The 128,659-nt window shown below is 50.1% G+C and overlaps 1 protein-coding gene across 1 annotated transcript; it reads left to right on the forward strand.

Moving 5' to 3' along the window:
- Positions 1-16,466: 16,466 nt before the first annotated feature.
- On the forward strand, positions 16,467-107,928 carry SH3PXD2B (SH3 and PX domains 2B). The gene is made up of 13 exons (XM_004587423.2): positions 16,467-16,650; positions 49,016-49,096; positions 60,249-60,324; positions 66,211-66,287; positions 77,226-77,317; positions 82,846-82,871; positions 87,797-87,931; positions 88,945-89,049; positions 93,148-93,265; positions 96,017-96,243; positions 98,312-98,361; positions 99,609-99,734; positions 105,405-107,928. The coding sequence occupies exons 1-13, from the start codon at positions 16,576-16,578 to the stop codon at positions 106,920-106,922; spliced, it is 2,706 nt and encodes a 901-aa protein (XP_004587480.2). The 5' UTR covers positions 16,467-16,575; the 3' UTR covers positions 106,923-107,928.
- The last annotated feature ends 20,731 nt before the right edge of the window (positions 107,929-128,659 follow it).

Genomic DNA, 128,659 nt, shown 5'->3' on the forward strand with positions numbered 1-128,659 from the left:
GACAATAGACCCAGGGCTTGGGTGCCTGCACCCACTCGGAAGACATGGATGGAGTACCAGGCTCCTGGCTCTGCCTGGACCAGCCCCAAGCCATTGTGGCCATTTGAGGGATGAAGATCTCTTTTGTCTCTCTCTCCTCTTTCTCAGTAACTCCGCCTTTCGAATAAATCTCACAAAGAAAATGAAGAAAATCACCCCAAATTTAGCAGCCTAGAACAGCAGGTTGGCTCAGCAGTTTCCAAGCTCGGGAAACCCAGGAGCAGCTGTGCGGTCAGTCAGGACTCACTCTGATGGGATTGGTGGATCTTCTTCTCAGCGTGTGCACATGGCTACTGATGCCATGTGTTTCCCCAGAATGAGTGATGCACCAGAGAGACAGAGAGAAGCCAGGGGGAGATTGGCAATGATCTCGGGAGTGACAATTTCTCCAACTCCATGCCATCGGCCGCACAGACTAAGCCAGAACAACTATGAACACGGGTAGGTGGTATTACTGAAGGCCATTTCCAGGCAGAGAACCACACTTTTAACCTTTCCCTTCACCCTTGCTAATCACAACCTGATTTCAATCAGACTGTCAGAGTCAGCTCCAGGGAGGGAATTGGGGAAGCCCACATTCCTTATGTGGAATTCATTTTCAGTGTGCCGCTGATCCTATCCTGGCCATGGGAACCTGAGGAAGGGTCTTTAGAAGGGCTCCAGAAGAAACCTTTTCTTCCTTGTCCAGGGAAGAAATGGCTACCTCCTCTCTAGCTGTCCTAAGTGGAGGTGTCTGGAGTTCTGGCAACCCTTTTATAACCAAGAGGGGAGTCATCCCTGAGAGCTGAAATGGCAAAGAAGTGGGACTTGATTGAGTCTGAATCAATGAATCCTGGACTGCCCAGCCTATAGACTTCTTGTTAAAGGCAATGATGCATTTCTCATGGCTTGAGCTGCCTTTGGTTGAGAGTGCCAACAAACAGCACCAAAAGCTCACCAGCAGAAAAAGGCGCCTCACCAAGTGTTGGAAATCAAGCAAGTTCTCAGAAGGGCTGCCTTCCAGTTGGGCCTTGATGAATGATTGGGAGTTCACCAGGTCAGCAGAAAGAGAGGAGAGGGAGACGACGGGAGAGGCAAGCAAAGCGGAGGCAGGAGGGGGATGGTGCTGAACCAATAGGGTGCCTGGGCTTCCAGCATGGGAGACAGCTGTGAGTGGGCGTCAGCAGCCAGAGGTGAGCCAGAGGCCAGTCAGCAGGGCCAGGCCATGGGAGACCAGGCAGTTCCCATCCTTTCCCCAGGAATTGTCAGGAGCCGTGAGGAGAGACACCCCGTAATACAGGGAGGCAGAACCCAAGCCAGGAAGCAGTGCTGCCTCACGTTTGCTCCCATCCCGTGCCACACATGTGGCTCCCCACCGAGGGGCCTTCAATGGGGTGGCACCATCCCCTCCGCCCCAAGAGGCTGCTGGGGAAGGGCCTGGGGACTTCACTTTCGAAACACCCAGGTGGGGCAGATCACAGATGGCTTCACAGTCTCCCACCTTGAAGGGCCCACGTGACCCCAGCCCTGTCCACACTGGCCTTCTCCCCATCACACATCATCACCATGACCAGCCCTTGCCCTGCCCCAGGGCCTTTGCATGTGTGTCTGTCTCTGGATGCAATGGGCCCTCCATGGCTTGGTCCTTGGCTGCCTACCCTTCAGAAGATGGAGTGCCTGCTGGCGTGTCCAAGGCAGCTGCATCTCCAACTGTGTCCTCTCACCCCATTCACCTTTCATTGGAATGTCCGCCTTCTACTAAATTCCCAGTTCCCAGAAGTGCCCTGGCACAGCGAAGCCACACACACACATACATATCTGCCTGGCTCACCCCCACATCCTTGTCTTCCCATGAACTCTGAGCACCCCTCTTCCCCCGGACAGATAAGAGACAGATAAGAAATTCCTCTCGGCAGCAGCAAGATGCTCTGGCATTTTCCCATGCTGTTGCTCTCGGGTCTGAACCAACCCCTGGCAGACTGTGTAAGAACTCAGGGCAGAAACGGGGTCATTTCTCTCCCATGGGATCTGCAGTCAGTCTCACATTAGAGAAATTCCACCAACACTTGGTAGAGATGATGGTGGCGGAAATGGCGATGAGGGTGATGATAATGGTGTGATGGGCGTGGTAGAAAGGATGGTGATTGATGCAATGATGATGACGGTGGGAATGATAATGTGGTGATGGGGGTGTTGGTGATGATGATGGTGGTGATGACAAGCCTCATACTTGCCCCATGACTGAGCTCATCCTGGTGATCCTGTCAATCTGATGACCACCCAACAGCTGGGGACCCTGACCTTGAGCAGAGAATCCAAAGAGACGGACGAAAGGGCGAGACTCTGCATACAGGCCCGACTGCTTGTTCTGTGTGAAGGGACCTGCTTGGCCTCCTGAGCCGCTCTTCCCTGCCTGCAGCTGAAGCTGGCCTTTCCCACCTGAAACGGGTGCTCAGCTGTGCCTCATCCCACAGCAGGTCCTCAGTAGGTGGTTGTCAGTGGGGACCAGCAGGCCATGTCGTCGCCTCGTGGCCCGGTCCTACATATGACTACTCTGGCAGACATCCCAGCCATAATCAACAAATCAGTGCGTTTGGCCCAGCATTTCTCATCATGACTCTTCAAGCTTGAGTGCCAGAATGCTGGTTCTCATCATATCCACCTTTTTTTTTTTTTTTTTTTTTTTTTTTTTTTTTACTTATACTTTTATTTGAAAGGCATCTGCTGGCCCACTTCCCCAAAAGCCCACAGTGACCGGCGGTGGAGGAGGCCAGAGCCAAGAGGAGCTCCCTTCGGGTCTCGCATGTGGGCAGCAGGAATGCACCCCGGAACCCTTACTGCTGCTTTCCAGGGTGTGCACTGCCAGACAGCTGAAATCGGGGACAGAATTATTTTGAGACCAAAAATGTGTTACGTCCAGCTGGTGCCTTCCTGGCTAGATGACAGTGGGTAAGTCATTCTCCCGCTCTGGTCTTTGCCTTGCCCCAGCCTCCTACTGGGCAGGTGACTCAACCAGGCAGACACCCGTGCCAGTCTGCCCAACCTCCCTCCTCAGGGCTGGCAAGAGTGAGTAGCATGAAGCATACCTCCAGCATCCCGCGTGAATCCTATTAAGTTGTGAATGAGTGAGAACTGCCTTCCTCAGGCTGCCAGCGCTGACTCAATCGCTGCTCCTGCCGCGCTCCTGGGGGCTCCGGGTGCAGAAGGCAGATGAACGGGCCTCACCGCGGCGGGAACTCTGCGCAGACAGCACACATGCTGAACTCCGGGAGTCAGCAGCCCCAGCACACAGAGCTTAGCCACATCTGCAGCCGACCCCTCACTTCACAAATGCCAGCCTGAGGCCTCTCATGTAGTCGACCTCGGGGACACTTTGAGAAGACGGCAAATCCCCCTAGTGGCGAGGCAGCCACTTCCGGGGTAAACTCTCTGTGAGCGCGCGAGGAATAAGAAAGAGGAGTCTGCCCCCTCCTGGAGGGAGGCAGGAAAACAGAGCGAACAAAGAGCTTGAATCCTCATTGTCATTACCACCAACAGCACCAAGCCCACATAGCAGTTTCAATGAGGACCTGCTGTGAGACCGCCTCTTCTTTGTTTTTTTTGTAAGATTTGTTAATTTTTATTGCAAAGTCAGATACATAGAGAGCAGGAGAGACAGAGAAAAAGATCCTCCATCCTACTATTCACTCCCCAAGTAACCGCAATGGCCAGTGCTGCGCCGATCCGAAGCCAGGAGCCAGGAGCTTCTTCCAGGTCTGCCACGTGGGTGCAGAGTCCCAAGGTTTTGGGCCATCCTCGACTGCTTTCCCAGGCCACAAGCAGGGAGCTGGATGGGAAGTGGAGTTGCCGGGACCAGAACCGGTGCCCAAATGGGATCCCGGTGCGCCCAAAGCGAGGACTTCAGCCGGCAGGCCACCGCGCTGGGCCTGAGACCGCTTCTTTTAGTATGCTATGTCATTTAATCGTCATGATCACCCTACAAGAAGAGGGGACTGACCCCAAAGTTTTGGCTGTGGCCAAGCTCATCCACTTAAGGCTGGCATTGTGGTACAGTGCAGTAAGCCACCACTTGATATGCCTGTATCCAATATCATAGCACCCATTGCAGTCCCCGATACTCCTCTTCCAATCCAGATCCCTGCTAATACACCTGGGAAAGCAGCAGAGGTGGCCCCAAGTACATAGACCCCTTCACCCATGCAGGACACCTAGAAGAAACTCCAGCTCCTGACATACATCTGCTCCAGGTTCGACCATAGCAGCCCTGTAAGGGAGTGAGCCAGCAGATGGAAGATCTCTGTGTGCATGTATGCATCTTCCTCTCCCTTCAATAAACAAAATAATTAAGGAAAAAGTGTCTTGGTTACTCAGGATCAGAGTTCCAGAGCCCAGGCTCCTTGTACCAGATGGGGAAGGAGGGAGGGCGAGAGTGAGCTCCTGGCTGCGTACCACGTCTTTGGACTCAATGGAATTCTTAGGCCTTTCTGAATCCCGTGGTGAAGACAAAGCCTCAACCTCACAGCGTTTGCCCATGACCTGTGATCAGGGTTAAACGAGGTCTGGAGGCTGGGACCCTTGTAATCACCTTTGGGTCTGTGTTAACAGACACGGCCCTGCGAGGATGCTCTGAGAGGTGGTCATCTATAGATTAGTGACTGAGTGGGCCAGCACCTTGCCCTTGACCTTGCAGCAGAAGAAGGTTAGGGTTGGCATTGTGGGGCCCTGGGTCATGTGGGACACCCACATCCCTTATTGCAGTGCCTGGTTCCAGTCCCAGCCAGTCTGCCTCCAGTCTGACTTGCTGCGATGTGATCCCAGAGGCAGAGGATGACAGTTCAGGTCCCTGGGTCCCTGCCACCCACAGGGGAGACCTGGATGAAGTTCTTGGCTCCTGGCTTCAGCTTGGCCGATCTGTTCTGGGTACTTGGGGGCATGAACTAGCCAGTGGATTGAAGGCCTCTCTCTGAGTTTCAAGTTGATGAAAATAAAATAATGGCCTGGTGTGGTAGCCTAGCAGCTTAAGACCTTGCCTTGAACATGCCGGCATCCCATATGGGTGCCAGTGTGTATCCTGGCTGCTCCACGTCCCATCCAGCTCCCTGCTTATGGTCTGGGAAAGCAGTAAAGGATGGCCCAAAGCCCTGGGACCCTGTACCTGTGAGGGGGACGCAGAAGAAGCTCCCAGCTCCTGGCTTCAGATTAGCTCAGCTCTGGCTGTTGGAGAGTGAGCCAATGGATGCAAGATTTGTGTCCTCTGCCGCTGTCTGAGTTGCCAGTGGCCCTCTTGTCCCTTACAAGGCCACACACCATGTTGGCCCTCACTTTCACAGCCACACTGCCCATCAGCCCCATGTCATTTCAGTCTTGTTGCCACATAGCACCTCCCCAGCCCCTCCCTGAAAAACCCCTCCCATCCTGTGAGGTTCTGTTCCACGTCCTTTCCTCTTCGAGCCTGTTGCAGTGTGGCAAGACTGAAGTCATCTTTTTTTTTTTTTAAGATTCATTTATTTTTATTGGAAAGGTGGACATACAGAGAGGAGAGACAGAGGCGAAAATCCTCCATCCGATGATTCACTCCCCAAGTGACCGCAACGGCCGGTGCTATGCCAATCTGAAGCCAGGAGCCAGGAGCCTCTTCTGGGTCTCCCACACGGGTGCAGGGTCCCAAGGCCTTGGACCATCCTCAACTGCTTTTCCAAGCCACAAGCAGGAAGCTGGATGAGAAGCAGGGTTGCCGGGATTAGAAGCGGCGCCCATGTGGGATCCTGTCGCATTCAAGGCAAGGACTTTAGCCACTAGGCCACCGCGCCAGGCCCTGAAGTCATCTTTTGTCCTCTAGGCTCACTAGGCCTATGTGGCTGGTCCCAGCCTGTATATGCATATATGTTCCAAAACATTCATGGAAAATCAAAAGATCAGTTCATTTTAATGCAACAAAGCAGAAATCCATGCACACCATGGATCTTCAAAATGTCCGTGAAAATGCACATTTTTTAACAAGAGTTATGAACAGGGGCTGATGCCATGGGGCTAAAGTCCTCACCTTGAACGCCCCGGGATCCCATATGGGCGCCGGTTCTAATCCCAGCAGCTCCACTTCCCATCCGGCTCCCTGCTTGTGGCCTGGGAAAGCAGTCGAGGATGGCCCAAAGCCTTGGGACCCTGCACTCGTGTGGGAGACCCAGAAGAGGTTCCTGGTTCCCAGCTTCTGATCCGCGCAGCACCGGCCATTGTGACTCACTTGGGGAGTGAATCATCAGACAGAAGATCTTCCTGTCTGTCTCTCCTCCTCTCTGTATATCCGACTTTGTAATAAAAATAAATACATCTTTTTAAAAAAAAAAAAGTAAAACAAAACAGCTGGAGACCATGCATTTATGTCCTCAGATGTCTAACAGCATGTGTCTCCTCAGGCCAGGAAGCCCAACTGGTGACCAGGAACTTCTGGCTCAGCTGACCTGCAAGAAATATGTAATGAGGCCATCTGGGAGCTTGACTTGCCCTTCGGCCAGCCTCCAGGTGCTGGGCGGACACAGACAAGGACCCAAGCGTGCCTGCGGTTGGAATCCAAGTAAAGCAGGACCACACTTTGGGCTGGGATGGGCAAGCCACCTTCTAGAAACCAGCAAGAGGCCTGGGATTTCCCTGAGATGTCCCCACAGCCTTTCTGAGGAAAGGCAAAGTCATGGCAGGCCTCCAACTCCCTCCACAACTGCCTTTCCAAGTAAAATGTCCACAGGAAAAAAATCAAAGAAAGGAGAATTAACAAGACAAAATGAACGTAACAGACCCGTAGCATTCCAGATGTTAGAATCCTAAAAAAGACTGTGAGATGGTTATTTGATCAGCTGTGCGTTGTCATTGATTATAAGAGAAAGCCCTTGCACCAGTGAAAAATCAGCTGCTGGCTGATTGCATTAGCTGCTCATGACTTTGGAATGTATTTTACTTATGTCACGAAAACTGGCTATCATTCGCATTGCTTGGTGAGTGGCGACCCTCTGCAGAGTTTCCGAATCAAAATGCAACACAGTTGCCCTATGTAGGCACAGGCTCTACTTCCACAGCTTCAAGTATAATAACTACACATCAGATGTTACATGTAATCCAGGGACAATGGGAGGATGTGTGTGGGTTCTATGTGAATATCACATGCTTCACATGAAGAAGTCGAGCATCCGTGGCCTTTGATGTCAGTGGAGGGTCTTAGAGCCGATCCTGTGGGCAGCATGGGCTCTAGCCAGGCTGTAGTGACAGCTGCCAGGTTTACCCTCTCTCCTGAAGTCACTAAAAAGCAGCACAAACTATACAAAACTGTAGCAATGAAGATGTTTTACCTCAGACAAAAATGAACAGGGACTCCTAGGGACAATATTTGAGGGGAACCCTTCCATCATCCTGACCACAAACAGGCAGGAAAGCCCCTGGCAGCCCCTGGAGAGAAGGGACTGGGAGTGTGTGGAAGTGAAGGCAGGTTGGAGCGGAGGGCAGGAGCGATTCCCGCAGACAGCATATCCGCGCTGCAAGGGGTGCTCTTTGCGTGTCCAGTGAGCGTGAATAAACATGCAGGAGAGGACACTGCCCGTGGTCAGGCAGGCACCACCCAGAAGGATGCCAGGGAAGTGGTCAGACTGCAGCCAGAGGGACCAAGAATGATGCCCACTCTGGTGGCAAGAGCAGAAAACCTTGCAGCTCCCCAGAAATCAGCTCCATGCTCAACAGGGATCTTGACTCTGCAGTGCAGAAAAAAGAATGACCCTAGGTTAAGTGCAGCTCTGATCATGCCTAGCCGGATTCAAAGGCAAGATCCTGAAGGATTACACCATTTCCCAGTGGCTGCATCCCAGAACAAAACTCAAGCTTGTTTGGTCAATCAATATATCCAGCCCCCAATAAAATGCAATTAGCCTTCTCTGACTACAGCCACATCTCAGCTTTCTGCTGCTCACATCCTGGTTTGGGTCATCATCACCTCTTATTTGCACTGTTACAGTGGCCCCTGCAGCAGCCCTCTTCCTGGTACCCTTTCTTCTAACCTAGGCTGCGCTGCAGTAACAAACGATACAAAGAAGTCCAGTCGCTGAGCTCAAAGAGGTTTTTCTTAGGCTCACACGTCTGCAAAGGATCTCTGTTGCTGACAGAAGTCCCTCCAGGACACAGAGTGACACCGTAGCCGCCATGCAGGCCACGGTCAGACACACAGTAGAGGCAGAGTAACCCACTGTATCCAGGCCTGCAGGTGCACCTGCTTTGGCCACCAAGCGAGTCACATGGCCAGCTCTGAACTCCAGCAGGTGAACACTGAGTGTGTACCAGGAGAGCAGGAGTCTGTCCTTCTAGCAGGCATAGGGAGCACTTTATGTCTTTTTCTTTTTAAAGATTTATTTATTTTTATTATCAAGTCAGATATACAGAGAGGAGGAGAGACAGAGGAAGATCTTCTGTCCAATGATTCACTCCCCAAGTGACCGCAACGGCCGGTGCTGTGCCGATCAGAAGCCAAGAGCCAGGAACCTCCTCTGGATCTCCCACATGGGTGCAGGGTTCTAAGGCTTTGGGCCATCCTCGACTGCTTTCCCAGGCCACAAGCAGGGAGCTGGGATTAGAACCGGCGCCCACATGGGATCCCGGGGCGTACAAGGCGAGGACTTTAGCCACTAGGCCACACCGCCGGGCCCAATGGGGGGCGCTTTAACACACAGGTCAGGCTTTGGGAGTTTGCATTAGAGGTGAAAATACCTGTGTCCCACCTCAGAGCACCCGAGCTGGGCTCCGGACTCCAGCTTCCCACTCACGGTGGCCCAGGGATGTGGCAGTGAGGACTCGAGCAGTGGGGTTCCTGCCACCCATGTGGGAGATCTGGATTGAAATCCTGGCTCCGGCTCCTAGTTCTAGATGTTGTAGGCATCTGGGCACAGAACCAGCGGGTGGGAGCTCACTCTCCCTGATATCCAGCTCTCTACCTCTCAGACCAATCAGGTCACATTGCAGCTCATACATGCGAGCTCTCACCCACTCCAGTTTTCCCCGAGACAGAGCCAGAGTGCCCAGGTCCCTGCCAGGTTCTGTGTCACCTGAAGTCTGGGTACCACTCCGCTGCCCACATCCTGTTTCCTCTTCTTTTTCTGGCTCCACATGCCAGCCTCCTTCCCGCACCACCTGGCCACCAGCCACAGCCACCTTCACACACAGCGGGCCTTCACGGGTGATTGTGCCCTCTTCCCTAGGACCCACCTGACTTGTCCGCTCTCTGATCCCCACATGTAAAATTCTTCCCCTTGCCTTTCCAGCAGTCTCCTGCGCTACTTAGGGGGTATTCCTGATTCTCATCCCTTCCAGCAGACTGCACCTTTAGTACATTTCTTGCGTGTGAGCTCTGTCCTTCCTGTTGCAATGTGAGTGCCAACGAATCTTCACCCATTACACTCATTGGTGTAAGAAGTGCCTGATACTTACTTGATACCTGATAAATACTTGTTTAAGCAGTATTTGTTGGGTTTTTAAAAAGGATTTATTTATTTATTTGAACACAGTTACTGGGGGGGGGGGCATAAACAGAGAGCGAAATCTTCCATCCACTGGTTCACTCCCTAAATGGCTGCAACAGCCAAAGCTGAGTTGGTCTGAAGCCAGAAGCTTCTTCCGGGACTCTTACACGGGTGGCAGGGGCACAAGCACTTAGGCCATCTTCCTTCCCAAGCGCATTAGCAGGGGGCTGGATTGGAAGTGGAGCAGGGAAGATGTAAATCACTGCCCATACAGGATGTCAGCACTGCAGGTGGCAGCTTTACCCCCTACGTCACAGCAACAGTGGGAATAAGTGATAGTCTTTAATACTCCCTGGGCTGTTGCACTTTTGGATCATGCTCCAGTACATTTTCTCTGAGTAGACAAGACTGAACCACAATAACCCAAATGTTCATATGCAATAGAGCGACTTCCCAGAGTAACCAAGCAGGCAGAACGTGAGAAAGTGAGAGAGCAGGGAGCCACCAGGAAGCAACTGATGAAACATTTTGTTTGCTCCCAGGGGTGTGCAGATGGCCATGGAAGGCTGCCACCTTGTGGTCGGTTATGAAAATGCACTCAAATGTGGGGCCGCCCCACAAAGGTGTGATGTGGTTCTCCAAGCGTCTCAGTCTCCCAGAAGCCGGTGCCAGGCTTGGCTCCCTTGGAAGCGTCCGGAAACATGTATCCCACGCTTCTCTGTAATCAGCATGAGCCTGCAGACATGCACACGTTCTGTTCACCCAGTTGTGGCGTGGAGTCCATTCACTCAACCAACATTTGCCAAGCAGTTACCGAGGGTCAGACAGGATGGGGAGGAAGACATCCTGCCCTTCTCATGGCAAAGACATTCACTTGACAGATATTCACTGAGAGCCGGCTGGTGCTGTGTGGGCACTTCCCTGGGGACCACGGCCAACAAGCAATGCTGGGCTGCAGCTGCTGCGGCTGCCACTCCCGTGCAGAAAGAACAAAAAGGCCATGTAAATAGTGACACGTGCATAGGAGAAGACACACAAGGGGGCAGCCGGCGCTGCTGAAGGAAGGTCCCAGGACAGATGGCATTTAAACTAACGCCTGGCAGATGGGCCTGGTCTAAGTGAGGGAACAGCATTCCAGGAAGAGGGAACAGCATCCCAGGAAGAGGGAACAGCAAGTAGTACAAAGTGGGGATGTTCTACAATGGAGAGAAGTAAGAGGGTGTGCCTGGGGAAGGGGACAAAATGAGGTCAATGGGTCCTCAGAGGTCGGATCCTTTAGGGCCTGGAGGGCTGTGGTAAGATATCTTCCTCTATTCTGAATGCCATCAGGGTGTCACTGGGGTTCAACTGGGGAGATAGGATCCAATTAGCTTTTTCTAAAGACCCACCTGGCTGAATACAGGGAAGAGTGCACCTACTTCATACAAGAGAGCGAGTGCAGAATCAGGAAGACTCCCCCAGGCCTGTCCCCAAGGCGAAATCTTGCTTCAATGGAAGGAACCCATGCCAAGCAGCCAGCGAGACCTGGGTTCAGATCCCAGCTCCTCAGCTCTCCTGTGCTCGCGCCCTGGGCAACTTTTCCAAGTGCGGGTTCGCCCACTGGAATGACAGCAAGAATGTTTGCTCTGCAGACGAACAGGACACAGGAGACAGAGATGCGGACAGGAACCGAGTGGTGCTCTGCAGCGTCAGCTGCTGCTCGGCCACATGCATCCCTCTACATAGCTCCTGAACGACAGCAGCTGTGGTGTATGCGCCATCTGAAAAAGCCCTAGTGGCCAGGAAAGCAGTCCTGATGAAGGAATCCACTCCCGGATCCCAACTCCCACAAACATACTTGGGCCGTGGCAGCTGGAAAGGTCTAGAACAGGGGATGATCAAGAACAAGGCTGTGCTTTAGGGAAGAAATTTCACAGGAAAGACAGTGAGGGGACAATGGAAGGGGGGCAGCCATACCCTTGGATGGACCATCACTGCACCTGCTCCTCACCCCCGCGGCTCTGCCTCTTCAGCCTAGGCGCCTGGGATTTCGCTTCCTCACGGGCCGTGAACCATTTTAGAGGCCCCAGCTGTATCAGTTCCTAAGCATCTGCAGGTTCCGCTGTGTTCACTATGAGTGTCCTGCAAGGCCAGTCAATCAGACGAGCGGTCTCAGAGGGATGGAATCTCTCTCTAGGTGCCCTGCCTGTGTCCTCAAAAGCAGCCTGACTCCTCCTCAGGGGGCAAAGGAGGAAAAGAGACAGAGAAACAGATGGTCTCAACTTCCTGGGCCCGGCTATCTGTGCCAGGGGACCCAGCACCTGGGAGAGGTGTGGCCCACAGGCTGCGGACCCCAGTATCACCACGTGGTGCAGGTGGATGGGCTCCACGCCCAGCAGCTATGCAGCCGTCCTCCCAAACACGCATCCTGCGGCACGCTGGTGCTGACATGGGCTTTCAGCTTCTACACTTGCAAGGTGCATGCCTAGTACAGGAATTTAGAGGGAAGAAGGCAGCTAGGGCAGAAGACTCAGCTTTTATTTCTCTATCTGGTCTTCTCCACAGCTCAATCAAAAGAGGCACTGATGCTTCCAGAAACATCTAAAGAAACAGCAAAGCTAGATGGGGTGGGAGAGTTCTCTGGGGAATGGGAGGGGCGGGGGTGCAAAGCAGCCAGCCCTGGAGACTCAATTACAGCCAGAATAATTCACTGTGGAGTAAGGGAGAGGCAGATGCGTCCATTGTCTCTGTTACACTGAGTCGATGCCAGGGGATGTGAGACTGAAATCTTCCGGCTCCTTGGGAACTTGGCGTCTGCCAAGAGAATTGGCTATTAAGAAGAAGAAATACATGAAGTCCAGAGTAATGGCTGGAATAAGGCATAGTACTGGCCAGGGGAGAAGGCAGGGCTTCCTGGAGGAGGTGACTTCCAAGCCAAGCTTTGAAGACTGAGTGAGCGTTCATCCACCACTAGACTCAGTGGAGAAAAGAGAGGCATGCACCAAGGCTTGCAGGCAGGGAAAATCAGAAGTTACCTTCTCCCAAGAACCCCAGGGTGTCTCAGATTGAGACATGTGGCAGGGGACCTGAGGCTGCGGTTAGCACTCAGGGCTACGCCAAGGGCCAGGAAAGAGAAGCAATTGCAGTTCAGGGATTCAGCATTAGAATTACAAGTGGGATGGGGCTGGAGGCAGAATAGTACACATACATGCACTTTCCACATATGAGGGTACCACGGAAGGTTCCATGGAATGCGCTGGCCCAAAGGTCAAGCTGCCATTTGGGTGGGGAAGACACAACCCATTTTGGAATACCTGGGTTTGAGTCCCTGCTTCGCTCCAGTGGCACCTGGGGAGGCAACAGTTTGTCGGGCCCCTGACACCCAAGGGAGAAACCCACCCCAAGTATGGGGATCCCAGCTTTGGCCTGACCCAGCCTGGCCATCCAGGGAGTTTTCTCTGCCTGTCACGAACCCCATGCTGGTTTTTCATCATCTGCATTGTCCCTGACCTCCTTGGAAATCATCTCACAGGATCTCAGCCCTCAGAACCTGTCTGCAAGGTCACTGCTGCTTTCACTGCCTTCTGACAGAGAAGAGAGGCCAGGCCCACGCCACACACTCGGTGGGTAGCCCAGCACATGCTGGGCACTGATTCACACCGGAGTATAGTTGGGAGTCAGGCTGGCATATCCGGGAGTAAGGCTGGCTTCAATGGCTCACCCTAGACCAGTTCACTCCAGGCCAGCCCTCATGCTTCTCTTCGATGACATTTTCCATTACAGCAGGGATACTCTGTTTTAGCTTTTACCATCAAGTAAGGTCTCGTGTCTTCTGCACCGTAACCTATGACCAGCCCCATTAGCAAACCCCCATAAATATTGTTAGGCTGACACCTAGGTCGGGAGCCAGCTTAAATTTAGAATTTGAATTTCAGGTAGGACTTCTCATTCATTTATAGTTCCCTCTTCGGGTTTGGGTTCCCAGACGAACTTGAACTTGCCAGAGTGTTCTGCACTTGTGAGGAAGTCCTTCCCATTCCAGGGAACTCAGGCCACCCAAGTTACGATTTGTATTATCAGTTCTCCCAGACAGAAGCCAAGTGCCTCTTTCCAATCTGCATGACCAACCTAAGCCACAAGCAGCCCACATTGCAACTCCTCCCCAAAATAACGCTGAATACTCAAGAAAAGCCCAGGCTGCCTGGTAGCAGACAGAAATACAAGACAAAAACCGATAGCTCAAGTGAAAACTGGGTGAAGAACTTGAATAGCGATTTCTCCAAAGAGCTAAAAAGGGCAGGACAGCACCCAGAAAGAGATCCACCTGGACAGCTCTACTCGGCAGAGAAATGTAAGTCAGAACCACAACAAGAGCCCCCTTCTTGCCACTGGGAATCGCTGTTGTCAAAAACAAATAAACAAACAGCAAATAACAAGTGTTGACAAGAGGTGCGGATGTTGGAGCCCTGGCACAGCACTGAAGGGTGTGTTAGAGGCTGCAGGCACTCAACAAAAATTAAACAGAATCACTACATGATTCAGCAGTTCCGCTTCTTGGTAGATACCCAAAAAAATTCAAAGTAAATATTACAGGAGACATTTGTATATTGACATTCATAACACTGTGAGTCATAACAGGAAAAAGGTGGACATAACGTAAGTGACCATTGACAGAGAAGTGGATAAAGAATATACAATCAGGGGCCGACACTGTGGCATAGCCAGTTAAACCCACTGTTTGTAGTGCTGGCATCCCATAAGGGTGCCGGTTCAAATCCCAGCTGCTCCACTTTCCATGTTCATGATCCCATCCTGGGAAAGCAGCAGAGGATGGTCCCAGTGCTTGGGCTCCTGCACTTACACGGGAGACCAAGATGAAGCTCCTGGCTTCAACCTAGCTTAGCCCCACTATGGCAGCTACCTGGGAAATGAACCAGTGGATGGAAGAGTCTCTCTGTCTCCCTTTCTGTATCTCTCTCAAATAAATTGTTATGTACAGATCTTGTGAATATAATCTTCATATATATAATCTTCCATGTATACACACACACACACACATTTCTTGCCACTACTTCCCTGAGGCATCTGAAGAAATCAAATTCATGGGGAGAGTAGAAGGGTAGTCCCCAGGGGTTGGGGGAAGTCACGAGGAGCTGTTGGTTTCAAAAGTATAGAGTTTCCCTGGGGGGACGATGGAATTCAAATGGTTGAAATTGTGGGATTTACTGTCACAGATTCCAATAAAAAGGAAGACAAAAGCAGGATGTGGGAAGGTGCAAATTCAGCATCTTCTCCTTAGGCGGGTGGGGTGGGGTGCTCCAGGCCTGGCAACCACAGCCCAGCTGAGGACCTGGTCCTGCAGCTGAGGGGTTGACCTGGGGGCAGGTCTCTCTCTCTCTCTCCCTCTCTCTCTCTTCCCGTCTGGGAAAACCGAGCAAATGGGCTGATTCACCGTCTTTCCTGCCGCTTCTGCATTCTGCGGTTCTGCCTTATTAGGAAAGCTTGCTGGTGCAGAGGGGGAGGTAAAAATGGACTGAAGGGCCCGGCCTTCAGCACACTGGACGGGGCCCCTTGGACTCGGCAGGCTGTACACCAGAAGACGGCGACTAAAAGGAATGAACGTAGCGATATACCAAACAGACGCCGTCTGCCATGGTACCCAGGAGCGTGGTTTGGCAGAAGTCAAGCCGGTGAGGGAGTGGATAGAGTTCAGGAGGACGCAGTACGGGAACTTGAAGCAGCCACTGTGGGCACCATCAGTGGAGACCCCCAGAGCCAGCAGCTGGGAAAGGCCACCTTTGGCCAAGTGTGTGCCTTCCCATCAGCCAAGCCTGGAGGGAAGCCCAGTGGGCAGGGAAGAGCCTGGGGAGAGATCACCCAGGGCAGAACAGGATGCAGAGGCCCTGCAGCAGGGACACAGGGGTCAAGGGAACCGAGTCAGCTCCTGACAGCTCAGGTGGCCTGGCCAGGGTGGCCGCCGGACAGCTTTCTCCTAGCTAACCCCGACTCTGCCCTTTCAAAGACCAACCTTGAATGCTGGGTGGAAAAGAGCCCTGAATTCTTCCAGGCCCAGATCGGAAAACGCTTTGGCTTGGGAGCTGCGAGGGTGCTGACCGCTGGCCCCAATCTCCTCTCCTTCTGTTCATTGTTTCATTCACTGTAACAGGCAACATCTCTCCAAAGTGGCTCGGAAGAGAGCGGATGAGGAAATGTGGGGCAGCCCCAGCCAGGCTGCCTCAGGAAACCAGGCATCCCATGCACCTGCCCACCTCCCCACGTCCCCCCCTCTGTAATCAGCAATCCACTCTTAATATGGGGTCTAGTATCTGTCACTCCAGAGTTGTCCAAGACTCAATAAAAGGTTCTCCCAAAAGCACAGGCTCTCAGCACCTGGTGTGGGTAAGGGGCTCTACAGCTGTTCACAGGCACCCCCAGGCCCCACACCGCCTTACCCCGTTGAGCTGCTCTGTGCATATGGCTTGTCTTGTTCTTTCCTTCTGCCACCCCCCTACCACTCCCTGGGCTCCGCCTTGAATCTCTAGCCCCGATGGGCTAACAATTGCCAACATTGATGTTGCGACCCAGACAAGGGCAGGGGGCTTTCTGTCGGTTGCCAGACAGTCATGCGAACCCATTCTACAGATGAGGCCAAGCTGGGGAGGTGAAACAACCTGTGCCAAGGTCACACAGGCTGGGCAAGAGAGACTGCCTTGGAATCCGAGCAAAGGAGTGCGGGAAGCCTCCCGCGCGCCCATCAGCGCGTGGCCAGCGGCGTGCGCGCTAACCGGTCCCCTCCCGGGCCGGAGCGGGGCGGGGTGGCGGGGCTCGGCGCCCGAGACAAAGGCGTGGTGGCGGGGGCCCGGACGTGGCCGGCGGGGGCCGCGCGCTGGGCCCTTTAAGGGGGGCGGGCCGGCGGCGCGGGGGGCGGGCCGGGGGCGGGCCGGGCCCGGCCGGAGGGCGCGCGGAGCGAAGGGCGGCGGCGGCAGCTTCAGCTCGTGCTTGGCCTGGCTTCTCAGATCGCTCGGCCCCGGCTACGGCTCGCGTCCCTCGTCCCGCGTCTGGTGTCCCGGGGCCCCGTGCAGCAGCGGCCATGCCGCCACGGCGCAGCATCGTGGAGGTGAAGGTGCTGGACGTGCAGAAGCGACGGGTGCCCAACAAGCATTATGTGAGTGCCGCGCGCCCCACGCCCACGCGCGCGCCCCGGCGGTGCGGGCCCGGGGCCCCAGCTTCGGCCAACTTCTGCCTCCTTGCGCCTCTCGCTGCTCCCCGGCCCGGCCGGGCCCAGCCGCGCCACAGCTCGGGTCTCCCGACTCCTCCCCCTCCCATCCCCCTCCTCTCCCTCGCTCGCTTCTCCGCTGCATCCCTTCCCCCTCCTCGCCCCCTCCTCTTCCCCTTCCGTCCCCGGCTGTCTTCCCCGCACCCTGTCCCTGGCTGTCCCCCAACTCCACTCGCCCTGCCCAGTCCCCAGAGTGACCGCAAGGGGTTGGGGTTGGGGAGAGGTTCGTGGTGGCCCGGTTGCCCCCTGCCCTCTCCCTGTTGCTCCTGTGCCCACCCTCACCATCACCAACCCCGCCTGCAGAGCACGGCCACTGGGAGTCCCCCGGGAGACTGCCAAGTTTGGCCCTGTCCTTTTGGGAGATCTCTGAAAATATATCGTTTGGTTGACTGCACCTAAAAGGGTTAAAAAGAACAGTCCCTGCCTCCTCTCCCCAATAAGTTGTGTTTAAAAAATGTACCGAAAGTTGTTGTTTTTTTTCCCCTCCTGGTGCCTCCCTCTGTGCAGAGCACCTGGCTGAGAGATTTCAGGAAAATGGGTCGAATGGCTTGGTTTTACCGATGGATAAGGCTGAGGTGCAAAAGGAGGAGGCAGCTTCTGGAACCCACAGCAACAGCCTGGGAAGGCACCGAGGGGTGACCTCCGTGGAAGGTGGCGCTGGGAGCGGCCTGCTGGGGGCGTGCGGCATGGCTTGCCCTCACGTGGCCCTGAGATGCACCCCACCCCTGACGCGCGCCGGGGGTGGAGGGGTGTTGTGAGTGGGCAGCTCCTGGGGTTCTGGAATGATGGGTCTGGCCGCAGCCCCCGGGAGGGCCTGGCTCCTGGAGAGGAGGGCCTGTGGTATGTCAGTGACCCAGCTACGCTAGGAGAAAAAGTTGACCAGGAAGGAAAACCAAACAAGAGGGAGGGAAAAAATCCTAACAAAGCCGCGTGGAACAATGACTAGAAAAGGGCGTGGCCTGGCCCCTCGGCAGCTCCCAGGCCTCTTCAGCCTGCCTGTTTTAAAAAGCTGGGTCGTCTGTAGCCCTGCGACAGAGCTTCCACCAGCAGCCTGTGGGATACTGCGTCCTGGCTGTTCCAGCAGGGCCCTGCCGACTGGGGCAGCCCCTCGCCAGACCCAGCCCGCTGGGGGAGAAGCTATTTCCTGGACCTGTGGCATCTTTAAATAGAACCAAGTTTCACTCCACTCCCAAACCCAGCTTACGACTACAAATGCTGCCAAATGTGGGTTTCTTGTCAGAGCCTGTTGAGTGTGTGGCTGAGTTGCTTCTTTGGTATGAAGACTGCATGCGCCCGCATGGCAGCATGCAAGAAGTCTGGAAGACTCTCCTTGCCATCTCCCCCAGTTCCCACCCACCCCAGGATCCTGGAGCTGGCTAGACCCCAGTGGATCCGGGCTGCACTCTGCTCACCTTGCCTGCCTCCCCCACGCATTTCAGGTGGCCATTCTTAAGTTCATTTGACCAAGGAGAAAGATAAAGTGCAGGGTAAGGTCCCAGCCAGGAGCAGAGAAGGGATGTGGGTGGGAGGTCTGTTGCACCCCCGGAGTGATGTTCCACCTTCTCCCAGACCTTAGAGTCCCCTGAGCAAAGTTCTTGGAAAAGCTAGGAGCTTTCCCCACCCCCATGGGTTTTTCCCCCTAAGGTTTTGTAGCTTTGAGGGGTACCTTTCTAAGCATTTAGTCACATTCCTGGGAACCCCCAGAGACAACCATCCAGGGGAAGTCACAGATTTCAACTTTGACCTCTGGTTTGGCTGGCTGTGGGTTCTCTCCAACCCTCAGTTTACTCAGCTGTAAGATGGGGGTGAGGCCAGCCACTTGTACAAGTTGAGTGACCATGGGACTGGCCTGGGCTGGGTTTCCTCGACTGTTTGCCTGCTTGCCTGCCTGCCACATGCTGTGGTTGGTGTCACACGCCAGGGAGATTGCATCCGGGACTCTTTTCCTGCATGTGGGTTTAGTCATTTGTGTGATTCAGAGGGAGCCCTCCCCTTCTCGCCAATCTTTTTGGGGTCATCCAATGAGAAGAGTGGGACCTGAGTCAGCCACAGGGACAGGGTGACGGCAGTGAGGGACGGGGGCTCTGGAGCCAACAGGCACTGACTGTGGCTACACCCGATCCCCAGATGCCCTCCTCCCCCAACACACATACACACACACAGACACACACACTGGAGGGAGTGGACAGGTGGCCATCCAGGACAGGTGTGGCCCTGGACTCCCAGTTGCCATGCCCCTTCCTGACGCCACTTTGGAGAGAATGCCAAGCAGGATAGTCCCACTGGCTGCTGTGACCTGGGGTTGGTTAGTATACCTCTCTGAGCTCTGGCTTCCTGCACAGTATCCCCATGACTACATCCCTCAAGGCTGTGGGATCTCAAGTTCAATACAATGTAGGGAGGGGTTGTGTGTCTCCAGCCCACAGGCTTCTCTCTCTACCTTCCCTGCTTCCCAAAGATGTCTCCAGGCATTAATTGCCACATGTTTGTCCCTTTCCTGTTGCTAGACAAAATACAGAGGCTGGTTTCTTTGGGGGAAAAAATAAGCTTTTTAGCTGAAAGTCCAGGATTGGGCAACCCTAGCAGTTTGATCTCTGACGAAAGCTCCCTGGGCTACCGTGCTGCCCGGGCAGTGGCATTCTTGGAGGCATGGTGTTCTTTTAGGAGCTAACTGGAATCTCATTAACCCAACTACTGGGTCGTTTCCCAAGATAGCACCCCAGGCATCCCAACTGTTGGACTCCACCTAAGGTCCTACCACCTCAACACTGGTGTGCTGTGGGCAGAGCTTCCAGCACCTGAACCCCAAGGGGAAATCCACATCCAAGCCCTGGTAGGGACGGGGCAACACCACACACACGTTTGTGCACACACACACACACACAATGTGCTCATCCATTGTGATGAGTCCTGGTCCCCATGATGCACCATCACTGCTGTCCTCACATGCCATGAGCTTGGCACTTAGTTTCCTGGGACGAAGCAGACCACAGGTGTTACAAGTGTTCCCAGAGAGTTGCTCCTGGAGCTCAGGGCTGGGCCACCTGTGCCACTTGAGCTGATATCTTGTTTTGTTTTGTTAAGGATTTATCTTATTTTTATTTCAAAGAGCATAGTGGCAAAGAAGGAAAGACACAGAGATCTTTTATCCATTGATTCACTGCCCAAATGGCCAGACTGTTGGAGCTGGGCCTGTGCAAAGCAAGAGGCTTCTGGGTCTCCCACGTGGATGCAAGGTCCCAAGGCTTTGGGCCATTACTCCACTGCTTTCCCTGATCACTAGCAGGGAGCTAGATCAGAAGAGGAACAGCCAGAACTCGGATCTGTGCCAGCATCCCTATGGAATGCCTGCAGTGCACTAACCCACTGTACCACAGTGCCAGTCCCAACCCATGTGCTATTTCAAAATTAGGCTCAGGAGGTGTGATTGTTTAACTGCTTAGCTGAGTTGTACTTTATATGCCGTAAAGGCAACCTTGGTAAAGGTAGGAGTCCCTGGTGTCTTTATAGTTACAGAGTAGTAGGTAGGCCCGTACTACATTCAGTGTTTTTACATAAATATGCCCCTAAAAATTCTCTGGTCTGGAGTGGTTTAAAGTTGTATTTTTTTTATTTTATATTTTTAATGTATTGGAAAGGTGAAGGGATGGAGAATGGGAGAGGGAGACAGAGAGATTTTCAATCTATTGGTTCGCTCCCCAAATGGCTGCACAGCCAGGGCCTGGCCAAAATGAAACCAAAGCCTCAAATCCCATGCTGGTGCTCCCATATGGAGGTGCATCCATGACACAGCAGGCGAAGTTGCCACCTGTGAAACCACCTGAGTTCTATGTGAGCTCTGGCTGCTCCACTTAAAATCCAGCTTCCTGCCAGTGCACCTGGGAGAGCAGAACATGGCCCAAGTGCTTGGATCCCTGCCACCCACATATAAGATCCAGATGGAGCTTTTGTCTCCTGGCATTGCAGTCTTCAGAAATAAATCAGCAGGTAGAAGCTCTCTCTCTCTCTGATTTTCCTTCTGTCTGTTACTGCCTACCAAATACATAAGTCTTGTCTTAAAAGTGACTTCTCAAAGTCACCCTTTAGATGTCTAATTTGACGCACGTAGCTTCATTTTGTGTTAAGTTGGTTCCTCTGAGGAGTAGCCCTTGTTTATTCAGGCTCCTTATAGGGGACTTTGAGGACGTGGCACAGTTGAGCTTTTTGCAGCCACTTCCTCATGCATGTTCACAGCATGGAATTGCCAGGCCTTGGATTTTGTGCCTTTTCAGCTCTGCGTTTGTGAGCACCGGGCAGTACCTGTGGATACCTCGACCCCGTCCTAGCGAGCACTCACTGTTGTCGAACTTCTCCCTTTCTGCCAGTCACCAGGTCTAGCCACTGTCCCAGCCCAGTCACCCAGCTGCTTCCTCCTCTGGGACTTGCCTGTGTTCTCCTTCCGTCCTTAGCCAGTACAGGTGCTCCCCAACTCCCAAAGCAGACTACCTGCCCCTGTTTATTTCCTATCACAGTCCAACACTCAGTAAAGCACGAACATACCACTTGTTGGATAGCAGGCTTTGCAGTAGATGAGCTGGCCTAGCTGTGGGCTCTGCCTATGCTCTGAGTGTGTTTGGAGATGTGGGTGCTGGACTAGGCTGTGCTGTTCGCAGGTCAGGTGCAGTAAAGGCATTTTGAGCTTTGTGTAAGTGCAGGAGCCACTGGCATGTATTGACTTAGGTGCTGCTGATTTGCAGGATTTATTTTCACCTTAGTGCTACTAACCCTAAAGGCTTAGTATTCGCATGTTCCCCGAGGGAGCCTTAAGAATCAGAGAGGGAGAGGCTTGTGTCTAAAGTCACACTGCCTGGAACTGATCCAAGTGACCTTGCCTGCGTCACTGACACTTTTGGGCTGCATGTTCCTCTTCTGTGAGCGCCTGGGACCGTCCCAGCTCCTTCCCAAGCTCTCCCTTCTTCCAGCCAGCATGGGTATTGCAAGCCCTTAGTCATTCCCTCTTCCAGGAAGCCCAGAGCCGATGCTGGATTGCAGGGCCCAGGATGCCAGCCCTGAGAGCTCCCTCCTCCACCTGCCAGGCTTGGGAGTTGAGAGCTGAGCCTCTCCTGCCACTGCTAGGCCCTCCCACCTTCTCCTCCCAGTTGTGCAGGGCATTTCCCACTCGGGGGTTCCACCCCTGGACCCCCTGCCTGAACTAGCTGCATTGTACCTGCCGGTCACCAATCACCTATATCCCTCCTAGGCAGGTCTTCTGGGGAAAAAAATACCAGACAGGGCAGGAAAGATCTTGGGTGTTAGAGACCTGCATATCCGAGTTTAAGTTCTGTGTGGCCTTGGGCCATGCACTTGGCCCCCAAGCTCAGTATTTGTTAATAAAATAGCAGGATGACTTCCTTTGACAATGTTCGCACAAGGTTTGGCCATGCACACAGCCTGTGCCCGCCTTTACCTGCTGCTGCTGGGGTCAAAGACCAGCGACAGCATCTCTTTCTGACACAAGACTTTGAGGTCTGAGCTGGCTGCCCAGGTGGATGCCCCACCTGAGCTGCTAAAATGAGAATGGCTCCTGGACCCGCCTGTGCCCATAGAGTGATAGTGACGCTTAGCCTGTACCATTGGATGCTGGGCCTGTGGCCTCAGGCCGCAGAAGGTGCCAGATTGGTGGTCATGAGAACTGCTTGGATGGTAACAGTGGCTCTGTGTTGTTTGCCTGCCTGCTGTATTCTCCTTCAAGGGCATTTGTGGGGTGCCCTCACACCCTGGGTGTCATGCTACCCCTGCAAGCCAGACAGAGCCATTCCTACCAATGTCCTCCTCATGTCCCTAGAGTAAGATTCTTTTTTTTTTTAACGCCTTCTGCTTCCTTTTGGTTGAAAAAATAGTGGGTGTGTGACCAGCAGGAGGCTTTCTTTGTGTAGGTGTCACCTGCCAATAGTGTGACCTCAGCTCCAATCACCCCTTGGTGTCTGTGGAGAATTGGCTGCAAGACTTGCCCACTCCCCTGCCACCCACCCGCCCAACACCTGCTAAGGGTACCAAAATCCATGCGTGGTTCTCCTGTCTGTTGCAGCCTAGCTTAGCCATTTGCATGGAGCCCCCATGCATGTTCTCGTGGCTGCTGTAAGTCACTGCTAGGTGACTTGCAGTGCTAGTCCAGTGTAAGGAGTTGTTCTACGCTGTTGTTTAGGAAACAGTGGGAAGAAAAGTCTCCACGTGTTCATTATGGACTCAGCATCCCACCCCTCAATATTCGCAGTCTGTATTTGGATCCACAGATGCGGAACCCCCGGCTGCAGAGGGCTGTCATGCTTGCTTGCCTCTGCTTGTGCCTCAGTGTCCCCAGGCTACAGCTTGGAGGAGGATAAGAGTTGTCTCACAACACTGATGCAAGGGTTGAGTGGGGCCAGCAGCATTAGGATTTGCTTACGGAGGACCTTGTTAGGAGCCTCCCAGCATGGTGGCGTCAGCACCGAGCCACGCAGCAGCACAGAGCAAGATGAGCAAAAGGTGCTGTGCCTACCTGCTAGAATATCAGCAAGACCACAAGACCGTATTCCGGCTCCCATCACGGAAGTGGCAGTGGCCGTGTGCAGACCACATGCCCCAGCTGGTTCCTGCCTGCTCACCCAGCCACAAAGGCTGAGAACACCCATGTGGCTTGCTTTGGAAGCCCACAAACCCAGCTGATAAAATGTCTCTCTCTTTTTTTGCTTGTCTGTGCTTTTTTTTCCCCCTGTTTTCCAAAGGTTCTATAGTGGACACAGATTCCTGTTGTTTGGTAAAAAATAAAAAGAACAGCAAATGCTTATTTAAAAAAAAAGTTCCATGCCAATCTTCAGCCAGTCCAACCAGGTTCTCACACCCTCCCCACACTGTCCATCCCAGCAAGGTAGAAGCTGCAGGCTCCTGGGAGCCCCTGTGCCCCTGGGACAGGCGCCGGGCTTTGGGCACACTCTCCTGGCTGAGGCTAAAAAAGTGGAAAATGAGTGGAAGATCCTAGAAGGGAACAGATGCTTTTATCAGATGCTTTTATCGTTAAGGTGCCGTGTGCCCGCCCAGCAGGCCCAGACCCTTGCCCTGGCACTTCACAGAGCTGGAAGAAGTCACAGACACCTTCGGCAGCCCCAGCATGGTCTGTTCCCTGAGGTCACGGGTGTGCGGGGAAGGTGGCCAGGCCAGAAAGCGATGTGTGCTGGCCACTAAGCAGGCAGCTCCCAGGGAGGGATTTTTGTGTCACACTCAGATTGTGCGGCTCTTTCTCCTTGGAGCTATAACTGTGGTGGGCACAGGGCACTACTCTGAGTGGCTTTGGCTGACCCCATTTCCCTCCCCAGGGGACCGGGGACAGTGGGGGGAGCAAGGAAAAGGAGGCAGTCCTAGTGACTGTAAGAAAGGGAGCCGGCACCAGGCGTGCAGTCGGGTGGGAGAACACTGGAAGTGATGCATGCCCAGCCCAGCGAGGTGGATCCTGCAGTCTCCCTGGGCTCCACCACTTGCCACTGGCTGTGAGCCTTCTCCAGGGAGTGGGTGCCCTTGTTGGAGACAGTCAGTGAACCTTTGTGCTGGAGTGCCTGACAGGGAGAGGCATTATGCGGACCATGGTCCCCAGAGTTATGGCTCTGTGGTCATGGAGCCCATGATGGTGGAGTTGTCTAGACCCTGGACTTGACCTGGCACCCATTGCCCCCTGTACGTGATATAGGAACCAGCTTAGTAGGGAGGCTCAGGGGCTCTAGCAGTGGGCCAGGTGGCAGCATTGGGTGTGGCACGTGCTCACACTGCCTCTGACTGCACTTTGCCATAGGGTCTTTCCTCTGTCCCATTCTCCTTTTACTCACTGGCTCAGGTGCACACCTGTAGGCAGGGTTCCTTGGTTCCAAGCCCAGAGCAAAAGGAAAAGGGGCTGGTGGGGAAGCAGAGTTTGTGCACCTGCTACTACAGCATCACCCCGGTTCATCTCAGACTTCAAGGTTGCTCACATTAGCAAATGTAAGTACAGGACTCTGAGTTCAAGTTCAGTTTCTCACCAGCTTGCAGTATCTGGGACATGGTTACACTGTATAGTTATTCATCCTGTAGCTAAAACCAGAATAGCACTGGGCATCCTGCAGTTGGCGCCGTGCTGCCAGAGTTAGCAAGAGGCTCCCAGAAACCATCCTACATTAGAATGCCCATACTGTCTTTGGAGAATTCGCTGCATGGAAGTGTCCCACACACCTACACACCTCCGGGAGCTGGGTACTTTTTAGCACACAGATGCCATAAGTGAAGCCAGGATTGAGACCTAGAGGAGGTCAATGCCTTAAGAAAGACACTGTCATTTCCAGACTAGTCTGGAACTGGGGAAGGAGTGACCAAGGCCTGTGCCCTTGGCATCTGGGAGACTCGTTCATTGGCAGACTGCCCAGTGGAGGTGACCTGAGGCCAACTGCAAGGCACAAGGAGGATGCTGCCAGATGGACAGGGTACAGGAGTTTTGGGTGCAGACTGGAGAAGACAGTGGGGGGTATGAATGTTAGCATGGTAAGTGGGGAAGAATTTGATGGGGTAGGAGAGATTTGAGCTGTAGGGACCCAGAGAACCTGGAATCCCAGAAGGTCAGAGGCATGAATGCCACCTGCAGGAATGCCTTGCTCCGGTCAAATCCAGGCAGGCAGGGGCCAGGGCTCAGACTAGAGGTGGCCAGAATGGAAGTCAGCAGAGTCAGGGATGTATTGGTATTCTGGTGCTTCTCCATGCAGGGGGTTGGAGGGTAGAGGGGTGGAGGTGGAGATAAAGGGGTGAAGGCTCTTTGGAGGCCCCTGAGGGCACAGGGCATGCTGAGGTCCTAGAGCACCTGCACAGGGGGACTGTGGGCAGTGGAGGGGCAAGGTGGGGTGGTCTCCACAAGCTTTGGAAGGCATGTGGGTTAGGTAGCTGATGGCGTGCTGTCCCAAGACTTCATAAAAATGGATCGTGCCTTTTGTCACTGATTTGGAGTAGCCTCCTTCATGTGAGGGCTGCTTCTGCAGCTGGGGGTCTTTGTGTATCTACGTCCTCATGTTGCTGAAGCAGTACAGCAGCTCTACAACCTCAGGCACATCAGGATTCTGGCATTGCAAGTGACGGAGACAGATGTGGTGTCAGGCAAGGGAAATGTACTAGCAAGTGGGACTGGGAGCATCAGGGGACACTTGGTCTGGGAAAGAATGTGGTCAGCCAGGGCCATCCCAGGGGCAGACAGCTGCTGCATCTGTTTTCAGGCTTTCCCACCACTTCCAGGGAAAAAGAATCTGATTGGTTCATTCAGATCACCTGACTGGCTGGTTGTCAGGCAGGATACTGCTACTAAGGTTGCAAAGAAATGGGAGCAGCCAGAAGAAGGGAGTGGGTCCAGGAAGCCTAGGAGGGGCTGTGCCTCTGGGAGTACTGTTATTAGCCCATTTCACAGATGTGAAGATGGGCTAGAGAAAGGTAGAGCAGTTTGCCTTCTGTGTATCATTGGCTATGAATCAGGTGACCGAGTTTTCCTAAGGGTGGAGTCTTCAATCTTGCTTAATTCAGCATTACTCGGACCCCCGCCCACTGAGCTGGCCCGGGAAGCCAGAACCCACACGATGGCGTCAGCATTTCCTCCTCTGCAGCCAAGGTGTGAATCAGCAGCTGTGGCTTCGAGCCATCCTCGGCTTCCAGTCAGTTCCAGAGACGTGGGCTTATTGTCTGGCCCCGGGCCGGGGAGAGAGGCTGGGGTGACAGGCGGTCTTGTCCTCAGAGAGGTCATCTTATATTGACAGTGCTTGCCTGTAGCTGGGCTGGGCTGGGCTGGGCTGTGAGTACAGGGCTTGGATCAGAACCCTGGGCAGCCCATTCGCTGCCAAGACGAGATGTGGTCTCTTCTCACTTACCCATTCTCTTTTTATAATCTCTGATTATTTTTTCATTTGATTCCAACTTTGAGAGAGAGGGAGATCTTCCATTTGCTGATTCACTCCCCCGATAACTGGGGCTGGACCAGGCCGAAGCCAGGAGCCCAGAATTCAATGTAGGACTCTCCCAGGGGAGGCAGGGACCCAGGTACTTGAGCCATCACCTGCTGCTTTCCAGGATGCACATTGGCAGAGAGCTACAAGTTGGGGGTGGAACCAGGATACTGGAACCTAGGCCCTGTGACAGCTGTGTATATCCTGTGCAGTGTCTTCAGCGCTGAGCCCAATACACAGTACCCAGAGGGGACAGCTAGTCTGAGACCAGGCCGGGACTTCAGAGGGGAAGGGAGAAGGTTACGTGTTCATTTTCCCCAGCCTCCACCTGCCTTTGTTGTGAGTGAAGGCAGCAGCTCTGGGTGGGTTTAGTGACACCTATCCTTCAGTCTGCAACACAAGCTCACTGAGCACAACCCCCTCAGGGGTTGTTGCACAGATCTCCTTGGTCATTTGTAGTCATGGTCTCTTGTAAATTGTGTCATTTGACCCACCACTGGACTTGGTCATTGATCATGCATAGAAATATGCACATAGTTGCTTTAAACATTTTGGTGGGAAATCACTGCAGTTGAATTGCTGTGTGTTTTGCTCCATTTTGAATCAGAGAAGAGATCTGTGTGTTCCGTCTGTCACCTTAGGGAATCTTCAGCAGCTCCAGTTAGAAAGGAAGGGCCCCTCGGTAGACATTTCAAAAGTTAGACCCAGATGCACGTGACAGGGGTGGACCTGCTTTGTCTGTTACTAGATGAGGGGAGCCAATCACAACATTACCACCCTGTGACTGCATCCCTTCGGCTGTAGGCAGTAGGTCAAGATAGCATCTATCAAGCCCAGCACTATGGCTCAGTGGCTAAATCCTCACCTCACAATCGCTGGGATCCCATCTGGGTGCCAGTTTGTGTCCCAGCTATTCCATTTCCCATCCAGCTCCCTGCCTATAGCCTGGGAAAGTGGTTGAGGACGGCCCAAAGCCTTGGGACCCTGCATCCATGTGGGAGACCTGAAGAAGCTCCTGGCTCCTGGCTTTGGATCGGCTCAGCTCTGGCTGTCGCAGTCACTTGGGGAGTTGGATGGGAAGTGGGAATGCCGGGATTAGAACCGGCACCCATATGGGATCCCAGCGCGTTCAAGGCGAGGACTTTAGCCACTAGGCCACTGTGCCAGGCCCATGGGATGTGCATTTCTTTTTTTTTTTTTTTTTTAAAGATTTATTATTATTGGAAAGCCAGATATACAGAGAGGAAGAGAGAGAGAGAGGAAGATCTTCCATCCGATGTTTCACTCCCCAAGTGAGCTGCAACGGGCCAGTGTGCGCCAGTCCGATGCCGGGAACCTGGAACCTCTTCCGGGTGTCCCACACAGGTGCAGGGTCCCAAAGCTTTGGGCTGTCCTCGACTGCTTTCCCAGGCCACAAGCAGGGAGCTAGATGGGAAGTGGAGCTGCTGGGATTAGAACCGGCGCCCATATGGGATCCCGGGGTGTTCAAGGCGAGGACTTTAGCCGCTAGGCCACGCCGCCAGGCCCGGGATGTGCATTTCTAAAAAGCAACCCCGAAGGGTCTGTACAGGTAGTCTGGAAACATGCTCTAAATGAGCCAGCACAGGGTGCCCCCTTTAACTGTTCATACAGTTAGATATTCAGCAGCGTCCTCATTAAGGCACCTGCACAGTAGCCTCTGTGTTCCCCACTGGTGGCTCAGTTCATAGTCTTGCAGTGGACTGTGACGGTTTCTGAGCAAATGGTTTGCTCAGAAAATTTTTCATGCAATGACAAAAACTTGCCATGCAATGCAAGCAGAAAAGATAAATCACATAGTCAACCATCCAGTGTCCTCGGGTTCCACATTGTGGATCAATACCGTGTCCAGGGATTCAGCCAGTCATGGATCCAGAAGTACCCAGAAAAGTATATTGCCATGTAGGGGCTGAGGATGTGGCAAAGCTGGCTCGACTGCCACTTCTGATGCAAAGCAGAGCACCTGTTTAAGTCCTGGCTGCTCTAACTTCCAGGCAGCTGCATGCTGATGAACCTGGGAAGGCAGTGGAAGGTGGCCCAAGGACCTGGGCTCCTGCCACACGTGTGGGAGAGCAGGATAGAGTTTCCGACTTCTGCCTAGCCCAGCCCTGGCTGTTGTAGCCATTTGGAGAGTGAATTAGCAGATGGAAGATTCTCCCTCTATAACTCTGCCTTTCAAATATATCCTTTTGAAAAAATTGCATCTTTACTGAACAGATACAGGCTTTTTTCATAAGCACTGCAGTATAGCAGCCATGCACACAGCATTTCTGTCCTGTCTGGCAGGAGAATCATCTAGAGACAACTTGAGGTATGCAGGAGGGCAAGCGTTGGTCTGTGCAAACACTGTGCCGTTTAACATCTGTGAACTTGAGTATCTGCAAGATCCTGAAAGGAGTCCCCCATGGATCACAAGGGATGCCTGCGGGCGGGGGGGGGGGGGGGCTGGATCTGCATTTTGAAAAGTGTTTCTGTGGGGAGAGAAGGAGTTAGGGGACGCGACGCATGTGCTCAGAGGAGCATCCCTGGGGACAGCAGCTCAACACAGGCAGAGCTTCCAGCCCCAGGCTGTGCCGGAGCCCATGGGTCTGCCCTGGACCTGGCCTCTCTCCGCTGTGCAGAGGGCAGCCTCCTAAGGCTGGTGAGGGAGTGCTGAGTTCCTCCTAGGCTCCCTCATTTGCTCAGTGACTGTGCCATGTTTGTATTTTATAAATCCGAGGTTTCTTCAGAGGGGCGAGCACTGAGCAGGCTGGCCAGGCAGTGCTCAGATTCCTCAAAGGGAGCGGCTTCGTCTTCTCAGCAAGGGACAGGCCCAGGGTTCTTGCCTTCTAGAACCAAATGTGGTCTCGCACAGGAAGGGGGGACATGAATCCGCAGGTGGATCTCCTCTCTATCTCTGCCTCTCAATTTAGATAAATAAATATGTTCATGGTCATTGTGTTTGATGCCGCCTCATGGTTTGGATTGACTTTGAGCCTGGGGAACTCACTGTGGCTACATGGAAGAGGCTAAGGGCTACCACCATACCAGGCATCTTACAAACCTGTCGGTGCTTTGCAGTAACCAAAGGGAGACAGCCGGGGGTGTGATCAGTAGCCTCCCCACCCCATTTACAGATGGAAACACTGAGTTTGCAAAGTAGCATGCTATGCAGGACCCCTGGTGAGGAAATGGTGCAGTCAGGATTAGAGCCCAGCTCTATCCAATTCAGCATCTGGGCCACCTCCATCTTCGCTGGTTTGAGGCTTAGTTGCCGGTTCCATGTAGCATGGCCTTGCTTCACAGCTGGGCAAGCCCCCAGAGGAACTCTCCCCAAGGCTCTGACCCTAAGCAGATCAACTCCTGGCTTTAGTTTTCTGCTGTAGCAAGGACCTGTGACCATTCTCCTTCCAAACTTTGGGGCTGTTCTTCCCAGGCCATTCTGGCCAATTGTTGAATCCGGGTATGGGCATGCAGACCCTGGCTCCAGCTCTTGTCCACACTACCATTGAACCTGGACCCGACAGGGCCTTTTGGAGGGAGGAGTCCAGACAGGGCCTGTAGCAACCTGGCGTTGCTGGTCTGTGTAAGGGACTGCCCCACAGAAGCGGGAAAGATTGGTTAGCATGGGCGCATTTGATGCAAACCCGTGTTGTTCTGCTGGTTTTGTTAAAGCAGAACCAGGAGAAGGCTGGAAGGTGGAGGTAAATTGGGTTGATGCTATTTCAGAAACAACTCCATGGGGCGAGCAGAGGGGCTGACGGTATAGGGGGGAAGGCTACTGCTGGCCTCCAGCAAAGTGTGTGTGAATTCCATTCCCAACTCTTTCCCATATTGCTGTGTGACACTGGATAGGCCAATTACCCAATCTGAGCTTACACACCCATGGAGGAAGTACATGGCCAGGACACAGGGCTCATTTACATTTCCCATCATTGCTTGAAGGATGCGTGGGGTGGCCGCTTTGCCGTCTGTGTCACATGCTCCCTGAGGGTAGCTCCGACTCCTGCCTGGATGCCACACAGGCAGTGGTGCTCCTGGTGGCTGCCCGTCTCATTTGTGGAACCCTCAGCCTGGGGAAAACCCCAGTGTGAAATCTCTGGCCCAGCTGTGCCCTGGAGGTTTTCCTAGAAAGCCAGCCTGCAGGTTGATTTCAGCTGAGCCGGGGCTGCAGCCGCCAGCACCGCTTGCCACTGGAAACTTCCCCGTGCCGTCTCAAGCCAGATGTGTGCGGAGAGTGGGACATGAGCTGACAGCCAGAGCCCAGGCTGGAGTTTCGGGCCCAGACCAGCCAGCCTTTCCACCACTTCTGTCTGTATGTACCGAGGTGTTTGACCTGGCCTGCCCGGGCCCATGCCTCTGCATGCAACTCCATGGCAGGGGAGAATTGGGCCCAAAGGGTGGCAGTGTTGTGTGGGTACACTTAACCAGGCTCTTGATTTGGTTTCATAGTACCACATTCTTTATATTTTTAAAATTTTTTATGTATTTTTTTTGACAGGCAGGTAGAGTGCTTCCATCTGCTGGTTCACTGCACAAATGACCACAGCATCCAGTCTGGGCCAGGCCAAAGCCAGAAGCCAAGAGTTTCATTCAGTTCTCTCGTATGGGTGGCAGGGACCCAAGCACTCAGGCCATCTTCTGTTGCCTTCCCAGGTTTATTAGCAGGGACCTAGGTCTGAAGCAGAGCAGCCAGGACTCAGATCTGCCCTCCGGTACAGGATGTCAGCATTGCAAGTAGTGGCTTAACCCACTTTGTCACAACGCAAACCACGGTGTGATATTCTTAACCCTTCCTTTAAACCTGTCCTAAATCCCCAGGTTTAGGCTGGCACCAGGGAGGTGGCTCAGTCAGTCTGAGTTTGCAGTGTGTTGTTTCCACAGGGGAGTTATCAGCCACGACTCTGGGAGATGGATGTGGTCAGGCAGTGTGCCGTGGACCTGTCAGGGATCTGTTCCTTTGATCCTCACTCAGCATGCCTGACACAGTGGGCTCAAGATTGTGCCCACTACACAGATAGGGAAAAGGAGCATGCAGTGGCTTGCCGGCGCTGGTTCAGGCCTGGATGTGCCGAAGCCAGTTGCATAGGTATTTGTGGCTTTGTGTAAAGGATATGAAGAGGGATAATTTTGGATGTTACTTACGTACACAGAAAAATTCCCTTTTGCCATAGCATTCTGTGATGTTTAGGCCCATGTCACGGCTGCTACACTCAGGGTCTGGGACAATCCCAGTGCTTCCAGAGTGCCCTCACTGTCCCACCCACACTTGGCCAGGGCGAGGCTTCTACTGGGGCTCCAGTTGCTCCTTGGGTTGTCCCCTTGTTCTCCATGAGCTGCAAGGGGCAGCTGGGGTGGGATGTGAACCCTGAGCGGGCCTCTGCCTGTGTTCTACCCCATGACCGAGCCATTCTGTATCTGGTCCCCTTAGCAGTTGAACTATTGGCTGGACCTGTTGTTAGTGCCCTTGTGTGAGGTCACCTTGGTTTCTGACATCGGGGCTCTGTTCTGGCATTCCATCCATCTCAGCCTGTTCAACTGAGAGCTATCAGTGGAGGAGGATGGAAGCAAACAGTGACAGGGATGGAACCAGTGCCCACAGGGAATCCCATAGCCTAGGAGGCAGACCCAGGCTTGGGGTGTACAGTAAGGCTTCCAAGGGGAGGTTTGTGCTGGGAACACGAGCAGGGCTAAACTGGAGAAGGCAGAGGAAATGTCCCTGCCTGAGGCAGTGGGAACACAGGGTAGAGGGGAGGGGGTACAGTCAGGCTGGAGGCTGGGAACCCCATACTGTGCTGCTTGCTGTCTGACTCAGTCATAACCTTCCAGAGAAGCCCGGTATACAGGAGGCACTTTGTGCCAAATAGCTGGGTGAGTGGGTGAATGGGAGATTTCACTTTTGAGAGGCCATAGCTCTTTCCTGTCCCAGTACCCACCTGCAGGTGTAGCATACCTGCATACAGGTATCCCTGGCACCTGCACACATGCACGGTGCACCTGAGCCTTCGCTGGCAGCATGCCAGGTGCACACAGCACCAACGAGGCACAGTCTCAGATCCAGAGCGTCCTCTGTGTCGCGCGACACCACAGGCGCTCATATCTAGGCCTCCTGCCAAGCATTCACTTAATTGGAAAAAGAAGAATTGGCAGCCAGCCCAGCCCAGTGTGTCACTTGCTGTGGCGCCTGAGCTTGGTAATTCCCAATGCTGACATGGCAACAGGAAAACTCAGAACCGAGCCCCGGCCTGGCAGAGCTTGGAAGAAAAAGGCTGTGGGGTGTGGCCAAGGCTGGATCTCAGGGCATCCACTTGCCAGGGCCCTGGTCTTGATCGTGGGGCAGTTCTGTTCCACAAGCACATAGCGGCAAGCACTTTCTCCACATGCTAGCTGATTGTGTCTTGGCCACTAGCTCACCAGGGTCCTGCCCAGCCCCACTATCCCTGGATCCTCCCAGTCTTCCTTCCAGGCCTGGAAGATACAAATCCCAGGCGGCCGTTTGGCATGGTGGTTAACATACCACTGGGGTCCCTGCTCCACTCCCCAGACCAGCGTCCTGCTAACACACACCTAGGGAGGTAACAGGTCATGACCCCTGGTACTTACCTGTGGGTAACCCAAATAGCCTTCCCCACTCCTGGCTCCTGCTTGGCTCAGCTCCTATTAGTGCCAAACCAAGGGATGAGAGCTGTCTTCCCAGTTCAGAGTGAAGGAACATGAACAGAAGACCTCATAAACTGTACTTAAAAGAGAGATCCTTGCTGTTCTGTCCTTCGGTGGTGGGGCATTGGGAAGTGAAAACCGCAGGGTTTTGCAATTCCTGAGAGAGGCTGGAGGTGCTGAGGCCCGGGAGGGGTGACAGTTCTGAGCTAAGGGAACCCCAGGAGGGGTGCCTCTAACTGTTGCTGTTCCTGCCTGGCTCTGCCTCTGCCTCCTTCGCTTCCTCCTCCCCTTTCCCCGCTTGTCCTTCCCACCCCCCAGCTCCAGGAGGAACCGATGTGCCTGTGTCTGGTGCAGGTGGCCAGAGGGGTGCCTCCAGACCCAGCCAGTTACTAATCCCCAAGTTCCTCCCAAGGTCTGCCCCTAGGACATCTGGCCAGTGAGAGCCTTGACCTCACCCACCTTTTAAAGATGATTTCTGAAAGGGAGTCTCCATTCCTGGGAAGCCACAGAGTTTCCCCAAAGTTTATCTGGGTATGTTTTTTTCCCCATAAATCAATCACTTCTGATTAGCAAATAATTATTGCACAGGAGTCAACATTGTGGCTCAGTAGGTTATGCCGCCATTTGCAGTGCCAATACCTCATATCAAAGCTCTGGTTCAAGTCCTAGCTACTCTACTTCCTGCAAGCTCCCTGCTATTGTACTTAGGAAAGCCACAGAAGATGATCCAAGGGCTTGGGCATCTGCCCCCTACATGGGAGATCAAATGGAGTCCCAAGCTCCTGGCTTCAGTTGGCCCAGCATGGTCATTTAGAGAATTTGAACCAGAAAATGAAAGATCTCTCTCTCCCTCTGTTCTCTGTTTCTCCTTTCTGTTGCTCTACCTTTCAAATAAATAAAGGATAAGTAATCTTTTAAAATTATAATTATGCATATTTATAGGGGACCATGTGGTATTTCACTGTATATATGGTGATGAAATCAGGCTGATTGGTGTATCTGTCACCTTAAACATTTATCACTGCTCTGTAATGAGAACATTCAAATCCTCTCTGTTAGCTGTTTTAAAATGTGCATTTTTCAAAGATTGATTTAGTTATTTGAGAGACAGAGCTACAGAGAAGGATAGGCAGAAAGAGAGAAGTCTTTTAACCACTGGTTTACTCCCTGAACTGTTGCAATAGCCAGGGCTGGGCCAGACCAAAGCCAGGAGCCAAGAGCTTTAGCCAGGTCTCCCATGTGAGTGCAGGGGCCCAAGTGCTTGGACCATCCTCTGCTGCCTTCCCAGGCACATTAGCAGGGAGCTGGATCAGAAGTGGAGCGACCGGGACTTGAACCATCATGCATATGGGATGCCGACAGTGCAGGCAGCGGTGTAGCCCAGTACACCATAACTTGGGTCCCTGAAATATGCATTACCACCCAGCTGTGCAATAGAATCCTAGAACTGACCTCTTCTGTAATCTGTGGGTGAGTACCCCTTGGCCCTCTCTCCCCGGGCACCCAGACCCTGACCCTCTCCACTCCCATGAGAACTCTGCAGATTGCACATAGCGTGAGCTCCTGCAAAATTGTCCCTGCCTTGCTCATTGCACTTCACATCCCAATGCTGGAGCGCCTGTGCTTCCATCCATCCATGTACATGCTTGGGCTGCAGAGCAGGCCAGCCCTGGTTACCATGAGCCAGTGCCTTGTAGCAGACACTAATGCCCAGTGAAGCGTGGCCCCTCGGAACCCCTGCACCTGAACATGGCTCTTCCAGTGCTTGTGGCTCAGAAAGTTGCCCTGGAGATTGCAGCCCCCCTTACACGCGCACACACACACACACACACCCGCCAAGGCAGATTCCAGCTCTTCTCCTCCCTGCTGGCCACCTGTCCTGGGCCCCATCCTTTCCCTCCCTGGCCTCTTATCCCTAACTATAAAGTAAGGGCTGGTCTTGAGCAGGATTTTCCCAGACTTTCAGTCTTGGAACCCTCTGCTGTCTGCCCGAGGCCCCCATTGTAGAGCTCCGCCAGTGGGAACATGTGGCAGCACAGTCAGCAGCGTCTGGCGACCTCGCCCGCAGACTGCTGGACTACACCCTTCACCACATATAGAGGAGCTAAAACTGGCAGCACACTATGGAAACCGGGGTGGACAGCCCAGCGGCCCACCCACTTGGCCTCTGCCGGATCCTGGAGCTCCCTGGAGGCTCATTTCACTGCCAGCCCCAGTCCTTGGCAAATGTCAAGGCAAGCCATTGTGCAGGGGGCTCAGGGGCACCAGGGACTCCCTGGGAAATCCAGATGAGGTCCTGGAAGCAGAAGGCCATAGCCACGGGTACAATCCTAAGCAAGTTGCTGTGCCTTTTGGTCATTCTCTCTCTCCATTCGTTGATAGAGTGGAGGGGTTGGTCTAGAGCAGCGATGCCAAGGATGCAGCATGCGTCTCAGCAGCCCAGGGCAGACGTTGGTCGTGGATCACAGAGCTCTATCTTTGTAAATTTAATTTAATTTAATTAATTAATTTATGTCTATGCATATTTTATTTTGAATTTTTGAATTTTGTGGTACAATTTTGTATAGACTGGGATTCTCCCCCAAACTCCCACCCCCCAACAGATTTTCCCCATGTTGCTACAATAGTATAGTCTTTCATAAGGAATCATAATTCCATCAGTCTCTTATTAAGTGTGCCCCGACATTGCTGGTACAGTCAGTGTCAGACAGTCTGGCATCCCATTGTCTACACATTTCCAATAGTTTCATTGGGAGTTCATCTTTTGTTTGGAAGCAGGAATGCATGTTGCATTGTACCCCCACATCTGGATATGGTAGACCCCAGTACTCCATCACTATACATTTCCATAAATGAGAAGCCATGAAACAAGGTCAACAACTGGTATGAATTAAGACAACAACAATAACAATAACAACAAATTACATCACCATGAAAAAAATGCACCTCCGAGTAACCAATACATGGGTGACAAAAAGGAAACACAAAAGTCTCTTGGGGAAAAATGATGCTACTGTGTAATCCATGAGCCAGTGATGAATTCAACAAGAGAAAAGAAAGTGTTTGGAATAAATGAAACCGAAATCAAAAACATCAAAACACATGGGATGCAGCCAAAAAACAGTAAGGATCGGGTTATTGAAGTTACACTTTCCATGATGGTTTCCTTATATTAGAAAGAACATATGGTATTTGTTCTTTTGTGATTGACTTATTTTACTGAGCATAATGGTCTCTAGTTGGGACCACCTGGTAGTAAAGGATATATTTTCTTTCTTCTTGATAGCTGAATAATATTCCATGGAGTAGATGTACCACAGTTTCTTTAACCACTCTTCTTTGGATGCATATCTGGATTGTTTCTATGTCTTTGCTATTGTGGATTGTGCTGCTGCAAATATAGGATTACAGATCCCCTTCTCATATGCAGGTTTCACCTCTATTGGGTATATTCCTAGGAGTGGGATAGCTAGGTCATATGGCAGGTTTATTTGGAATTCTCCAAGCACTCTCCATGCTGATTTCAACAGTGGTTGTACTAGCCTACACTGCCACCAGCAGTGAAGGAGGGTGCCTTTCTCCCCACATCCACGCCAGCAGGAGTTGTTAGTTGAGTTCTGAATGTAGGCCAGTCTCACTGGAGTTAGGTGGTACTTCAACATGGTTTTCATTTGTATCTCTCTGATGGCTCGTGAGCCTGAGCATCTTTTCATAGGTCTGTTAGCTATTTTTAATCTGTTATTTTGAAAAATGTCTGTTCATTTCCTTTGTCCATTTTGTTACAGGGTTGTTTTTTGCTGTCCCTGGGTTTCTGAAGCTCTTTGTAAATCCTGGATATTAGTCCCCTATCACTTGTGTAGTGCGCAAAAATTTTCTCCTATTCTATTGGTTGCTACAAAGCTCTATCTTGCTAATGCCTACTTCTCATGATCCCTGCAGACAAATAGGGACATAACCTAGCCTCCTCCCCCGCCCCGGCCCCCTTGGGATGTCAGTGTTACAATCAGTGACTTAACCCACTGTGCCACAGGCTCGCAATTTTTGACACATCCTCAGCCTGCCTGAAGTACATATTCCTGATAGTGTATTGCTGTTCACATTGATTCACATTTTAAAATGGAGACTCATTTATTTATTGGAAAGTCAAGAGAAGGAAAGAGATAACAGAGAGAACGATCTTCCATGCGTTGATTCACTCTCCCCAAGTGGCCACAACAGCAGCAGCTGCAGGGATCTGGAGCCGGGAACCAGGAGCTTTTTCCAGGTCCCTCACACGGGTGCAGGGTCTCCAGGCCTTGGGCTGTGCTCTATGCTTTCCCAGGCCACAAGCAGGGGTCTGGATGGGAAGTGGAGCAGCTGGGACACAAACTGGCACCCATATGGGATCCCAGCAAGGACTTTAGCCACTAGGCTATTGCTCAGGGCCCAAGTTGATTCACTTTTTCGCTTTCATTACTCCTTGGAGGAAATTCTGTCATGACTGGAAAACCAGTAGTAACTGCTAGAAATAGCAAATGAAGGAGAGCAAGAGAGGAGAAAGAGAAAAAACAATATGCTGAATTCTTTCTGGCCTAGTGTGGGCTGCCTTAAGATTTTCTGTTCCTTTTTTGAGAAGCAGGCCCAGCACGTGTAGGAAGTGATATTTAAAAAATAATAATAAAGTAAGGGGCCAGCATCATGGCACGGTGGGTTAAGCAGCTGCTTGTGACCCTGGCATTCCATTTCAGAGCATAGGTCCAACTCCAGCATGTCCCACTTCGAATCCAGCTCCCTGCTAATGTACCGGGAATGCAGTGGGTGAAGGCCCAAGTGCTTGCAACCCTGGCACCCACATAGGAGACTCAGATGGAATTCCAGTTCCTTGCTTCAGCCCGGCCCAGCCCTCGCTGTTGCAGCCATTTCTGGGGAAAACCCATGGATGGAAGCTCTCTCTCTCTCTTTCTCACTAGGCCTTTTAAATAAATAAATCTTTTTTTAAAAAATTAAGCCTCTGCTATTGCACCCCAGAGTCCCTGTGTTATAACTTTGTCATATGACCTGTACAGCCACCCCACCCCTTCTAATTCGTACCAGCTGGGCCCAGCAGCTTGGTGCCCAGCCAGCCAGCGCAGCAAACTCCACAGAATGCAGCTGCAAAGTGGAGCGTGGTAGGAGGACGCTTGCTTGTGCCTTGGTGGTTTCTCTGCCGCACAAAGCCTCTGTTCGAGTTGGCGAGTTCTCACTCTGCAGAGCGCTGGGGTCTCAGTGTTCCGGGCAGGGTGGCAGCTGTTTCCCATCCCCCTGCCAAGGGAGGGCCATGCGGGTACAGAGATTGGGGCCAATGAGCCAGCAACAGGCAGGCAGTTGGGTAGGGCAGTAGGGCTTGGCTGAAGGGCCTTGGCCCCTTTTAGCGTTGCCCGGGCCTGGCCCCAGGGAGAGCTGACTCTTTGGCTATTGCTTCTTGGGAGCGAGGCCTAAATTGCTGCAGGCTTAACGGGGGTCCCAGTAGGTACTGGCCTTCCGTGCTTGCAGGTTCTGCATTTGCAGATTGATTCCACCGTGAGTCAGAAATCCTGAGGGAGGACCAGCCATCTGGCCTAGTGGGCGAGATACCCACATTCCATATCCTAGTGCTGAATTCATATGCAGCGCTGGCTCCTGACACCAGCTTCCTGCCAATGCAGACCCCAGGAGACGCTGCTGATGACACCAGCAGCCGGATCCCTGCCACCCATTGGGGGTCCTGGGTGTGGGTCTCAGTTTTTGGCTTGATCCCCAGCTGCTGTGTGCTTTGGAAAGGTGAAACCACGGGGCCCGGCAGCGTGGCCTAGTGGCTAAAGTCCTCGCCTTGAACACCCCGGGATCCCATGTGGGCGCCGGTTCTAATCCCAGCAGCTCCACTTCCCATCCAGCTCCCTGCTTGTGGCCTGGGAAAGCAGTCGAGGAAAGGTGAAACCATGGATGGAAGTGCGTTGTTTCTCTTTGATGCTCTTTTTTTTTTCTAAATAATTTTAAAATATATTAAAGTTTATTTTCCTCCTCGTGCCCAATCTGTGACTTAACCTGCTATGTCACGACACTTGCTCCTAAAACTATTTGTCTGTATTGAACATGTACAGAATATTTCCCCATGTTAGTATTCCCCAAACAATGAAGTGTAACAACTGTTTACATGGCATCGATATTATCCCAAGTCATCAGAGATGGAGAAAAGTTTATGGGAGGCATGTGTACGTCATGTTCAAATACTGCGCCAGTTTACATAAGGATATGAGTATCCATGGAGTATGGTACTGGAGGTCACAGGTGCCCATGCATAATATGGGGATAACTGTCTACTTGAGGTCGAGATGATGTTTTGGCTTGTTCTGTTTACTTAAGGTAGCACATGAAATTTTTCCCGTGTGTCACAGAATGGACAAAAATCCTAGCCACTGCAAAAGGGGAATGAATGGAAAGGCTCTAGCCCTAGTGTGCGTCATGGAAGCCACAGGCAGGCTGGCTGGCCTGGGAGGCCTGTCATGTGCTCCTGCCTGCAGACCACACGTCTGTCCTACGTGCGGAGGTGACCCCAAGCCACCATTCTCCATTCGGAGTTAATGTGATCCCAGAATCAGGCACGAGAAAGGAAGAGAAGCTGATTGGCCAGGTTGGGTCACGTGGCTGTCTCCATGTGCCAATCAACTGCAGCCATGAGAGAGGAGGGCCAGGTGGTACTTCTCTGACATACACATTTGCCAAAGGATTTTTTGTTTGTTTTCTTTCTCTCTTGCCTTTTAAAATGATCCAGGTTTAAACATAGTGACTTCTAGAGGCCCCAGGAGAAACCTCTAGAAGAGGAGAGGGTTCCTATGGCCCCAGCCAGGAAAACCTTGACCCCAAGCATGGGCAGGCAGGGTTGCTGGTCCTCTGGCTGCTGATGCCCAGCAAGGTCAGGCTTACTGAGGATCCCGGAGCCCTTCCAACCTCCCTGCAGACGAGGGGAACCAAGCAGGCTCCTGGGGGTGTTTGGACCACAGGTATGACTCCTGCTACTCAGGGAGAGGCCTAGAGGTGGATGGCCGACATCGTCGGTCTTTCCTGCAGACACAATGGGCCGGTGCCAGGCCCTGAATCTTCTGAATTCAGATGTGATGGATGGACCTGTGTTCCCAGGACCAAGCTGAGCAGTCTTGCTACATGTCCAAGGATCCAAGAGACCTGGCTGGACAGGTGCAGAAAAGAGCCCTGGGGAAAAGAGGATGGGCTGGGGAAGCTCACCTGTAGTGGATGTGGCCTCCCTCACCTTGGTGTCCCTGTGCTTACAGTGATGATGATGATGATGATGATGATGATGATGATGAGGGCAGTGGCAGCTATAGCTATCTTACACAGCTATCCATCACAATGATAAAGCACCTGTCACCAACCATCTTTAGAAGGCAAGAGGTGGGCCCGGTGCGATAGCGTAGTGATTAAAGTCCTCACCTTGCATGTGCTGGGATCCCATATGGTCACCGGTTCTAATCCTGGTGGCCCTGCTTCCCATCCTGCTTGTGGTCTGGCAAAGCAGTCAAGGACAGCCCAAAGCCTTGGGACACTTGGGAGACCCAGAAGAAGCTCCTGGCTTCTGGTTTCAGATTGGCACAGCCTCAGCCATTGTGGCCGCTTGGGGAGTGAATCATCGGACAGATCTTCCTCTCTGTCTCTCCTCCTCTGTGTATATCTGACTTTCCAATAAAAAATAAATAAATAAAATCTTTTAAAAAATATATTGTCACACACACACACACAAAAAAATGCAAGAGGTTTGTTTTGGCTCATGGCTTGCGATACTTGCAGACCAAGCCTGGTCAGGCCCTGTTGGCTCGTCCTCTGGTGGTGCTGGTCACTACCAAGACCGGGCAGGGTACCCGCGGAAAGAGACACAGCAGGCACCTGTCCAGCTTCACCCTAACGAGCTGTCCTGACCTCTTCCCAAGGACCCCACCTCTAACCACCAGAATTTGATTAGGTCAAGTCCTTGTGTGAATTGGGGTGGGGGTCGGGTGAGGCGGGGGAGGCGAGACCACTGTCAGACCACAGCAGCTGGTGGGACATTTCCTGAACCCAGGAACAGAGCTCAGCACCTGCTATTGTTGAAGCGTCACCTCTGTTCTGAGATTGCTACTCCTAAGATCCGTGCTTTTTACCAACCGTAAACAACCCCTGAGAAGAAAAGCCACTTTCCAAAGACACTGCAGCTAGTCGAGGTGAAGCCGGGTGTGAGTCGGGGCCATGGCCGCCTCTGACCTCCGCAGCCTTCTGAGACAGGAAGGGCAGCTATAAAATGTTCCACTGCACCCAGGCAGAAGAGGGGAAGGAGTAGCCTCTCCCCATTAGCCCACCGGACCAGAACATGGTTCTCTGGGAGCTGTAAGGCCTGCAGGGCTGAGTCAGGAAATTTCACTCTGCTGAGCAGCTCTGTGGCCTCAGGCAAGTCCATGTCCCTCCAAGCATCCACACCCCCACACCCCCAACAGCGTGGGAAATGGGACTTTGGCCTCCTGCCTTGCTCACCTCTGCTGCCACTTGTCCTGCCTGTGGCTCAGCCCTCCCCTTCTCTCGGCTCGCCACAGGTTCCTCTCCTCCCAGACTTTGAGGAAGTCCAGACATGGAAGAATCCGGCTCTGGGAAAAGCGGGTCTGAGTGACATCACATAGGCTTGCTGCTGACACTGGGTGCGTGTGGAGAGCTGCGCTTGGCCAGTGCGAGTCCCAGCGTGGCCTCTGCACTTCCTCTTTCCTAGGGGAATATGGAGAGGCAGAAGGCCGCAGGACAGGCAAGAGGGCAGTACAGCCTGACACTTGGCCGTACCTGGGATACCTTATTTCTTTCCCTGTTTATTCACTGAACCTAGATTTTCCCCCAGGCACGGTGAAAGTCTGCTGGTGAAGTTCAACAGACCCTGAGGCAGTTACAGTGAAGTGCTGTTGATTGTGATGGGGTCAGTGGATGCTAAGGCTGTGGCAGAAGGGCACCCCAGCTAATATGGGTAGAGAGAGAGCAGTCAGGGAGGGCTTTCTGGAGGAAGTAGCATGTGCGTCATGCCCTGTTACTTGACTTGTAGAACATTCTGGATTCCTGTCTGGTTATTTCCTTATACTGCCACTTCAGCTTGCTCCTCCGCCTCCTATATTTCCTATAAATTGGAACTGGGTCATGAGACTTGAGATCGGGGTAGACATTTGGGCATCACTGCTGACCATGGTTTTGTAGACTTCACATCATATCCCAAGCCATTGGACCTGTATACCAGGTCACACTTCTCCCCTTTGCTGGGAAGGGAATTGTAGGATATACTTCGACATTGTGTGACTGTCCTGTTCCCCACTGATCTTTTACTAAGTAGTTCTAGCAGCCACTAAGGAACTTTCTAGAATAGCTGTGCCATTCTACTGGCAGTGTATCAGTTCTAGTGGCTGCACATATTCATCAGCCCTTGTTACTGTTTTTGTAAAAATGTATGTGAAAGAGAAACAGGCAGAGTGGGAATGGAGAGCTCTTCAGTCTGCTGGTTCACTCTCACATGGCCGCAATGGTCAGGAGTCAGCAGCTCCACCCTGGTGTCCCGTGTGTGTGACAGAGACCCACAGAATGGCACCATCACCTACTGCCTTCCCAGGCATATTAGCCAGAAAGCTGGTCCAGCAGTGCAGGAACTAGGACTTGAACCAGTAGAATGCTGGCATTGCAAGCGGCAGCTAAAACTACTATGCCACAGCCTGACCCTGTCAGAGCCTGTGATAGCTGGTTGTCATTGTTCTAGCCATTCTGATTGAAATGGGACAGTACCACAGTTTCACTTTGCCTTTCTCCTTTGGTCAGTGACGTTGGCCAGCCAGCTCCTCGTGCACTTCCTTGCCTCTTTGGGCTGTGTTCTTAGAGCTGACTTCTGAGACTTTAAAGTATATTTTGAATGTAAGTTCTTTTTTCAGGTATGTTTAGAATGCTGTTTCCTAGAGCAAGTTTGTTTCCAGGGACTAGCACGTGGAACATGCAAGTCTGTACAGGAAATCTATTTTTCAACAAATGATTTCTTTATTTGAAAGGCAGAGTAACAGGAAGAAGGAGAGGGAGAGAGATCGATCTACCTACTGGACTCCCAGTTGGCTGCAGTAGCCAAAGCCACAAACTCCATTTAGGTCTCTCACAAGGGTGGCAGGAACCCAAATGCTTTGGCCACTGTTTGCTGCCTCCCAGGCTCATTAGCAGGAAGCTAGATCAGAAACATGGAGGAGCCAGGACTACCATAGGGAATGTAGGCATCCCAAGGGGCAGTTTCACTTGCTGTGCCCCAGTGCCCACTCCAGACATCTGCTTTTTCAAGAGTTATTTATTTACATGGTGGTAACCTCAACGTAACAAAATGTATCACTTCAGCCATTGTTCATTATATAGTTGAATCACGTTAAGTGTATCGCATCCTTGGGCAACCATCACCACTGTTCATCTCTAGAACTTTCTTTATCTTAACTGAAATTCTGTCCCCATCAACCTCCCCGTGTCCCCTCTGCCTAGCCCCATGACAACCACCCTCCTCGTTCTGCCTGTGCAGATATGAAAACCCCAGCTATACCCCCCGGGAAATACAACCACATCTTGTCTGTCGTCTTGTGACGGAATTGTTTCCTGGAGCCTCATGTCTTCAGGGCTTCTCTGAGACACAACTTGGGTCAGCATTTCCTTTTGTGAGGCTGAGTAGTAGTACACTCCATTGTGCATGGACACCACATATTCTTTCCCCATGTGTTCTCATCCATTTGGTGTCACCATAATGACACTACAGACTGGGTAACTGATGATGAACAGAAAGGGAATTCTGTCCATCCAGGGGCTGGCAAGGTCCCAGCCACGGGCCCAGTGTCGGTGAGGCCCTCCGCATCATTCTTCAGTGGAAGGCATCACCTGACGAAAGAACAAAGAGTGAAAGGGACAAGGGGCCAGACTCATCTTTTTAAAAATAAATAAAGCAAAATTTATTTATTTGTATTGGAAAGGCAAATTTACAGAGAGAAGGAGAGACAGAAAGATTTTTCCCTCGTTGCTTAGCTCCCCAGGTGGCTGCAATAGCTGAAGCTGAGCTCAGCCAAAACCGTGAGCCAGGAGCTTCTTCCAGGTCATCTACACATAGGGTCCTAGGGCTTTGGGTCATCCTCCACTGCTTTGCCATAAGCAGAGAGCTAGAAGGGAAGTGGAGCAGCCACGATAGGATCACGGCACAGACAAGGGGAAAGATTAATCAATTGAGCTGTTGTGTTAGCCTGACTCATCATTTTGTGTGGGTTTTTTTTTTTAAGATTTATTTATTTTATTGGAAAATCATATTTACAGAGAGGAGGAAAAGACGGAGAGGAAGATCTTCCTCCAATGATTCACTCCCCAAGTAGCCACAATGGCTGGAGCTGAGCCAATCCAAAGCCAGGAGCTTCTTCCAGGTCTCCCACACAGGTGCAGGGTCCCAAGCCTTTGGGCCATCCTTGACTGCTTTCCCAGGCCACAAGCAGGGAGCTGGATGGGAAGCAGGGCCATTGGGATTAGAACTGGCACCCATTTGGATCCTAGTGCGTGCAGTGTGCAAGGCAAGAACTTAAACCACTAGGCTACCAAGCCGGCAACCTGATTCATTTTTTTAAGAAGGAATCTGCACCTAGCCTAGCAAACACCATCCTGTCTCAGGTGGGCCACTATTCATAGAAACCAAATGGACTGACTCTGTTCCTGGGCCCCGCCTCCCCACCCTGTTGTGTGGGAGCTTTTGCTTTCAGCCAGTGCTACTGGGTACATTGGTGGTGTCTGCTGTCCAGCTGTGTGAAATTCCCTCCTATGAAGAAGCCATTGGGTGTGACCCAACTTAGGGAAGCCGAGGTCTAAATGTTAGCATTGCTTTGAGTGCAGCTCATAGAAATAGACTGACTGTGGTATCCCACACTGATGCCTTATGTCAAGGAGATGGCCAGGGTGCAGGCTGGACTTGGCCCTGTGCTCACTTGTCTGTAACACGTGTGTGCCGTGACATCAACTGGTGTAGACTTCTCCTCCCAGCAAGATCTGGCAGTGGGGAGAGAGCCTGTTTTACTCTGGTGTCATTAAAAGTTCTAGAAAGGGAAGGGAACTGTAGTTGTAGACCCCAACGTCCGCTATCAGCTCTGTGGTCACACCCCATCACCGCCATCCTGTCTGGGGTCCTTCTGTCCCATGTTAACGGCTGCTGACTGCCTGCTGTCCTAGAGCAGGCTCTGCATCCATCTCGCTCCCCACTGTATCCCAGCCCTCAGAGGTGCCTACTAACTGTTCTAACTTGAGTACGTGGATGAATGAGCAAGGGGGAACCATGCAGGGTACCTGCCGGGAAGTCCCATGGATGCAGATTTGAACTCTTATGTTGTGATGAAAACTTCCCAAGGCTGTCCAGGTGGTTTTGCGGACACAGCTTGCCTTTTTTGGACAAATCCACCTGCTCTCTGGGACAGCAAGCATGAACAAGGCACAAGGTGAGCCGGGGTGCCCACATCCTAGGGTTCAAATCCCCTGTTTTTATGAGCAGCAATGGAGCAGGGGGATTCGGGGCACAGGGTACAAAAATATCTTTGAATTTTTCCTCTCTGGCCATAGACTTTACCTTTTTTAATTATTGCGAGTCTATGTAAATGGACTTGAGGACCCCTTTCACAGAAAAGCAAGTGGAGGCTTCACTAATTAGGCAGCTGTGTGAATCTGGACCTTCCAAAATCTGGAGCCCAAGTCCCATGGTATGTGCCATGCTTTAATGAAATCAAGCCAGTGTTGGCATCTCAGACAGCATTGCCAGCTTTGCCTGGCACCCAAGGCCACCACACCTCTTGTCCTGATTTCTCACGTGGGGAGTCTTCTGTGACTGCACCAGTTATACTGGGTGCACCCTTCCAGCCCCTTGAAGCTCCGTACCTTTTCCTGTCTTGAACGTAGGCATCCTAGTAAGACCTCGTTTGAAAAACAGAATCTGCAAGCTTTGAACATCCCTGCCAGGTGCAGAACCCCATCTCCTCCTGAACTGTCCTGTTGCCCCTCCAGCCCTAGTCTTCCCTTCTCCCTCCTGCTTTCTAAATCCCCTCTGTCCGTCAAGACAACCCTACAATGACTCCGAGCTTCAGAGGCCTCGCTCCACCTCCCCTTCCTGTGTCAGGCAGGATTAGATGATGTGTAACAGAAACCCCACTTCAACTGGCTCCAAAAATAATTCATAAGGTTGGGTGTGGTCTGAGACATAATTACTGTCCAGGAAATGGATGGTCCAGGAGAAGGTTTAGCTTCAAGTAGAGCTAAATGTAAGAGATTATGTCTTCAGGAATCTCTCTTTTAAGAGATTTATTTTTTATCTCTTTGAAAGGCAGAGTGACATAAAGAACAAGCAAGAGGAAAAGAGACCTCCCATCCACTTGGTCACTTCTCAAGTGGCTGTAATGGGCCAGGCACAAACCAAGAGCCTGGAACTGTCTTTCTTTGGGTCTTTTTTTTTTTAAAGATTTATTTATGTATTACAAAGTCGGATATACAGAGAGGAGGAGAGACAGAGAGGAAGATCTTCCATCGATGATTCACTCCCCAAGTGAGCCGCAACGGCCGGTACGCGCCGATCCGAAGCCGGGAACCAGGAACCTCTTCCAGGTCTCCCACGCAGGTGCAGGGTCCCAAGGCTTTGGGCCGTCCTCAGCTGCTTTCCCAGGCCACAGGCAGGGAGCTGGATGGGAAGTGGAGCTGCCAGGATTAGAACCGGCGCCCATATGGGATCCCGGGGCGTTCAAGGCGAGGACTTTGGCCGCTAGGCCACTGGGCCGGGCCCTCTCTTTGGGTCTTACCTCATGAATGTCAAGGGCTCAAGTACTTGGGCCATCCTCTTCTGCTTTCCCAGGGGTGTTAGCAGGGAGCTGGACTAGAAATGGAGCAGCTGGGACCTGAAGATGGCTTAACTTTCTGCATCATAATGTTGGTCCCAGGAATCTCTTAATAGTAGTACCCTCCTTCTCAGGTAGGTGTTTCCCAAGGGTGATCAGACGGCCCCAGCAGCTCCATAACCTTGCAGTCTGGTAGACTTTGGGGAAGGAAGAGCTGGAGCAAAAAGTTCCAGGGCTGACTCTTATTGGCCCAGCTCTGGTCTCATGTTTGCCCCTCAGCCAATCACGATGGGTACTAATATACCCACCTCTGTATCCAAAGGATTGGGCTAAGGCTAGGGAGGGAGGTTCCCAGGAGATGAGTCAAGGTGCTCTGGTTGGAAAAGAGAGTCATCAAGCCTGGCTGGCCACTACCCATGTTAGTCATCTTCCGTTATGTATGTGTTTCTCTCCCCAGCTGGCCTCAGCTCACGGAAAACAGCAGATCCCCACGGATCTAACCAGAGAGTTTGTGTTGCCACAGCCTTCCTCCACTTCCATTTTGTCCTTCCTCCATTTCATGTCTCTACAAGGCAACTTCAAAACAGAGCCATGAGAAATGGAATGAAAAGATAAATTTATTCTTATGCAAAAATAAGGACTTCTCATCCATGCCTTGTTTTTCCCTGGTATGCATTCTCTCAACTTTCCAAAGCACCCTTTTATGTAGTTAACTGTTGGCAAGTTTTCTGTGACAGTTAATAGCTTTTACAAGCCAGGAATGAGTGGTAGGCCTGCTGATCCCTTAGCTCTCAAGGACCCACAGTCTCCTCCCAAAGGCTCTGGCCTCCAGCAGCTACCTCTGTCTGCCTGAATTTGTTGTCAACATGTTGTTTGCTGCAGTGTCGTGACTTGTGGCAAAAGTGGGAAGTACGGTGATTTTTTTTCACTTCCTGGGACATCCACATCCCATAACACGGTGCTTGGGTTCAAGTCCTAGCAACTCAACTTCTCATCCAGCTTTCTGTTGGCACATTATCTGGGAGACGACAGACAGTGGTTTGAATACTTGGTTCCTCGCCATCCACGTAGGAAACCTGCATTGAGTTCCCAGCTCCTTGCCTGCCCTGGCTGTTGCTAAGGAGTGAATTGGTAGATGGAAAATCTCACTTGCAATCTCTCTCTCTTTCATCATCTTTCCAATAAAATGCAAATAAATAAGTTTAAATATGTGTAGGTGTGTGTGTGTACATCTTTGAAACATTACAGTGGCCTGAGGGATATAAAACAGTTCCCCATCCTTTATTTTGTCGGAGATTCAGATCTATCCTGGTGGTAGAGGAAGCAGGTGCCGTTATCCCAATTCCCAGATGGAGAAACTGGGTCTTGGGGAGAAATGAAAGTGACTTGCTTCCTTCTTGGTGTGGAGGGTATGCGATTCAGCCTGTGGAAAATATCAGGATGGCCAAGAACTCCTGATCAAAGTCAGCATCTCAGGGACAACTGGAAGAACAGGCAGCCCACTGGCTGGCTGAGTTAAGCATGGCACGAAGAAGCTTTATAGTGCCAGTGCTGCTGCTTCCAATCCCAGAGGTTTAATCCCTTGTACGACTCTAGAAGTGGGATTGTTGTACCCATTTTATGAAGGAGGAAGCTGAGGCTCAACAGAGCGAGTCACTCGTCGCCCTGGTCACTGGCAAAGCTGAGCTCCAAACCCTGTGCTCTGCCCTGGGTCCCAGCAATACCAAGGTGCCCCAGTGTTAACCCCGATCTCCTCTGTCCTGTCTGCAGGTCTACATCATCCGGGTCACGTGGTCCAGTGGCTCCACAGAAGCCATTTACCGGCGCTACAGCAAGTTCTTTGACCTCCAGGTAAGGACTTGAGGTCCCTGCCAAGCCTCAGGCTGTGAGGGAGTGTCACTGGGCTTGCATAATCCTGTGACTTTAGAGTCTCCTCATCCTAGCCTTCAAAATTACGCCCGTAGCTTTGGGGTGTAAGTCATGTGTTTTACTGCTTGATGCTTTGACATCTCATATTTTCCAAAGGAGAGCAAAGTGTGCTTGTTGACTACTGCTTAATGAGCTATAATCTGGAAATCATTTCCATTTAGCTTTGGAGTTGCAGGTTTTGATCTTGTGCTTTGAGCAATGATGCGATTGGCTGGTGAGCTCAGTTTATTGAATGTGGCTGGGCCTCTGAGACTGTTCAGCCCTGAAAAGTGACCCACAACTCTGGCCTCCTCCTCCTCCTCCTTCTCCTTGGACTCTGCTCAGCTCCTGAACTCCATTGCTGGGCTCTGACGATCCCGCTCTCTCCCCCTCCAGCCTCCCCAGCCTCTCCAACTTCCCATCCCCATCACCACCCACACCTTTACACCTGCCGTTCCCTGCCTGGACCACACCTTCCTGTTTAAATCCTTGGCTGGAATAATTTCTGCTGCCCTCAAGCTCTCCTTGTCTGGGAAACCTTGTCTGAGCTCGTTTCCAGAGCCGCAAGAAAGGACTGGCTATTCTGCACCCCCAAGCTCTGTGGTCTCTCTTAGCCTTGAGTTGTTGGCCTCCTTCTACACTGTGACTTTCGGGGCAAGAACCACGTCTTCCTCATCCTGTCTCCCCTGAATATTTTATACAAAGCCTCGTGCCCAGTCCGTGGCCCACGTGAATGAACAAACACACGCCAAGGATGCATTGTCTCCCTGTGACCTAGGCAGCCTGTGGATAGCTCAGTCAAAACCCAGCCCCGGGGGTTAAAACAGATCAGTAGATTCATCTTGACATCACGGTCAGTGGCCCAGAGCAAGTAGAAGTCACAGTTCAGAGTCATCTGATGTCACAGAGTTGCCTCGGGGACAGTGGAAACTGCCCTGACCTGCGGAACTGGGATGTTGTCCTTGCTGTGCCCTGTGGCTCGCTTGCAGAATGGCTTCAGGCCAGGATGACCATATTTTTTCGTAAAGATGTGCCAGCTGCAAGTGACAAAAACTTGACTCAAACTGGCGTGTGTAGACAGGAGTTTTTTGTTTTGTTTTGCTTTGCTTTTAGCCATTGTAACTGTATTATCTTCGAGGGTTGGGGGAAGCTTCAGATATGGCTTAATTCAGGGTTTTCCCAGCATGTCCTGACCTGGCATCTTCTTGCCTTCTCTCATTCTTGCATCCACGCTATTGGCTTTAGGCTGCCATTCTACCCACGTGACTGCAAAATGGTTTTCAGCAGCTCTGCAGAAAGGGTAAAAACCACTTCCTGAAGTCCCAGAGAACATATTGTATGTGTGCCATAGGCTCCCCCATGCCAGTCAGTATGAGTGAGCAGTGCAAAAGGAATGGGCTTGCGTGGATGTTCCAGAAACTGCCAGAGCATTTCCAGAGCCTCTGTTTTGTGTTATCTTAAAGGGAAGGTACTGTGTCACTGAGACTACCTCTACCCCACACCCTGCCCAGAGCTGACCTGAAGCAGTCGCAGCACCAGTTGCCTAATTAGGGAAAGTATAATGAAAGCTGTGTGTGTGTGTGTGTGTGTGTGTGTGTGTGTGTGTTGTGCAGACTGCATCTTTCGCTCCACTCTGCAGCAGACGTGGGCTGGATGTAAAGAAGGAAAGATGCCGTACATGAAAGGCGCTACGACACTAGGCGTTTACCCAGGCCCGGGGGTGCTATATGCAGACTCCATACAGCTGGACTGGGATGTGGACCATGATTGCCCGGTAGACGCCTCTGCAAGCTGCAGGATGGACTTCTCAGGGGCTGGAGCGGGGGTGCTGCCGCTGCTCACCTGCCTGGTGCCTCCAAGAGGGAAGTGGTGGATTTAATTGGCATCCTGGGGACAGTTTAGCTCCTTACAGCAAAACCCTGTGCAATTAGCTAGGCACAAAGGGAGGTCAGATTTATAGGAGGAGGCAGGCAGGTCCCATGGAACCCAGAGCAAATGTCACACTCCGATCAGCAGCTCCCCAGCATTTGTCACTGGCCTCAGGATCACTTGTGGTGCCTGCCTTGTTTGCCCACTAGCCTTTCTCTGCACCAATTCCTTTCACTGCCCACTGTCCCAGGACAAGAGCATCCCTCAGTAGGCCCCATGAGCCCCCAGCACTAGTACCTTTCCAGGTACCAAGGCATTGGAATTTCTGGCTGCTAGTTCTGGCCTCCAGCAGAGAGGCTCTGATTGTCCCAAGGGTCTGGGGTCAAGGTCAGTGTCCCCTCTTGGGCCTGTCACCTGCGGTTAACACCTGTGGCTGAGAAGATGAGGTTCATTGGTATAGCATCTTCTGGGGGAGCTAGCTTAGGTTGGGGAGGAGGCCCCAGTAACACTTCTGCACACTGTTGACTGCTAGTGTGCAAAATGGACCATGCCCACATGGCCCAAGGCTTGTGACCAGAGATTGTTGGATCAGACCAATCTTGCTCACCCCTTAACAGTGCCTCTCAACTTGGTACCACTTTTGTCTGTTTCCGAGCCTCAGTGTTCCTATCTGTATAGTGGAAGCGAAAAGTCCTTTCCCTACACATGTTATTGTAACAATTCAAGGAGATGGTGCCTGACTTAGGAATCACCTGGCCTGCCCTCTGTCCCTCTACGCAGATGTGACTTGACTAGAGTGGCTTCCTTGGGGACCAGTATTCCTGGGGTTTGGTCACAGGTCTTCCTGACCCTCCATCCTCAACATCATTGGGTTTGCTGGGACCTCAGGAGTAGCCTCGATGTTCCTTGTCTGTCTGATAACAGAGTTTTCTTCAAGGCAGGTCTTCTGTGGCTTAGGCAGGCCCCATTGGGCAGCTGGAGCAAGAAAGGCCTGGAAATGCACCCCCGCCCCCTCACATCCCTCCTCCCTACAGAGGGGGAAACTGGAAACTAGGGCAGGACCACACCAGCCTCAGTCAGCTGTTCCTGCAAGGCCAGCCCGCTTAGGGCTGTGGCTCCCTAAAGTTAAATGATTTCATGGTCCCGTCCTCCTCTCCCTCCTTCCTGGCATAGGCTCTTGGTTTTGTTCGTGAGAAACTTGGCTCCCCGGAGCCCTGGTGGAGAGGCAGCCAGGACCATGTGGTGTCACGGAAAAGGCAGGACTCGGTCAGCAGACCTAGGGCTCAGCCAGCTGCCAACTGTGTGGCCTTGGGCACCCCCCTTAACCCCTCTGAGCCCAAGTGTTCTTATGGGCAACACGGACCGGGAAGGGGCCAGCACCAGCACTGGGTGCGGGCCCCACCTGTCTAAGCTTCTAGATGCAGTGACTCGTGTAGTCTTCATGAGGAGCTCTCAGGCTCAGAGAGGTCCCATTGTCTGTCCAAGGTCACCCAACTGATGAACATGGGACTCAGATTCGAGGCAGGGTGGTGACGTCAGAGGTCATGCTCTCAGCTGCTCTGCCATGCTGTGCTGTGCTCCTCTCCAGTGGCAACTTGTTAAGGTTCCTGTGGGTGAAAATGCTTGAGTCGTGTTCAGAAGAGGCAACAACACAGACCCAGAAAGTAAAGGCACATCAGCTCAATGGCTAAATTCTCACCTTGCATGTGCCGGGATCTCCTATGGGCACGGGTTTATGTCCCGGCTACTCCACCTCCCATACAACTCCATGCTTGTGGCCTGGGAAAGCAGAGGAGGACGGCCCAAAGCCTTGGGACCCTCACCCACGTAGAAGACCCAGAAGAAGCCCCTGGCTCCTGACTTCAGATTAACTCACCTCCAACTGTTGCAGCTACTTGGGGAATGAATCACCAGATGGAAGATCTTTCTCTGTCTCCTTCTCTGTAAATCTGCCTTTCCAATTAAAAAAAAAATTTAAAAATTAAAAAGAAAGTGGAGAAGTGACTATCCCAGGTTAGGGGTAGGACAACCCTAGAGGGACTGCTGCTGGTTGGTACTGAATATTTCAGGGGTGATGAAAATATTCCAGAATCAGATAATAGTCATGATTTACAGAACCATGTGAATAATCTAGAAACCATTGAATTGTTCACTTTATGATGAATGAATATCTCAATTTTTAAAATCATTTCTATTTGGAAGTCCAAGATAGATCATCCATCTTCTGTTTTACTCGTCAGATTTCTACAACAGCCGGGGCTAGACCAGGCAGAAATCAAGAGCGCAGAACCCAAAACCCAATTTAAGACTCCCACTTGGGGGCCCGGCGGCATGGCCTAGCGGCTAAAGTCCTCGCCTTGAACACCCCGGGATCCCATATGGGCGCCGGTTCTAATCCCGGCAACTCCACTTCCCATCCAGCTCTCTGCTTGTGGCCTGGGAAAGCAGTGGAGGACAGCCCAATGCATTGGGACCCTGCACCCGCATGGGAGACCCGGAAGAGGTTCCGGATTCCCGGCTTCGGATCGGCACGCACCAGCCCGTTGCAGCTCATGTGGGGAGTGAATCATCGGACGGAGGATCTTCCTCTCTGTCTCTCCTCCTCTCTGTATATCTGGCTGTAATAAAATGAATAAATCTTTAAAAAAAAAAAAAGACTCCCACTTGGGTGGCAAGGACCCAAGTACCCAAGCCCTCACCTGCTGCTACACGCACAGGAAAGGCGTCTCTTTGAAGGAAGCTAGAATCAGATTCAGAACTAAGACTTAAGTCCAGGTACTGTGATGTGGGATGCTGGTGCCCCAAATAGCATCCTGACCACAGTAACATGGGCAACGATGTGCGCAGGGGCAGTTTGTGACCTGCAACACCCGAACAAATGCCAGCTGTTAGGATTACTGCTGGCAGTGCGTTCGTTACTGCTGGAGGTTGGCAAAAAGGCAAGAGGCAGAGGCGATGTCAATTTCACAGAGTGGTTAAGGTCCTGGGCTTGGGAATCCGAGCTGGGCGTGCATCCCACTGTTGCCGCTTCCTGACTGCAAGATCTGGGCTGAGTCAACTGTTTGAGGTACAGAAAACGAAACTCCATCAGCTTGGGTTATTCACCAAGACCCTTGATGAGCGGACTGTGGTGGAGAGATCCAGGGGTCGGCAAGAATGTGTCTTTCTGCATGTCTTGTCTTTCTTTGTGTCTGGGCCTGGAAGTGGCCAGTGTGGTAGCAGCCACAGCTTCAGGGTGTGTCCAACAGGTCAGTACAGGGCCTTCAGGGAAAAGGAAATACCCCAGCAATGTGAGCTGGATGCCAGTGATTGTGATGCCGGTTCAAGTTCCCGCTACTCCACTTCCAGTCCAGTACCTGTTGTGTGCCTGGGAAAGCAACAGAGACTGGCTCAGGTACTTGCGCCTCTGCACCCACATGGGAGACCCAGAGGAAGCTCCCAGCTCCTGACTTTGGCCAAGCTATGTGGGGAATGAACCAATGATGGAAGATCAATCTCTCTTTCTTCCTCCTCTCTGTAACTCTCCTTTTCAAGTAAAAAGGAAAAAGTCTTGTTGACTTCTCTCAGATCCCATAACCAGACCATTCAGGGCCACTGGAAGTGAAACCAGAATCCTGCCCATGCTCTGAACCAACCTTATGTACATCCTGGAACTAGCTTGTGGGTGACAGGAAACAGTGTATACCCCATTTGTGGTTCAGGACAGCTAGGCAGAAGAAAGAGTCAGCAGTGGGCCTCTGGGAACAGTTGGGCAAGTGCCCACTTCCCTGTAGGAAGAGCTGATTCCCCTAGAAGCATCACCTTTTGATTCGGTTCCCTGACTTGCTTGTCCTAGAAGAGGCAGATCCTAATGGTCACAATTTCCACTGCCAGTTAATGTCTGGTCCCATGACTTCATTCACATGTGGGAGCAGGGATGGGTATGGAGCTGGACACTTGTTGCTGGGTCCCAGCTTTTGTGTTACCAGCTGGGCACCCGTAGACCAGTCATTGAGCCTCTCAGAGCCTCCTTTTCTTCCTAGGCCTGGGTCTCCACTGGAGAATCCATTGCAGTGGGACAGTGGGACACTGGGACACAGGCATTGTACTTCCTTTTGTTTTGTCTGAAAAATAGAGTAGCAGACTGTGTGTGTGTGTGTGTGTGTGTGTGTGTGTAAGAGAGAGAGAGAGATTGACATTTTACAGACTCCCTGCTCAGATGCTCCCGAGCCCAGAGGGCTGGGAGGGCTTTGGCTTTGCTGGAGGTGGCAGTTTCTGGCTCCCTGGCAGGCTTCAACCAGCTGGGAAGCCATCCCAGCGAGGTCCCTGCCAGTGCCTGGCCACTGCTCCAGCAGCCGTGTTTGTGAGGGGCTGCCCTGATCTGTGTTCAGACACACTTTTCACCCCAGACATGACCCTCTCAGATGAGGGTAGGCCTCCCATGTGCTGTGTACATACATGTGGATCAGTCTGACCATCCCGGTGATGTGTAGCCAAGAAAATACAGTGGCAGCCCTGTCCTGCACACTTAAGTTTTTTTTTTTAAGGATTATATATGTTTTTTGAAAGAAGAGTTACAGAAGAGAGACAGAGACAAAGATTTTCCAACTGCTGGTCCACTTTTCAAATGGCTGTAACAGCTTGAACTGGGACAGTCCAAAGCCAGGGGCTTCATCCAGTTCTCCCGTGTGAGTGCAGAGACCCAAGCACTTGGGCCATCCTCCACTGCTTTCCCAAATGCAAGAGCAGAGAGCTGAATAGGAAGTAGAACAGCCGGGACTTGAACTGGCACCCAAATGGAATGCCAACTTCAAAGTCTCTGGCTTTACCCACTACACCACAACACCAATTCCACAATTCTCCATTTCTAAACCAGAGGCAGCTATGACTAGCATGCTCATTTGCATCTGAATTAAGATGCAGATCCTGCTGCTCCCACCTGCCAGGTCATCATTCCTCTCCCAACTGGCCAAGCTAGTTAAACACTGCCTATTCATGTGTTCATTCATTCAGACATTTGCTGTTCGTACCAGGTTCTGGCATGTAAAAAGAGGAGGGGACAGGCACAGAAGAGAGGCAGCAGACTGACAAGGGGACCAGGGGGAGAGAAGGCAGACCTGACTTGGGTGGGGAAAGTACCCAGGCAGAGGGGCAGTGGCAGGTGCCATGTAGTGCTATGACATGTAGTCCAGCTCACAGAGAAGCCCGAAACCCCAAAATCACAAGTCACATGATGAAGGGTAAGTTCACGGACTTCGTCTTCCTAACGCTGAGTCCCTGGCCTCAGTAACCACAGGGCCCCCTACCAGCCTGCAGCTGCACAAGCTGGTCCTATCAGCCTTTCTCCACTTCCTGCCCCACTCTTCTGGGACTCAGGGCCTTTGTGATATTGAGGGCATCAGTCCCTCCCAAGTCCAGCCTAGCTGGCTGCTGCTAACACAACACAACCCACGTGTGGCTGACCCTGCCAGCTCACAGGCTTGGTGTTTGCCTTGGACGGCCTGACCCGCTCTCCCCTCACCTCACCACCACAGCTCAAGTCTTGGAAACTGCTGATGGAGCCTTAGCCTCGGGGCCTGGGGATGTGGCTCATTCCCACTCCTCCCTCTCCCTTCCTGCCTCCGGGTTTCCAGTCCTCCTCACCCTGCACCTGTCTGGGTGGTGGACTTCTTGTTACCAAGGATAACAGCTATGCCCAGCCTTCCTGGAGGGAGCCGCTGGTCTGGGGCTGTGTGGGGCCTGCCTGAATATGGGGCCCCTGGAGGCCCTGGAGGCACCTGCTGGGAGGTCTTGGGCCCAGTGTGGCACTTGTCTGCATGGAGACAGCTTTTGACTGGCGAACCAAGGATGCACTGAGACCAAAGGCAAAATAATTTGCCAGCTTCTGCTGTTTCAACTTTTATGCCCAGTCCTAACCTTTGCAAGTAGTAATCTTTTTTACACTGTTATGGTGATTGGGAAAGCCAGATGTGGCTTAATAAGGAGGAGGAATTTCAGAGTCCAGCTTTGAATTGCCCAATGCAGAGACCATTGGTACCATGAAATTACTCAAGTAGAAATTGAAATGAAATTCAAGTTTTGAAATCTGGTGCTAAGTTGCAGGAGCATCATTTTAAATGTTCAGGAAATAGCTAGGACTGGTAGACACCATATTGGACAGCCACACACATAGGATATTTCCATCATCGAAAAACATTCTGTCCCGCTGCCCAACTCCAGCCGTTGTAGGACCCGAGGAGGCTGCAAGGGGCTGGAGGTGATGGTGGAGGGGCTATCAACTTTTAAAAACCTCCTCGCAAGGGCTGGTACTGACAGAAGTCCTGATACAAACTGTAGAACAAATAGGCCTTATATTTGGCTTGCTAAGAGAAGGAAGGTGGTCACCAAAGGATGAGGACCATAACTGAGACCCATTGAGCTGCCAAAGGCTTAGAGACAAGGTGCAGTGGTGGTGAGCTGGGGAGAGGGGAATGGGAAAGCCCTATGGTGAGCTCAGAGTTTATGTGTTGCACAGAGAAGGGGTTCTGCAGGCAGCTGCTGTGACAGGTGCACCGTGGTATGTGGGTATGAGTGTGCTTACCACTGCTAAGTTGTACATTTCCGTAAGATTGAGAGGGTAGAGTTAAGGTTGTGTGTATTTAGCACAAATTATGAAGACCACAGGGGCTGACAGACAATTCAAAGATGTCTTGATATAACTGAAAATCCCTACTCTGAAAGTGTGCAGGGTAAGGGGCTGGGATCCTTGTCTGCCCAAAGAGGTGGGGCCGCTCGTGGACCTAGAGAAATACTGAGATCTCACCCCAAGGGTCTTCTCTGTGATTGGACTGGCCAGCATCTCAGATCAGATAGATAAAGAACATGCCTGGAGACAGCAGAGCCCTTGGGGGAGCAACGAGTCAGGGTGCAGGGTGGAGAAGCTGGCCAGGCCCTCCACAGCCCACATGAGCTTTTGCCTGGAGGATCGGGGGAGCTGGAGAGAATGCAGCCATCACATTAGGTAGGGCAGACGGGTTTCTGGTACATTCTGTTTTTACAGTGCCGGTTAATGGTGTTTCAACATTGCCTTTGACACATGACTAAAAAGGGAGAGACGAAGTGGCGTCAGGCAAGACCGCTCAATCTCTGAGACAGCCGCTTAGACTGATGAATGGCCCCGCTTCCCAGAGGGCGATGTGCCTCTCACGTGCACTCTGTGTGGGAAGCAGGCCAGGTCTCTGGCTCGTTTTTCGTTGCTCAAGTGACTCTGAGGCTACTTCCAAGAGCAATCTGGGAGAAGGGGAAGGAAAATGGAGACCACGAGCCTCGGACCCGCTGGGCCACCTTTTCCCTGGGGGACCTCAGGCCAATTCACTGTCCTCTTTATGTCCCTGTGTCTTCAGCTGTGACGTAGGAATATGTGTTATTATTCAGGATTATGAGGAAGGTCAGAAGAAATCACGGGTGGGACAGGGCTTGCTCACAGTCAGCTGCTAGGCAGATATTTGTGGGACTGGCTCATCACTAGATGATCATGCTTAAGAGGAATATTATGTGCCAGGACTGCTTAATGAACATCTCCTGCAGCAGTCCCCCTCCCAAAAAGCTCATGGATCACTCCACCCAGTTGTGTTTGTTTAGTAGTCTTCTATGTTTAGAGCAGTTTTAGGTTCAGAGCAAAAATTGACCGGAAAGTTAATCACCACTCCCATAAGTCCCCCTGTGTTCACACACACACACACACACACACACACACACACACACACGACCTCCTGGACTACCAGTTCTGCACATTGTTGCTGTGTGCCCACATCAAAGAATTCTTGGATTCAGAGAAGGAAAGCTGCCTTTCCCAGCAAGGCTCCACCATCACCTTGCCATCTCTGAAGGACAGTGGCCAGCCAGTTTCCATCACCACATGGGACAGAGGAGGGGCTAATGATTAGAAGCCACTGGCAGTAACACAGATATGGTCCAGCCTGCAGGTACAGGGTGCCCAGCCCCATCTCCCCACGGGACCTCATATAGCAGAACCAAAGGGGACAGGCACATCTGGTACAGCGGTCAAGGTGCCACGTGGAACACCCATGTCTCTTGTCAGATTACAATCCCAGCTTCCTACTAATGTGGAGTCTGGGAGGCAACAGGTGATGGCTGAAATGCTTTGACCCCTGCCATCCAAGTGGAACACACCTAGATTGGTTTCCAGTCTCTTAACTTGACTTTGGCTCAGTCTTGACTGTTGCACACATTTAAGGGCTAAATCGGAGGATGGAAAAATCTCTGTCTCTCTACCCTTCAGATCAATAAAATGTCTAGCAGCTGCATTGGAGAAGCAAGGGTGGAGCCCAATACCATGGTTCCATTCTTTCAACCGTCTTGGTAGCAGTCGGTTAGAAGCAGATTGATAGGATGGCCAAAAAACACAATGTGCACTTGAGGCCCTGGCCTGCGACTCTACGGGACGCAAGCCCATAGCAGGTTTCTGCAGGTGTCTGGCTCCCTGGGTCGTCACAGTGGAACGATGCTGTGAGGGCTCCCGAGGGGCAGTTCCTGGCCACTCTGCTGACTCAGCTCCCTGCTGATGCAACATCAGGCAGCAGAAGACTCCAAGGCTTGGGCCTTTGCCACCCACCTGGGGAATGCAGATAGCATTAGTGGCTCCTGACTTTACTACATCCAGATTTCCCATGTGGGTGCCAGGAACCCAATTCCTTGAGCAGTCGCCTGCTACCTCCCAGGTGCATTAGCAGGAAGCTTGATCAGGAGAGGAGGCAGGGTTTGTTCACAGGCTCTCTGACATGGGATGTGGGTTTCCCGAGCAACAGCTCAACTCACTGTACCGCAGTGCCCACCCTGGTGGCTTATTTCTTAACTCAGCTTGGCAGTCCTTAGGAAATGTCAGGACCTGCTGGCTGGTGGCCCTGCAGGCATCTGTGATTCACTATTTTAGATACTGTGGCTGGAGACCCCTCGGCAGACAGAATGATCTCTCCTAGCTCTGAGCCCTCACAACTCCAGCTGCGGTAGACATCAACGTTTTGTTTTGCTTCACTTTGTTTTGTTTCGTTTCGTTTTGTCTTTGAGGAGGGAGTCCCTAGCTCCGACTGAACTTGTCTTCCCCGTTCGTTTAGGTTTTTGGAAAATTGAACAAAGTGAACTCTCTGTAGGTCAAGTCTCCTGTTTCATGCAATTCCTTTCAAAATGTCAGAGATGTGTTTCTAGGATTATGAAAATTTTCTCTTCTTGGTATTTTCTCCCCATTTAGATGCAGATGCTGGACAAATTTCCCATGGAAGGAGGACAGAAGGACCCCAAACAGCGGATCATTCCTTTCCTGCCAGGTGCGTGGAGCAGGTGTTCTCACCAGGGGAGACCTGGGGGTTCCTGAACAACTCCAGGGGTCTCTTGGGCCAGCTCCTTCTCCTGCGTGAGGGGGCATGTCACAGTCATTTCTAGCATTAGTGGGTGAATCCTGACATGCTTAGCAGCTACTGGACCTTAAGCAAGACATTGACCTCAGGATCCTGTTTCTTCAGTTTCTAAAATGGGGATACATAGAGTTGGGTAAGGTTTTTGTAGTGAGTGGCTTCTCTTATTGTAACTATGGGATTTATTTTCTGTCCTGCATAACAAATTAGCAAGCAGCTTATCATCTGAAGCAGTCACCTATGATCTCACAACTCTATGGTCTAGAAGTTCGGGTAGGCTCAGCTAGTTTCTCTGTTTAGGGTCTCAGAAGGCCAAAGCCAAGGTGTTGACCAGACTGGGCTCTTGTTGGGAGGGCCTTGGGAAGGAATCCACTTCCAGCCTCACTCAGAGCGTTGTCAGAATTCAGTTCCTCGCCAACATTTGACCGAGATGCCTGTTCATCTGCTGGCTGTAAGCCGGGGACCCCTCTTGACTTGCAGAAGCTGCCACATTCCTCAGTGGCCCTCGGGCAGTCCTGCATTTCACATCCCTTTGACTTCCCGCTTCTTCCACCATTTGGGTGAAGCTGTCTGCTCCTGAGGGCTCCTGGATTCCCTGGCTAATCCAGTGGATGTGCAGCATACAGTAACTCATCGTGTGCTAGAGCTGTGTGGATCAGGGCAGGACATCTTTGGGACCCGTTTAGTCTGTTCACCTGCCTGTCTGCCACATCTGTGGGTGCCTGGCCAGCTGCCGTGTGGGATTTGATGCCATCACAGCTGTACCCTGTTCTTGAGACACTTGGCATTCTTCCCTTGCCCCCCAGATTCCTGGCAAAGGAAAGGTACCAAGCTGCTTCAGCTCAAAAACTGAGTTACCCGAACCAGTGTTAGCACTTCAAGTCATAATTGCTATCATGGTTTTTAAGATTTTTTGTTTATTGTGTATTGTATTTGAAAAATAATCAGAGACAGAGGTCTTCCATCCACTGTTCCCATGGCTGAGGTTGGGCGAGCCTGAAACCAGGAGCCAGGAATTCAATATGGGTCTCCTACATAGGAACAGGGACCCAAGCACTTGAGCCACCACCTGCTGCCTTCCATGGTACACTTCATCAGGAAGCAGAACCTGAACTTGAATCCAGGCACTCTGGTATGGGTTGCAGGTATCTCAGGCAGCTGTCTGTTGTGAGCCAGTGTCTGGGTAAAGTGCTTAACATTCACACTTTTTTTACTGCAAGATATGTAAGAGACCACTGTGCCCATTTTACAGATGAACAAACCAAGTCTCAGGGAACCTATAAGTACTTGTACAGATGACAGAACTAAGGTCCAGACACAGTGTGGCTGACTGCTATACCTCGTGCTTGGAGTCAGATGGACCTGCATCCCAACCCCGTAACCTTGGGCAAATAAACAACATTTCACTTCTTTTACAAATTAAAGCTGATATGGACACTTAAATGATGAAGTTGTTATGAGGGTCTTGTGAATGCCTGGCAGGGGGTTCAGAGCTATTAAGCACTAGTGTTATTTCTATTCATTCATACATTCATTCATTTGTGAGATGAAGAGCTTCCATCAGGTGGTTCATTCTCCAAGTGCCCATAATGGCCCACAGCTGAGGCCGAAGCCGGAAACTGAATCCAGGTTGCCCACAAGAGTGACAGGAAACCAGCTAATCGGGAGTCTGGAATCAGGTGTTGAACCCCGGGCCTCAGATGTCTTAACCAACATCTTAACCACTATCCCAGATGTCCACCCCTCTTATTCTACTTTATTATTTTATTTATTTATTTGTTTGTTTATTGGGAAGTCTGATTTACAGAGAGAAGGATATAGTAGAGCGATCTTCCATCTGCTGGTTCACTCCACAACTGGTTGCATCACGCAAAGCTGAACCAATCCAAACCCAGAAGCCAGGAGCTTCTTCCACTCTCCCATGTGGGTGCGGTGCAGGTTCCCAAGGCTTTGGCCAATCCTCCACTGCTTTCACAGGTCACAAGCAGGGAGCTGGATGGGAGGTGGTGCAGCTGGAATACGAACCCATGCCCATATGGGATCCTGGCACTTGCAAAGCAAGGACTTAGCCACTAGACTACTGCCCCTGGCCCTTATATACTTTTTTTAATGTTTTTATTTACTTATTTATTTGAAAGAATCACATACACAGAGAGAAATCTTCTATTTGTTTTGCTCTCCAAATGCCTGCGATGGCCAGAGCTGAGCCAATCCAAAGCCAGAAGCCAAGAGCCTTTTTGTCTCCCACAAGGATTCAGGGGCCCAAGCGCTTAGGCCATCTTCCTCTGCTTTCCCAGGCACATTAGCAGGGAGCTAGATCAAAAGTGACACAACCGGGCCCAGGGTGGTGGCCTAGCGGCTCAAATTCTCGCCTTGAACACGCCAGGATCCAATCTGGATGCTGGTTCTAATCCTGGCAGCTCTATTTCCCATCCAGCACCCTGCTTGTGCCCTAGGAAAGCAGTTGAGGATGGGCCAAAGCCTTGGGACTCTGCACCCGCGTGGGAGACCTGGAGGAGATTCCTGGATCCTGCCTCTGGATCAGCACAGCACTGGCCGTTGTGCTCTCTTGGGGAGTGGATCATCGGACAGAAGATCTTCCTCTCTGTCTCTCTTCCTCTCTGTATATCTGACTTTGTAATAAAAATAAATGAATCTTTTTTTTTTTTAAATAAAGTGACACAACCAGGACTCGAACCAGTGCCCAATGAAATGCCAGCATCTTGGGCAGCAGTATTATGTGCTATGCTACAGCAGCAGTCATTCCAGTACTTTAATATTCAAATAATCAGCCAAGTGGTAGTCACTGTGAATCACAGGTGCTTAGAGCCAGACAGCTCATCTTTTCCCCTTTCTAGGTTCCCAGGTGGAAGGCCATTCCCTGGGGAGGACAGCAGTGGGTCCCCCATGTGTCATTGCTCAAGGCAGTTAGAGACAGGGAAGGTGTGTTTGCCTCCCTACCCCCTCCACTCGGAGAATCCTTTGTCTTAGAAAAGCTAACACCACTGCCAAGTATCCACCTGTGACAGGGAAAACCCACCGTGCCAGCTGCCACAGCCAAGTATGAGGGCCTCATGGCCTCACGCAGGCGACCTTGCTCCTGCCCTCCCACATCTGTAGATGGACCAGCAACCCCCACTTCTGGAGGTCCCATCCCTGGGGTACAGCAGGTTCCTGGGCAGACACAGAGTGCCCTGGAACATGGCTTTGGGATTTCTTAGTTTCCTGTGTTGGGGGTGAACGTTAAAAGACCAATCTGATAATTCAAGTGAAGCAAGGCTCTAAAATGTAGGGTTTTTTGTTTTTTTTTTTCATCAAGGGGGAAAAAAAGGCAAGCAGTAAGTTGCAGTTCTTTGCTGGATGAAAGGCAAAACCAGCTCTGGGAAAACTTCCCAAGGCGGAGAAGAACTTGATCCCGACCCTCGCCCCGGCTCTTTCTCAAATCCTTTTGGGGTTACGTAATCCTTTTCCACCCCGCAATTAATGAAGATGCTGTTCTCAGGGACACAAAGTACCCACTTGTGGCTCAAAGAGGCCTCGTTGGACCCTGAGACCCCTGACCCGTCGGTCGGGTGTCCCCTCTAAGCTTTTCCTCGAAGCCAAGGCCAAGGGCAGGGAAACACAAGGGAAACACAAAGCTGCCCCACTGCAAGGGGGCAGCTTTCGGCCAGGACTGCCGCGTCAGCAGAACAAAGCCGCAGCTTGCGTTGGACTGCGGTGGGGGAGGGCAGGGCGCCTGTGCAGTTTTCCAGCCCAGCAGGAGCTGGGGAAGGCCCATTTGGCAGAGGATGCAGCTTGAAAATGAAGAATTACAGTTTGGCCTTCTTCCATGCTGGAAACAAAAGCTAGCCCTTCCCACCAGACACCCTTTCCATTCCAGGAGAGTGGGAGCTGCTCTCCCTCCCTGCCCACATGCAAACGCCTTCTACACCATGGAGACCTTGGCTCGCGTGCCTCACGCGCTGGCCACACAGTTCTGCCCCGTAGCTGCTGGCTCTGCTGTGTGGCCTTGACCCCCTGAGCTGGGCCCCAAGTCTCAAGAAGGCCGGAGGTAAGGAAGGGGTATGTGCCCTTCATTGCAGAATGTAAAACGATGTTACTGAGAAAACTTAGGTAGCTATGGTGAGTGGGCCAGCCCTGAAACTGGGTGTGTGCAGGTGGCTTCTAAGAGACGAGCTACGGAGGAGGAGCTCTAAGAGCTAAGTTTGTTCTCCATGGCAATACAGCTGACAGGAGGCAGCCTTGGGATTGGCCTGTGGCCTACTCCAGAAGACCCTGCCACAGCCACTGGCTTCCTGGCTCCTGTACTGGAAAGTCCCTATATGTATGGCAGGAGGGACATCTTTGTCCTTGGCTCACATCTTTGTCCAATCCTATAAGCTGAGCCTTGGGTGATTTCTCTCATTGGGCTCTCAAAATGGGCCGATTCCTGTGGCCAGGGTCTGTACTAAATACATGTGGCAACAGGCATATACATATACACATAGATATGTATGTTTATGTAATTTTTAGTTATACATCCTAGAGACAGATTTTTCCACTGGCTCACTGCCCAGCTAGGGCTGGACCAGGCCAAAGCCAGGAGCCCAGAACTCAATTCAGATCTTCCATATATGTGGTAGAGACCTTGAACTTGAGCCATCATCTGCTGCCTCCCAGGGTGTGCATAGTAGGGAGCTAGATCACAAGTGCAGCAGCCAGAACTCAAACCAACACCCTAACGTACCATGCCAATAACAGATATGGCAACTTATCCATTGTGCCAAACACCTAGAGCCGTCCTGCTCTGCGGGGGCTTGATGGAGGGCTTGTCGTCACTTTCAGATGTCTTCATCTTGAGTGCATATGCTTTTGTACCACATCCTGTTTCTCTGGATTCTTGGGGCGCCTCTGGTTTGCTGTCCTCAGTCCTCATCCATAGCATCTCAATGTTTGGGTCTTTCCAGAATTCTTCAGGGGTATTGTGACACTTACATTTCCCTACAACCACATCCCCTGCCTGCAGACATTTAGCACGATGCCCAAGTGTTTATGTCAGGGCAACTGGTGGGTTACCAGTTTTCAGTGCAATAGGAAGACCTACTGGAAGGAACACAGTAATTGGAGGAGCACCTGGTGGCATCTGTCACCTTTGCAGGCAGAAACCACGTTCTTACACTGACCAAATCAGTGCCACAGCCTTGACTAAGGCCACGACAATCACTGTGTGTGCCCAGTCCCACAAGCAGCACCTGTGAAATAAGGACGATGTACAGGCTCCGAAGAGACAGGAACACATGGCCCGTTGTGGGCGAGTGAGAGTTGCCAGCAAAGGGATGGGGCATAGGGTAGGTTGGAGGTGGGGTGTTGTAGGCATGGAAGAAAGCACAGGCTCCTGAGAGCATGGAACTCAGGGAGACTGGGAGGCAGGGACAGAAAGTGTGGGAGGGAGGGAGGAGGCAGAACCGTTGGGTCTTGGTGCATCTGGGTGTCCCACGCACTGCTCGCCCCTCTGAGTCCTACAGTCGGATAGGACCTCACACCAGCAGGTCTCACTTCTCCATCCTTTCCTGGGGTTTCTCTCCGCTTCCTTCATCTCCCTCAAACTGAGCCACTGGGCGTCCTGCCCCCAAGCCTGTGTGGCAGAGCTGTGCACAGCGTTTGCGGGTATCTTGCCTATGAATGTGCAGCAGGGGAAGGAGTGCTGTTGGGGAACCCCTCAGGTCTGCGTCCGAGTCAGCCACCGCTGCAGCCAGCCAGGCTGCTGAGAGCTTGGCGCTGCCTCCTTCACCATGGTATACACTCTCTCATCTTCCACAGGCAAGATTCTCTTCCGCCGAAGCCACATCAGGGACGTGGCCGTCAAGCGCCTGGTGCCCATCGATGAATACTGTAAGGTAAGGCTGATGAGCAATGCCTGTGGAGTTTGGCTTGTGTGTGTTTTGCTTTAATTTCCTTTTCTGGCTATAAAATGCTCACGATGAAAAAAGGTATAATAGAAATGAGAGGGGGAAGCATCCCCCAGGATCCCTTATTCCAGAGCCAACACTGGGAATGGTTGTGTGTTTCTTTCCTCTTTTCTTGATGTATGCCTGTCGTTCTGGTCTGAGATCATTCTATATGTGTTATTTTGGTGGTTTTAATACTGTAGCATTAAGAATTCTTCTATGCTGTTAAATACACTTGTGATTTTTTTTAAGATTTATTTCTTTTAACTGACCAGAGTTTTACAGACCAGATTTACAGAGAGAAGCAGATACAGAAAGATCTTCCATCGGCTGGTTCACTCCCCAAGTAACCAGGAGCCTCCCCCGGGTCTCCCACGTGGATGCAAGGTTCTGCTGCTTTCCCAGGCCACAAGCAGGGAGCTGGATGGGAAATGGAGCAGCGGGGATACGAATTGGCCCCCACATGGGATCCCAACACATGCAAGACGAGAACTTTAGCCGCTAGGCTATCACACTGGACCCTGTAACTAATTTGTTTTTAATTTAACATTCCCACAGAACTTTAACCTTTTTATGATGAGCATTGTACATATTTATGGGGCTCGTGCGACCTTTCAGGACTGCTACAGTAGACACTGAAAGAATCTCAGCAGTTGGCTTTCCCACCACTTTGTCTTTTCTGTATGTGTGGAACCTTAAAGCTCCCGTCTTCTAAGTCCCCTTTTTAATGATTTTATAGTATCCCACTGTGCATGAATGTTCTTAGAGCTGTTCAGCCAAGCCCTATTGTTGCATGATGCAAATGGTTTCCTGTTGCTCAAATATTTCAAACAAAGATCCTGGCTTTGGGCTCTATTTACTTGTATTTGTGGTCGAGAAAGTATATTCTTATACTTAAGTATTTAATTCTCCAAATTGAAATAATTAACAATTTCAACAAGAGAGGGCTGGGAATAACAAAGAATGCCCTTAGAAATGGATCTGTGGCCTTTCCCCCTTAGCTGGAGAACGTAGCAGGGTAATTCATGCCTCCCGCCTCAGTTCTGTGTTGACCTGAAGGGGCTCACCAGTGTAAGCCCATGAACAGACGGGAAAGGCATCTGGACTAGATAGAAGGAATAGAATTGCCTGGACTTAAATGCCACGATTCTCAGAAATCCATACACACACAAAAATCAATATATAAAAATCCATTGTATTTCTGTTTCCTGGAAATGAATAATCCAAAAACGAAACTCAGAAAACAGCAGTACTACTCACATAGCATCAAAAAGAATAAAATACAGAGAAAAAGCTTACCAATGGGCCCAGCACAATAGCCTAGTGGCTAATCCTGACTTTGTACCGAGATCTCACGTGGGCACCAGTTCGTGTCCTGGCTGCTCCACGTTCCATCAAGCTCCCTGCTCGTGGCCTGGGAAGGCAGTGAAGGATGGGACCCTGCACTTGCATGGGAGACCCAGAAGAAGCTCTTGGCTCCTGGCTTTGGATCAGCTCAGCTCCAGCCGTTGAAACCACTTGCACAGTGAACCCATGGACAGAAGATATTTCTGTCTTTCCTTCTCTGTAGATCTGGCTTTCCAATAAAAACAAAATAAATCTTCAAAAAAGGAAACAAGCTTAATGAAAGAATGCAGAATGTGTACACAAACTACAAAAGTACTATCAGTGGGCTGGGGGGAAGTACTACTAGTGAAGCATCAGTGTTTGTGCACTTATGAATTGGAATTATTGTCCAAATGACGGTTCTTCCCAAATTGGTCTGCAATTAATCTATATTTTCATTACAATCCCTGTCGATCCTAGTAGACTTCTTTAGTGGAAATTGATAAGCAGATCCTAAAATGTGTATGAGAATGCAAAAGACCCAAAATAATCCAAACGCTTTTGGAAAGGAGCAAAGTTAGACAAGTTGTACCTACCCATTTTTAAAGGATTTTGTGAAGCTACAGTGATCAAAACAATATGGTACTGACATTAAAACAAAAGGCAGACAAATCAATGGAACACTGACAGTGCAGAATTAAACTGTTGTGACTGTTTTTTTAAAGATTTATTTATTTTTTTATTGGAAAGTCAGATATACAGAGAGGAGGAGAGACAGAGAGGAAGATCTTCCGTCCAATGATTCACTCCCCAAGTGACTGCAACGGCCAGGGCTGACAGCCGATCCAGAGCCAGGAGCCAGGAGCCAGGAGCCTCTTCTGGATCTCCCACGCTGGTACAGAGTCCCAAGGCTTTGGGCCATCCTCGACTGCTTTCCCAGACTACAAGCAGGGAGCTAGATGGGAAGTGGGGTTGCTGGGATTAGAACCAGTGCCCATATGGGACCCCAGTGCATTCGAGGCTAGAACTTTAGCTGCTAGGTCACCACGCCAGGCCCTGTTGTGACTTTTTGGTCAAGATGCCAAGATAGTTCAATGGGGGAAAACATAGGCTTGAGCAAACAGTTGGGGCCATGATGTTGCACTAGATTCCTAAGACTGTGGAACAAACACTACAGACTACAATGCGAACAGCAGAAATCTGTATCCTCACAAGCAGAAGGGCCTTTGAAGGTCTCCCCTTGGCTAGCTCATGGCTACCTAGGCCTGGTGGCTGCTCCGTAGCTGTCTGCATCCTCTTCTCTGTTTCTTTTGAGCTTTACTTATTTATTTGAAAGGCAGAGTTACACAAAGAGATCTTTCACCTGCTGTTTCACTCCCCAAACCACCACAGTGATGGGAACTGAACTGTTCCAAAGCCAGGAGCTTCTTCCAGCTCTCACGCCAAGTGCAGAAGCTCAAGTTCTTGTGCCGTCTTTCAGTACTTTCCCAGGCATAATAGGAGGAAGCTGGATTGAAAGTGGAGCAACCAGGACTCCAACCAACACTGAAATGGGGTGCTGGCACTACAGACAGCAGCTTTACCTGCCACAGCACCAGCCCCCGATCTCTGTTTCTTATCATAATACCAGTTATCTTGGGCAAGGCCATCCCTAATAGCTTCATGTAGGGTTGAATTACCTCTTAAAGATATCAAAATTTGGAGATACATCTCAATTCAGAGGGACCAGGGATCAAGACTTTCTTATATAAATTTTGTGGGGAGCGCAATTCAACTCACAGAAGTTATACACCTGCCAAAAAGGAATTTAGACCCCTTGTCTCATGCCACATACAAAAATGAACTCAGATGAATCATATATCTACATGTAAGAACTAGAACTGTAAAACTTCTAGAAGAAAAATAGAGACGACTCATGACCTTGAGTTAAAGTTTTTAGATATAATGCCAAAAGTACAAAACATAAACGAAGATTTGATAGAGTTGGACTTCATTAAATGCACACTCAGGTTTTTCCACTTCTGAAGAAATCCTTGAAGACATCTTAAAAAAATTGCTACAGACCAGGAGAAAATATTTGTAAATATTATGTCTAGTAAGGAATGTGTATTGAGACTCCATACTACTCAGTAAGAAAAAGTCAACCCGGTTTTAAAATGGGGGAGAAGACTGCAGTAGAACTTCCATCCAGGGAGAAGTAGGAATGAGTAATAAGTGCGTGGAAAGATGTTCAACACCGTTAATCCTAAACAAAATGTAAACTAAAACCATAATGAGATACCTACACCTAGAATGGTGTCATCAACAAGTCAGATGATGCAGGTATGGATGAGGACGTGGAGAAATGGGGTCCCCTGCTCTGGTGGAGCTAGAACCGAGGAAGCCACTTTGGAAAGTAATTTGGCTATTTCTTCAAAAGTCCAACTTAGCATATCACCACTCATATCTACTCAAGAGAACTGAAAAGCTACATTTATACACAAAGACTTGTTTGCAGATGTTCACAGCAGGATTAATTCATAATATCCAAACACTGGTACTAAGCCACGTGTGCACAAGGAGTGAACAGAGGAAGAAAAATGTGGAGTTTCTACCCAGTCGAATGTTATTTGGCAGTAGACAGAAGTGACTACTGGTGCATACTGCAGCCTGGATAAATCTACAGAGTGCTGGGTGGCAAAGGGAGAAGACTGCACAGTATGACTCCATTTCATTGAAATGTGCAGAAAGAGCAAATTGATGGCAAAAAGTAGTTCAGTGGTTTCCCGGGTCTGGGGTGATGCAAGTGGAGATGGACTGCAAATTAGGTGGGGGGGAATTTTTTGAGGCGATGGAAAAGTTCTAAAGCTACATGGTGGTGGTCGCACAGCTCTCCTATTCACTAAGTATCTTCGAACCGAACACTTGTAATGGGTATATTTTATGGTACATAAATTGTACTTCGGAAAATCTTCAGAAACAAGGTACACAAAGGGACAGATGGCCTCTCAGCAGAAAGGCAGTCCTGGCTGAGAGTCTGCTCTCTGCCACGCATGAACTGGTTGCATTCTTCCAGCAACTTTGAGAAGAGAGTTTTCATTCTGATTTTACTATTTTTCAAAGATGTATTTACTTGTTTGAAAGGGAGAGTTACGAAGAGAGAGAAAAACAGAGAAAACTCTTCCATCTGCTGGCTTTCTCTCCACATGGCCTCAATGGGCAGGGCTCGACTGGATGAAGCCAGGAGCTTCGTCTGCATCTCCCACATAGATGCAAGGCTTAGAGCCCTTGGAACATCCTCCACTGCTTTCCCAGACATGTTAGCAGGGAGCTGAATTGAAGATGGACCAGCCGGGACACGAACCAGAGCAGATGTGGGATGCCAGCCTTAGGTGCTGCTCCACGCTGCCAGCCCGGAGAAGAAGGCTTTCTTCTTCTTCAGATGAGGACATGAGGACAGCAAAACGACTTTTGGTCATAGCATGGGAAGGTTTGTGTGCTGAACTTAAGCCTTGTATGCCTCAGCAGTCACATACCAGTTTTGGGTGTCTAAAAAAATGCAAATTACAGGAGACTGAAGAATTCCAGCCAGTGGTTCTGGAACGGACTCGTCTGGATATGACCAGAGTGTTGGCGAGAAAGTTGAGATGGTGAGACCTTGAGGAGGCGAGGTCTTATGAGAGGATAGGTTATGAGGGCACCACCCTGTAAAAGGATTAATGCTGGTCTCCAAAAATGTGAATTCTCTCAAGAACACAGAGTTGCTTTAATATGTGTGTATGTGTATATACATATATGCATAAATATACATATATATGTATGTGTGTGTGTGAGTGTGCGTATAAAAAGTTGCAGAGAAATAAGGAAGGACAGAGAGAGACCTTCCTATACCCTGATCCAATCCCCTAGAGAATGCAACAACAGCAACTGAGCCAGGCTGAATCCAGGATCCTGCAGCTCCATTTGGCCTCCCACATGGTTATTAGGAGCTCAAGCACTTGGGCCATCTTCTGCTGTTTTCCCAGGTGCTTTAGCAGGGAGCTGGATCAGAAATGGAGTGATAGGGACACGAACTGGTGCCTACAGGGGACTCGTGTTGCACGCAGCACTTAACCCGCTGTGTCACAGTCCTAGCCCCAGAGAGCTTGGCTCCTTCTGCACATGGCTGCCTCCCTTTCTGCTTTTCCACCATGCTGTATTGCAGGCAACAGCCCTCGACTGCCAGCAGAATCATGAGCCAGATAATCCTCTTTGCTTTGTAGTACCCAGCCTCAGGCACCTTCTTATAGCAGCAGATTTCAGGCTCATACACATAGACCCTTCTTTCTGCTTGGGTGTCTTGCAGCAGGGATGGGATGAGGGCAGGCATGTGGGCTTAAGAACTCTATTGCTTCCTTCCAACTCTCAGAAAGAGGCAGATCTTGTCTTTGTCCCTTTGCCAGGCCCTAAAGTGTAAAATTCCCATTCTGGAGAATTCCCATGATGAAACTGACCATCCTTTGACCAAGTCCTGCTGGCAGGAATGTTGGAACCTTAGGGTCACCTTGCTGCTGGCACTGCTCCCCCCTGGAAGCCATTATCCCTGAGCCCCAGTGTCCTGTTCTACATCAGTGCACCTGACATCTCTCCAGAGTCAGATGCTCCTCACACTCAAGGCTTAGCCAACCCCTGCACCCTTGACATTGAAAAGGAAAACTTCAAATCTGGAAATTTTAAGGGGTAGATATCAGCAGCTACCTCCATCTGCCTGATGTTTGGAATGCTGCCGAGAGCTTCATTTCACCTGGATTAGCCACAGGAAGAAGCTGCTTATGTTATCTGAGCCCCCTGCTATGAATGAATCAGAGGAAACAGTGGATATTTTGGGATTTGGGCTGACCAGATTCCCTAGGCTTAGCTTCAAAGGATCTGCCCCCTCTTAGAGAAAGATGAAACTATCTATTTTACAAAAAATCGGCAAACTGTTTCACAGAATATGGAAGCAATCTCATCTCATAATAGGACATGTGTGTTGACCTGTTGAACTGATTTGCTCTATTGGTAGGTACTGATCATCTCTAATGAGATAGGCAAGGGCGTGTGTTTCACTCAAAGGAACTCTCTGCGCTACCAGATCTGTGGTAAATTATGGTCACTGACGTGGGACTACACTGACGCAAGGATAGACAAACATTGGAACAACATTGAGAATTCAGAGAAGACCTGTGCCAATTTGGGCATGGATGCTGACTACATCAACCTCACACCACACAGGGAATCATTCCCAAGGAAATTAAAGATGTAAATGTAAGAGGCAATACTATAAAGGATTTTAGAAGGGGGGAAAAAAAGGAAAATGTCTTTTTCATTTGAAGGTTTAGAGAGAGTTGTGAAAGTACTGAGAGTACTAACCATTGCAAAGATAGAATTATTTACCTCCATTGCATTTAGGGACTTGTGTTCACCAAAAAGACACAATGAAAACATGGCCAAGCTGAATCCTGCCACACAGATGAGTGGTTCTCCTCGGGCAGCCTCAAGAAGAACCACACAGGTTGTCCTGTGAGCTCAGCTGTCACACACGACTTGGCATGAGTGGACTCTGAGTCCTTTCACCCATGTGTGAGACTTGATGGAGTTATTGGGTTCTGGCTTCATCCCTTTCCAACTCTCAAACCTTGCAGGAATTTGAAGAGTAAACCATTAGTGGGAGCCCCCTTTTTCTTTCTCCTTCCACCTCAAATTTTTTAAAAAAAAGTTTAATTAATTGCATTATTTGAGAGGCAGAGTTATAGAGTGGTCTTCTATAAGCTGGTTCACTCCCCCAAATGGCTACAACAGCCAGGGTTGGGCCAAACCAAAGCCAGAAGCCAGACTTTTTCCAGGTCTCCCTCATGAGTGCAAGGGCCCAAGGACTTGGGCCATCCTCCACTGCTTTCCCAACCATATTAGCAAGCAGGACTCTAACTGGCACCCATATGGAATGCTGGCATAGAAGATAGGTAACCATATATTTATAGCTTAGCATACTATGTTACAACACCAGTTCCTTAAATAAATCTTTTTTTAAAATAAATTAGCTCTATAGCCTTCTTAATATATTTTAGAGAAAACTATATATCACAACCATAATTCAAAAGCTATTATCATGTGCTATACAAACCAATAAATCCCTCTGGTTAGCTGTTGCCTGCTCATCTAAGACCCTACAGAACCTGAACCTGCCCTTGGGAAGCAAGTTAGAGCTGTGTTGCTTCTCTGGGGTTTTCTTTTGAAGTTAAACAGGGACTGGAAGAGACCAAGAAGGCACCAGCATCCTCACCAGCCACAGCATTGTTGTTTAACATAATCAGCATTGGCCTCGTTGACCGTGGTACAGAACAGGGCAAGGGACTGACTGCCATGTGTCCAATGGCTGGTTGTGTGATGGAAACCTCACACGTTCTCACTTAGTCTGTAGTGCGGGTCCCCCAATGAGTGGTTTTCATTTCCATTTAAAATATATATATATTTATTTTTACTGAAAAGGCAGATATATAAAGAAGAGGAGAGACAGAGAGGAAGATCTTTTGTCCGTTGATTCATTCCCCAAGCGGCCGCAGCAACCAGAGCTGAGCTGATCTGAAGTCAGGAGCCCAGATCCTTTCCCAGGTCACAGCAAGGAGCTGGATGGGAAGTGGGGGCTGCTGATTAGAACCGGGTCCCATTTCCATTTTACAGAAGTGCAGGCTGAAGCTCAAAGCGGTCGTGGAATTTGGCTAGAATCACTCAGCTAAGTGACCAGCGTCTGATCTTTTGTGGTTAACCTCAGCTAGTAGGACGTGCTCTCCTCTTGTCCCAATGTGGACTAGCCACCCTGACCCCAAGCACCAGGATCCCTTCTAGAAATGAACTACATTTTTGCTGAAACTGTGGTTCTTTGTCCCTGCTACCCAAGCTGGGGACAATCCCAGAGTGCTTGGGAAGCAGGATTACTTCTCCATGCCGGGTCAGTGTTTTCCGCTCGCCAGTCTCTCCTACATGAAAGAGCCAGACACATCAAAGCAGCCAAGCCCTGCCTGTTATTAGCAAGTTGGCTTAGTTTATGGTTTGGGGATTTGGTTTGGCTTTGGCTTCCTAGCAATAATAGCTCAGAACCAGGAGACAACTTGGCCTTGTTGAGAGGTTTCTGTGGGTCTCATTGTCCCTTCCCTAACTAGCCCACTGGAGGCCTGAAAGGCACCCTGAGAGGCCCCCACCAGGTGGAAAGGATGACCCTTCTGAGGACTTACGTTCCATGTCCTGCCGGTTGTCCAATAGCAAAGCCACGTAGGCAGGTCTGGGCCTCTTCTCATGTTTCCTACCAAGTGCATGCTTATGGACCAGCTTTCATGGATCTTACCCAGCAGTGCTTGGGCATGTAGGGGAGTGGAGAAGGAGCAGCCATCACCTCCTGTCCCCTAGGGATTTGAGATACAAGAGTGGAGCCATTCAGTCCCTGGGCTCTCCAGTCCTGGTCACCACCACCTTCCTCAGAGCCTCCACTTCTACTTCTTTAAAATGGGCCAGCCCTGCAAGATTACAGAAAGTGACACAAAGAAACATATCCCAAGAGCAATCAGATGCTGAGCCAAAGTCAGAGTGTTGTTATTGTCATCTTGGGTTACTGCAAGGTATCTGCATGCAGAGATGCCGGGATGTGTGTGGTCCAGCACACAGTCAGCTCCATCATTGTGGGATTCCAGCTGCTACAGCTGCAGGATTTCAGGAAGACCCCAGACAGAAGTTCCTCCTGGGCAGAAGAGTGATCACCACTGTTCTAGGCAGAGGATCAGAAAGGAGAGACAACAGGGTCTCCAGATATATGCAATTATAATGGATCAGGGAAAGTAGGTATTTCTGATGATCTAGAAAATGGGAAATGTGAGATTGGAGAGTAGGTGCCTGCTCTTTTCCCTCTGGGACTCTGCTAGGGCCTGGAAAAGCTCGGTCCTTGTGGATTTTCTTCAGAGCTGGAACTGATTTTTAAAAAGTCAGCATGGGCCTGGCATGGTATATGGCTAACGTCCTTGCCTTGCACACCCCAGGGATCCCATTTGGGTGCCAGTTTGTATCGTGGCTGCTCCACTTCCCATCCAGCTCCTTGCTCGTGACCTGGGAAAGCAGTCGAGGACGGCCCGGAGTCTTGAAACCCTGCATCCACATAGGAGACCTGGAAGAAGCTCTTGACTCCTGGTTTCAGATTGGCTTAGCTCTGGATGTTGCGGCCACTTGGGGAATGAATCAGTGGACAGAAGATTTTCCTCTCTATATCTGACTTTCCAATAAAATAAAATCTTTAAACAGCAAATGCCTGCCCCTACACACACACCTTATGCCCTCCACCCAGCTCCTCACCAGGCATTGGCAGACACAGTTGAGACTCCTTCAAGACCCAGCTGTGCACTGCAATGGCAGAAGTACATGCCCTTGGCCAACAGGAGACTTGGGAGGATTCAAGCCATTACCTGGAGACTTATGATTGTATGTCAATCATAGAGTAAGTCCCTTCGCCTTCCATTTCTGATTTTCTGAACTAAGACAGCTACAAGGGGCTGGTATTGTAGCACAGAGGAATACAAAACAATTTGTCATGCCCACATCTCATATACAAATGTCTGGGATAGAGTTCTGGCTCCACTTCCCAAATGGCCTCCTGCTGATGTACCTGGTAGGCAGCAGATGATGAGCCATGTGGTTGAGCCCCTTGCAAGACCTGAGTGGAATTCTGAGCTCCTGGCTTCAACCTGGCCCATCTCTAACTGTTTCAGGCATTTGGGGAAAGAATCAGCTCTCTCTCTCTTCCTCCCTTCCTTCCTCTTCATCCCGCTTCAGGCCTTCCCTTCCCTTCCCCCACTCCTCCCTCCTCTCTTGCTGTCCCCCTGTCACTCTGCCTTTCAAATAAATAAATAAAAATTTAAATATACACATACACACACAAGGATACTTCAAAAAGGCTGTGGAAAATTGGATTAAATGATAAGTTTACTTTGGTTCAAAATAATTTTGAGATTGAGCAGTCTCTAAAAGTTCATGGAAATGCATATTAAAAAAGAGTATGCATAGATTTCAGAATTTTTGGCACCAAAATGAGCATTTCTTAGTTCCATCTCTGTAAACTTTTTCATGTGTGTAGGCATGTTAGAAGCAAACTCATGTTTGCAGTGCTTCATTGAAGGCAGTATGTTGTATCTATGCACTACAGGCCCAACACCTGATGCTGATGATATTGTAGAATACAATAGTATCGTGAAGTTCACAATGTGCTGTTCAGAGAAGTCACCTATTTACAATATCAAATGTATAGTATGGTCTCATTGTGTGTAAACACATGCTTCTAATACGTCACTTGAGTGTATTTATATACATAACAGACTGTGTATGTGTGTGCGTGTGTGTGGCCCTGACTAGCGGCACCAAGGGCCTTGTGAGCAATGCACATTCTTAGGCACTGTCCACTGAATCAGAAGCTCCGGGGGGTGGGCACAGTGGTCCTGAGGCCTGCCCCCGTTGGAGACCCCCCGCCTGGTAGCATTCTCACAAGCCCTTGCTCCTGTGGACCCAGCTACCTCTCCTCCTCTGCAGGCTCTGATCCAGCTGCCGCCCTATATCTCGCAGTGCGAGGAGGTGCTGCAGTTCTTCGAGACGAGACCCGAGGACCTGAATCCACCAAAAGAGTAAGTTGCTTTGGGGGCTTCCCCTAGGACCTGCCCTTCCCATCTTCCTTCCTTTCTGTGCAGCCGACCCCAGTGAGGACCAGCCAAGCAAAGTACAATCCATGGGTTGAGCCCTGCCAGGTCAATCGTGGTGAACAATACTCTCTTCCCTTCCAACAGGGAAAGGCAGCTGGCTGAAGGCCATGCCCACAATCCCATGATGCTCTTTGTACTTCTCAGAATGTACCAGGCAGGGCTGCCTATGAGCCAGCTCCTGAGGCTGGGCAGCCAACTCATTTCACTCGTCTCTGAGTTTAGCCTGCAGGGGTGGGGCCATGCTCTGACACTATAGGTGGAAGATCCCTTGTCTGAAATGCCTGGGACCGGACCTTTTTGGGGTTTTCCAAAATCTGGAATCTTTGCATATTTATAATGAGATTGTCTTAGGGATAGGATCCAAAGCTAAACACAAAGCTCATTTATAAGATTTCACACACATTGCATACCTCGCCTGAAAGTGACTATATGCATCATGTGTAAGTCATTTTCTACCTGAAACAATTTCATAGTGGACTTCTTCACCTGGCATTCAAACTTCTGGCTTTTGAAGCATCCCAGGTTAACCATGTTCAGCGTCTATAGGCTGTGGGTAATAAGAGACCAGGACCTACTGCGGACTCTGTGGCTGGGGACAGTGACAGTGAGGCTCCCCGGGGGTCCAGGATGTCTCCCAGCCTGGCCTTCCTGTTGCTTCTCTCTGCCATGGCCAGGCCCAGCAGCCTGTCACTGCATATCCAGCGCCTGAGCCACACAGTGCACAGCATCCAGAACTCCAGTACTGTCTGTATCCCTCCCAGACACCAGTACCAACATACACTTGATATTCTTTGATTTGAAGATTTACTTGTTTGCAAGACAAGTTAAAGAGAAAGAGAGAGATTTGCCTTCCATTGGTCACTACCCAAATGGTTACAGATGGGTATGACTGGACCAGGCCAAAGCCAGGAACTTGAAGCTTCATCCAAGTCTCCCAGTAGAGTGGCAAGGATCCAAGTATTTGGGCCATCTTCTGCTGCTTTCCCAGGCACATTAGCCAGGAGCTGGGTTGGTTCGGGAGGAATCAGAACACAAACTGGCATTCAAATGAGATGTCAGTGCTGCAGGCGGTGGCTTAACTCCATGTGCCACAACACCAACCCCTTGGCGCCTTTTAAAAAGTCCTTTGATGGGAAAGGTGCCAGGTGTGTGTGCAGAAGCAGAAAATCTGGTTAATGAGGAAGTAGTGGTGGGGAAAGAAGGAGACAAGCCCACGGGATGGGGCTGTCTTGGGTTCCTGGGAACGAGAGCTCGCAGCCTGTGGGGGTCTGTGTGGGCTCTGCCGTGAAGTCTGGCAAGTGCCAGCCAGGCCACTGCAGAAGCAGCAGGAGCCACTCGAGCCTGCCCATTGTCCGTAGCAGCAACGGCAACATGGCTGGTGCCCGCTCCACTGGCAACAGGTGTCCGAGAGTGCACCATGCACTTGACTCACGTCCTGACAGAAAGACGCATGTCGCTTTTCGGAAATAAATCCTTATGGACCACAGAGCTTGTTTTTAAAACAGACTCATGAGGAAAAAGGATCCAACAATTCTCCCAAGTGAAGCTGGGCCGTTTCTCTCGGTATCCATGCAGCAACCTTCAGATCATTCCAGAGGTCACACACCTCCAAAGGGGTTACTGAGGACCAAGCATTTAGCTTGCACTCAGAGGAGTAAGCTTAGCCTCCTAGAATTCAGAGTCCAACAGATACCGCGGGGTATGACCAGCACAGAGGTCATGTGACATTCCACAGGGACTCCACGTCGCCAGCCTTCAGATCACAAGGGAGTGTCTCATACCAACATGGGAGCCAAGACACAGCTCTGCTTAAAAAAAAAGAAAGAAAAAAAGAGAGGAAAGACTGCATCAGTGATGCTGTGTGTCTTCAGCCCACACTGGCTCATGTTTCTGAGCTTGATGCCTGATGTTTGTGTTTTGGTCAACATTCCCCAACTCTGAGGGACATCACAAGACAATGAGATGCTCTCCTAGCACCCTGGCCGGCAGGCTTCCTTGACTTTAATTATCATGTCTAGGCAAGATGACTCAGAGGGTGTGGAGTTTATACTGTTTGAAAGCAACCAAGCAGGACCCGGCGCAGTAGCGTAGTGGCTACAGTCCTCACCTTGCACAGGCCAACATTCCATATGGGCGCCAGTTTGTATTCCAGCTGCTCCACTTCCCATCCACCTCCATGCCTGTGGCCTAGAAAAACAGTCGAGGATGGCCCAAAGCCTTGGGAACCTGAACCCATGTGGGAGACCCAGAAAAAGCTCCAGGGTCCTGGCATCAGATCAGCTCAGCTCTGGCCGTTGCAGCCACTTGGGGAGTGAACCAACAGATGGAAGAAATTCTGACTCTCCTTCTCTCTGTAAATCTAACTTTCCAATAAAAATAGATCTTTTTTTAAAAATGAAAGAAAGAAAGCAACCAGCTAGAAACGCACATTCCCACTTTGCAGATGAAGAAGCTGAGGCTCAGCATCACAGAGGAGACTTGCCCAGGGTCACACAGTTTGAAAGAGGAGAAGGGAACTCCCTCCAGCTCTGCCCAAGTCTGAACCTAAGCTCTGAGCAGCCTCCATGTGTGTTTCCCACATAAGGGATGGCTTGGAGGAACAGAAAACAGCCCAGGGTTTGAGGCCCAGCTCCACCTGTTCCTGGCATCTACTTTCTGCACTGTGACAGAGGGACTGGCCGTACCCCCAAGGGGAGCAGTGAGAATGACTGACCACTGGCCCTCTGGAGGAGTCAGGTGCTACAACTCCACATGGCCTTGTCACACTTACTGGCTTACTCCCTGGTGCCTGTGGCTTACTTGCTGACTTCTAAAAACAGCCCAGGGCCAAGGCTTCCTGACCATGAACCTTATCCAGCCACAAGGACCAGCACTGTTCGTCCCCAGGCCTAGTGTCAGGCACCAGGACGAGGGGTGGGGTGGCATGTCAGACCCCGTCCATGTCTGCAGGGAGCTGACAGACACCCAGCTCTTCTACCTGGGCAGGCTAATGATTCCTCCCTTTCTGCCTCAGTTTCTTCACATGACATGACATCGCCTGCTCTGTCCCATGGATAGAGTTAGTGGGAGGCTTAAAGGAAATGAGGGGTGGGAACCTCAGGTAGGGATCAGCAATTTCCTGGAGCTAGGGGCCCAAATCACAGTGTTCCCCACAATCTCCTGGGCTGTTAGATTTGGTCATACAAAGGATCCATTGCTTCCCCCACTGAGCTGCGTTCTCATATCTGAGGGGGATTCTGTTTTCTCAGCTCTTTTATTTTACTCTTATTCATTTATTTATTTCAGAGCTAGTGCTCCTATGTGCTAGTTTAGTCCTTAAATGCTCGCACCAGCAAAGGTGAGCCAGGCTGAAAGTGAGAGCTGGTAACTCAGCCTGAGTCTCCCATATGGGTGACAGCAACAGGTACTGTTGCCTCCACAAAGTTTGTATTAGCAGAAAGCTGGGAGAAGTCAAGGAACCAGAACTTGAGCCCAGCATTCCCCTATGGAACACTGGTGTCTGGATCATTGTTAACTGCAAGGCCCAACGCCTGCCTCTCCCCACTTCATAAGTGGAAAGAATGCCTATTTTGCAGGGCTGTGGTGAAACTAGAATGTAGATCATTGCATGTGTATGCAGTCCAAGACCCAGTACTCAGCAAGTGGCCAGTGAAAGCAAGTAAGGATTTCCCAAACTTGCCCTTCTCCTTCCGCACCCATGGGCTGTGAAGTTCAAACTCTTGGATACAGGGACTTCGGACAAGCCCAGCTAAGATGCAGGACCAGGTCCTGCTGTTCCTTCCAGACACTCAGGGTTGCAGCCCCAGGCTCACTTCCGTCTCCAGAAGTTGCCTGAGCATGATTCCATGTTACTTAAAAACCAAAACTTTAGAAGCAGACACCGAGCAGATGTGTCTCCCAAGAAGATTCACAAATGACCAATAAGCACGTGACAAGACATTCAACATCATTAGCCCGCAGGAAGTGCTAGTTGCAGCTCCAGCAAGGCACCCCTGCACACCTGAGGGTTGCTTGCAGTCAGCTGTTAGCGCTTTCATTGTCCTAGAGGCAGAGAAGTTAGAGCATCCATGTGTCAGGTAGGGACAGTGAAGAAACCACCCAGCAGTTTCTTCACTGCCTTGAGTTTCTGTAGGCCTAGTAATTTGGCTCCAAGTTGTGAACTTCCAAGAGGAGTGAAAACCCGTGGGCACAAAAGCTTGTGCACAGGTGTTCAGCAATGTGTTATATTTCTTATAGCCACCAAGTGGAAATAGCCCAAAGCACCCATGAGGCAGTGCACAGATAAACAAAATAGAGTCCCCCTATAATGGGATATGATTGAGCTGTGGAAGGAAATAAGAATATGGTACCTGCTACAATGTGGACAAACTGAAAATATTTTGCTAAGTGAAAGGAGCCAGACACAAGAAGGCACTGTATGATTCTGATGCTAGGAAGTGACCAGAACACACAGATCATTGGAGATGACAGGCAGGTCCGTGTTTGCTGGGGACCAAGAGCAGTTTGGGGATTCTTTTGGTAAATGATGAGGATGCTAGGAAATTAATGTGATGGTTGCACGGCCTTGTGCATATGCAAAAATATGCAAAAACAGCCAATTGTATGCTTGTATATTAATTTTGTGGCACATTAATTATATTTACATTTATAATAATAAGCAGTTGGGTTCAGGTTCTGACTGGACTGTTTTGCTAGCTCTGTACCTAGCAGGTTGCTGGCACAGGATGGTAGCTGATGCTACTGTTGTCATAGCATCCATCCCAATGCAGTCCAACTGCAGGACACCATTCCCATGGGATCATTTACTTAAAAGTTTCCTATACACCATGATTTTTTTTTAAGATTTATTTATTTTCATTGGAAAGGTGGGTTTATAGAGAGAAGGAGAGACAGAGAGAAAGATCTTCCATCCACTGATTCATTCCCCAAGTGGCCTCAACAACCAGAGCTGACCTGATCCAAAGCCAGGAGCCAGGAGCTTCTCCTGGGTCTCCCATGCAGGTGCAGGGTCCCAAGGCTTTGGACCATCCTTGTCTGCTTTCCCAGGCCACAAGCAGGGAGCTGGAAGGAAGTGGGGCAGCTGAGACACGAACCTGCCCATAAGGGGTCCCAGCATGTGCAAGGCGAGGATTTAGCCACTAAGCTGTTGTGCCATGCCCATTACACTCTGATTTGTAATATCCATCTACAATTGTATAAGGAACTCTAGCATGGTATACTTGGAAGTGGGGGATTAGCCAGTTGAGCCAACACGCAAGCCCCAGAAGTCGGGTCCCTTGGGTTGCTATGGATTGTTCATACACTGGCAATTCAGAAAAGAAGATCTTCATTTCCTAATGAAGTAATGTGCCAATACACAACAAGTACTGACTCACTTCTTTTTTTTTTTTTTTTTTTTTTTTTTTTTGTACTGACTCACTTCTCCTCATCATCCCCCTTTTTTTTCTATACAGGGAGCACATTGGGAAAAAGAAATCTGGTAAGAATATTTCCATTTTCTCCTTGTCATTCAGTGTCTAGCATACTCCTACCAAGCACCAGCTAGCTGTGTGCCAGTCCCTCAGTTCCACACTGGAGATAGCTGATGTGACTGGATGGATGAAATGGATGGATGCGTGATGCTTAATGTAAGGGTGGAGAGATGGATGGTTGGGTTAATGCTAGATGGATGGTTGAATGGATAGATGGATAAGTGAATGCATTGATACTAATTGGACGAGTGGATGAATGCTGAATAGATTGATGGATGGTTGGATGGATACATGGCTGATGCTGGATGGATGGATGGATGGATGAATGGATAGATGGGTTGATGTCTGGCTGGTTGATTGCTATTCAACTTTGTTTCCCCAAAGGATTTGACACTGTTTAACTCTATACCAAAACATTGTGAAGTGGGTGGGACTTAGAGTCCTCCCCTGAGGATGCCTTCACTGAGTAGGGGCACAGACATTTTCCTAAGCACACCTGGTGGGGCTGGGGGAGCACCTGCATTCCGCTTTGTGCGGAGTTGTGTGGTGGCCAAGCATGTGCTTCGCAGGTGTTGGGAAGGGCTCAGGAAGGAGGACTGTGTGTCTTATAGAATGATCAGGTGCTTTCCATACATACAGTGCCGAGCTGAAGGGACAGCATGCTTGCAGACTGGGATATGCCATTTATCCAGCGTCCACAGCTTGGGAGTCCAGCCTCTGCAGCTCCTTTCAGGCAGCCACCATTCTGGGCTGAAAGGACAAATGCAGTATCAAGCAATCCCCACACTCACTTTCACTCTCCAGTTTCCTTCCTGCCTAACAATTCTCCCATCCCCTAAACTACACAACTCTGTGATCAGAAGCAAGCATGAGAAAAGCAGTGGGGATCACCCAGAGCAATGATAGCATTCTCCCCAGCATTCAGAAAATTGTGGTTGACTACAGCCACCCAAGGTCACCTCTCACTGCTGCAGAGGCCCTGGCCCATAACACCTGCAGCCAGTATGGTCTTCAAGACCTCTGAGACTGAGTGCTTTCATTTCCTGGCATCCTGGGAAGTTTGAGGGATATGATGAGGGCATAGGACAGGAGGTGTAGGACAGAGATCCCAGGTGTGAAAAGGGAGGATGCTTCCTCTCCTGGTCCTCAGTTTCCCCATCTGTCAATTGAGAATAATTATAGTCATCTGCCACTTGCAGTAGTGCCTGACCCATCAGAAGTCATATAGGTTCACTGCCTTTTTTCTGACCAGCTCCACCTCTGTTAGTGAAAACACACAGGTATCCCTAAGCCACATCAGTAGCCATTCCAAACTCAGCAGCTGTGGTCACCCTCAGCCCCAGAGGTGCCCCCTGGTATAGAGCCTGTGGTCAGCTTGGCGCGCCCTCAAGGCCATTCTGAGAAGAATGGAGATCAGAGCCTTTGTGTCAAAGTACAGCATCTGGAATGAACGCCTGCCTTTTCCCAGTCAGTCTGTTTACAGCTGTGCTTTCTAATAGGTACTGGCCAGGGCCATGGCGTCCTTCTCAAGCTGCAAATAGTCCCTGGGCCCGAGGGATAATTATATGTTTCTTAGAAAAGAGCAGAGAGGAGATGCCTCTCTGGGGCCGGTCACAGAGTTTCTGGTTTTGACCATGAAGCCATTTTCCCCTTGGAAGCACAGTGAGTGGAAGAGACAGCTCTGGGGGTTGTGAAAACACTGATGTCCTGTCAACTCTAACCTGTTGAAGAGGCTGGTCTGGAAAGAGAAGAAACTGTCATTTGCGGTGGCCACTGTCCAATCATCCAGCTGCGGTGGTGGCAAACGATGTATTCATAGTTCAGCCGGATGGCAGATAGCACCCTCCTTCATTCAGACAGAGCACCTGTGCTGGGGTTAGCTTGTTCCGTGTCTGACCTTTAAACGCTTCCTTTATTTTAGAACCTGCCTTGTTGTTTTAATTTTAAAGGGATTTAATGTTCTTCTGATGAACTCTTGGTGGGAGAAGGCTTATCCCTCCCTGCCACTTGCCAGTCGTGACTGACGAGCTCCTCCTGTGGACTCTGATCGAGGTGCTCTCAGATCAGATCTGCTCACCCTGCGGAAAGCAAAATCTTCTCATCACAGTTTGCCATTGCATCTCATGATTTTACGAAAACCTGTTCCTTTACTGATGGAAGTAGTCCCTTATTTGCTGACTCTCTGAACAAGCCTGACAATAGGTGGGCTGCTGGAAGGAAAATCCGCTTTAACATTGTGTATCATTTTTAAGAGTTCAAAACACCACAGGGGGTGAGGGGCCGGAAGCCAAATACCATATCATTTGACAGCATTATAGTACTTTATCGCAAAAACCCACCTCGCACTGTCAGATCTCCTGCCAGCTGCTTCCTGCTGTCATATATGGCTTGCACAAAAGTGACATTCCTTGTTTAGAGATCCATTGATCTCACTCTTTGACAACTGCTGAAGCTTAGCTGTTAGTGTGGTAACAAATTCTGAGGCACTCATAGAGCTTGGCTGCAATGTTGTGTCTCACCAGTAGGTGTCTTCCTGTGACACCTACGTGGCCTGAAGCCTAGTTCTTTCTTGTGGTTTTGTAATTGAGTGACTTTTATGTGACTGTAGCAGAGATGATTCTTGCGCTTGCTTGGCTGTTGTCAACTCTGGCACAGAGGGGCATTTACACCCATCTTGGAAGGCAAAGGGCGTGTCATGCTCAGGGCCTTAACTAACCCTGCTTTGTGGATGTCTCCCCTGCCAAGGCTTAGAGGAAGTACCAGCCCTGAGCCAGTGGTCTGCTCCTATCAGCTCAGAATCTAAACCTTGCTCTCCATCCTCCTCATTTCCTGGGTTTGTGTCTTGCTAACAGCAAACCCCATGACTTCCTGAATTGCACACCATCCCTTGTTTTGCCCAATATCCCATTCGCAATCAGCAGAGCTAATGCAAAGTGAATAGAGCAGTCCATTCTTCAGAGGTCCTGAAAATTGTGTGGGGGACAGTGGTGCCACTAGTAGGTGCTAAAACTGCCTGGCAGCAGTGGAACTCAACAAGAACAAAACTGTGGCCTCCCTCTGGTCTCCAGCTTGCTCTCTTGCCAGACTGTGATCCATTCTCTAAGTGGCAGGCAGTATTCTCTTTTTTTAAATTTGTGTTTGAGTGACACACACAAAGTGGTTCACTCTCCAAAATACAACAGCTAGGACTAGACTACGAGCCAAGAACCTAATCCAGATCTTCCCTGGGAAAGGCAGGGACTCCCTGAACTTGAGCTACCACTCACTGCCTCCCAGAGCCGGTGTTAGCAGCAGTCCAGAGTCAGGAGCCAGAGCTGGGCAGCAAATCCAGGCACTCCAATGTGCCAGCTTCCTAAGCAGTCTTAACCACCATGGTACTCCCAGAATTCTATCATTTTTCTAAGACTTGTCTTATTTCTATGACGGACAGAGTCAAAGAGAAAGATTTTCTGTGTGTATTCATTACACACACACACACACACACTCAAAGGGCTACAACAGCCAAGGCTGAGCCAGGCCAGGAGTCAGGAGCTTCTTCTGGGTCTCCCGTGTGGGTGCAGGGACCCGAGCAGCTGGGCCATCTTCCACAGCTTTCCCAGGCACATGAGCAGGGAACTAGGTGGGAAGTGAAGCAGTGGGGACTTGAACCAATGCCCATATGGAATGCTGATACTGCAAGCATCCCAGAATTCTCTTGTTAGAGGTATAAATCATGTCACTTTCTTAAAACCCTTAATTTACCTTCTGCTTAAGAATTCCAACTTGATGTTGTTAAATTTTTATTGATAGATTCTTGTTTTATTTGGAAGAGATCTTCCATCCTCTGGTTCACTCTCCCAGATGCATAGCTGGGCCAGACCAAGAGCATAGAAGTCCATCCGGATCTCCCATGTGGATGGCAGGGACTCAAATCATTGAGCCATCACTGCCACCTCACAGAGCTTACCTTAGCCGGGCACTAGATCCAAGGTGGTATACCCAAGGCCTGAAGCAGGCATTCTGATTTAGGATGTAGTGCCAAGTGCTGCCTTTGCCACCATGCCAGTTGTCTTCACACACACACAGACACACACACACATACAAAATCCAAATGTCTTACTTGGACCATATCAGCCTAGCCATGAGTGACTCATGCTTAACCTCTGGACTGTCATTTGTAAGTACCATTTCCTTACCCACCAGACTTTAGCCACCCAGCCCTCTTTGAGTCACAAAAGCTCCTGGCACTTCCCCATCAGTGTCTGGCGGTACTGGTCCTGCCCCATTCTCCCCATAACTTGTCCCCTCTGTGGTGTCTGTCTCTGCTGTATGGCAGCTGCTTAGGGAGGACTTCCTGACTTGTGTGCTTAATAAAGTACCGTCTTTCCCCTCCAGTCACTTCCCCAGCATCCTGCTTGTTCCCAGCAGTTCAGTCAACACCAGCTCATACTTAGATACCCAAGTGTCTGCACACCTAGACTGAGTTACCTGAGGCTGAGAAGCATATCTGTGTCATTTCCTTTTGCATCCCAGCACCTTAGAGTACCTAGAACACCACCGATGCCTTCGTGAATCCATAGCCAAGTGACTTGGGATGGATAATGGATGCATGCTTAGTTGGATAGGTGATGGATGGGAAGATGGTTCAAAGGATGGTGGAGGGATGGATGTTTGACTGGATGAATGCTGGCAGATGGACTAACAGAAATAAGTGAACTTTCCCACTAGACAGTCAGCTTCTTCAGTACAGATACCACATCTTAGTAGTAACCACACCCACCTGCATCGTCACTGATGTATTTTGAGGGTTGAGTAAACAAATGAGCAAAGGTCACCCTGGCCTTGAGTCCTGCACTAGCTTCTTTGTCTGGAGTGTGCTCCCGACCCTCCATACTCCATTATGCATGGGCAGTGGGATATGCACGTGACATCTGCTTGTGTTTCCTGTCCACAGGAGGTGACCTGACCTCGGTGGACCCCATGGTGTTGGAGCAGTATGTGGTGGTGGCCAATTACCAGAAGCAGGAAAGCTCGGAGATCAGTCTCAGCGTGGGGCAGGTGGTGGACATCATCGAGAAGAATGAGTCAGGTGGGAAAGAGATGACCTCCCTGCCCACCCTACACTGTCACCAAGCCCCTGGGGCAGGAAAGCCTTGGGAACTCAGAAACTTCCTGAACCGGTGCAGGAAGTTTCTAATATTTCAGGAAGTTTCTAATAAAGGGGAAACTGACAATGACAATGCTGGTCAGTCCCACAGGGCTCGGCTCACCAGTGTCCTGTTGGCTCAGACGTTACTGGCTGATTCTGAGGCTCAAGACACAGTCGAGCATTCCACAGGAACGTTGTGCCTTGATTTACCTTTAGTCACCCCTGGAGTCTTCCAGAAGGTTCCATCAGTGCTGCACCCTGGAGGGACTAACACAGCACCTGTGTCCACTGGCCCAGCTGCCATCTCGGGCCCCCGGGCTGCCTGCACAGGCTGGGCCTGGGGTAGAAGGTGGTGCAATGGAGATGGGTAGAGGTCTGGGATTCCCACCTGACCATTCACGTGTTCTTCTGCCAAATACAGAAGGCCTCCCTGAGGAGCAGTTGTAAGGAGGAAATTAAAGAAAGCAGAGAGAGTGGCTAAGCCTCTGTGTGGTACAGAGTAGGGGATCACTCCCTGTTACCTTCCTTAGCCACAAAGCAGCCACTGCACACCCTTGCAGGCAAAGGGAGAGAACAGGGTATGGGCAGTACAAACATTAAGGTATTTCCTTAAAAGAAAATTCAAAATAAGTTTGTTGTGTCAAAAAATTGGAGCCCATGCCTAGTTTCATTTTAATACACATTCCCCGTGAACTTTTTTTTTTAAGACTCACTTATTTTTATTGGAAAGTCAAATATACAAAGAAGAGGAGAGACAGAGGAAAGATCTTCCATCTGCCGGTTCACTCCCCAAGTGGCCGCAATGACCGGAGCTGAGCCAATCCGAAGCTAGGAGCCAGAAGCTTCTTCCAGGTCTCCCACGAGGGTGCAGGGTCCCAAGGCTTTGGGCCATGGTCAACCCAGGGCTGAGCACTGGATCAGGAGCCTGACGCCATGCATCCTCTCTTCCGCAGGGTGGTGGTTCGTCAGCACGGCCGAAGAGCAAGGCTGGGTCCCTGCCACCTGTCTCGAAGGACAGGACGGCGTGCAGGATGAGTTCTCTCTGCAGCCGGAAGAAGGTAGGAAGGAACTCCAGCCCGTGTGCTGGGGACAGACTGTGCGACCACAGCCCTGGCAGGGCCACCTCCTCCTCTCCTGTCCTCTTCTGCGACCTCTGTCTCCAGATGCCAGCTCCCACCACCCCCATCCTGCCTCCTCTCCACACTCACTGTTCCCTCCTAGGCGCGTTCTGGTGTCAGGATGCCGGCACTGCCTCTGGCTCGTGGCAAGGCACACGACCCCTGCTGGGGAAGGATCTCTGCCATCTCTATTGGGCAAAATGGCCCTGTCCGGGCACCAACGTGGGCGCTGCTGTCACTGCACCCCGCAGGCTTCTCTTTGCCACCGATCTGCCTCCAGGTGTCCTGAGTGGCAATTCCCTCCACACCAGCAGTAGGCATTCTCTTTCACTTCTAAACACAGGTTCTAGAACTTGATTACATTGACTGTCAAGTGATCTTGGGCCAATGACTTAACCTCTTGAAGCTACCACTGAAAATGGAAATATGGCTTCAAAAAGTTCATGAAAAATGGGATCAAATGGTAAATTATCATGGGACAAAACATTGTGAAATGCATGCGGTGTTTTTTCATACTACGTATTTTCCATGAACTGCTTGAAAACCCCACACAGGTTATGGGTTTCTTTCGTTTGGAACTCTCATCCACTGGTTTACTCCCCAGGTGCCCACATCAGCTAGGGGGAACCACAGCCAGGTGCTGGAAAGCCAACTGGATCTCCCATGTGGGTAGCAGGAACCTGTCTGAGCCATGACTCCCACCTCTCAGGGTGCACATTAGCAGGAAACTGGAATCAAGAGCTGAAGTCAAGAATCGAACACAGGCCTTCTGATAAGAGATGGGGGCCTCCTAACCTCCAAGTCAAAATTCCTACCCCTGTTACGAAGATTTGTTTGTTTGCTTATTTATTTATTTTAAAAGCAGATTTACAGAGAGAGGAAAGCTAGAGAAAGAAAGAGAGCTTCCATCTGCTGGTTCACTCCCCCAAAAGGCCATAATGGCTGGAGCTGAGCCAACCCAAAGCCAGGAGCCAGGAGCTTCTTCCAGGTCTCCCAAACGGGCGCAGGGTCCCAAGGCTTTGGGCCTTCCTCGACTGCTTTCCGAAGCCGCAAGCAGGGAGCTGGATGGGAAGTGGAGCATCTGGTACCTATATAGGATGCCAGCGCAGCAGGTAGAGGATTAGCCAGTTATGCCATCATGCTGGCCCCTATGGAATGTTTAAAATATAAAAAGATCCCACATGCACAGAAGCCCAAATGATAGGTAATAACCAGAAAAAGTTATTATCCTACCAGCTCTACCAAATCTAGGGATGAGGTCTTTGGCTTTTTGTGGGCACCCCTGAGTGAGCACAAAGCCACCCTTGGTCTATGTTTATCAGCAGAAAGGGTGAAGAGAAGGGGGTTATTTCATGCTCAGAGCCTGGCTCGGTTTGACAGTCAAGGCCCCGCAGAGGAAGCAGTGTCTTGCTATACGTGCATGAGGAGGGCACGCCCAGCACCCAGGCTGAGCCACCGTGGATGCCGCAAGAGTCCCTCCTGTCAGGGGCTCCTGCTGTGCTCATGCTCCCTGCAGCCACAGCTTCTCTGCCAGTCAGCAGTGCCCACCCTGTGCCTCTGCAAGGCACTGATGGTCAACCCACTTTACACGCAGGTAAAAAGGCTCCGAAAGCAAAAGAGCCTTGCCCAAGCTCTCCCAGCTTTCCTAAAGTTTTCCTAAAGATGTGTAATATTTTTGCTTCCTCTGCCACGTGGGTTTGTTCCCTTGCCTCTTCCAGTCATGTTGGAATCGTGTCTACTGAACACCTCTTCACACAAGTTCAAGGTGAATACTCAGCAACTGGGTGTTTCTAAGTTACCTTGGGCTTGGGATAGACTCCAAAGTAATGCATCCTCTGCCAGATTCCCCCTCTATTGCAAGGCCCCAGGAGTGCTGTCTTCTTACCTCTGCCTTCTGCCCTTCCCTCTACATGCTGTCCACCAGTATCATGGAGGTACTGGTCTTTGCCCCGGCCCGCAGGCCGCCGCCGGACTCTGGGGGACTTGAATGCTATCAGCTGGCGCCCAGGTGCCTGCCTCGGCGTTTCCTTCCCCATGTGGTGTTGGGAGCCGGGTCCCTGCATCTGCATGAGCCGCCCAGCCCTCGGACTGCCCGTGCCTGCTGCATGTGAGGAAACCGGTGGTGTCGTGTGTGTCTCCTGAGAGTGACGGTTGGCATGTGGCTGTGGGAGGAGCCAGCCTGATTGGGCGGGGTGTGTCTCGGCCTCAGGGTTGGCAAGTTTCCCAGCTTCAAAAATCACACCGGGGAACCTGTTCGTTCATTGGGTACGTGTGAGTGCAAGGGAAAGAAGCCCCCACCAGCCAGGTGAGACAGAAAAGGGGAAAGTCCTATGACTGAGGAGCCCAGAGCAGGCCTAGCTTAGGCATGACCTTGGAGATGCCATGAAGATCTGGAGTTCCTTGAACGTCCACCTGCTGCTCTGTTCTCGGCCTTGCTGCTGGCTGCATCCTTTCAAGATGACGGGAGCACCAGACACCTTCCGGTGATCATCCCCAAAGAGAGAGCTACTCCTTCAGCCCGAGCTCCAGACTGGCACCAACTCATCTGCCCGGGGTCACTGTGAAGCCAATCCTAGTTACCCATCCAGGGTCACCACTGACTTCCTCCAGGAAGGAATGGGCTATGCCTTGCTCAGACCACATGGAGAGAGGCCAGCGGGGCCAGCAAGGAAAGGGCAACGGGGTACAAGGCTGGGAACCTCAGAAGACACCCATGATGCAGTTCCTAAGGTCTTGTACCCTGAACTCTGCTTGCATTTATTGAGTGGTCTCGTGGGTGCTGGAGAATCCAGAGAGGGAGAGGAAGCAATGTCTCAGGAGCTCCAGGCCAGTAGGACTGACTGCACTCAAGTTGAGGATGCAGGCAGCACTCCACCTCCCCACCCAGACCAAACAGAACTTCCGTGCATCCGTCCACCGGGTGGAACTGTCCCCTACTCCCAACCTCCACCCCTCATGCACCTCTCCCAGCCCATAGCTTCAGGGCAGCTTCCGCCAAGGAGGACACAGCTGGCCAGGGTGAATGCCGGATCTGTGCAGCTTGAGTCAGTGTAGCCCCGCCAAGCAGGTCGGCGGGCCAAGTCAATCAGTAAATAAACACCCCATGTGCTTTTCCGCCTCTGTCTGCAGCAGTGGGGCAAGGCGCCAAGCTAGCTAGAAGGGTGTTTCCAGAGAGCTGGGGCCTGCACCGGCCTCCCAGTCATGGCCACCAGGACACAGCTGGCACAGTCCTCACTCAGAGGCTGACATGTCACCATAACAGGAAAGCCCTCTGTCTCACTGGCTGGTCCTCCCGGGACGTACATCCATGTTTGAGCTGTTTTCTTACTCTCTGGAGAGCTGTGGCTGGATGTGACCATGAGCAAGACCTCCTGGGCCAGCTGCTGTGTGTGGGATACAGCTGGAGGCCACTCTTAGGGAGAAGGGAGGAGCATGGCTTCAGGGCCGAGTGACTTACAGCCCACTCACTTGCATGGAAATTGAAGCTTCAGGCATAGTTAGATGCAGGGCTGGAATGTATTCATGCAAAACAAAACCCACAATTACCAGCCTGGTAGTGACAATACTGGTCGTCCCCTCCATGATAGCAATTTCAACCTGAAACCTTGAACTCCCCACTGGTGAGATCGGCAAGGTGGCGCCCACCAGACCTGCGGGTCTTGCTCTTTGTCTAAACAGCCACTCAGCGTCCTAGTAGTAAAACACGGTGAATAAGTCCAGGTAAAAATAAATCACTCAGAGGTTGTGTCCTGAAACCAGGGGATGGAAATCCATCAGAGCAAAAGGATGGAATAGTGGATGAGGTAGTCCAGAACATGACCTTGACACATAGCTTTGAGAAAGATGAGGATGTGGCAAGGGGACTTGAGGATCAACCCTTTGTCTTGCATCATGCTGCTGCTTGCCCAGGCCTGCCTGGGGACCTGGGGGTGCATAGAAACCTTCCCACCTCGCACAAGGGCCTGGCCTGGGTCACAGACAACCTGCCCTAACCGCCCTGCATCCTGCGCTTACTGCACCCTGTCTTTGTCCCTGCAGAGGAGAAGTACACGGTCATCTATCCGTACACAGCTCGTGACCAGGATGAGATGGACCTGTTCAGGGGGGCTGTGGTGGAGGTCATCCAGAAGAACCTGGAAGGCTGGTGGAAGATCAGGTGTGCACGCTGCCTCCTGCTCTGATTGGGTGGGCTGGGGGCTGCGGTTTCACAGGAGTCGGTGAGTAATTGCAGCTAGCCCACCAAACCGCAAAGTGCAGTCACACCAGGAAGCAAGGCTGGTCTCCCACTGCAGAAGTCTCTCATGAGCTGTGTTATTTATTTATTTATTTATTTATTCAAAAAGCAGAGTTACAGGAAGAGATGGGGAAGGACAGAGGGATCTTCCATCTGCTAGTTCACTCTCCAAATGGCTGCAGCAGCTGGAACTGGGCCACTCTGAAGCCAGGAGCCAGGAGCTTCATCTGCATATCCCTAGTGGGTGCAGGGGCCCAAGAACTTGGGCCACCTTCTGTTGCTTTCCCAGGCAACAGGGAAAGCAGGGAGCCGGATCCAAAGTGGAGCAGCTGGCTGTTAAAACTTGTGCCTTATGCGATGCTGGTGCTTAAGGAAAAGACTTAACCTGTTATGACACCACACTGGCCCCTGGTCATTGCTTTTGTGCAGAATTTTGCCATGGAGAAAACTCACTGTTAGGTCCTGGTGCAGTGGCTCAATTGACTAATCCTCCTCTTGCTAGCACTGGGATCCCATATGGGTGCCAATTTGTGTCCCAGATGCTCCACTTCCCATCCATCTTCCTGCTTGTGGCCTGGGAAAGCAGTGGAAGATGGCCCAAAGCTTTAGGACCCTGCACCCGTGTGGGAAACCAAAGAAACTTGTGGCTGCTGACTTTGGATCAGCTCAGTTCCAGCCATTGCAGCCATTTGAGGAGTGAACCAACAGATAGAAGATCTTTTTCTATGTCTTATTTCTGTAAATCTTCCTTTCCAAGAAAAATTAATAAATCTTGGGGGAAAAAAGGGGGAGAAAGAAAGCTGACCATTAAACTCAATGAGTTCCTTTATGGAAGAACCATGAGCTGATCTGTCAGGGTGTCACTCCACTCTTCTGTGATGACCAGCTGTGGCTAGTCGCTGGGTCTAGCCCTGACCTGCCTCCTTCCCATACTGAAGGGGTGTTAGCCAACAGGGACAGAGTCCTGCCCTGCCTGCCTGCACCCGGCTTTGTGCCAGGAGTCGGGGCTGCTGGAAATATGCCACAAAACACAGAGGTTGAGAGCACAGTGGCCCAGTTGCCTGGGTTGGAATCTACAGGCCAGCTTGTAATCTTGTGCATCACACACAATCTCTGCTGCAGTCTGCTTCCCTTTAAAACAGATCTCAGGGTGGGTGTTTGGCACAGCAGTTAAAGACGCTACTTGAGACACCTGCATCCCATATCTGAGTAACTAGGTTTGAGTCCCACTTCTTCTCCCATTCCAACTTCCTGCTAGGGTGCATCTGGAGAGGGAACAGGTAATGGCTCACATGTTTGAATCCCTGCCACCTATCACGCACATAGGAGATACATACGAGAAGTTTCTGGCTCCTAAATGCAGCCTGGCCTAGCCCTGGTTGATGAGAGATCTCTGCCTTTCAAATAAATAACTAAATGATTTCAAACATATATGCACATAGATTATTTTTTTTTGAAGAGCTACTTACTTTTATTGGAAAGGCAGATTTACGGAGAGAAGGATCTTCCATCCACCGGTTCACTCCCCAACTGGCCAAAATGGCCAGAACTGAGCCAGTTTGAAGCAGGAGCCAGAAGCTTCTTCTGGGTCTCCTACACAGGTACAGGATCCCAGGGACTTGAGCCATTCTCTGCTGCTTTCCTAGACCATAAAAAAGGAGCTGGATGGGAAGTAGAACAGCTGGGGCATGAACTGGTACCCATTTGGGATCCTAGCACTTGCAAGGGGAGTACTAAACTAATTGAGCCATCACGCTGGGCCCCACACAGAGGTTTTGATACAGCTTTGGTGTCCCTTGTCTGAAGTGCTTGGGATCAGAAGGGGGTTTTTTGTTCTGAATTTTTGGGGTTTTTTTTCCAGATTTTTTTTTCAGATTGTGGAATATTTGAATGCACATGAGCTATTATGGAGATGGGACCCACATCTAAACACAAAATCCATCTTTGTCTCATGCACACTTTGAAGACAGTGATCTATAATATTTTTAGTGCACCTGCACCCCATTTCTTGAAGTCAGGTGTGAAATTTTCAGGCCATTCCTCCAAATGTTGATTTTGGAGCACATGGAACTTCAAACTATTGGATTACTCAGCCTGCAAAGACTCCCCACTGTGGCTGGCTGGATTTGATCCCATCAGTAGCTCTAAATGCTTAGGACAGAGCTGACAAAGGAAATGCCCTAGTGCCATGGCTGTGAGCCTGCTCCTGGCTGTTTGACTCCGCTGCATTCCTACCCCCCCCAAGCTTGCATTCTAACTGGGGAGACAGTTCTAGGCATCCCCTTCTAAGTACTGGGTCACAGTGTGTGTAGAAGACAACATGACTCTGCAGGGGGAGGGAGGAAAGACAGCAAGCAAATCCCAGAAAGATGAGCAAGTGTTCAGCAGGAAGGAATGGGGAAAGGACTTTCCAAGCCAAGGGTTGCTGGAGGCTGGAGGGGTCAAAGACAGGGTGTCTGGAGACTGCAAGCCGTGATGGCTAGGTGGGAAAGCCCTCAGGCTGCACCTGGAGGGAGTGAATCACTGCGGGCCTCTGGCTCTAGGCAGTTGTAGTCCCTGGTTCCTGCTGTGGGGACCTGAAGTTGACTCACAGACGTATTAAAGTGTGACTGCTGCCCTGGGACCTGACAGAGCAAGTACGGCCAGCATCCTTCCTCCTGCTCCTCCTTCTAGGTACCAAGGCAAAGAAGGCTGGGCCCCCGCCTCATACCTGAAGAAGAGCAGTGGGGAACCCCTACCCCCGAAGCTTGGCCTCGGCTCGCCCTCCCACTCCGGGGCCCTGGATCTCGATGGTGTTTCCCGGCAACAGAATGCAGTGGGCAGGGAGAAAGAGCTGCTCAACAACCAGAGAGATGGCCGGTTCGAAGGCCGCCTGGGGCCAGACGGGGACTCCAAGCAGAGTGAGTAACACTCACACCCCCAAAAGCTCCTGGGGGCTACTGTGGGCCAGGCTGCGTGCTCCCTTATCTGCATAGTGTCCCTGCTCTCCCCTCTCACTCCCCCTTGCCCACACCATCCTGCAGTTAGAAAACAGGGACTCAGAAAGCCCTGGAATGTGTTCCTGATCATTCAGCTGGCAAATTGTAGGATCTGAGTCAAGAGGCATTGCTCTGCTATCCTTGGTCATGGTTCTCCACCATCTCATGATGCTCACACCACTACTAGGTGCCAACCCTCTTCTAATTAGTCTCATTGGTCCTTCCTAGCCATCCATGAAGGACTTACCTGGTTTTTTCTATAGAGTTTAGGAATCAGAAAGAGGAGGTGACATGTCCCAGAACACCAACCAGTAAATGCTGGGACTGGGATTTGAACCCAGGGAAGTAGGACCTTTGCCTTCTCCATTTCTGAGTCTGGAGAGGAAGAGCCTAGCCCTGCATGAGTTCACTACAATAGTATTTTGTTCCTCTTGCCTTGCAAAGCCTTCCGCAACATACTTGGCCGTGTTATGGTCCCCACACACCTGAGTGCAAGGTTCATCACTGGCATCTGGGTCGCATCCAAGACTCTGGCAGCAAGAGCCAAGGAAGTGGCTGTCCGTTGAGAAAGGTTGTCCAAGGAAGTGGGGGTCCATTGAGAAATAGCTTTCTACTACACAGAGGTGTAGTGTCCCTGACCATCTCTGCCAAGGGGCAGTCACCTTTGCAAATCCTCAGCCAAACATCATTCTCTCTGCTTAACTGCCCTGAGAAAACATGCACACTGCAGTGTTGTCTTGTGTGCCACAGCAGGGTTTCTGGCTAGCCCTGTGTTTCTGTATTCTAACTTATAATGGCCGACAGTGCAGGGACATTCCTGGTAATACAGAAGGACAAGTGAATGTCCACATCCACATGTCTTTGTTGGGATATAAGTTGGTGCCAAAACAAAGGCTCTACTAACACCTGCATTTATATACCCAGTAACAGTGGCTCAGATTATCTAGCTAATTATTTCTACATAGATATCTAAAGATGATTTGGCAGCTCTGTGCAGCCAAGAGTTTCATTACCAAGTCTTGTTAATACTGTGTCTAACTTAAATTGCTCTCCTCCACCTGGCCCAGGATGGCTCACCTGGGAGTCCAGCGTGCAAGCCAGGAGGGCCAGGAAAGAAGGCAAGGAAAAATGAAAGACACAACCCAAACTACACACCTTTCACTTTCTCTCACATTCCATCGGCCAGAACTTAGTCACGTGGAAACACCTAGCTGCAAGGCAGTCTGAAAAATGGAGCCTAGATAGGAAGCTCACTGTCTTGGCTAAAATTCTGCTGTTGTTTATGTTAATAGAAACCCAGGGAAATGGATATTTGAGGGAGTAGTACTATGCTGTGCACGCTAAATGTCCAGCTCCCCCTTTAGGTGGACCATAACACCCAAAGAGACCTCCTAGAGCCCAGAGCTTTGGCCCACTGTAGAGTCCTCCTTGTGATCCTGAGATTCAGAGCTAGGCTAGCCCAACTCCAGAGTGAAAATCCATAAAGTCATCAGCCCCAGGGATCAGTGTGACTGTGCATTGCTATAGAGCACAAAACCCGCCACAGTGACACTTCTCCCATGGCTGCCATGTATCAAAAGACCCACAGACGTTGTCAGTGACCATCTGTACCACTGCCCCTTGGAGGCACACGCTCTGCTTGCTGTATACAGCAGTGGAGAAAAGGGTCCGTCCTCAGAGCTTAGCTGAGCTGAGCTCCTTCTCTGTGCTTGGGCCATTGCAGTGCTCAAGGAGCCGGCACCATCTCCTCTCATGCCTGCATAGAAAACAGCCAGGAAAAGCCATGGGAGGAGAGTCCCTGGGCAAACACGAGCCACTCACGCTGTGCCCATGATCAGGGCAGCAGCTGCGTGTTAACTGCCCTCCCCTCCCAAGAATAGGCAACGGCTAAGTGTCTGCAGAAGGGAACTGATCTTTCCCAGCTACTGCCACCAGGATTTTATCTGTAGACCACTGCCCAGGAATAAAATGGGATCTCATTCCTTTGCAGGATCACCAAAGATGAGGCAGAGACCTCCTCCTCGTCGGGACATGACTATTGTAAGTGAACTCCTGCTGCTGGACGGGGGTAGGGAGCGCTGATTGTAACCTTCCGGGAATGTCCACTGACCACTCACACACCCTTGCTCTTTCTTGGGGTACTCTCTTTCCTGTCCACACAACAGTGGATGAGGCCGCTGGTCCCCTGAATGGGTGAAAGGAATGAGAACGAGAAAGATAGAGCTACTTGCCCAGGTCCCAACATGTCTTAGTGACAGTCAGGCCTTGGGCCCTGCCTCCTGATCCCACCTGTCACTGTCTTAGATCGCTCTTGTCAGATCAGACAGTGGGTGGCCCAAGCTTCAGTGGGAGGTGGACGCAGCTTGTGATGTCATTCCAGCATTCTGCTTTTATCCTCCGTGGTAAAATCTGTGAGGCTGCCTTTTTACCCCATGCCAGGGAGGACCCCTATCCCCAAAATACAGAAGTTGTTAAATATGAAACTTTTTGAGCTATCACCTGATGCCACAGATGGAACATTTCATACCATGAAACTTTGTTGCTTGCATAAAATGATTTAAAATAACCCATAAAATGACCCCCAATCTGTGTGTGTAAGGTGTGCATGAATGACAAATTAATTGCATTTTTAGACTTAGATACTCTCCCCAAGATGTCCCATTGTATAGGTTCAAACATTTAAAAATCTGAAGAGAAAAAAAAAAAAAGGAAAAACCAAAAAAATAAAAAAATAAAAAAAACCAAATCTGAAATACTGATAGGTCCAGGCATTTCAGTTAAGAGATGCCCAACCTCTGCTTGGGAAAATTAGCCTTTTGCTAAGTGTTCTGCTTATTGAGCACCTACTGTATTCCAGTGTACTTGGTGATTTCCTACATTAGCTGACTAGTACTTACAGCAGCTCCGAAAGGTAGATAATGATATGCTCATTCCACAAGGAATCAAACATGAGGCTCCAGAAGGGGGACACTTTGCCCAGTTTTGCCCCCATCATCAGTATTTCCAACCCAGATATTCTTTCCACAGTCCTCACCAGCTCCCATGTGGAGAACATCATCTTGCTCCAAATAGTCATGCCATGTTTTTTCTGGTCACCCTCAAGTTGAAGGGCCCACAGGATCTCATCAGGAGATGCCCATCTGAGTGGCCCTCCAATTGGTTTCTTAAAATGGGACCAGGCATACCAGGGTCTCTACTCAAGGGTGACTGTGTGCCCCTGGCCTATGGCCCGCTTCAGTGAGGTTCAAGCAGTCCATCACAGCCAGCCCTGTGTTTAATCACACTAGCCTCGCGGCCTCCATCTGCCCAAACCACCTATCCCGCCGCAAGTGGAAGAGGAGTACTACACCATCGCCGAGTTCCAGACCACCATCCCCGACGGCATCAGCTTCCAGGCGGGCCTGAAGGTCGAGGTGAGTGGGCCTGCTTTCGCACTCCACTTGGGATCGCCTCCCGCAGCTTTCCCCTCTCAGGAGCCCAGCTGCTTTGGGAATCCCTGGCTCATTAGTACCATTGCCTCTTTCCCCTTGGCCTCAGAAAAACCCTGATCGATTCCCCAGCTCTCAAGATTGGGCTGCTTTTATTCCCACCTCCTCGTCGCCCCCCCGCCCCCCGACTTCTCCTGCTTTCCTTGCCATTCCCTCTGCTTGTCTGCCAAGTTGCCTGTGTAAAGGCCAGCATCAAGCTTGCATTTCTCTTCTCTCCTTGGGATTAGAGCCGGAAGGTGTTCCTAAGCCTCCAAAAGAGAATCTTGTAAGTCTTGGGATAGCAACACAGACCAGGAATTGGAATCCTTAGGAGCTGGCTATTTCTAAGATCCCTGCCTCTACCTCTGCCCATCTGCCACCACTTCACGATGTCTTTGCCAGTTACCCTTGCAGCAGGTGCATCCTTCCTTAGCTGATATCCCAAAGTGGTCCTTTGTTTAGCAGTTGGTTACGTAGGTGTGTAGGTTGCTGGAGGGTGAGTGGATATTTTGTGGTTTGTTCTCTCCATTAGAACATAAACTCTTCAAAATCAGGAACTGTATCTGTTGATAGCAATTTCCCAATAATGCCTAGCTTATGACAGATTTTCAATAAGCTCTTTTTTTTTTAAGTTTCTTTATTTTGAGGCCTGATGTGGTAGCTTAGTGGCTAAAGTCCTCACCTTGCACCCACCGGCATCCGTACAGGTGCTGGTTCTAATCCCAGCAGCCCCACTTCCCATCCAGCTCCCTGCTTGTGGCCTGGGAAAGCAGTCGGGATAGCCCAAAGCCTTGGGACCCTGCACCCGCTTGTGGGAGACCTAGAAGAAGCTCCTGGCTCCTGGCTTCAGATTGGCTCAGCTCCAGCTGTTATAGCCACTTGGGGAGTGAGTCAGTGGACGGAAGATCTTCCTCTCTGTCTCTGCTTCTCTCTGTATCTTTGCCTTTCCAATAAAAATAAATAAATCTTTTTTTAAAAAAGAGATTTATTTTCATACGAAAGGCAGATTACAGAGAGTGAATCTTCTATTCACTGGCCCACTCCCCAGTGGCCACAAAGGCCAATGCTCGGGTTTGTCCAAAGCCAAGAGCCAACATCTTCTTCCAGGTCTCCCACGTGGGTGCACCAACCCAAGAACTTGGCCTGTCCTTTGCTTCCTTCCCAGGCCACCAACAGGGAGCTGGGTTGAAGGTGAACCCAAACAAATGCCCATATAGAATGCCAACACTGCAAATGGAAGCTTAGCTTGCTATATACTCTGGCACCAGCTTCAGCATTTTTTTAAATTGATAAACTCATCCAGCTGGGTCATGAGCCTTTGATGACAGGGAGTATTAAGAGTAGCAAAGAAAACTCCCATGGTGTGCTGGATGTGCCTGGCCCCTGGTCATCATTCTTATCTCAGTACAAAGTTGTTCACCTTTGTGTAACTGCCCTGGCTTAAGGGTAGATGCATGTGTGGCCTGTATGTACTCTAAAATGAGAGGAAGAAGCCAAATAGCCCACAATTAGCACTTAGTCCATCCTTGGATGCTACAGCGAAATACCCAAAGAATAGAAGTGATTTGACTCAGACAGTGCTGAGAAGTCCTAGAGCCTGGTGTCGGCATCTGGCGCGGGTCTCCTGCTGCATCGTCACCTGGCAGAGCGCATCCCACAGCACTACAGACCCAGCTGCTAGTTCCCAAGCCAGGAGAGCTGCCAGGGAGGCCCGAACCTCATGCCCGCAACTAATCCCAAAGGCCCCTCCTCCAAATAGCACATAAAGCTGGGCGTGAAGTTCCCAACACATGAACTTGGTGGGGGCATGTCCAGAACCTGGCCCACACTGACTAGGTACTGGGCCTGGTACTGAGCACTGGTAGCTTGCCCAGAATTATTGCATCTTGAGCTGGGGGCTCTTGTTTTTCCCACTGGTCCAGCGGGCCCTTCCCGTCTCACTCTGCCTGGAACACCCATCCCTTTGCCTGGCTGCTGATCATCTACCCTCCCTCTCAGACAAGGCACTCAAGGCCTTTATTTTTTTTTTTTAACTGAATTTGGCTCTCCAACTCTAACTCACTCTTCATCCCCCTCCTACTCCTCCAAGAAACCAGTTTACATTGGTTTCCTTCCATATCCACCCTGAATTACCATCTAGGAAACTACTTTCCAAGGTTCTTAAGTAAGTTTATGGTCAGTATTATTGTGAAAAAATGATGCATGGATAAGACATATTTATTTTTATTGGAAAGGCAGAGTTACAGAGAGGAGAGTCAGAGATAAATCTTCCCTCCACTGATTCACTCTTAAAATGGTTGCAGCAGCCAGAGCTGAGCCAATCTGAAACCAGGAGCTTCTTCTGGGTCTCCCATGCGGGTGCAGGGGCCCAAAGTCTTGGGCCAGCCCTGGTGCTTTCCCAGGCCATCAGCACGGAGATGAATCAGAAGTATAACAGCTGGAACTCAAACTAGTGCCTATATGGGATGCCAGCACCACAGGTGGAGGCTTAGCCAACTATGCTATTACTCCAGCACCACCCCCCTTTTTTTTAAGATATAGTTATTTATTTGGAGAATTACAGAGAGCCAGGTGGGGAAGAGAGATTTTACATCTGCTGGTTCACTCCCTAAATGGCTGCAATGATCAGGGTAGGGCCAGGTTAAAAGCTCAGAGCCAGGAGCTTTTCCAGGTCTGCCACGTTGACTGCAAGGGCTCAGGCTGTCATGCTATCTTCCATTGCCTTCCCAGGCCATTAACACGGAGCTGCATTGGAAGTGGAGTAGCTGGAACACAAACTGGCACCTCTATGGGATGCCAGTGTAGCGGACATCCAATTAACCAGCTGAACCACAACACCAGTCCCATTCCCACTTCTTAACAATATGAAGTTCAGTGTCTGCAAGGAGTGTTTCAGTGTTGAATTCCAAGTTTAAAGTAATCTTCCCAGAGTAGGCGTTTAGGCTAGTGGTTCAGACACTGAATTTAACCCATGCAGTTTTCATTTTCAACAGCGTTTCTTGATTCTTTTTCCCAGTCACCTCTTCTTGTTTCATGTATCTGCCAGCAATGTGATGCCCTTCTTTGTCTCTGTAAGGATGTTAACTAGTTTTCACCTAAGGTCTTGTGATTGTTGCTCGTGATCTCTTTCCTCCTTTGTGAGTTCTTTATAGTGATTGCCTGTCTTCTCGTGGTGTTAGTTGTTGTGCTGTGTACGAAGATTCGGCAGTCAAGCAGCCCCCCAGTCGGAGTCTGAGGAGACTTCCAAAAGGTCATGGAGAATGAAATTCAAATATGAATTCATTTTAGTGCAAAAAAAATTAAGCATAGTTTTTAAATAATATGCATTGTTCATGAGCTTTTTGAGGATCCCCTCATATATAAGGAGCTGGTCTGCTTCTATGAATTCCAACGCCAGATCAGGGGATGTGGCAGCAGCTAAGCTCAATCTCTGATCCAAGCCTTCACACTCACTGTTTCTCCTTGTAGACATTCTCATTTCCTTACTGGCCCTTTAAGAACAAGACAAAGGATCCAGAGAAGGGTAAACCAGCCCACTGCTTCTGTCTGGTGTAGAGTGGGGACTCTCCAGGCTAATGAAACCTGTGGAGCACACCCAGAAGCGACTTTCCTAACCCTCGGGTACATCACTCACTGCTTCACTCTTTCCTGAAACCAGAAGTCCAGCATGCATGTTATAAAGGCTTTCTTTCCCAGAGTGCTGAAAACATTATGAAATTTTTTTCTCCTTGAAAACAATGAGTTTCCGGCACTTTTTGCAAACACAGCATTGTTAGGGCATGCTGGCCAGCTGAACACTTACCAGTCAACACCAAAGCCACTCCCCAGTTCAGAAGGTCCAGAAGTGAAACGGGTACCCTTCAGCATGCCATCCATCAGCACTGGAGTCCAGAGACTGCCATGGGGCTTCGTGGACCCCTGGCATTTTCTGGAGGTTTTACAGTCTCTCTCTCTCTCTCTCTCTCTCTCTCTCTCTCTCTTTTTCTCTCTCTTTCTCTCTCTCTTTCTCCCACCCCCACCTCAACCACAACCACAACCACAACCACAACCATCCCTCCTCATTTGCTTCTGCCCTTGGTCTTGTTTGTGCTTGAGCTGAGGCAGTGAAAAGCTCAGCCAACATTCTTCTCCAGGAAGCTCAAATGTTTCCCATCCTCAAGACTGTTTTGCTTTAATCTTTGATGACATCAGCACAGGCTCTGCCAATGATCCCTGGATGTTGCTGACATTTTTGGCTTAATCAGCTGTTCTTCTCTTATAATAAATTCCATATGCTCTGTTTTCCTCTTTGCTTGTGCTTCTTGGTTCTTCTCAACATTGTCTTGGCCTTCGGAATGGCAGTGGAGTCACAGCATTCTAGAACTACCATAGTTCCTCCTCCAGACTGTCTTCAAGACTCATGATGATGATGATGATGATGGTGCAGGAACCTACTCTGTGCCAGGGTCCTCGTCTACTTATCTTATGTACTTAGCCTAGCTAATCTTCCTGCTGATGTGCCTGGGAAGCAGTGAATGATGACCCAGGTACTTGGGTTCCTGCCGTGTGTGAGACCAGAATGGAGTTCCTGGCTCCTGACTTTACCTTGCCTGAGCCCCTAGGGGAGCAAGCCAGCAGATGGAATCTACCTCCCTGTCTCTGTATTTTCACTTGCCTTTCAAATAAATAAAATGAATCTTTCAGTCCTGTGTCATCAGCATCCCATATGGGTGTCAGTTTGTGTCCCAGCTGCTCCACTTTGGATCCAACTTACTTCTGATGGCAATGCTTGCACCTCTGCCACCCACGTAGGAGACTCAGGGGAAGCAGGGTTTGGCCTGGCTCGGCCCCAGCTATTGGCAGTCAATCCAGAATGAACCAGTAGTTAAAAGAGTTTCTCTCTCTCCGACTTGCAAATAGACAAACATTTACAGATAAATAAGTAAAAAGTTAAAAGATGAGTTTATTTTGGTGCAGAACTTTGAAATTTGTGTATATCAGGGAGGAGCCTCAAATAGTTAGTGTAGTTAGTGCATGGATTTCAGAAAGCTTTTGCACCAAAATAAAATTACCTTCGAGTTTCCTTTTCCACGCACTTTTTGAAGTCCACTCATCTGCGCCTTTTGCTGGGTGCTTCTTTAAAACTAGCAGCCATGCTGCTGCCCTGAACCCCCCTGGGTTGACCTACAGCTATATGCAGGCCCAACAGAAGGAAGTGGACCACAGTGGTGGGGAGGGGCTGGCTCGGAGTCGTGAGGTGAGTGCCTGCCAAGGCACCATCCTTGTGGTATCTCTGAGAGTCCCTGGTAGATTACACTGCAGTGACCCAGAGAAAGGACTTGTTCAAGATTGGCCCTCCTCTTCCCTGCTCACTTTCTCTGCTTGACCTTTTCTCTCACATGAACCACCTATCCTCAAGTCCTCATCTTGGGGATGGCTTCTGAGGGGATCCAGGATGGGGCAAGGCCCTGCACCCCACGACAGATGACCCTGGCACATGGGAACATCTCTGTGGCTGGCTTCCACAGATCTGCAGCTTTTAGAGCTTGGAGTATAGGTGGGCACTCCCACACCCTGGAGTGCTGTGGTCTCGGCACCAGACCCCCCCTGAGTGTTTCGCCATGTCCTGACTTCCAGGTGATCGAGAAAAACCTGAGCGGCTGGTGGTACATTCAGATTGAGGATAAGGAAGGCTGGGCCCCCGCCACCTTCATTGACAAGTACAAGAAGACCAGCAATGCCTCGAGACCCAACTTTCTGGCTCCCCTGCCCCATGAGGTGGCCCAGCTCCGGCTCGGGGATGTGGCTGCCATGGAGAATAATACAGGAGGTGACGCTGTGGGGCCCTCGCGGCCCCTGCCTGAGGCACCGCACGGGGCCATGGACTTTGGAATGCCCTGGTCCAAGGACTGGAAGGGTGGGAAGGACATCCTGCGGAAAGCGTCTTCAGACGCGTCTGCGTCAGCGGGCTATGAAGAAATCTCCGACCCAGACCTGGAGGAGAAGCCCAGCCTCCCTCCTCGCAAGGAGTCCATCATTAAGTCAGAGGGGGAGCTGCTGGAACGCGAGCGGCAGAGGCTGGAGCAGCTCCGGGGCTCTTCACCCAAGCCCCCGGGTGTGATCCTGCCCATCATACCCGCCAAGCACACACCTCCAACCCGGGACAGCAGGCGGCCGGAGCCCCGACCCGATAAAGGCAAGCTGTTCCAGCTGAAAAATGACATGGGGCTGGAGTGCGGCCACAAGGTGCTAGCCAAAGAGGTGAAGAAGCCCAACCTCCGGCCTGTGTCCAAGTCCAAAGCCGAGCTGCCACCCGATGAGAAGCCAGAAGCCGCAACCCAGAACCCCTTCTTGAAGTCCAGACCTCAGGTTAGGCCCAAACCGGCTCCCTCCCCCAAGACGGAGCCACCTCAGGGTGAAGACCAAGTGGACATCTGTAACCTCAGGAGTAAGCTCAGGCCCGCCAAGGTCCCAGAGAAACCCTCCGTGGACGGAGAGGGTCTTCAAGATGCAGCCTTCAGCCGAAACTTCCTCCCAGGAGGTTCCCAGGATAGGCCGGGTAGACCAGAGGGACTCAACCCAAAGGAGGCCGTGTGCAGAGCTCCTCTGAGGTCAGCCAAGACCTCGGACCCCATACCCAAGGCTGTGCCTGTCCCGCTGCAGGAAACTCAGCAGCAGAGACCAGTGGTCCCACCCCGGAGACCTCCCCCGCCCAAGAAGACCTCCTCAGCCTCATCCTCCAGGCCCCTCCCAGAGGTCAGAGGGCCACAGGGTGAAGCCCATGATGGTAGGGCTGCACCCGGCCCAGGCCGCCCTTTGCTTGTCCCTCCCAAAGCCAAACCGTTCCTCTCCAGCTCCTCGGGGAGCCAGGATGACATGCGAGGAGGTCCCCGGCCGGCTGCCGGCAGAGCAGGAGAAGGCAGAGAGAAAGCGGCCACCAGCACTGCCTTCGCCAATGCCGACAGCTCCAGGGACTCCATATACGTGGCTGTGGCCAACTTTGAAGGTGATGCAGACACCAGCAGCTTCCAGGAGGGGACAGTGTTTGAAGTCCGGGAGAAGAACAGCAGTGGCTGGTGGTTCTGCCAGGTCCTGAGTGGGGCGCCTTCCTGGGAAGGCTGGATCCCTTCCAACTATCTCCGCAAGAAGCCATAGGAGCCTGCTGCCCCCGACCTCCGTGGCTTGCTGTCTCTGCTGGTGACCTACCTATTTAATATGCCTCTTAATTTATCATTCTCCATGCAGCTTTGAAGGAAGACCCAGAGGCCTGTGGGTGCTTCCCTCCCACAGGTGCAGAGCTAGTCATTGAGACAGCAGGAGCCCAGAGAGTCCAATTCCCACCATCACAGCACCTGCTGCTGCAGGCTCCCACACCCTGATACCCACACCCTGGCTCTCTGTCTTCCACGTCAGTATCGCTGCCTTATCAGCCAGCGGCAGTAGGACAGTGACTGTCCTGGGTCCCCTGGGACTAGGTGAAACCTGGCCCTGAAGATGAACTCCAGAGAAGGTCTGTTTCTAGTGGCTTGTATGAGGCACAGCAATGGGCAGACCACATGGTTCATGAAGACTTGCTCTGACTCTTGCATGGTTCCCAAATGCCTGGCACTGGACAGAACTGCATCCTGTGGAAGCCAACTCTATGGCCAGGCCCTAGGACAGTGTGCTTTTCCTGAAGCCTCAGACCCATGAGCCTCTGCAGTCCAACCAGATGCAGTTTTACCAGGAGCAGCCCCGGAAGGCCACCCTACATCCCATCCTCCAAGATGGGACCCTGATCCTACGTCACCTCCCTACCACAAGTTCCTGTCCATGCATGGCTTTTTAATAAGCTTCCACACCCCTGACATGGGATGTTTCACTTTTGTCTTCCCTAGGCAAGAGTTGTTACAAAAACGACTCTTTGCTGAATAGCCAGTAGGTGCCAGGCACTGACTTCAGCACTTGGCATTCATGGCGCAACCCCCCCCCTTCTAATATGCCCATTTTAAAGATGAGGATACTTCAGCCCAAAGGCACACTGCTAGGAAGAGGAGGAGCGAGGATTGGAACCCAGTTATGCCAGGCTCCACTGCCTGAGCTCTTCTCCCTGAAAGAGGAAAGCAAGAAGGGATCTGGCCTGACACCAAGAGGTATCAGGTGACTCCCGATGGTTAGGTGAGGGGTTTACTGCTCTCAGACCTCACCAGCCCTCCAGCCCTTTTGCACCTGCTTCTCCATGCCAGGGTCAGCTGGCAGTTGGCACAGAGCCCTATTCCGTGCTCCTATGCTGGTCCCCTGGGGGATGGCACTTGCAGCCCAGAGGGAGCTGAGGTGGTCTCATGGCCAGCCCTGGTGGCTCAGGGACCAGCACTGTCTCTCCAGCAAAGCAAGCATGGCAAGCAGTGACATGTGCCCTACAGGACAGGGACCCCAAGGCCAGGTAGATTTCTGTCCCTTCCAGCTGTGGCCTCCTGGCCTGCTGTGGTATGTGTAGAATAGTTTTCTTCCTTTATTTTTCATGCACACTCCTGTATCTGGTTTCCCCCTGAGAGGAACCCAGGGTACTCCTTTCACTCATTTTGACAGATGGGGTTCACTGAGGCATGGAGAAGTGCTGCATGGTCATTGCAGAACTTGCCAGAAACTGCAGGTGCTAGCTTCCAGCACAGAACTCTCCCCCTGTGAAATAGGCTACATGGAGGAAGGGAAGGGTTAGGACAAAAGCCCCCTCCCTCTCCTACTCCGCGGCCCCTCCCAGGGATCCGCAGCTAACGTCCTTGTGACCACAAAGCCAGCCTTCCACGGAAGTGCCAAAGATCTCTGTGCACACAGCCTCTCCTGTTGCCCCACGCCCCGGCGCCTGACACATAGCTTTTGACTGCTTTTGCCATCTCCAGAAGCCTCTTGGAGCCGCTTTGCCTCAGCAGCCCCTCAGCTCCCACCCCAGAGGCTCCCCCATAGGGGGCTCCTGTCCCTTCCTGGTTCCTGGTGCTCAGGCCTTGTGGGAGGAGCTCCAGCCCAGCCCTGTCAATAGCATAGCTTTTCTTGAGTTTTTGACAGACTTGGGTTCCTGAGTTTTTGATGTTTGCAAAGCTGTTAGGTGGCATTTGATCACCTTTCAAAGGCAAAACTCAACATGGCTTTGGCCGATTTGCTTTCGGCTTTCAAGTGTTTTGTGAGCACATCCTGTGCTCGGTGCTAAGACACACCAGGGGGTGTGTGTGGCTTCATCCCTGGCTGTGACCTCGGTCAGTCGACTCCCCAGGCAGAGTTTTTCCTTGACCTTGCTCCCTCTTTCCCAAGGGCCAGCTGGGTGGACTCTGACTGATTCTGCCTCCCTGTGAGCAGAATATTTTCCTGCCAAGAATTGGTGGGCAGGGGTGGGTGGGTACTGTTGTTGTTTTACCCTTGGATTAACACTCTGCTGATGAGAGCTGTAGGTACTGAAGCCACATTCCTCGTTTCTCTCCTCGGATCACGTCTGTGGCCACAGGATTTCTGCTGCCATGATGGACACTTGCCCAGCCGTTTGGACTGGGTGATCTTGACAGCTGCCCATGTTCCTGCTGTCCCTGCCTGGGAACGTACGTACCTGCCAGCCCAGCTGCGGTCCCTAGCCTGTGGGCAGTCAGTGGAACGAGTCGTGCAGCTTTCTACCTTGGAGTTATCCAAGACCACAGCAAGAGCTTCCATGCCAAGCACCAGGCAGGTTACTGGTACTTCAGCACGCTCCCTCCTTCAATGTCAGTCCTCATAATAACCACATGAAGTGGACAGGCTCAGCCCCAGGGTGTCCTAAGAAAGTTGAGTTTCAAGGGGCGGGGCACATGACCAACCCCGTTCCTATAGTGACCATGCCGCGGCTGGTACTCCAGAGTTTGTCTTCCTCCCCCCGTGACATTCCCTGCACCATCTGCAGTGAGATGTTCACGGGGCTTTCAGGGACACAAGTGACTCTCCCTCTGGATTCAGGCGAATGTCCTCCACCTCTCGGTCAAACATTCTGGTAGATCACAAGCCAAATTTCAGCCCAAGAGGGGACAATGGTGGGGCCTTACTTCCCTTACCTTTGCTTGTGAGCTTGTGATACTTCGTTATCTTCCATCCTAGGGCAAAAACAAACAAACAAAACCAAACATCTTGTGGTGCCACTTTTTTTGGAGGTGGGGTTGCAGAACCCAAGTTTTAGAACCACCGCTTGATAAAATGAGCTTCAGTGCAAATGTTAGACTTAGAATCTATCTTTGCCATTTGTGGGTTTATGTCTTCCCAGGCTGAGACCTGGTAAAAACCCCTTATCCTCCCAGGAAATTGCTGGACTCTGTACCAGGTTTGCAGTAAGCCTTTTAAGCCCCTTCCACAAAACCTCCTCCCTCTAACAAGTGGCGAGGTCAAGTTCTTGCCCTTAAGGCTTCCCAAAGCCCACTAGGGATTTCATGAGCAGGTGGTAAGTGAAGAACACACTTCACCACATCGAAGTGAGTGTCTGTAGGACTCAGGAGAGACCTTGTGATGGGGAGTAGACAGGTGAGCATGCAGTCCCTGCGGGGGTGGGAGAGAGGAGGGAACAAGGAGTTGCTCCTGAGCTCAAATCACTAACAGACTAACCTCTTCAGAGATGAGATGTCTATCTATGGCTATGTCCAGGTCTCTGAATACTGGGGTCAGCTATCCTCTCCCCTGGAAGGCCTTGTCCTTTGCTTCTGACTGTGACAGTGGCCCCCTTGCCAGCCTCAGCCCCTATGTGACCCTCCCCCCCGCATCACTGGCTGTTTGGGCTCCGTTTACAGCAGACAGCTAGACTGCCACCTCCATGGGTGTGCGGGAACCTTTTCTGCACCCAAAGCAGTTACTCCTAACGTGAGCCAAGCTCTGCAGTCTAGGTTGCCCACTGCCCAGGAGGATCCCAAACAGAGCTGCCGAGTTAAGGCCAGGGATCCATGATCCCAATCTACACATGAGCTACTTTGAGCTTCCTTCATCCAGGCTGGACCATCCAGGTCTGTTGGAGTGGGGTTGTCCGGTTCCTGGTGCTCCCCTGCTGAGTGCGTTGAGCCCCTCATCATCCTCATGCAGCATCTCACCTTCCTCCCTGCTGCTGCCCTCCACTCCAAAGTCCACCTCCTAGGCTCCTATCAGGGATGAAGGGCTCAACCTCTTTGAACTTCAAGAGGCATTCATTTTCAGATCCCCTAACATATAGAAGAAGATGCCCTCACTTGATAGATGGCAAAAATAAGTGATGCTCCGATACCTGAGCTGGCTGCATTTTTACCCCTACTGGATATTGATGCCTTTGTGTTCATGTCATTAATAGACACACTCCGTCACAGGGTGGTGATGAGCCTTAGCCACCACCCATGTGCCCTGCTTCAGGCACCCACAAAGGAACTAGTCCATTTCTCACATCTCTCCAGGAACAGTCAGCCCATTGGCTCACAGAGTGATGCCAGAGATCCCTGGATACTCAGCACGTCTCATACCCTGCCGGCAGACTGACCGGCTCTGCTGGTAGTTTTTGTTTGCTTTCAACACATAGAAAAATACCTGAGTTTATGTACTGTGAGGGGGAGGGTGTCAGCAATTAGCTGTAGCATATATAGACTTATGCATACTTTATCATTAGACTTTTCTTTCTTTTTTTTTTTAATAAAAAAAAAAGTGCTTGACTGGTTTCAAGCTTCATTGTAAAGATGGAGTGGCTGTGGTTTTTATTTGACTTCAGAGAGGATGTGTCGCTTTGTGACCCCGGGGTCTTTGGAATCTTGGAAGGGAAACTGTGCAAGTTTCGTTTGGGCATTGCCCCAAAATATGGCTAAGTCATCTCAGGACCCAGTGCACCTTTGTTCCCTAAGACACTCAGAAACCCAGGGAGTTCCCTTTTTTGGGGTGGGTATCCCCCATTTTCTCACACGCAGCTACCTTTGCGCAGCTAAGTCGTCTTTTCGGGATAAATTTGCCACAATAAGCCAAAAGTACCAGATACAGTGAAAGACCTAGGAAGTACTTTTATTCCAGCAGGGTAGAGATGGGAGCGGAGTCAGAGGGAGAGAGACAGAGGGGGAACGTCTCCTGCCACGGTGACAGGAGGGGGCTGCAAGGGAAGGCGGGGGGCAAGAAGAACACAGGGGAAGGGAGTAACACACCAAGGGAAGTGACACGGAGAGAGGAGGGTGCCTGTTTTTATGGCAGGAGAAGGCGTCACGGGGCTTTGAGGCATTGGTGGGTTGGATTGTCAGGTACAGACGGCATCATGAGGTTACAGCAGATTGGTGGACAACCAGAATGGTGCGAAATTTGTGAGCCATGGGAAAGGGGAAGCAAATATCTAAAATAGTACTGAGTTCAAAATGGCGGGGGCTTTCAGGGCCAATGTTCAAGTCACTCCTCACACCCCGTATCATCTTAGCCCTGTGCCTACAGGTGGGTCACTGCACATGTCCTGTTTGTTGATGGACACTCATGTATTAGGAACTCCACAAAATCACCTGTTCACAGGAGGTGGAGGACATTGGTTGAGCCAAGTCAAAGCCAACCTACCATGGAGACTTCACCTTCTTGAGGAGAAACAGGAAGCCAGCAGGGTACCCCAACAGAAGGTATGCAGATGGGGAATACAACCAACATTCATTCTTCCTTAGAGTCCAACATCTCCAAGAATATGACAGAGGAACTTCAGAAAGTTCATGGGAACCTAGAGTCAGCACATAAGTGTATATTTATGCAGACAGCTTTGAAATGCATGTGTTGTTTTTTTCCAATTCACATTTCCCATGAACTTTTTGAAAGACCCCTGTTGGACCTTGCCTAGGAATAATGGTCATTAATGTCATCTGTTTAGTTCTCAAAAACTGATAGCACTGAATTATAAAAATAGAACTTGCAGTGGTGTGGGCTTACAAGAGTGGACGTGGGAGCAGGATGGGAACTATACAGGACAGGAACCAAGCTTCACTGTGTTGGCCTTATTTTATGCTGGTGGTCGCATACTCTACCCCATGACCTTCCTGCCAGATTCACCAGCCCCATTCATGCTGTTTCAGAAATGTCACAGCTAAGGGCCAGCATTGTGGTACAGTGTATTAAGCCACTGCTTATGACAATTATATCCCATATCAGAGTCCTAGTTTAAGCTTCAGCTGCTCTGCTTCCAATCCAGCTTCCTGCATATGTGCCTGAGAGGGAAACAGAAGATAACCTAAGTACTTGGATGGAATTCCTGGCTGCTGGCTTTAGCCTGGCCTAACTTATTGTACCTAATCAATAAGTACATTGAAACAGGTGTTCTGTGGACACAGTTTGATAAATGCTAAAAAAAAAAAAAAAAAAAAAAAAAAAGTAAAAATTTAAAAATTACAGAACTGGGGCCCGGCGGCGTGGCCTAGCTGCTAAAGTCCTCGCCTTGAGTGCCCTGGGATCTCATATGGGCGCCGGTTCTAATCCCAGAAGCTCCACTTCCCATCCAGCTCCCTGCTTGTGGCCTGGGAAAGCAGTTGAGGACGCCCCAATGCACTGGGACACTGCACCCGCGTGGGAGACCTGGAAGAGGTTCCTGGTTCCCAGCTTCAGATCGGCGCGCACCGGCCTGTTGCGGCTCACTTGGGGAGTGAATCATCAGACGGAAGATCTTCCTCTCTGTCTCTCTTCCTCTCTGTATATCTGACTGTAATAAAATAAATAAATCTTTAAAAAAATTTTTAAAAATTGCAGGACTGATAAAAGTATAAGCAGCCTCTTCTATAACATGATGTCTGGGGCTGACAACATGGTATAGTGGGTTAAGCTTCCACCTGCGATGTATTCACATCCCAGCTGTTGCAGTTCCAATCCAGCACCCTGCCGATGTGCCTGGGAAATTGTTAGTGAAGGATGGCCCAAGTGCCTGGACTCCTACACCCACAAGGGAGAGGCAGAAGAATCTCCGGGCTCCTGGCTTTGGAAGAGCCCAGCCCTAGCTGTTGCAGCCATTTGGGGAGCAAACCAGAAGATGGAAGATTCTCTCTGAATATATGCCTTTTAAATGAAAATAAATTTTTAAAAACCACAGTGTGAGTGCTGTTTACATTTATTTATTATTATTAAAGGTGAAGGAGAAGATATACTCGTATGCAGTTTCTCGGATGCTTAACTATAAATTCATTCCCAGAACATCCATCACGGGCTGTGTGTCATTTAATAGATGGAAGATTTCTTACATTTCAGCTCCACCTCGGGTTCTGTTTGAACTCCAACCTTTGCCTAACCTTAGCTAGTTCTTTAACTTTAATTCTGCTCGGACCTCTGCCCTCATCACAACTTGTCCTTTAATGCTAACCTAAACAGTGTCATGACTACAGACTGTCTGACAGGAGAGCTGCTCTGGGACCACAAGTGTCCCTGTAGAGCTCCATGAATGGATTTTCCCATTATGAGATTGCCAATGCAGGCTGCCGGGAGTGAATTTTTCTGTCCTGACACTCATCTTCCTTTAGAGACATGTACATTAATGGCAGTGTGCATAGCGTTTCATTTAATGAAGCCCAGGCTCACCTCTTGAGACCCAGCTCTGTCCTCTAGTTCCCTTTCAGCCATGTGGAGAATATGCTTCTACAGTAGAATGACAGTAGTGCTCTTCAGTCAGTTCCCCTGAGTACTGATCAACGTGAAAAGTGGGGCGTGTGCAGTCTACACATGCATTACTACGTGTATGTATAGGAAAGATGAGTTAATAGGTGTGTCATATACGGTGTTGTTAGTGGGAGATTTGTGCCCCATTTCCTCTGTTCATACAAACAGAGCTTTATTAGGGTAATCCTTCAGTCCTCCTTTTGCTCCCTACAAAAAGAAAAGGAATTTTCTAGATGGTTGGGACTGGGGAGCAGGAGCCAGGCAGGTGTGTTCCCTCTACTGTTTAGGATATCATGTCCAGGAAACCTGCCTTCCACTCAGCCCAGAGGCTGTCTTCCCACACAGCAAGGGGGCTGTGCGTTTCAGGGGTGCCTACGACTGGTTTAATGGGCATGTCTAATTCTGGATCTTTACAGGGCATCACACCTAAACCAGATTCTCCCACAGCTCTTTCAAGAATAAAGCTAAGATTTAGAGATTTGGTGTAATAGCCATCAAGATGCCAATGGCATTTTCAAAGAAATAGGAAAAATATCCTAAAATTCATATGCAATCATGAAAGACCTCCAAAGAACCAAAACAATCTTAAGAAAAAAAAAAGGCTGGAGGCATCATAAAATCTCATCAGAACCAAATTTTACAGTTAACCAAGGTGGTGCAGTACTGGAGAAAACGGACCAGCTGAATAGAATAAAGAATTCTGAAGCCTGTACATCCTTTAACATAGGCACCAAAAATAGAGTGGAAAAGGAAGAGTCTCTTCAATAAACAGCACTGGGAAACCTGGGTATCTATATGCAGATGAATGAAAATAGATTCCTATCTCTGACCATATCCAAAAACAGACTCAGAAACAGGCCTTGAGCCTAGTGGTGAAGACACCAGGTAAGATGCTCCACCAGTGCCAGGGCTAGATTCCCGACCCCAGCTTCCTGCTAATACAGGAGAGGCAACCGCGAAGTTCCTGCCACTCGGGTGGGAATCCTGGATTGACTTCTTGGCTTCCATCTTCAGGCCAGTGAGCCAGTAGATGTAATCTTTCCCTCAAAGCAAATAAGTACAAATTTTGAAAAGAAAATGTGCTCTTGCTATATTGTGCTCCTGCCCTGTCACTGTGCCAAGCACTGAGAGTGAATACCACACAGCTGGAGGAACATCTTTATACAGCCAGCCTTCTCATGAGCAGTGTGTCCTGGGGCTGCAGGAGCAGATAGAAGGTGTAGGGGTGGGTGTGTGGGTGTGTGTGGGGGTGTGTGTGTGTGTGTGTGTGTGTGTGTGTGTGTGCGCGTGCTGGAAGATATTTGAGAACAAAGACTTACTTTTCGGGTAGGGTGGGGGTGCTGAAGGAGGCTGGCTCCCCAGTAATGCAGCAGCCGCAATACCAGAACACCCAAAGCTGCACCTGGAACTTTTCTTCCCAAGACTGATGATCGGAAAAATAACAGAATGGCGATTTTAAGCAATTGAGTCAGTTATCTTGCATACTGTCGTGTTAAAGCCAACAGGAAGGAAGAGCTACGGGCAGAAAATAGGGGTCTTGGTTGTTTTGTTGTTGTTGTTGTTTGAGAGTCAACACTGCATTTATTTTAAAAGCAGAGTGAGAGAAAGAGGAACACAAAGGTGAAAGGAGAGAGACAGGAGTCTTCCATTCAGTGTTATACTCAAATGCCTGCAAAAACCAGAACTGGCCCAAGCCGAAGCCAAGAGCCAGGAACCCGATCCAGGTCTCCCACATGGGTGGCAAGGGACCTAAGTATTTAGATCATGTACTGAAATACAAGGCACATTAGCTGGAAGCTGAACCAGAAGCAGAGTAGCCAGGGCTTGTCTCACACTGGTGTCCTGATGTAGGATGTGGGTATCGCAGGAAGCGGCTTCACCGGCTGTGCCACATACCTGTTCCCATATGGTTGTCTAATTTGCATTTAATAGTGCTCTCTTCCCTGGATTCTGGAAGCCACCATGGTGTTCTTATTTCAGTTGGTTTTAATTGCTCTCAGGTAGTGTATTCCTTTCACAAAGGTGTGTTGCCAGCACTTAGAGTGAAATGTATTATCCTGCCTGTTCAAAATGTGTGCTGGCCAGTCTTGTGGAGCCTAGATGTCTCCTTCAAACTATCAGGGGTTGTGCTGAAGCTGCATCCCTTATTCCCTAGAGCGTAGGGCTCCACTATGACTCCATGCTCCCGTCATCACAGGGTCTGGAGAGCTGGGAGGTAAGGGTTTCTTTTTGTCGTTGCCTGCTTTGGAAGGCTGCAGAAACACTGAACTCGACCCAGCTACAGCTCTGAAACACAAAATGTCCAATGTGCCTGGCACTTAAAGTGTTTTAATTACTCTTCACTTGCACAGGATCAAGTCTAAGCCCTTGAACTCAGCACACAAAAAGCGGTCTGTTCAGGTGTAGTAAGCATTGTACTCAGGCGCTTAGCAGACAAAGATTTTAAAAACCACTGCCTACTGTCAGTGCAAAGAAACAACTCAAACAGATTTACTAGGAATAAAATTTACTGTTCAAGGAGATTGAGTCAGACATAGCCAGATCAACGCAAATAATTGTTGAGGCGTGGTTTCCTCCTCTTTCTTAGCTACACCCACATGGGAGACCCGAAAGAAGCTCCTGGCTCCTGGCTTCAGATCGGCTCAGCTCTGGCTGTTGCGGCCGCTTGGAGAGTGAATCATTGGACGGAAGATCTTCCTCTCTGTCTCTCCTCTCTGTATATCTGACTTTCCAATAAAAATAAATCTTTTTTAAAAATCTAATCTCCATTCAGCTCACACAGTCAGTGCATTATCAGGTCAGGATATAGAAAGTTCTCAATGGAGTCCAGAAAATTATTTTGAGGGCAAGATTTTGTAGTGTCTCTTCAACAGAATCCTCTGATATTAGAATTAATCCCAGTTATCCAGAGAAGAGTACATCTGCTTCTTTGTAGCCTAGAGAAAAGACTCAAAACAATGGAAAAGTTCCATGGGAAGATCCATCCCTGTCAGATCAAATCCTTTCCTGAGCTGCAGCTTTCTGTAGTTTGAGCCCTTGAAAAGTCTCACCTACCCTTCCTGGAAATAGACTATGCTGCAAATGATCAGGACCGGGGACTTTATCTTCCCAGGCAAAAATGAATAGCGTGATATTTCATCCCAGCTTGTTTCTTTTTTTCCCCTGAGATTGATCCCCTATCAAAACATAAGTCTCCTTGCCATGGTTCTTCAGCAAGTGAAAATAATGCCTCAACAGAACCAGCTGGAGCAACCAATCTCCCTTTTGCTATGTTTTAACTGCAACATTGCTCTTTAGTAGGCAAAGGGGATGTTTTCAGCCCTACAGACCGGCTTCCTGGCTTGCTGTAGCAAGTCTTTTCCATGATCTCTAGCCTGTACTCATGTCAGCATTGCTGCCAACCTTTCCATCTTCCACATGTCCACGCTTCTTGCCTGAGACTTTACACTTTTTCCTGGGACTTTGCACATTCATTTGAGACAGAATGTGCTTCCCCACTCCTTGACTTCTTTTAGTCAATGAGATGTTGGCGAAGGGACACGACAGAGGTCACAACCTGTGTTTGTGCAGTTGACCTTCTTGCACCAGCGTCCTAGCCGTGAGAGGAGTATAGTCTGTCTAGGTTACAGATCCAAAGAAGATTAGCGATGTCTGAGGCAGACCTTGACTTAACCCTTGGCCTGGAATGAAGTCCAGCTGACCACAATTGATAGCAGTCAGTGCTAGCTGACCAGAACACACATAAGGAAGCATAAATCATTTGGAAATAATTTCAAACATATACATTAATCTAAGAAGCATCATTATCTAGATTCACCTATGCTAATTTTTTCAGAAGCATTTGAAAATTTCACATATCAGGCCTTTGGTATCCTAAACACACGCGCACACACACACACACACACAGAAGTTGTCAGCTTTAGAAAATTTCATATTTGTATATTCGTGGTCTACCATTCACATCCCAGTTATAGCAATGGACTTGATAACGTTCTTTATAGAACTTTGTCTCTTTAGTCTTCCATCAACTGAAAGTTTCTGAGCTACTCTTGACTGTCACGACCTTGATATTCACAAAAGTACAGCCTCTTCCCCTTGTTTTGTTAGTCAGTGTCCCTTTTTTTGGCTAACATTTCCTCCTGAGTCCATTCAAGCCCCAGATGAGGCAGACACTTAGTGCTGACCCAATTTGCCTTTGGGGCTGTCTGCATCCCATAGCAGTGTCTGAGTTCAAATCCCAGCTCCACTTCCAAATCCAGCTTGCTGCTAATGTGCACTCAGGTTTGTAACACTGACTCTTTAGGACTTGGGTCCCTGCCACCCTCCTGGAAAACATAGACTGAGTTTTCAGCCTGGGTCAGCTTTGGCTGCTGGAGGTATTTGGAAATTGAAAAAGCAAATGGAAAATCTCCTTCAATCTACTTCTCTCCAGTCTCTTCCTTTCACATTACTAAAATAAATAATTACAGAAATAAGTTTAAGTTGCCATTTAAAAAACAATACTGGGGCCAGCACAGCGACTGAGCCGAAAATGCCATCACCTACAATGGTGGCATCCCATATGATCATTGATTCGGGTCCCAGCTATTCTGATTCAGTTCCCTGCTAATGTACCAGGAAAAGCAGAGGAAGATGGCCCAAGTGCTTGGATCCTTGCACCCATGTGGGAGACCCGGAAGTTCTTGTCTCTTGGCTTCGGTCTGTCTCATCCTGGTTGTTGTGGCTGTTTAGGGAGTAAACCAGCACATGCAAGTGCTTTCTCTTGCTCTCTCATTCTGTGTGTGTGTGTGTGTGTGTGTGTGTGTGTGTGTGTCCCTCTTTATGTAACTGTTTTTCATGTGAACAGCAGTAAATCTTTTAAAACTTTTAAATCATAAACCCAACACGATAGCCTAGTAGCTAAACCCTTGCCTTGCACTCACCGGGTTCCCATATGAAAGCCGGTTCATATGGGAGCTCTGCTTCCCTTCCAGCTTCCTGCTTGTGGCCTGGGAAAGCAGTGGAGGATGACCCAAATCCTGAGATCCTGCACCTGCATGGGAGAACCAGAGGAAGCTCCTGGCTTCTGGCTATGGATTGGCCCAGCTCTGGCCATTGTAGCCACTCGGTGAATGAGCTAGCAGATGGATGATCTTTTTCTGTCTCTGTAAATCTGCCTTTATAATAAACGTAAATTTTTAAAAAGCTTTTAAATCATTTGATCCATGGCTGTTCCCCATTTTTCTTTTGTATAGTTGCTATTTTTCTCTTATAGCAAACACTCAACAGGGAGATTTTTTTTTTAGGCCATGAAAATATCCATCTTCACTTCAAAATTTCCTATACATATTTAGCATTCACTGAAGATTTTTGCCTTACCAATTTTCACTACTACAGGTGGGAAGTGACGTTCCAATTGCAGCATTGTCTCCACATTTACCAGTTGGCATCCACACCCTTCTCTTGTACTTACTTATCTATTTGTATGCACTCATGGATTCCTATTATCCTACTATTTTCACTTCATTTCCACCCTTAATTATTTGGGGGCTCGAACTGACCTCGATTTTTCCGATGACAGCCCCCTCAAGCAGGCCCCCATGTTCTTGTAACGTGTTCCTACCATTTTTAGTACTTCCTATTTGAGAGCATCACAGATGCTCCAGGCTCATTTTGTACCTTCTTTCCTTCATCCCTGGAAATCTCTGTGTCTCAGGGAATGGTGTCACAGCTGATGACCTGGGTGCTGGATAGAGATAGGCCGATTGCCATGTCACTTCTAGACACACAGTCATCTGCACACAGGCGTCCTTAAAAATAAATGCACACAGAAGCATATTGTTAGGGATTGCACAGGATTTGGCTCCCCCAACTCAAGCAGGTGCTTAAACCCTGATGTTAATGATTGATGGATTGAATATGGAGACTCTATCTAACAGTGACAGCTGAGAGGTGGGAGGTCTTTCGATCATTGCCTTTGATGGCAGATCTCAGGAGACAGTTGGTTACGGAAGCTGTGTTCACCCAGCTTGTCTCTCTGCTTGTTGTCTTACCATCTGATAGTTTCATGGCACTCTCACTGCCACGGCCAGCTTTTACCACACCAGATCAATGAGGTTGCCTAACCCTGAACTCAAAACTGTAAGCTGAAATAAATTGTCTCGTGTCCAACAAGCTGCTCTGGATGTTTTAGTCCAACTAAGAAAAAAAGAACTACCAACACATATGTAAAAGCATATGCATGCAAGGACATAGCTGTGTGTATGCAACATACGGGAACACATACATGATAACATATCTACACACTCTTTTTTTAAAAATTTATTTATTTTTATTGCAAAGTCAGATATACAGAGAAAAGGAGAGATAAAGAGAAAGATCTTCCATCCACTGGTTCACTCCCCAAGTGGCCACAACAGCCAGAGCTGAACCAATCCATAGCCAGGAGCCCAGAACCTCTTCCTGGTCTCCCTCGTGGGTGCAGAGTCCCAAGGCTTTGGGCCGTCCTCGACTGCCTTCCCAGGCACAAGCAGGGAGCTGGATGGGAAGCAGGGCTGCTGGGATTAGAACCGGTGCCCGTATAGGATGCTGGTGCATGCAAGCTGAGGGCTTCAGCAATTGGGTTATTGTGCCAGACCCGATCCTGAATTTTTTTTTAATGTATTTAAATTTCTTTTAAATGTTTCCAATGAAAATAAAATAAATCTTTAAGAAATTTCAGGATCTGTTTGCAAATTCTAAACTCTAACTTTGAGCGAAACTGAACATGCACACAAAGGATGTGCTCCAAGTTTCCTGGATTTGACATTTCCTTTTTCTCTTACAATCATTTGCGATGCTACCCATTTGACTTAATCTTCCCTCTATTTTAGACAGTTTTTGGTCTTTTTTGCATTTGTGAGGGTTTGTATGTGGTTTGTCCCACAAAGCTCATGTGATAGAAGTTTGGTTCCCTGCTGTGGTTGTGTGGAGATGGTGGGGCTTTAAGGGTGGAGGCTGATGGTAGTAGAGTTCTGCCTTCATCAACAAGTTAATGCTGGTCTGGCAGAGTGGGCTGGATCTCCCAAGAGTGAGTGCCTTCATGAGACCAGATCGTTACAGATCAAAGCCACCCTACACATTTGGTCTCTTCTGAGCCCTTCTGCCTCTCTGCCCTCCTCCTACACAGCTAGAGGGCCCGAACCAGAGCACCAGTATCATGCTGTTTGAACCCTCCAACCAACCAGGAGTATGAGCCAAATACATTCTCTGTAAATTATCCAGCCTCGGGGATTTTGAGCTAGGAACACAGATCAGCTTATACCAAGAGTCAAGCAAAAGAGTACAAGCAGAGAAACTCGCCCCTATATCCTTCTGCTTATTGCCCATGCCCAGTGCTCAGTGAATTTTACATAACCCACTTCACCTTTTTTTCTTATTTATGTTTCTTGTGTTTCCTTTAGTAACACCTATGTCTGTTTCTTATTTACCTCATTCTATATACGAAACATTTTACAGTTTGTGTTTTTTAATATACCAATCTTTGTTTTTGGAAAACACTCTATGTCAATTTGTAATATTTTTCTCAATTTGTGTGTGTGTGTGTGTGTGTGTGTGTGTGTGTGTGTGTGGCTGCAGAGAATCCAGCACACATGCCATAGTTGATTTAACCCATGTCTCTGTTTAAACATTCAGGTCATTTTCAGTATATTGCAGCTTCAAACAATGGAACAATAAATAACCTTCACCATGTATATTTTTGATGGAAGTGAATGGAAGTGAATCTTTGGGGTAAATTGTTGTAAATGTGCACATGTGATTTTCCCACATCTTTCCGGACCTCTGTGCTCGTATGATTTTGCATTCCCACCAACAGGACTTGAGAGCGCTAGCTTCTCATGCTCTTACCAACCAAGTGAATTCTTAAGGTCTGGTAGCTTTGACAACTGGTGGGTAACAGCATGATTCTAAAAATTATATTACTGGGCCCGGTACCATAGTGTAGTGGCTAAAGTTCTCATCTAAAACACAACAGGATCCTATATGGGCACTGATTCTAATCCTGGCAGCTCTGCTTCCCATCCAGCTCCCTGCTTGTGGCCTGGGAAGGCAGTCGAGGACGGCCCGAAGCTTTGGGATCCTGCACCCGCGTGGGAGACCTGGAAGAAGCTCCTGACTCCTGGCTTTGGATTGGTTCAGCTCCAGTTGTTGTGGCTTCTTGGGGAGTGAACCATAGGACAGAAAATCTTCCTCTCTGTCTCTCCTCCTCTCTTTATTTCCAATAAAATAAATCTTTAAAAAAATTGTATTACTGAGATGTAATTTTTATATCACAAAATTCACCCATGCAAACCACACAATTAAACATGTTTTTATAGTATTTTTACAAAGTTGTATAGTCATTGTCATAATCTCATTTCATTGTCATCATCCCTCACCATCCCTAGAGACCTCATACCCATTAACAGTTACTTCTCCCCTTCTCTGGCCCTAAGAAATCACTTGTCTGCTTTGTGACCCTGGAGATCTATTTGGGTCATTTCATATTTCATGTAAGGGCATCATGACAGGTAGTATTTTGCAGTTGGCTTCTTTCACTTAGGACAATGTTTCTAAGGTTCATCTGCATTGGAGCAGCATGACCAAGTGTTTCATTCTGCTTCATATCTGCCTGTTAATCCTTTCATCCATTGCTGGGTACTTGTGCTACTTCTACTTTTTTGTTGTCCTACACCCAACTGCCGTGATATTCATGCATCAGAGCATGTGTGCATGCCCGTTTGCCATTGTCTGGAGCGTTATCTCTAGAACTGGAATTTCTGACTCACACATAGCTCTGTGCTTGTCTTTTCCAGGCACTGCCAGATTGTTTTCCAATGCTGATGCGCCATTTTGTTGCAAGCCACATGTCACATAACAACACTTTGGTCAGCAACAGATCATGTATACCATAGTGCTGCCATGAGATCACAGTGGAGCGGGGCTTGGCGCAGTAATCTAGCAGCCGAAGTCCTCAACTTGCACATGCAGGGATTCCGTGTGGATTCTGTTTCTAATCCTGGCGGTCCTGCTTCCAACCCAGCTTCCTGCTTGTGGTCTGGGAAAGCAGTCCAGGACGGCCCAAAGCCTTGGGACTGTGCACTTGCATGGGAGACCAGGAGGAGGTTCCTGGCTCCTGGCTATAGATTGGCTCAGTTCCAGCTGTTGCAGCCACTTCGGGAGTGAATCATTGGACAGAAGATCTTGTTCTCTGTCTCTCCTCTCTGCATAACTGACTTTGCAATAAAAATAAATAAATATTTTTAAAAAGAGTACTCAGGATATTCTTTTATCAGTTAAAGCTGTTAAAGCTGACTTTTTAGCAGGGCCCTAAAGATTCACTTTTAGTTTTTATCAGAAAGTCAGATCTACAAAGAGAAGGGAAGACAGAGAGAAAGATCCTCTGTCTGCTGGCTCACTCTTCAAGTGGCCGCAATGGCTGGACCTGAGCTGATCTGTAGCCAGGAGCCAAAAGGTTTTTCTGGGTCTCCCACGCGGGTGAGGGTTCCAAGGCTTTGGTCCGTCCTCCACTGCTTTCCCAGGCCACAAGCAGGGAGCAGGATGGGAAGTGGAGCAGCCAGGACTTGAATCAGTGCCCATATGGGATCCTGACACATACGAGTCAAAGATCTTAGCCACTGAGCCATCGCACCGAGCCCAGGACTATAATTTTTTCATTTAATTTATGAATTTTTCACAGGGCATACACATTTGAAATTTACACATCCCATAGATGGTGATTGAGAGCAATTCCGTCACTTCTGAAAAAGGGGTAGGCTTTAAAGTTTTTGGGTAGGTCCCAGCACGGTAGCCTAACGGCTGAGGTCCTCGCCTTGCATACACCGGGATCCCATATGGGCGCCGGTTCTAATCCCAGCTGCCCCGCCTCACATCTTGTGGCCTGGGAAAGCAGTAGAGGACGGACCAAAGCCTTGGGACGCTGCACCTGCATGAGAGATCTGAAGGAAGCCCCTGGCTCCTCCGGGCTCCTGGCTTCAGATCAGCACAGTTCCGGTCGTTGCCCTGCTTAGGGAGTGAATTAAGGGACGGAAAATCTTTCTCTCTGTCTCTCCTCGTCTCTGTGTATCTGCCTTCGCAATAAAAGTAAATCTTTAAAAGTATATATAAAGGTTTGATAGAAAACGGTGTCAATTATTGAATTCCTTCATCCTGAATCCAAATTTGCTCTTCCCTGCCTGTCCCCAGGGAAATGCATTTGGGCTCTTGGCATGTTGTCCTCCTGCCAGTTGGCACAGTGTTTGGCTGCGACGGCAGAGGGCACTGGAGAGACGCCGCGGAGGAATTCCCTTGTGCGCACTCCCGCTGTACCGGTGGCTGCTGCAGGGCCAGGTTCTCGGTGTGTGCCGCCTCTCCGGAAACCACGCCTCACAGGACCGAGGCGCCAGCAGCACCACTGAGCAGCCCCAGCCTCACCTCTGAGCAGCCCCCAGCCTCATGTACTTTCACCTGAAGCTCTCTGGACACCACTCTAACCGTTTTTCATACATAACAGGTTTCCTGCAAATCCTGGACTGGAATTTCTATCAACTTCACTGGTGTGGCACGACAGGAACTCCTCTGTGCCATTCACCATGCCAAGCTATACTATCTTCAACAATTATGTTCAGCCCTGCAGGGACCGCTTGCTTAAGCGCTCAATCTCAACACTAGTGGGAGCGGCCTCTTTTTTTTTTTTTAATACTTTCTTATTTGAAAGACAGGAACAGAGAGATAAGAAAATAGAAACAATATATATGAACATATATAATCAGAACATAGATGAAAACATATCAATGAAATTTTTGCAAATTAAATGTGATATAGAGATAACATTATGAAAAGTAAAGTCATCTAGAGATTTAAGGCTGATTTAATTCAGAGTGAGCATTTATATGAAAACTTAAGATGGCAGTGTCCCATAACACAGAAGCTGGGTTAGAAATCTGGCTCCTGACTCAGCTAGGAATGCTGTCTCTCTGCTCCTCAAATAAAATTTTTAAAATAGATCACTTTGGGACCCTGTGCAATGGCTCAATGGCTAAATCCTCATCTTGCAAGTGCCAGAATCCCAGATAGGCACCAGTTCTAATTCCAGCTGCTCCACTTCCTATCCAGCTCCCTGATTGTAGCCTGGGAAGGCAGTGGAAGGTGGCCCAAAACCTTGGGGGCTCTGCACCTGCGTGGGAGACTTGGAAGAAGCTCCTGGCTCCTGGCTATGGATTGGCTCAGTTTTGGCAGTTGCAGCCGTTTGGGGAGTGAATCAGTGGGTGGAAGATCTTTTTTCTCAGTCTCTCCTTTTCTCTGTAAATCTGGGTTTACTTTTCCAATAAAAAGAAATAAATGTTTAAAAAATGACTATCTCCATAGATATAGAATAAGTATTTGGCAAAATTCAAATCCATTTATGATTTTTTAAAAAGACACTTATAAACAACTCAGTTGTATTTAGTTATTCAAACAGCAAAGACACAAACAGTGTTTCCATATGCTAGTTTGTTCCCCAAATGCCTGCAACAGCCCAATTTAGATCTCCCTTACGGATGACAGGACCCCAGCTTCTGGAGCCATTATCTGCTGCCTCTCAGGGTGGACATCAGCAGAAAGATGGAATTGGAAGTAGAGCTGGGCCTCAAACCCAGGCGCTCCAATGTGGGATGCAGTGTCCCAAGTGGAAGCTTAACCTGTAGGCCAATTATCTGAGCCAAACCAATTTTAATATTAACAAGAGATTTGAACAGATGCTTTACCAAAGAAGTTGTATCAAAGGCAAACAAGCACATGAAAAGATGATCAATATCATTGGTCATTAGGGAAATGAAATTAAGCTTCAATGAGATACTTGTTACCTTTTAGAATCACCAATATTTAAAAACTCATCCCTGTCAACTGTAGATGAGGAGGAAATGGGGTCTTTATGCACTCAGAAGTAAATTTACTCATAAGTAAGTATGAAAACCACTTCAGGAAATACTTGGGCAGTTTCTGTTTTAAAGATTTATTTATTTTTATTGGAAAGGCAGATTTTACAGAAAGAAACTTTTTTTTAAAAGATTTACTTATTTTTATTGGAAAGTCAGATATATAGAGAGAGGAGGAGAGACAGGGAGAAATATCTTCCATCTGATCATTCACTCCCCAAGTAACCACAACAGCCGGTGCTGAGCCAAACCAAAGTCAGGAGTCAGGAGCTCTTCTGGGTCCCCCAGGCAGATGCAGGGTCCCAAGGCTTCAGGTCGTTCTCGACTGCTTTCCCAGGCCACAAGCAGGGAGCTGGATGGGAGGCGGGGCAGCTGGGATTAGAACTGGCACCCATATGGGATCCTGGGGTGTTTAAGGCAAGGACTTTAGCCGCTAGGCCACAGCACCAGGCCCAGAAAAAAGATCTTTCATCTGCTGATTCAATCCCCAAATGGCTGCAATGATCAAAGTTGAGCCAATCCAATCCGAAGCCAGGAGCCAGTAGCTTCTCCTGGGTCTCCCGCCTGGCTGCAGGGTCCCAAGGCCTTGGGCCATCCTCCACTGCTTTCCCAGGCCACAAGCAGGGAGCTGGAAAGGAAGTAAAGCAGCCAGGACATGAACCGGTGCCTAGATGGGATCCTGGAGCATGCAAGGCAAGGTTTAGCCACTAAGACATTACACTGGGACCCATGTCAGGTCTTAAAAATTTTTAGGGGTTAGAGTTGGAATGCAGAAAGCTAAGCTGCAACTTGGCATCACCACATTGTAAATCAGTGCGTGTTCAAGTCCCACTCCTTTTCTTCCCATACAGTTTCCTGTTAATGCATTCTGTGGGGAGGCAGCAGATGGTGGGCTCAAGTACTTGGGCTTCTGCCATTCCATTTATGTGGTATGTCCAGAATAGACAAATCTCTGAGGACAGAAAGTAGACTTGTGGTTGCCTAGGGCTGGGTGGAGGATTGGAAGGAAACAGGAAGTGATCGACAGGTACAGAGCTTCTGTATGGGGTGATGGATATGTTCTAACATGCATTGTCTGTGAAAGTACTGACTACTATTGGACTGTACAACTGACACTTTTCAAAAAATATATGGTTTAAGAGTATACTTCTAGAAAGATAGATAGGTCACACATACAAAGAAGGCAATGTCTCTTTCTTTCTTTTTTTTTTTTAACAAATCGATATCTACCCCAGCCAAGAGTTGGCAGTGAAAGTCGGGGCTAACGGAGACTCTGGGGTGTACTATGCCAGCCAGTAGATTCTGGAGAGATTTCATCGTGCTTGGAATGGTGAGATCAGCGGCAATTCAGACCTGTTAAACTATCAAAACCACTTGACCAGTGAGTGCCCTTGGAGCATGCCCCACATCGGGGACCCTGGGATGGGTGGGAGACCTGGTGGGGCTTCTCTCTTTATCTCTCCCCTTATTCCAGATCTAGAAAAAAAAAATAATGTGGAAACAATGGTCTTATCCACTTTCCTGTAGCCCTTGACTCTTTGTGCCCTAATCAACTATGATCAAAATAATAATAATTTTTAAAAGATTTATTTTTATTTGAAAGTCAGATATACAGAGAAGAGAAAAGACAGAGACAAAGATCTTCTGTCTGCTGATTCACTTGCCAAATGGTCACAACGGTTGGAGCTGAGCTGAGCCACTCCGAAGCCAGGAGCCGGGAGCTTCCTCTGATCTTCCATGTGGGCACAGGGTCCCAAGGCAAGGAGCTGGATGGGAAGGGTGCCCCCACCCCTGCCAGGATTAAAACCAGCACCCATACGGGATTCTAGCACATACACATGCTGGGCCCAAAGGCAATGTTTGTATAGACGGTGTTGCATGATTAGGTCACACAAGAAGCTTAGGGATAGGTGATTTTGAGATGCGAAGGAAAGTTACTAAATAGCTTCTACAAGGCTTGGTGCTTTCATTTTAGTCCAATTTCCTGTCAAGAAAATTGAGTTCCCTAGACATGTAGGGTCCCACTTCTAGTCCATGTCGGAAAGGTGACTCCAGTCCAGGAGGTGAGCATCAGGGCCAGGCCCTCACTGTTCTATCATTGCATCTCCCAGGAGCAAGTATCTGCTCAAAATCAAGGCAAGGTGGAGAACAGGCCCTGCTGAGGCTCTCCCGCGAGACCGTGCCCTCCTAGCCCCCAGTCACCAGCAGGAAGGCCGCAGCATCCAGGTACTGACCATCTGTCTCGCAGACAAATCTCTGCCATTCCTAGAGCGAAATCCAGGACGAAGCGTTCTCTTTGTAAAGAGTCAGCATGTGGCTTTTCTCTCCTTCAGGGAAGTGATGCAGTGATGACTGTGGCTTTGTGACACAGCCCTCTGTTCTCAGACC

The sequence above is a fragment of the Ochotona princeps genome, chromosome 19 (assembly GCF_030435755.1).
Source record: "Ochotona princeps isolate mOchPri1 chromosome 19, mOchPri1.hap1, whole genome shotgun sequence".
Lineage (NCBI taxonomy): Eukaryota > Metazoa > Chordata > Mammalia > Lagomorpha > Ochotonidae > Ochotona > Ochotona princeps.

Excerpts from the sequence above, each read along its gene's own strand:
- SH3PXD2B (XM_004587423.2), top strand. The coding sequence starts at position 16,576 with ATGCCGCCACGGCGCAGCATCGTGGAGGTGAAGGTGCTGGACGTGCAG. Across the intron at positions 93,266-96,016 it reads GAAGGCTGGTGGAAGATCAG|GTACCAAGGCAAAGAAGGCT; the intron begins GTGTGCACGCTG and ends TCCTCCTTCTAG. Across the intron at positions 96,244-98,311 it reads AGACGGGGACTCCAAGCAGA|GATCACCAAAGATGAGGCAG; the intron begins GTGAGTAACACT and ends ATTCCTTTGCAG.